The sequence below is a fragment of the Sciurus carolinensis genome, chromosome 11, assembly GCF_902686445.1.
Source record: "Sciurus carolinensis chromosome 11, mSciCar1.2, whole genome shotgun sequence".
NCBI classification, from domain to species: Eukaryota; Metazoa; Chordata; class Mammalia; order Rodentia; family Sciuridae; genus Sciurus; species Sciurus carolinensis.
This window is the reverse complement of record NC_062223.1, coordinates 13,616,358-13,754,607: the sequence shown is the minus strand read 5'-3', so window position 1 is coordinate 13,754,607 and position 138,250 is coordinate 13,616,358. Positions and strand designations below refer to the sequence as shown.

Sequence of the window (138,250 nt, the reverse complement as noted above, 5' to 3'; positions counted from 1 at the left end):
CAGCCTGCAGGCCTCTTCCTCCCGGAGGGACCCTCCATCTTCACCGTGGGCCCCGGAGCTGGTCTGACTCCAGATGCAGTTCTTGGTTGCCCCTGGTTCTTGTTGGTTCATTGACTCACTCAACCGACCTGTTGAGCAGTGACTGTGTGTGGGTGCTGGACCCAGCATCCCGGAGGGCAGCTGCACGTGAAGGAGTCACACTGATAATGACATGCCACCTGCTGGAAACCAGGAAGATAGGACTTTAGCTGGAACCTGGAGAACGAGGAGAAATGAGCCCAGCAGCATGGCAGGGCAATTCTAGGAAGAGAGACCTGCTTGTGCAAAGGCACTGAGGCAGGAAGGAGCACCAGGATTTCAAGAATGGAAGGGAAAGGGAGCGGTGGTCCTGTGCCTATAAGACCCAGCTACTCCTGAGGCTGAGGCAGAAGGATCGCCTGAGCCCAGGGGTTGGAGGCCAGCCTGGGCAATAAAGAGACCCCAGCTCCAAAACAAACCAACTTAACGGAGGTCACAGAAGCGTAGGGTGACCAATGCGAGGGAAGCAGAGGGCGGGGTGAAGCTGCCATGCTCTTCCAGAGACGGCCGGGGAGCAGGCACAGCGATCCTGGTGTCTCTCTGCTCCCTGTCTCAGCATCTCCATGAACGGGAAGGTGGTTGCTTGTGACGGCGGCTGCCAGGCCATTATGGATACCGGGACCTCCTTACTGAATGGCCCACCGAACTATATCCTCAGCATCCAGAAGATCATCAACGCCCAGCCCTACAGCAATGGCCAGGTACAGGGGGTGCGGAGGGTCACTCTGGGCTCTCCCCACACGGGACCAACCTTCTGCTCCCCACGCCCCACAGTATGTCGTGGACTGTAACACCGTCGGCTCCCTGCCCGACATCCACTTCACCATCAGTGGCGTCGACTACCCAGTGCCAGCCAGTGCCTACATCCAGGAGGTTAGGAGCCGCCCCAGGGCGGGGCTCCGGTGGTGACTGGCGGGATCCTCTGGCCGGGAGGAAGGAAGGCGCCCCTGGTGGTCGTGGTGTGCACTGCAGCTGCTGCGCAGCCGGCGCCTCCACAAAACCAGCCTTGGACAGGCCAGGGCAGTCGCCCTCCCTCATCCTCCTTAAGTAGTGACCCGCCACCCGCCGCTGGCACAGTGCGAGGAGCAGGAGAGGGCACCAAGGGCCTGCCCCCAGCGTCAATTCAGTCACTAGCTGGAAATAGGCGGACGGGCAGTGGCAGGGACGGGTCGCCATCGTGGGGAGCTCCCTTCCCATCCCCGCTGCCTGCGGTGGACGATGAGTCGTGCGGTCACCCTCCGTCACAACTGCCCTTGCCCAGCCCCGGCTCCCTCCTCTGTAAAACAGCAACAGCCTGGGGGCTGAGATGTGCACGTGAACAGAGGACGCCCGGGACCCTCAGCACGGGACCCCTCAGCATGGTACCCCTCAGCACGGGACCCCTCAGCCCGGGACCCTCAGCACGGGACCCCTCAGCACGGGACCCCTCAGCACGGGGCCCTCAGCACGGGGCCCTCAGCACAGGGACCCTTCAGCACAGGACCCCTCAGCACGGGGACCCCTCAGCACGGGGACCCCTCAGCATGGGACCCCTCAGCACGGGACCCTCAGCCCGGGACCCCTCAGCACGGGGCCCTCAGCACGGGACCCCTCAGCATGGTACCCCTCAGCATGGGACCCCTCAGCACAGGGACCCCTCAGCATGGGGACCCCCAGCACGGTACCCCTCAACACGGGACCCACAGCACAGGGACCCCCAGCACGGGACCCCTCAGCATGGGGCCCTCAGCACGGGGACCCCTCAGCATGGGGACCCTCAGCACAGGGACCCCCAGCACGGGACCCCTCAGCATGAGGCCCTCAGCACGGGGATCCCTCAGCATGGGGACCCTCAGCACAGGGACCCCCAGCATGGGACCCCTCAGCATGGGGACCCTCAGCACAGGGACCCCCAGCACGGGACCCCTCAGCACGGGGACCCCCAGCACGGGACCCCTCAGCACGGGGCCCCTCAGCACCGGGCCCCTCAGCACGGGACCCCCAGCACGGGGACCCCTCAGCAAGGGACCCTCAGCACGGAGGCTCAGGAGAAGCTCAGTGCAAGCCAGTGCCCCTGGGAGTCCAGGCCAGGCCAAAGGGACGAAAGGGGAAGAGGCGGAACAGACAGCCCAGGCGCAGAGAGGCAGGAGGGGCCATGGGGTTGGGGGCAGGTCCACGTGGGCTCCGTGCAGATGGCACCCAGGAGCTGTGTGAGGGGAAAGCTGAGCAGACAGGTCCCCAGAGCAGGGCCATCCGGGAAGGGGAGCTGGGTCCAGAGAGGAGCAGCCCCAACGAGGGTCCAGGAAGAAACAGCAGAGGGCGAGGGAACTGGAAGCAGTCTGGTCCCAGCGGGACGCCCCACTCTGCAGCGGCACGAGGGAGCCACTCCACTCCTGCTCAGGAGGGATGGGACCCTGAGAAGCCACCAGCTGTGACTACTGAAGGGGGGCAGGGGGGCTCGGAGTGACAGCCGGCGTCCCGACTTCTCCAGAGTCGTTCACACACCTGCTACAGCAGCTTCGAAGGTCTAGACCACGCGTTTCACTCGGAGACCTGGATCCTGGGAGACGTCTTCCTGAGGCTGTATTTCACGGTTTTCGATCGGGCCAACAACAGAATTGGCCTGGCCCCTGCAGCGTGAACGCTGGGCTTCGCCAGGAGGCTGCGCCCCCCGCGCAGATCCAAGCCACGTGTGGCAGATTCCCATCCAGGGAAGCTGACGTGAGCTGTCGGGGCTCCACAGAGCCCTGCAGTTGGTGGAGAATAAAGGGTTTCGTTTGCAATGGTGCTAATACTAACAGTGGCTTTCCTCTCTGTCCAGTCGGCCTTCTGAATGAAGCAAGATTCGCCAATGTAGTCTAGACCTCAAGGGGGACAGGCCAAATCTAACTGGCTTGAATGCAAAAGAGACCTCAGGAAGGAGCCTGGGGCAGTTGCAGAACTAGAAAAGGGCCAGAGATCTCAGAGGCCAATGGAGCCAAGAAACCAAAAGCCCCTCCCTCCTCCCCTCCCCTGGTCTTTGATTCTCTGCCCTTTCAGAGGGGAGAGCGGTGCCCACCTCGCCACCTCCTCATCCAGAAGAGGGGCAAAGGATAGTTGAAGACGGATTCTATTCTCTCTGTCTCTAAAGGACCTTAGGTAGTAAGTAGCCTTCTGCCGGTGTCGGCTCTGGGCGAGGCCCTTTGAACTGGTGGATCCCCAGCTCCTCAGGAGGCGGGGCAGGAGCTCCAGAGGCCTGCTCTCTGTCGCTCTCTCCTGCAATGTCCTTCCCGGCCCTGCTTCCCACGAGGAGGGCCCCTGTGGATGCCTGAGCCATTCCCACCCCACGAATGTCCAGCAGGGCCCTCCTGTTAGCTTCAGACTGTCTTAGGGAGAGAATCCCTTGAAGGGGACCAGGTGGACAAAGCCTAGCCTTCTGCAGCAGGCCACCCTGAGCTTCCTCCGGAACAGCTAGGAAGCCATTTGGTTTGGGGGGGGCTGATACCGCCGCTTACCGGTGACGAGTTCTGCTCCCCCTAATGTTGAAGTGTGAACACTAGAGAAGCACGCCAAGGCAAGCATATTAAGCAGTTTTATTTAAAGGTAATAATACAGACTTCTCCCAGCAGGAAGAAGGGGGCCATAGCTGATGTTCTAGAATCCCAAGAAGTGAGTGCACCCTCCATCTTTTATAGGTTAGGGTCTCTTTTGTTCTCCAGTTCTCTCCCCCTTATCTCTCCTTCCTGCCTACGTGACTAGGCCTGGTGTTGCAGGTGAGATGTAAAAAGTGAGAAGTGGATGGGACCCGGGGGTGGGCCAAAGTGATTCAGCCAGGCAAGGGCCCAGGGGCATTAATTAGCAGCCCCTTGTTTGCAGTCCTTGACTTGGGCAGGTAAATCTGGTAATCAATGGGCTCCGGAGATCCTTGACATCCATTCTCCCAGGGGCAGCCTCCAACTTCCAGAGGCAGATGGCTTTCATGGCCTCCATTTCCTCATTTGACTGGTCCCTTTTTCTATACTAACTGCCTGTCCCCAATTCTGGCTTCAGGGCTATGGCTTCTTCCCACCTGGAGACCCCAGGCAGAGGCCCAGGATTCAGAGGGCAGAGGGAGGGGAGTCCAGAAGGAAGAAGGACAGAAAACTAGACCGAGTGGGAAACGGGGCTCCTCTCTGTGCACAGTACTGCAAGGTGGCGCCCTCCCTCCCGTGGCCCTTCCATTCGGGACACAGGCGCCGTGGTGACCCTGGGATGCAGGTTTCACAGGAAACCACAAGCTAGAAAGGACGCTAAGGGGCCCCCTGACTGATGGCCTGCTTCCCTCAGAGAGCAGCTGTCCTCCTGTGACTGTCCCGGAGGTCGACTGTCCTTGGACCCCATTCCCACACCCCACCTCATTCACCAGTAGTGCAGCGACGTCGCAGGAGAGAACACTTCCTACCTTTTAGGACTGTGACTAAATAAATCTACCACGAGAAACTGTCCCGACCCGCGGGACATCAACGCGGAACGGCAAACCTAAGAGAGAAGGAATGAAGGGACAAGAGACGCAGGGAGAGGCAGCAAGACAGGAATTCTGATCAAGCTGCAAATTTTTATTGTTCACACAGGGGTATTTATATGCTCAGGGAATGAGGGGTATGACGAGGTGCAGCCTGGTTGGTTGTGTTCTTCTGCTGGGTTCCTGATAGGGTGCAAATTCGCGCTGGCGGGAAAGTGAAGTTCGCGCCGGCGGGAAAGTGTAGTCCCGGAAGAGAAGCCGTGGGCGCCATAGGCGCCATACTGTCAGAATTATCAGCCAGGAGGGGGGGAGGGGCGCTGCTGCTTATTGTAAAGGTCAGAATGTTCTCAGAATGAGAACTTCTTGGTCCCTGACATTTCCCCCTTTCTTATATAAAATTATTGACCATTTTTCGTAGCCATATTTTAAGGGGGTGATAGAGGTTATGTGGCGAGACGGGGGCACAGCTTGCCTGAACAGGTATAGGGCTGGAGTGACAATCCCTCGGGAACTGCGCCTGTCTTAGGTTGTCCGTGATAGAGCAACATCCTTACCCGTCATTGGATAATGAGGCTCTAGCCCTCATTTCCTGTCTTAGGTTGGTATGAGCTCTCACGAATCTTACCCATCATTGGCTGTCCAGTTTAGCTCACAGGGGTGATGGTCTTTTAAGATCACCATCACGATCCATCATCTCCAGTCGATGGTAATGAACCTGAATAGGTTTCGCCTGTATAGCCTCAATTTGAGCTTTAAGAAAAGCCATGATCTTGTTGAATATCAAAGGACCTATAGATACAATAAGCAGCAAGCAAAGGAGGGGACCTTAGCAGGGTCCTCAAGTCCTGCATGGCTGTGGGAGAGCAGTGAACAGGCAGCCATTATCCAGAGAAGCAATGGTGTGCAGTCACAGGGTCTGTCATTCAGGGGATTTTTCGCATAGATTGTCGGCTGCATCTATAAGAGAGGAAGATTCATCCTCAGGGGGAAGGTTTCCGTCCCTGGGTTGTGGTAAATCATTGACCTGTTTGACCAGGCGTTCTGGTAACCATCTTGGGGCTGCTTGTTCTTGATCTAAAATACAAGCTGAGCCTCGTCCCCAAATGAGGACGGGATCTGGGCCTTTCCATTTATTTGTTAAAGGATCGCGCCACATAACAGATGGGCGAGCAGAATTAGAAGAGGGATGCCAATGTCTGTCTGCGGTCGAATGTCCTTCATTGTCTAGGGTAAGAAAGTTAAGAGCAAATAATGCATGATTAAGGCGATCCCTGGGAGTGGTAAATGCAAGGGAAGAGGCCTTAAGGCGGGTAAGCCAGGTTTTTAAGGTGAGGTGTGCACGTTCCACAATGCCTTGACCTTGAGGGTTATATGGAATTCCAGTAGTATGAGAGATTTGAAGAGTGGCACAAAACTGTTTGAACTTGGTACTGGTATATGCAGGGCCATTATCTGTCTTAATATGTGCTGGCTTTCCCATTATGGAAAAGGCTGAGACAAGATGAGAAATGACATCCTTGGTAGCTTCTCCGCAATGCGGTGATGCAAAAATAAAGCCACTAAAGGTATCTATGGAAACATGTATGTACTTTGTTTTCCCAAATTCAGGAAAGTGAGTAACATCCATCTGCCAAATCTGATTGGGCAGTAATCCTCGAGGGTTAACACCCAGATGTTGAATAGGAAGGGAGACAACGCAAGCAGGACACGCTTTTACAATTTCCCTTGCTTGTTGCCTGGTAATTTTACAGAGTAACCGAAGGCTCTGAGAATTTAAGTGGTGAAGTTTGTGTAAATCTGTGGCCTCTCGGATGGATCCAATAAGAACTGGGAAAAGGGACCGAGTGGCTGCATCAGCCTGAGCATTACCCCGTGATAGGGGACCGGGAAGATCAGAATGTGCTCTAATGTGTCCTAAGAAAAATGGATGTTTTCTAGCCTGAATTAGTTGTTGAAGCTGGTTAAACAAAAAGGCTGCGTTGGAGGAAGCCTTAATGGCGGGTGAAATCTCCAATAGGGGCACAGAATGGGCAATGTAAGCACTGTCTGTATAAATATTAATAGGTTTATCAAAAAATGTCATAAAGACTTGTGTTATAGCAAACAATTCTACAAGCTGTGCTGATGGATAAGCAGTGTCAAAGGTGGTAGGCTGATTATCAACAACAAAGGCTGCACGGCCATTGCTGGAGCCATCTGTAAAAACAGTAAGGGCTTGTGGAATAGGAGCCTTCCGAGTAACCCGAGGAAAAATAAATGGATGTAACTGAGCAAAATGCAAAAGGGGGTCATTGGGAAGGTGGTTATCGATTATTCCCAAAAAGCCTGATAGAGCAATACCCCATTCATCCCTCGTCTGTAGCAAAAATTGGGTTTGATCCTTAGTGTATGGAATCAGAATGTTATCAGGGTCTTTGCCAAAATGTTGTCGAGAAAGCAAGCGACCTTTAATAATGATAGAAGCTACCTGAGCAGGATAGACAGCAATAACTTTAGAGGATGTGGCGGGCAAATGAACCCAAAGCAAGGGGCAACCCTTATTTTTAAAATGTGGATCCCGCTGCCAGAATAGTCCCGTGGGTGTATGAGGGGTGTGTAATATAACCAAAACCAAAGGAAGGTTATAAGATATTTGTGTAACAAATTGTTGAGCGATGGCTTCTGTGACTTGAATTAATGCTTGCCGTGCCTCGGGAGTAAGCTCTCGAGGAGAAGAAGGGTCAGAATCTTCCCTTAAAATATCATTAAGAGGCAAAATCACATAGGTGGGTAGTTTTAAATATGGTCTTAGCCATTGGATATCCCCTAGTAGTTTTTGGAAATCGTTAAGAGTGTGGAAATGGTCCACACGCAATTGTATATTAGGGATTTGAATTTGATTAGTTTGAAGTTTGAGGCCCAAGTAGGTGTAGGGGTCCTGTGTTTGAACCTTATCAGGGGCTATCTGAAGTCCCAAGGCAGTAAGGGCTTTATAGAGATCCAAATAACAATTGTTAAGATCATAGGTATTAGGTGCAGCAATTAACAAATCATCCATATAATGTAATATATAAACTTGTGGCCACCACTCTCTCACAGGGTCTACTGCTTGAGCAACATATTTTTGGCAAAGACTAGGGCTGTTAGCCATACCCTGGGGAAGGACCTTCCATTGAAATCTTTGCATAGGGCCCTGAAAATTGATGCGGGGGAGGCTGAAAGCAAAATAGGGTCTGTCCTCAGGATGTAAAGGAATAGTAAAAAAGCAATCTTTTAAGTCGATGACCATTTTATAATAGTCCCTAGGAATAGCTACCGGTGTAGGGATGCCTGGCTGTAATGCCCCCATCGGGCGCATAACCTTATTGATAGCGCGCAAATCCTGTAAAAGGCGCCATTTGCCTGATTTCTTCTTAATAACAAAAATAGGAGTATTCCAGGGTGAGGTTGAGGGTTCCACATGGCCGGCTGTCAACTGTTCCTGTACTAACATGGAGGCAGCCTCTAATTTTTCTTGGGGCCACTGATCCACCCACACAGGAGTTTGAGTTTCCCAAATAATTTTGTCTGCATGGGGTACAGGAGGGTCAGGGACCGACACTAAAAATCCACATACCCAAGTCCAAATTTGTCTGTTTTTTGTATGGGTTGTACAGGCTCAACCTGTCCTTGTCCTAGCCTTCCAAGGCCTGTACCAGGGATAAAGCCCATACGAAGCATTTGATGAGTGACTAAAGAGTCGGGACTAGCAAGAATAACTTTCATTTGGCTTAGAATGTCTCGTCCCCAAAGGTTGACAGGGAGATCAGGAACAACGAAGGGGGTAACGGTTCCTTTATTCCCTGTGTTATCTTTTGTTTCAGTCCAATTAAGCACCCTGGAGCTAACTAAGGGGTTTCTTGACTGCCCTATTCCTTTAAGGTCAGTTAGTGATGAGGTGAGGGGCCATTCTGATGGCCAATATTTTTGAGAAATAACTGTGGCGTCCGCACCAGTATCTAGGATCCCTTGGAATTTCTTTCCTTCAATAAATAAGGTAAGAGTGGGTCTTTTGTGGGAGATAGGTTGGACCCAATACACATCAGAGGAACCTAAAGAGGCTGTGTTTCCTGGTGAATTTCCTGAATTGAGGGGAAGGAGTATTAATTGTGCAATTTTTGTTCCTGCAGGGATGGCAGCTACTCCCTTAACAGCTGTGGCCAGTATTTTAATTTCTCCAGTGTAATCATTATCAATGATGCCAGGGAAGACCTGAACACCTTGTAAGGTGGTAGGAGCTCTCCCAAGAATAAGAGCACACATATGAGGTGGAGGGGGGCCTACAACCCCAGTGGGTATTATTTGAGGTCCTTGCATAGAGTCTAATATTGTATCGGTGGAGGCACAGAGGTCCAATCCTGCGCTGCCTGGGGTAGCACGTTGGAGGGAGGTGATTGTGGAGAAGGACAGGGAGCCTGGATAGGGTTGGGAGTCTGAGAGGGAACAAACCTTATTGCCCCTGGGTTTGCTCTGGGGGTGTTCGGGGCCAGGGGCTGGCCCCGAGAGGAGTTTCCCGAGAAGTTAGAGGGAATAGGCTGTCCAAGGGCATTGGTCTTGGATCTACACTCCTTGGCCCAGTGGCGACCTTTACCACATTTAGGGCAAAGGGTGAGCGGAGGTGGTTTAGTCCCTGTTTGAGGAGATATGGGTCCTTGACCCAGTCTCCCTGTTGGGCAGTCTCGCGCAAAATGGCCAGGTTGTTTGCAAGTAAAGCAAGTACGTGGGCCAGGGTGGTGAAGGGCCTTGGTGAAGGCGGCACCAATGGCAAGACCCATGGCATGGGCTGTTCCTACCCCGGCACACAGCCTAATGAAGTCAGAAAGGTCCCCTTTATCTTTGTGGGGCCGAAGAACATCTTGACATATTGGGTTGGCATTTTCAAAGGCAAGATATTTTACAAAGGAGCTCTCGTTTTCACTTGGTCCAAGTAAGCGCTCCACAGTTAGATTAAGCCGGGCAACAAAGTCACTGTCAGGCTCGTCAGGACCCTGACGAATTTTTGCTAGGGAGGTGGTGGCCGAGCCCTTTTGAGGGAGCCGTCTCCAAGCATGCAAACCAGCAGTTTGAACCTGTGCTAGGAGCCCAGTAGGAAAGCGTGCCTGTTTAGGGTTAGTATCAAATGGTGCATTACCCACTAGTTTAACATAGGTCCAGGATTTAGAGGAAGCCTTGGTTGAATTTTTTTGGGCAGTTTCCCGACAGTATTCCCTAAAGTCTGCGTTCCACAACAGGAAGTCACCCGCACTGAGGGTGGCTCGGGCCAAAAATTTCCAATCATTAGGGGTGAGCCACTGTGTACTATGGTTCTCTAGCAAGGCCAGTGTATAAGGTGCAGTGGGGCCATACTGTGTACAAGCCTTTTTAAGTCTTTCAAGAAAGCGGAGGCTCAGCCTTTTATAAGAACCAAGGGCTCCACTCTGTCCAGAGGTGGGCTCCTCCTCATCCCCTGATTCCTGGTCCTCCTCTTGTTCCCTCTCTGGTTCTACCTCTTGTTCCTCCCCTGATTCCTCTTCCTGACTTCCTTTTAAATTCTCTGCTTCAGTTTGTGCGGGCTGATCTGCTTGACTGCAAGTGACTGGAAAGGCAAGAACAGGCTGACCACGTGGCTTCACCTTACGAGTATTGAGGGGTCTTGGGCCAGTTTGTGTTAACTCCGTGCCCAAGGCCAGTGAGCGAAGCTCGGCATCAAGGGCTTTTAGTTCTTTTAAAAGTTGGATTTGTTCCCGCCTATGTTGGAGAGACTCGTGTAAAGGGGTTAGATTAGGCAAGGGAAGTGGGGAAAAAATGTCTGGGGGGGGCAGTAGGTCCCTGAAGGGCCGGAGCACGAAAGGCAGGGGGTGTATAAGTGGGAAGTGGATTTTTAAGAGGTGGCAGGTCTGGAGAATGGTGTTGAGCCGCTGCCCCCTCCAGGGTAGCCTCCTCCTCTGGGGTCACGTCATCATAGGGATTTAAAACCGGATAAATCTTAGGGGGACTTTTAGGGGACTTTTTTGGTAAGGTGGGGTCTGGGAGGTTCCCGGGGTCTGGGAGGGTCCCAGGGTCCTGAGAAGGCTGAGTAGGGGGCATTTGAATACTAACCGAAGGGCATGCCGAGGGGGGGGCGAGAGGTGGATTGCATTGCCTGCTCCCCAATTTTTACAAGTTTTAAAGTACCACTGTCAAAGGGTGAGCTTTTAAGAATCTCATTAATTAAATTCCAATAAGAAAAGGCAGTGACAGGCACCTTTTGAGGACCAAAAGTCTCATAATAATCTTTGAGGCAGTCTCCTACTCTGAGCCACCTTTTACCATCAATTGACCCCTCGAGGGGAAACCAAGGACACAAATCCTCTATGTATGAAAAGAATGATCTTAAATCCTTTTTCTTAACACGCGCTCCCCGAGTCTTGAGGGCCTCCTCGAGACCCGTCAGAAACAAATCATGTGACGAAACTGCTTGTCCCATGGTGCGTCACTCACCTTGCGCTGGCCTCACTCTCCTCCTGGATCTGACTCCCGGTCGAGTCCACCGAGGCGATCTCGAATCCCGCTTGGCCAAGTCTTCCCCAGAGGGCAGCGTTCGCTTCTCAAACAAAGGCTCGAGCCAACCACGTTGGGCGCCAACTGTCCCGACCCGCGGGACATCAATGCGGAACGGCAAACCTAAGAGAGAAGGAATGAAGGGACAAGAGACGCAGGGAGAGGCAGCAAGACAGGAATTCTGATCAAGCTGCAAATTTTTATTGTTCACACAGGGGTATTTATATGCTCAGGGAATGAGGGGTATGACGAGGTGCAGCCTGGTTGGTTGTGTTCTTCTGCTGGGTTCCTGATAGGGTGCAAATTCGCGCTGGCGGGAAGGTGAAGTTCGCACCGGCAGGAAAGTGTAGTCCCGGAAGAGAAGCCGTGGGCGCCATAGGCGCCATACTGTCAGAATTATCAGCCAGGAGAGGGGGGGGAGGGGCGCTGCTGCTTATTGTAAAGGTCAGAATGTTCTCAGAATGAGAACTTCTTGGTCCCTGACAAGAAACCTTTAGAGCCGAGCCTGGCGCAGTAGCACGAGCGACTGCTGCTTCAAACATACGCAAGACGAAAACCAAAGGCCACCCAGGAACCGAAGGACACGCGGGTGGTGACATCCAGAAGCCACTTCTGGGGACAATTATTTTTTCTCTCTCCTTACACTTGCCTTAGTTTTTTTCGGCGATTACTGTTAAGCTTAAGGGGGAAAGCTGAGCATTATTTTATAAGAGACAGAGAAAGACCTGCAGCAGAGAGGAGACCCTGCCTTTGCTGGGATTGCCTGGGTTCCTCCCAGGGAGAATTTTTTCCCATAGAAACATCTTCCAAGAGCAGCGGGTGAGCTGAGGACTGACACTCACAGACCAAGGCCAACTTACACCCACTCCCACCCGCCCCTCCCACACACGCTACCTTGCGGGTCTTGGATTGTCCATCCTTTCCATCTACTGCAATGGCTGGCTATTTAGCAACATCAGATCGCTGTCTTACAAACCCTTCTACTTTTAGACCTGCTAATCCCACTCTGACAAATGGAATCCAAATATATGTATTATGTAACACATATACAGACATATAAATTAGACATATGTAATCTGTAGCTAATTATTGCATATATGTACACACATATATACATATGTTTATCATTATTAGCTATAAATTATTTATTGACTCTAAAGATTTTCCCAGTGAAGGCTGGAAACCACCCCAGATTCTCAGAGCTGGGAAATCATCGACAGGAAGGACTCTTCTGCTCTTAAGACGATGAGTGTGCGTTAAGTCTTTAAGAAAAGCAGCTGGAGCTTAGGATAAGCGCTCTCCCCCCGCCGCCGTCTGTCCCCTTCCTTGCTCTCTGGTTCCCTCCAGCATGACAGTCTCACATGCTCCAGAATTCACTTAGCTTGCTGATTTTCGGTCTCCCTCCCTGGCGTGTGAGCTCTCTGGGGCAGGGATTTAACTCTGTCCTGTACCTTGGTGAATCTGCACTGCTTAAATTAGGGCCCGGTGAAGCCAGAATTGAGGACAGGCAGTCAGTGTGGCGTAGGGAAGCTGGTCAAATGGAGAAAATGGAGGCCTTCTGAGTCTGGTGAGTTGGAGCCAGCCCCTGGGAGACTGGAATGTCAGTGTCTCCAAAGCCCTTTGACTACCAAGTTTACCTGCCTACACTACCTCTCCCAAAAGGCTGCAGGCAGGGAATTGCTAAGTAATACCCCCTGGGCCTCCACCTGATACCGTTGTTTACCGGTGACGAGTTCTGCTTCTTCTAATGTTGAAGATTAAGCACTAGAGAAGCACGCCAAGGCAAGCATATTAAGCAGGTTTATTTAAAGGGAATAATACAGACTTCTCCTGGCAGGGAGAAGGGGGCCATGGCTGATGTTCTAAAAGTCCCAAGAAGTGAGCGCACCCTGCATCTTTTATAGGTTAAAGTCTCTTTTGTTCTCCAGTTCTCTCCCCCCTTATCTCTCCTTCCTGCCTACTTGACTAGGCCTGGTTTTGCATTAAGTGAGAAGCCATGGGCAGGGGGAGGGCCAAGGTGATTCAGGCAGATAAGGGCCCAGGGGGCATTAATTAGCAGCTCCTTGTTTGCAGTCCTTGATAAAGGCAGGTAAATTTGGTAATCAATGGGCTCCGGAGATCTTTGACATTCCATTCTTCCAGGGGCAGTCTCCAACTTCCAAAGGCAGATGGCTTCATGGCTTCATTTCCTCGAATTGACCCGATTTCCTATTTCTACACTAACTACCTGTCCTTAATTCTGGCTTCACACCTGCTGCATTTGACCCTTCCCCTGCCCATCTGCTTCTCACCTTTGTGCCATCCCACCGGGGCATATCCAGGGCCTAGTCATATAGGATGCAAGAAAAGAGATAAGGGGGAAGAGAGCAGGAGAACAAAGAACTTTAAATCTATAAAAGGAGCAAGACTTGCTCTTGCCATTGAATCTTCTTTGGGTCCCCTTCTTCCACCAGGGAGAAGTCTGTTTCCACCCAGGAAATGTCTGTTTTACTATCCTTTAAGGAATTTCTGACTTTCTACTCTACACTTGCCTTGGCGTGCTTCTCTGGTGTTATACTTCAACATCTGAGGAAGCAGGACTCGTCAAAGTAACCAGCAGTTGCACTGGGACATGATAGATGCTCAGTAAATATTTTTGGACAAAATGTTATATGAAATCGATGTTAAGAAAACATGACACAGCAACCCTGATACCAAAACCATACAAAGATACATCAAGGAAAGAAAACTACAGACCAATATCCCTGATGAACACATATGCAAATATCCTTAAGAAAATATTAGCAAACCTCATTCAAAAACACACCAATCTGGGTGTGGTGGTGCGTGTCATAATTTCAGTAACTCTGGAGGCTGAGGCAGGAGGATCACAAGCTCAAAGCCAGCCTCAGCAGCTTAGCAAGACCCTAAGCAACTTAGCAAGACCCTGTCTCAAAATAAAATATTAAATTTAATGAAAGGCTGAGGATGCGGCTCACTGGTTAAGTGCCCTTGGGTTTAATCCCTGGTACCAAAAAAAAAAATCAAAATTAAGAAGATAATATACCACCATCAAGTGGGTTTCATTCCAGGGATGCAAGCTGGTTCAACATATGCCAGTCAATAAATGTAATTCACCACTTAATCAGAATAAAGGACAAGAATCACATGATCATCTCAATAAATGCAGAAAAGACCTTTGATAAAATCCCACACAGATTCATGTTAAAAATGCTGGAAAAGCTAGGTTTCGTGGAGCACAATTTAAGAACAGACCGATCACCACTGAGAAGTACAAAATTGAGAGTCTTTATTAGCCGACTGGCTGCCTGTCTCACACAAAGCCCAAAATGGCTATTGGGAGAACAGCCCAGAGCATGGGAGTGCAGGGGTTTATAAAGGCAAAACCACAAGAACAATTGAGGCACATGTAGGTCAGAAAGACCCTGTTGAGACAGATATTTTGATTACATGAGAGAATAGTTTTGACTATACATGTCTGAGTCATTTTTGTTATACCTCAGGGCTGAGTCAGGATCGCAGGAAGGTCCTACTGTTCTGTCAACATAGATACAGCTTCCAGAGGCTGAAAGGAAAACGTTAGAAGCAAGCATGTAATAGAGTCAGGTCAGAACAAAATGGCGTTACTTTGGTTCTTTTCCTTTTTGTTAGGGATCGAAGAAACTTACCTCAACATCATAAAGGCCATTTGTGACAAACCCAAAATCAACATCATACTGAAGTCAGAATTAAGGACAGGTAGTTAGTGTAGAAATAGGAAATCGGGTCAATTTGAGGAAATGAAGCCATGAAGCCATCTGCCTTTGGAAGTTGGAGACTGCCCCTGGAAGAATGGAATGTCAAGGATCTCTGGAGCCCATTGATGACCAAATTTACCTGCCTTTATCAAGGACTGCAAGCAAGGAGCTGCTAATTAATGCCCCCTGGGCCCTTGCCTGCCTGAATCACCTTGGCCCTCCCCCTGCCCATGGTTTCTCACTTAATGCAAAACCAGGTCTAGTCAAGTAGGCAGAAGGAGAGATAAGGGGGGAGAAAACTGGAGAACAAAAGAGACTTTAACCTATAAAAGATGGAGGGTGCGCTCACTTCTTGGGACTTTAGAACATCAGCCATGGCCCCCTTCTTCCTGCCGGGAGAAGTCTGTGTCATTACCTTTAAATAAAACCTGCTTAATATGCTTGCCTTGGCGAGCTTCTCTAGTGTTCAATCTTCAACATTAGAAGAAGCAGAACTCGTTACTGGTAAACGGCGGTATCAATACCAATGAAGAAAACTAAGAACTTTTCCTCTAAAATCAGGAACAAGACAAGGCTGTCCACTCTCACCACTCCTAGTCAATATATATAGTCCTTGAAACAGCCAGAGCACTCAGGTAAGAGAAGGAAGGCAAAGGGATACTAAGAGGAAAACAAGCCAAACCATCTGTTTGCTGATGACAAGATCCTATGTATAGAAGACCCAAAATCTCCCCCAGAAGACTTCTAGAGCTTGTAAATGAGCAAAGTAGCAGGATACCAGATCATCCATAAATCAGAGGTTTTCCCAAACTCCAACAGTGATTCAATGGAGGAAGAAATCAGGAAAACCGTTCCTTTCACAATAACCTCAAAAAAATAAAATACTTGGGAATTAATCTAACCATGTGTATTAGTCAGGGTTCTCTAGAGGAACAGAATCAGCAGGAAGTATGATTATAAGAAGGGGATTTATTAGATTGGCTCACACGACCAGAACCTGGATGGTCCACAATGGCCGTCTGCAGCTGGAGAGCTGGAGGAACCAGTAGCTGTGCAATCCAAGAAGCTGAAGCCGCAGAACAAGAGGGTACCCTAGTCTGAAATGGAAGGCTTCTGGAAACTCCCTGGAGAATCACTGGCAGAGTTCACTTTGGAAGAACAAAGAAGCCAGAGTCTGATATCCTCAGGAAAATGCAGCAGCAATCGAGAACCTGTTCAAGAAGAACCAAGCTTGCATCAGCATCTGCTTCCTTGTTCTTCCAACTTTTATTCTATCCTATTGGGTGGTGCTGCCCACGCGTAGGGAGGGTCTCCACTTCAGGTCACTATCCCACATGCCAATCATTCCTAGACACGCCCTCACTGACACACCCAGAAGCCTCTTGATCATCAGCATCTCTTAATCCAATCAAGCTGACAATTCAAATTAACCATTACACCAAGGAAGTAAGAGACCTCTAGAATGCAAATTATGGAACACTGAAGAAATAAATTGAAGAAGACCTTAGAAGGTGGAAGACATCATGAGTTCTTGGATAAGCAGAATTAATAGTGTCAAAACGAACATACTAGCCAGGTGCAGTGGCACGCCTGTAATCCCAGTGGCTCGGGAGGCTAAGGCAGAGTTCAAAGCCAGCCTCAGCAACGGTGAGGCACTAAGCGACTCAGTGAGACCCTGTCTCTAAATAAAATACAACATAGGGATGTGGCTCAGTGCTTGAGTGCCCCTGGGTTCAATCCCTGGTACAAAAAAAAAAAAAAAAAAAAAAAAAAAAAAACCCCAAAAACAAAACAAAACAAAAACAAAAAAATGACCATGCTACCAAAATAATAAACAGATTCCATGCAATTCCCATCAAAATACCAACGGCATTCTTCACAGAATTAGAAAAAACAATTCTAAAATTCATTTGGAAGAATAAGTGATCCAGAATAGCCAAAGTAATACTAAGCAAGAAAAGTGATGCAGGAAGCTTTGGATTTGAAATTATACTACAGAACTGAAGTAACAAAAACAGCACATGAACTGAAATCAAATTGCATGCATGTGTGAATTTGTGGCGATGAACCCAACTTTTATGTATAACTATAAAGCTCAAAATTTTAAAAAAACAGCATGGTATTGGCTTCAAAATAGTCATGAAGACCAATGGAACAGAATAGCAGACACGGAGACAAAGCCACATACCTACAGCCATCGATACTTGACAAAGGTGCCAAAAATATATTTTGGAGAAAAGACAGCCACTTTAACAAGTGGTGCTAGGAAAACTGGAGAGCTATATGTAGAAAAATGAAAGTAGACCCCTGTCTCTCACCCTGCACAAAAGTGAAATCAAAATGGATCGAAGACTTAGGAATTAGACCAGAGACCTTGCAACTAATAGAAGAAAACATCAGGTTTCTCCACCATATGGTAACTCCGTGGTATCAACTTCCTTAAGAAGACCCTAAAGCACAAGAAATAAAACCACGAATCAATAAGTGGGATACCATCAAACTAAAAAGCTTCTGCAAAACAAAAGAAATGATTAGGAGCATGAAGGGAGAGTCTACAGAGTGGGAGGAATCTTGGCCAGCTCCTCCTCCAACAGGAGGTTAATATCCAGAATATATAAAGAACTCAAAAAATCTTAACACACACACACACACACACACACACACACACACAAATCCCAAATAATCCCATCAATAAATGGACAAAAATAAATAAATAAATAAATAAGCTTCTCTAAAGAAGAAACACAACTGGCCAAAAAATATACAAAAAAATGTTTCACATCCCTGACCATCAGGGAAATGCAAATCAACACACTCAGATTTCTTCTTACTCCTGTCGGAATGGCAATGATTAAAGAATACAAAATTTATAAATGCTGACAATCTTGTGGGGAAGAAAAGTAGGCTTGTACATTTTAGTGGAACTGCAGACTAGTACAGCCACTCTGGAAAGCAGTATGCAGGTTCCTCAAAAACTAAGGATGGACCCACCATGTGACCCAGCTATCCCACTCCTTGGTCACTAAAGTCAGCATACTACAGCAATACAGCCACACGAATGTTTCTAGAAGCACAATTCACAATAGCTAAATTATGGAATCAACGCAGGTACCCGTCAGGAAAGGAATGGATGAAGAGATAATGGTAGATATTCACAATGGAGTTCTTCTCAGCCATAAAGAAGAATGAATTATGGCATTTGCCAGCGAATGGTTGGAAATGGAGACTATCCTGCCAAGTGAAGCAAGCCAGACTCAGAAATTCAAAGGTCAAATGTTTTCTGTCGTGTGTGGAATACGCCACAGGGAATTTCACCTAAGTAAAAAGAGTCTATCGCCTGTAAGCCAACGGCTGAGCGACAGGAAGTCCAGCAGAGTAGAGGAAGGAGAGTGGGGGAGGGGAGGAAGACCGGGAAGGCAGGGGGATTGGGGAACTGAAGTCAATTCCACGCTCATACGAGCTGGTCGGGTGGACCCACCTACTGTGTGTAACTATATAGCTCTAATAAAAATAAATAAATAAACCAATAAACCTTAAGAGAGGAAAAAAAAAGACACAGGTCCAACAAGACACTGGGTTCAACTCTGTACAAGCAAGAAATGTGGCTTTGTGGGCTGGGGAGATAGCTCAGTCGGTAGAGTGCTTGCCTTATAAGCATAAGGCCCTGGGTTCGATCCCCAGCACCGCAAAGAAAAAAAGAAAAGAAATGTGACTTTGCTGTCTTCCCGTTCACTGGGTGGCCCACAGACCAGGGGCAGAGGGGGGCTTCCACAACAGAAAATTCCGATCTCCCAGTTCCGGAGGTGGCAAATCCAAGGTCAAGGTGTTGGGGAGGCTTCTTCCGAGGCCTCTGTCCTGGGCTTCTTGATGTCGTCTTCTCCCAGCGTCTTCACAAGCTCTTCTCCCTGCACACCTCTGTCCTGTCTCCTCTTCCGGTAAGGTTGTTAGTCATAATTGGACCCACCCTTGTGAATCCACTGAACCTCAATCACCACTTCTGTGTGTGTGTTAGTTTTTTATTTGAATATGCTCAGACGTATACAAAGGTAGTCAATATGATGACCCTGTGTCCCCAACACCCATCAACAATTACCATGGCCAACCTATCTGCAACCCTTAGTCTCCCCCATCATCTTTCAAAATAAATCCCCCAGGTATGATCTTATCCATAAAATATTTCACTATGTATCTCATTAAAAAGTATAAAGTATGCAGTTGGTGTTTAAATTTCCAGTGACTTCGTAACTGTCATACTGTTGATTCACATATCAAGATCAATCAACATTTCTCTCAAGTCTCTTAATCTGTAGGTTCTTTATTCCATTCTCTTTTTGTCCCCCTTGTAATTCCTTTGCTGTGGACAATGGGTCATTTGTCTCCTAGAGTTTTCTGCAGCCTGGATTTTGCTGAGAGCTTCCCTACTGCACTGTTCAACATGCTCTGTTTTCTCAGCATTTCCTGTATTTAACCCAGAGCCTTGATTAATTCGGCTTCACTTTTGTGGAAAGACTACTTTGCGTTCCTGGTGTGTCCTTCTACCAAGAGGCACGTAATGTCTCCACTGCCCATTACTTTATTAAGGATTACAAAATAATGCTGTGAGACGTATGCTATTTCTTTATCACTAACTCAATAAAAATCAGATTTTCTTTCACCTGTTTCTTGACCACTTAATGATAAATTTTTTACAGGAAAGAAGGAAATTGTTGGATTCTGCCCCTTCATTCACCCATTTTCAAAATAACAAGTTTGTTCACTAGCATCTTCTAATGAGTAACTAATTAGGGTTTTTTCTTAGTTTCATTATGATCTCATGGCTCTAAACATGTTTGATGTGTTTCAGTCATTGCAGTTATTATCTTTATTAACGCTTCAATTGTTCCATCTTTGGCCTCTGGGGACATCAAAAGGGAGTTTTGACACAACCCAGGTCCTCTCTGATGGCTTCCTGCCTTTGCTATGATCAGATGTTTTGCCCCCATCTTGGACATTTTCTGCTCAAAACCCGCAATTCGCCTTTCCATCAAGAGTTTGGTTCAGTGGGAAATCGTATATCAGTATCATAAACTGGGTGGAGAGCAGTGGCCCAAGCCTGTGAGCCCATCAACTCCGGAGGCTGAGGCAGGAGGAGCATGAGTTCAAAGCCAGCCTCAGTGACTTGGAGAGGGAGGCCCTAAGCAACTTGGCAAGACACTGTTCCTAAATAAAAAATGAAAAAGGTTGGGGATGTGGCTCAGGAGTTAAGTACCCTGGGTTCAATCCCTGGCACACAAAAAAAAGAAAAGTCATAAGCTGGTGCTGGGGGTGGTAACTGCTCCTAGGTGGGTCCTGTTTCTAGAGCTCTTCAGTGGAGAGACCTGGTGTTTAGAAGATTGCAAAACTCTTCTTATACGTGTATTTTCTTACTCCCATAAAGAATCTCAGTTGTCAGCGACACCCAAGGCCAGCTTTCCCCAGAACGTTGCCAAGCAGACGGGGGTGCCTTCCCGGTCAGTCCTAAAGGGAAGTAGCTCTGTTCCCCTGGACTCAGTGCCTCTACACTGGGGAGGCTGCGATGGGTCAGAAACAGCGGGTGCGCGCCCTCTGCTGGTTGCCAGGACTCAGCACAGGATGCCAGCAGTTCAACGGTGCACGTGCGCCCCCTCCTGGCGTCCCCTGCAGTTCTCACCAAGAGGCTCCCGGAGCTGCCATTCCCAGGGATTCTCTTGTCTGGGACTTTAAAGACCCTATCTCACGATCGGTTAGGATTTCAACATATGAACTTTGAGGGAGATACAATTCAGCCCATAACACCGATAAGCACAAAAAAATGTTGGGATGGGTTAAAAGAATACAAAATCCAGCTTAAAGGGGCTCCTTCGGACCAACGCAATTTCAACGTGAAAATAAATACAGCAAGAACGGATTCTGACTCATTGGCTAAAACAAAACTCTATGACTCCATACTGACCACTAAATACAGAGGACTGGGGGTGTAGATCAGAGCTTTGTGTGTGAGGACCTGGGTTCGATTCCCAGTACGACGAAAGCCAACAAAGGCAACCCGCGCCAGGCACAGAGACACATGCCTGTAATCCCAGCGACTCCAGAGGTGGACAACGCAAGGCCCTGGATTAGCTCCCCAGTACTGAGAGGGAGACGGACAGACAGACTCAGGCCACCACTGAGAAGGAACAGCTAGGCTCAGACTGGCTCAGAAGAGGCAGCGGCGGCCAGGTGCTCACTCAGCTGGGAGAGAAGTGGCTGGAGAGGGAGCAGGGGTAAAGGGAGGAGGGAGCTGCCCTGTGTGTGCCTTGACCTCTGTCCCCTGGCAGGTGTGCTGGGGAGGCACCAGGAGGAGCAGGCCTACCCAGGATTCCTCTGTCCCTGCCTGGAGCCCGGAGGCCGATCCCTTGGTTACGCTCCAGTTCCCAGGAATTTTCCGCCGCTTGCTCAGTAGCTCCATCCTTTCTCCATCCTCCCCAGGCCACTCCCAGGTTCCAAACGGTTCCTTTTCTGCTTCCAATTAACCCCTGCTCTGCCTGGGACCGAATGTCTGCTGGGGTTTCCGGAGAAGCCCTAATTCTGCATGTTGCCTAAAACGGGTCTCAGAACTCGGAGGGCCAGCCAACTGGTGTTGGGAGCTTAGGGTTCCCCCCTCCACCACAGTCCCTGGGCCCTCGCTGCCCAAGGACCCCAAGATCCAGAGCTATCAGGCTTTAGAAAGGTTTTTTTTTTGGGGGGGGGTATATTTTTTCCAATTATTATATTGTGGTAAAAATAGACACAACATGACATTAACCATTTTAATCACTTTAAGGGTCCGACCAGCATAATGTTCCACACCCCTCCTGCCCCTTCATCTCCAGAACTCGGTGTTTTTTGTAAGACTGAAACTGTGTCCCCTTTAGTCAATAACTTCCCCATCGCTCCCTCTCCCCCAGAGGCTGGCCACCCCATCCTACTTCCTGTCTCTGCATCTGTCTTCTTAAGGCCCCTTAAGTAGCTGGAAGCTGGTGCTTGTCTTTTTTCACTTAACGTGGTGTTTGAAGGTTCACGGATTTATAGCGTTTCTCAGAATCTCCATCCTTTTAAGATTGCCTAAGACCCCAATGTATGTATAGACCACCTTTCACTCACCCATTTATCCATCAATGGAACAATGCAGCTACGAACGTGAGGATACAAATATCTCCCAGAGACCCTGCTTCCCATTCTCTTCGGTAAATGCCAGAAACCAAATTGCTGCTCACACGGCAGTTTTGTTTGTTTTTGGTTTTGTTTTGTAGTACTGGAGACTGAACCCTGGGATGCTGTACCACTGAGCCACACCCCCGGGCCTTTTTATTTTATTTTGAGACAGGGTGTTGCTAAGTTGCTGAGGCTGGCCTCAACCTTGAGATCCTCCTGCCTCAGCCTCTGGAGTCACCGGGCTTACAGGCATGCACCACTGTGCCCAGTAACATCCTTCCAAGTGGAGTGTTGCCCACTCCCCTTGGAACTGCTGTCTACACACCAAGCAGCTCTTGGTGGGTCAGTTGAGATCTGGGCATGGGGCACTGTAGAATCCAGCCGCTCTTCATGCAATTCCTGAGTCAGTCTTGGGGGAGGAGGGACGCCTTGCTTGTGTGTCATTGTGTTCCCAGGTGGCATGGTCCCAGACGGAGCATCTCCACTTCACTATGGAACTCTTCTGGACACACTGACGTCACCCTCAACATTATGGGCATCTCAGGGTCCAAGATCATTTTATGTCCTTCAGTCCATTAGTGTCCCATCTCGAGTGCCAAGCTCCCCTTGAGTGCCTGTAGCCCAAAGTCCTGGTGGTTGTCACTGGGGGAAGCTCCCAGGCTCTTGCCATCAGCCCCCGACGGGGCTCCACATGGGGCCGTCCAGCGGAGAAGGTGCCCCCGCCTCTCTCCAGCTGCCACCCTCACTCTGCGCTCGGGCAGCCTCACTGGCTCCCACCGGGCGAGTCTGAAGGTGGCTTTACCTGCCTCCTGATCTGTGGTGCATCCCTGTCTGTCCCCATAAGACAACCAGGTAGTGGGAATGCCCTGCTGGACCCGGCCTCCTGCAAACTCCCGCCTGCAGCCTCCACCCTGGCTCCCCCACCTGTGTCCTGGGCTAGGACTTTATGCCGGTTCTGGTTACACAGCAGTAGGTAGGGGAAAGCTCCCCAGCCAGGCGCAAAGTCCCATCCCGCAGTGAGGGCAGCGACTTCTCTACTAAGGCCTGTTTAAATCGGCCGACTTTCACAACGCTAAGCAGCCTGGCAGTTCTGTGCTCTAGTCCCAGGAACCTCTCTTGGTGGCAGGCCATTTCACCTTCTCGGCTCCCAAAGGCTTTGTTCTTTTGGACAAAAGGGGCTTGAGCCCAAGGGACCCTCTGACTCTTTTTATCTTGAGTCACCTGCCTGACTCTTGCCCTGGTCAATTTCAGATCAGGAATCTCATTTTAATCTCTGCTTCTTGATTCTTTCAATTTCTACCAAATGGGGGAGGATGCAGAGAAACCTGTTTGGAGCCCTTTCATGGTGACCATCGGGGCTCCCTGGGTCCTCTCGATGTTCTGTAGTGCTGCATTAAAACCCTATCTCGTTTTCGTTTTGTCTTCAGGGCTGGAGATCAAATCTAAGATCTTGCAAATGCCAGGCAAGGGCTCTACCACTGAGCTACGCCCGGCCCCTTTCCATTTCTTAAAAAGCACCTAAAGATTTCCACCTGCTGGCCTCAGTCCTGTGACTTCACTTTTTCTTTTCTCTCTTTTTAGTTTATTCCTCCTTTTTTACTGGGGAATGAACCCAGGAGTACTCTACCCCTGAGCCACATCCCCAACCAGCCCTTTTTGTTTTTTATTTTGAGACAGGGTCTTGCTAAGTTATTGAGTCTCCTCTTATTTCTTAATAACCATTTAAAGCCAGGCGCAGTGGCCCACACCTGTAATCCCAGCGGCTTGGGAGGCTGAGGCAGGAGGATCACGGGTTCAAAGCCAGCCTCAGCAAAAAGCAAGGTGCTAAGCAGCTCAGTGAGACCCTGTCTCTAAATAAAATACAAAATAGGGCTGGGGAGGTGATTCAGTGACTGAGTGCCCCTGAGTTCAATCCACGGTACCAATAAATAGATAACCACTTAAAATGTTCCACCTTCCTGGGGGAGTCCTTTGACTCTCCCCTCCACCCTTCCGCTTCTCTGCTTGAGTGAACTAATGTTTTTATAAGACCCACAAGGGGAGATGGGCAAGCAGATCAGGTAAGGCTCCCCAAATTGTCTTTGATTTTGCAGCAGTGAGGTTACTTGGGGGTCCACAGTAAAGGACCCCTCTCATCACAACATCGACCGTGATCTGGGTAGGAGCGTGCTATGCTGGTTGTCCTCATGAGGCCAGTGCCTCGCGGCTGGCATCTGAAGCACACGAGCGACTTTGACTGGGGTGTTCTGCCATTGTTGCTTGGTGTCTCTTCGAGGCCAACAGACGGTAGAGTGACTTTGATCCTGGCACCGGGCTGGCTAGTCCCTTGGGAATAACCTGTGTGTCTGGCTCACATACAACCACATGCGAGGGTTCAATAGAGCTATGAATCCCAGGTTAAGCCACTTGGCAACATTTAAAACCAAAGCTGCAGAGCCAGGTGCTGTGGCGCACGCCTGCAATCCCAGCTGCTGGGGAGACTGAGGTAGGAGGATGGTGAGTTCGAGACCAGCCTGGGCACTTTAGAGTCTGTCTCCAGATGAAAATGGTCAGATGTCACTCACTCAGCCACAGAGCGCTTGTCTAGCGTGAGCCACGCTCTGGATTCAGGTCCCATAGTGGAAGGTAAGAAAAGAAAACGATGGTTTCTAAACGAGTTACTCTCCATCCACTCCAGTAAGAGGCTCCCCAGGGAGCTGATGACTCGGATCAAGGGTTGAAGCAGGTCCTTTGCGCTCACCCTCCGGTTTCAACAGTTTCTTGGGTCCTCACCACCACCACTGCTGACCACCTTCTTGGGAGCCCATAGGTCTTACAGGTACTTTCCGTTTTGTCCCTACAAAAGCCTTCCCCTAGCGGGCAGCTCTGAGGCCAGTGGCCAAAGCCAGAGCCAGTGGAATCTGAGCCTGCTCTTGATTAAGTTCAGCCCGGCGCCCCTTTAATTTTCAATTTAGTTCTTGACAGATAACAATAAGCAAGGGATTGCACATTTTGCATTTTGCTGATCAGTTTGAAATCCTAGACATCCAGTAAGCCACCTCCCCGGGAGGGGGACCCACCTCTAAACTCCGCCAGTAACCTTATAACTGCCTGCAGCCCAGGATGATGGGGGCCACGTGGCCTCATCCCCCCTTTCATCCCTTCTCTTCCAGAACCACGTGTCCCCGAGAGCCAGGGCTGCTCTAGCGAATCCCACCTCGCTGACATCAAGTTCCTGTAGGGGAAAAAAAAATAATAGACAAATTCAATCTCGGACTCACTTTCTCCTACTGTCACTCTCACAACTCAGACCTCTGCTGACCCAGAGGTTGTGGGAGGGTGTCCCCACACACCAAGCCGTCAGTGCTCAATGCCAGATGTCACAGACAGTGGTCCGACCCCAGCCCCCCAGGCTGCCCCACTTCAAACCCAGTGGCAAGTCTGGGCCTCTGGAACTTCTGGCAAACCAGCCAGCTGCAAATTGGGGTTCCCACAACTCCATCCTGGGGTTCCATTAATTTGCTACAACAGCTCATAAAATTCAAGGAAACCCTATACAACCTGCGCCGATTGACCAGAGGTACCAGAGGATGTTTTAAAGGACTGAAGCAAGCTGCCGGATGAAATGTATCAAAGGAGCTTCGCAAGGACAATAGATGGGTTAAAAAACAAACAAACCCTGACCGTGTCCTTTCTGAAAATACCTAGATTTAGGAGTAAGAGATCTAAGCGGGTTTCCATCTTTGGGTGATTTGTGCATCTTCCACTTGTCAGTTTAATGAACAAGCGTTTACATCTTTGCTTTGCCAGGTGCTCTGGGAATGAGCCCTCTCCAGGATGGCAGGACAGAACCCGAGGGCTGGCTGAGGAGGGACAGCGGGTCCTTGTCAGGTGCTAATGGCCTGTGGGAGAGAACAGCCCGCAGGCTCAGAGAAGTGGAGACCAAGGCTGGCCTTTGAAAGACGGATACACTGGATGAGGAGAGAAAGGCAGCACGCTGCAGGAGAGGTGGAAGGGACGTGCCCCGGGGCAGCCCGGGGGACCCTCCCCTTGCTGCCCAGCTGGCCCTGGGGAACCCTGAATGTTCAGCTCATGGGCTTCAAGCCTGCCCGAGTCCCTCAGGGATTCACTCAACGAGCATTTCCTGAGCACCTACTAGGTGCCAAGAGCTGTGCTCAAGTGCTCTGGGCTATGAATGGATGAAGCAGACGTGGCTCCCGCCCTCAGGGCGCTGGAGGTGATGGCGGAGAGGAGAGACCGCTCGAGGGCCCAAAGCGAGACAGGCCTCAGGGACTGCACAGGCTCGGCCCGGGTGCGGGTCTGCTGGGAGACGGCGGCTCGCAAGCCCGGCCGGGGCACGCTGGAGCTGAGTGAGCAGATCTGTTTTTAAGAAGGGCCTCATTGGCTTGCTGATGACAAGGACTTTATCCCTGCAAGTGGTGGACAGGGTTTCAGACTTCCTCTTCGGGCGCTTTTGTTTGTTTTCGTGGTGCTGGGCTGGAACCCAAGCCCTCCAGCGCTGAGTCGCTTTCTAACCCGAGTTTTAGTTAAGAGGAGGCCCCTGGGGCACTTCCCTCGTCACCTCGTCATGAGGTGCCCGTCACCATGGCAGGTCTGCTGCACTGTCTAGGGCTCGCCTGGGGGTCCTTAGGAGGACCTGGGGGTTGACATGTGACCTTCCACCCCCTGTGAGAGGGTCTCAGCGCTCCGATGAATCAGGAATGGAACCTGGGGTTCCTAGTGGAATCTCAGGCTCCAAAGGTCTTGGGAGAAAGGTCCCCTTCCTCCTCCAGAGTCCCACCCTGAGCCAGTTCCAGGAGTGACCATGTCACTTCTTACCCTTGCAGCCAGACACGCCAGCTTCAACCCTTCTGAGTCCTGCACCTTGGAGTCCACCCACTGACCGGAAGCTCCCCACCGCCCACAGCACCAGCTGTGGTGTCCCTGGTATGGACACTGTCTGCGTTAGCACCTCATCCCGCCCAGCCCTGGGGACTTTGGGGACCATGGCAAACCCTCCAGAACAAGCTCACTCAAGTCCCATCAGTCTCAGTGACCACAAGAGCCATCTGGGCGGGGGATGTAGCTGAGTCGAGGCCTGGCCTCGCATGTTCACAGCGCTGGGCCTTGGGGTGGTGAGAAGTGGCAGGTGTGTCCCAGACCTTTGCAGCTGGGGCAGTCTTGGACAAGAAGGTGCAGTGCCTGGAGCCCTAAGCCCCGTCATGCTGAGCCCTGGGAGGGTGGGGAGGAGGCGAGTCAAGTCCCTTCTCTCTGCGTCCCCCCTGCCCCTCCTCCCCCGCAGTCCCTCTGAGTCACAGAAGCTCCACTTCCAGGATTTAATTTGCTTTTCTTCGGCTCATAAGAAACACAGGTGCACAGCGACCATCTGTTCTGTGGCAAAACATCCCCCGTCACAGATCAGCTCCATGGTTAACTCCGGTGGAACCACAAGCCTTTCAGGGGACAGTCCTGTCCCTTTCGACCTAATCTCCAGAAGCCCAAGTCCTACATGAAATTAAGCCTGGTCTCTGAGCTCGTCGGTGCTCAGTGAACGTGAGCTGGTGGAGGAGGCCATCCTGGGTCCCCCCACGCAGGTCGGAATCAGGGACCACACCAACTCTATGTCCGTGCAGACCGCGCTGGAGCTGGGTTCTGTAGGAAACGCTCTCCCTCCATGGGTCCTGGGCCTGGCCTGCCCCAACGTCCGTCAGTGACGCCTCATGGAACCGGAACCTGGTGCCCCGGCACCTCTTTAGCATCTATGTGAGCCCACACTATGGGTAAGAAGGGGCTTTCCCCAGAAAGGTCATGGTCACCTGGCCAGCAGGGAGCAATCCAGGGCTGGGTATCGTGGAAGGGAGTTAGAAGCTAAGGACCAGAAAAGCCACCCTCTAGGGCTGCCGGAGAGAAGCTCTGGACAGCACCATTGCCCAGGTTCCCCTGATGGGCCATCTGGTTTCCATCTTTGTTCCCCAGATCAGTCTCTGTCCCCTTGACTTGCACAACCCAAGTGCCACTGGCTGTCTGCTGTCCAGCACCAGCTCCCTCATCCTTAGCCAGAAACACCATTTAAAGTGAATCCACTTAAAACTGGAACCCAGAACCAAGATTTGTATCAGAAAGTGAGGCAATGGGTTGGGGATAGAGCTCAGTTGGTAGAGCGCTTGCTTTGCATGCCCACGGCCCTGGGTTCAGTTCCTGGCGCCACAAAAAGAAAAAAAAAAAAAATGAGGTGATTTGGTGCAGATTTTATCTGGACTATGAATTTTTTTTTTTTTTTTTTTTTTTTTTTTGGTATAAGGATTGAACCCAGGGGCACCTAACCACATCCCCATCCCTTTTCATTTTTTATTTTGAGACAGGGTCTCGCTGAGTTGCTTAGGGCCTTGCTAAATTACTGAGGCTGGCTTTGAACTTGCGATCCTCCTGCCTCAGCCTCCTGAGTTGCTGGGGTGACAGGTGCACCCCACCATGCCCGGCCTGAACAGTGAGATTTTAAAGTGATGAAAGCAAGTTTCTTTTATCATTTAGCAAAATCTAGGTTCAGGTCATGATGACGAGTTCATTCTAAGTGTGAACAAAGACTAGACCCAGTTGGTTTTGGTTAAGTAGAGTCTTATGCAAGAATGTTGAAGGGTGTCATGGGTTTCAAGAGCCTCCCCTCCCCTCTGACAGACACTCTCCTCTTTGAAAACAGCTTGTCATTGCTTCTGTCTCACCAAAGCCCCCCTCCCAGTATCGGGGAGAGAACCCAGGGGCACTCTACCACTGACCTAAATCCCCAGCCCTTTTTTTTAATTTTGAAACAAGGTCTTACTAAATTGCTGAGGTTGGCCTCCAGCTTGCAATCCTCCTGCCTCAGCGTCCAGAGTCACTGGGATTGTAGGCATGCCCCACCCCTCATGATTTTCTGCAGGTAACTTTCCCACCAGCTGCTCATTTTATCAGATTGCACTGTCAGGTGGGTACAGCAAAGTCGGGGTGCATCAGTGACTAGGGTCATGTTTTACAAATGGCCAGTTCTTTGATAACCATTGTCACTGCTGTTCATGTTTTTCCCTGTCTAAACCTGAAACTGCAGATTTAGAAAATGAATATTTCAATAACGAAGACCCCCGCAATTTACATGAGGGCTCTCTTATCCTCTCAGCCGCTTACCTATCCCAGGTGGCTCCTGAACATAATCTGCCATTACATGGGGCCATTTTCTGTCTCCGGCTAGATCACGCTTTCTCAGCCTCAGCACTGCTGATATTTTGGACCGGATCATTCCTGGTGGTCAAGGTCTTCCCCATACCTTGTGGGATGTTTAGTAGCATCTCCAGCTGGATATAGTGGTGCACGCCTGTAATCCCAGAGGCTGGGGAGGCTGAGGCAGGAGGATGGTGAATTCAAAGTCAGCCTCAGCATCTTAGCAACTTAAAGACCCTGTCTCAAAATAAAAATAAGAGCTGCCCAGTCAAGGGTAGCTCTTAGGACGCCCGAAGCAGGTGTTCAAGAATGAATACGTTCCTGTCTTCTCCCCCAGCTCTTCTCAGCAGCCACCGGAGGAGTGTGGTGACCTTCAGTGGTGTCCACTCTTAGTACAGTGGAAATCTGCACAGGTGCCTGCTTCTGCTGAGGGCTGCTGGCAGATTGCTGTGGATGGGCAAGACCACCATGGGTGAGCGGCCCCTGGCATGGGCCCCAGACCCTGCTTTTTTATGGCTCTTAATTAGTTAAATTTCCAGAATCTCCCTGGAACAGGTAGCAGCCCGGAGGGAACACACTCCAGAATGTTCCCCAGAAAATTCCAGATGCCTCACTGGAAGGGGAGGGGAGAGCTGTCTGGGAGGCTCTGCAAGGATGGAGCCTCTTTCCTCCTGGTGGGGAAGGCAGGAGAGGTGGGCACTGGCACGCTCGGTCAAGGGTAGGGAAAGTGGCTGGGAACTGTTTCGGCCACTGCTTTCCACCCTTCCCTCCAGGGCCTGCCCCCCGGGTCCCCATGCAGCTGACCTCCCAGCTGCTCTGCCCCTGGGCAAAAGGAAGCCCCGCGGAGGTTTCCCCGACGGTGAGCAGTCTCCCGGGACCCAAGGCGCTCAGCACAAAAACCAGGGCAGCGCAGGGAAACCAGGCTGCACTGCGACACCCATCGGTCCCCCAGCCCCGCCCTGCTCCCGCCACGCCCACGCCCGCGCCCTCTGCCTTCAGGTGCTCCGATCGTGGCCTGCCCAGCAGCCCTCCTGGGTCCTGCGGTTCCTGCTCGCCTGTCCTGGGCCTGGTCACCCTGCACCATCGCTCAGCCTGGGAGCTCCCTGCAGCCCGAACCCTCCAGTCATCTGGTCCCTGCCTTCGCCGCGTCTCCTGGGCCTGGCAGGGAGCAGGCACCCAGGAAATGCTTGTTGAGCAAATGACAACAGGAATGAATGCTCGTGAGCGAGAGAAACCGGAACTTTCCGTATTGTCCGTGGATGGGGGTGGGACCGTGCAGGGTCAGCGGGTTCTCCCGGGGAGACGCAGCCCCGGGGTCCAGCGGCTGCTTCATCTCACCCGCTAATCGCCGTCCATGTAGAGGCTGTCGTTTGCAGCAGGAGCTGCCAGGCCGTCAGACACGGGCACCCATCCACTGACCGGCCCACCCAAAGCCCTCGTCAACATCCAGAGCTCCATGGAAGCCACCAAGGACTCACGTGGCCGGGTAAACGCAGCCCGAGTCCTGTCCTAGACCCAGGTGCCTCAAGTGGCATGAAGACCTTCCTGACCCTCTGCCTCACTCTTTCCGGAGAGTGATCAGGGCTGAGCCACCAACACCCTGCCCAAAACCTCACCACCACCACATCCAGAACCCTCTGCCCACAACGCCTACATCCTGCCATTAAGGGGACACTGGGCCAGCCCCCAGAGATGGCCACATAGAATATCCCACATATTCCCCTCTGCACAAGGAAAATGCTCTTCTACCAACTGAAGCCAAGGGACAGGCTGACCCCTCTCTGGCAGCTTCCAGAGGAAAAGAATACATTAAAACCAAGTGCACAGGGCTTGGGGTGCAGCTCAGGGGAAGAGCTCCTGCTTAGCACGAGCGAGGCCCTGGGTCCATCACCAATACCATAAAAGAAGACAGAAAGAATATTAAAGTTAAGTGCATGGAGCTGGGTACAGTGACGCACACCTGTAAATCCAGCAGCTGGAGAGGCTGAGGCAGGAGGATCACCAGTTCAAGGCCAGTCTCAACAACTTAGTGAGGCCCTAAGCAACTGGTGAAGGCCCTGTCTCAAAATAAAAAATAAAAAGGGCTGGGATGTGGCTCAGGGGTTAAGCGCCCCTGGGTTCCATCCTGGTACCCCCCTCCCCCAAAATTAAGCACATGAAGAAGAATTTGGATGTGACCCCTAAGGGGAAAAGCAAGACAGAAGCAGGTGGCTTGGGAGGATTCCGGGCATTGCCACAGCGGGGCCCAAGCCCAGTCTCCCTTCATAACCCAGCAATGCTGAGCAAGTAGTGACAGCTCTCAGCCTTGGTGTCCTCCTCTAAACACCGGAGAGGCCCGCTGTTCCCACCCTCAGAGTGTGGCTCGGGTAGCCAAGCGAGACTGACACACCAAAGCTATCAAGGCAAATGTAAATCATATTTTTTATAGGTTCGGGGGTTTCTTAAGGTCCCTGTCATCTCTACTAAGTACCAAATCTTTAGTCACATGAGCCACAGAAAACCTTTTTTTATTATAATGCCAAGTGGAAAACTAATTTTACCCAGTGGGTTGACATTACCCATCAACAAGTACGGAAGCCCAGTCCCTCCCCGGGCCATTCTGACTTAATGAGCAGGGAGTGCGACCTGAGAAATGGGGGGTCCAAAGCCCCCCAGCTGATTTTAAAGTGTTACCAAGTTGCAGCCCAGTCACCTGGTGAAGGAGAGGGATTGGCAGCTGACCTGGTGTGCCCCTGGACGCGATGGGAATAACAAGAAAAGGCCAGGTCATCGGGTTTCCCAAACCTTTACCCAGTGGCTCCCTAAACGTCTCCTCCTCACGTCAGGGTCGGTGTGCACCAGAAACGCCAGGTAATGTCCAGCAATCCGTGGAGACCGATGTCCAGCAATCCGTGGAGACCGACAGCACAGTGAACAGCTTACAGAGGTAGACACCAGGCCGAGAGCTGCCAAGGCCCCCGAGGCTGGGCCAGGAAGCTCCTTGCACGTGCCTCGCGGCCAGGACTTGGAGCCTGGATACGTCATTACCCCGTGACAGTCACTGCTGGGCCTTCCTCCATCTTTGGCTTCCTGGTCCTTCCCCCAGACCCACAGGGCTGCATCAGCCAGTGGCTTCCAGGATGTGACCACCTCCAGTGGCAGCTCAGGGCTCTGGGGCCTGGGCAGCATCCTCACCCACCTGTCCTTTGTCACCCTTGGAAGGGCAATCAATCAAGTCAGCCCGTCCCCGGTTCAGGTCTGAGGATTTCCAGCTACTTCCCAGGAAGAGCTGGCCTCGTCCAGTGCCCGCTGTGGGTGTTTATGTTTCCCCATAGGAATCGTTCTTCCTCTGGAACCATGGAGGTGGATTCTTGGTCCCATCCTTTGTCATGTTAGTAATTTAGAATAGAAACATAAACCCCTAAAAGGTCCTGGGGCTCCTTGGTTTGTTAGTGTTTCTCCTCCACATCACCAGGGTCAGACACCCGGTCAGAGGACCAGAAATGCCCCCGTCCCCTTGGATGGGACCAAACACAGTGATGTCAGCGACACACCTCTCACAATGGAGGTAAGACCATTGGAAATGACCCGGAAGCATCCCAGGGGCCTGGGGACCAGGAACGCTGGGCGCATTGTCTCCTTATGGAATGGAGCACCTGGGCTCTTGGGGAGGGAGTCACCTTCTTACCTCTCCCAAGGCCAAAGAAAAGGAAGTGGGGGGCAACCCCGGTGGTGACGTGGATAAGCAGACAGGACGGGGCGGAGTCGTCTGCCAGACACAGGCAGGAAAGTGACGGAAGCCGACGCCCACAATCATCCAGGCAGCACCTTGATTACCAGATCATCAGGGCGAGTCTGGGCCCAAGACACGGAACTGACCGTTGTCCCTACCCGTAGTCACAGAGGGTTTTCCCGTCCTGGGTAGTTTGTGAGAGGAACTGGGCATGCTCGTGGGCATATACGTCCTAGGAAGGCAAACGGCAAGCTCTGCCGCAGTGGTTCTCAGAGTGGGTTTGGCAGCAAAACGTTCAATGAAAACAGCTTCAAGGCCAGTGTGGGACGCCCTCCTCCGGGCCTCCTCCCGGCTCCCAGCGCGGTTCCACCAAAGCTCTGAGAGATCCTGGGGTGCAGTGGTCTGTGTCGCCGTCACGGCTCAGCTGGATCTCAGTTTGTCTCACCAGCCGACCTGTCTGCTAGTCCCGAGTCCCTGGGCATGCCCAAGACTCCCCCAGCACCCACGGCTGTCCATGGCTGACCCGCATTGTCTGCTGGGAATGCCGGCCCAAGGGCTGGGGTGGGCTCAACCACCCAGCACCCCAGGGATACTTGTCCCTCCTGTAGCCCATTTTCCACACCTGATCAATTCCTTGGAAACATCAATTTTTTTTTTTTTTTTTTTTTTTTTTTTGCAGTGCTAGGCAATCAAACCCAGGACTTTGTGCTTGCAAGGCAAGAACTCTACCAATGGAGCTAGATCCCCAGCCCTGGAAACATCAATTTGATTGCTTTCTTCCCTTGCTTAAAACCTTTTTTTTTTTTTTAACTTTTCTTCTTTATTATATTAATAACCATTGATCTACTTTTCACTTTGGATTCTTTTATCCTATATGATTTGGTGACGTCATGCATTAGCCATTTGGGAAGTACCAACTGAGTGGACCCATTTCATTATACAATAAAATCACAATCATGAATATCATCATTGATTTTAAGTATCATGAAACCGAAATTCACAATGGCAGATACAAGTTTCCTAAAATCACATTTTTTTTTTTTTTTTTTTTTTTTTGGTGCTGGGGATCGAACCCAGGGCCTTGTGCTTACAAGGCAAGCACTCTACCAACTGAGCTATCTCCCCAGCCCCCTAAAATCACATTTTTAACTTGAAAAAAATTTTTTCTTTGCAGTGCTGAGGATCAAACCCTTAAAACCTTTAATGAGCCCTCTGCCATTGCCCCTGGAAGAACCCTCTCTGGCATGTCTTCCAGGACTGGTTCCGGTTCCGCTGCGCCTCCCCTGCCTCACTTGGAGCTCCCTGCACGCTGGCCTTCCCCCACTTCCACAAACAACCCAAGTTCTCCCCCCTCGGGATCTCAGCGCTCGCTTTCTTGGGTTCCTCGGCCCTTTTTCTTGATTTGCTGTCACCTAGAGTCTGCAGACCTCAGCTGAAATGTCGCTGTCCTATGAAGCGCTCCAGGGCCTCTCCGTGTGAGAACCCAGCCCCGCTTTCCCCTTCGTAGCACCCGGTGCCACAGATAATCTTACACCGGTGTGAGTGTCTGTGTCAGACCCACGAGAGAAGCGACTGGGGTTGTTTGGTTTATGATTGAAGCTTCAGGAGCCTGAATCGAACCTGCATATAGTAAGTGCTCAATAAATAGCTGTTGAATGAATGACTAGAAATAACTTTTTAAAAAGAAAGGAGTCAGTGGTAGAGCGCTTGCTTAGTGTGAACAAGGCCCTGCGTTCCATCCCCAGCACTGGAAAATAAAAATAACAAAACAAAAGGAAATACCTAAGATAAAGAGGAGAGAGTGGATAGGGTCTGGCTTCAGCCTACAGGAGAGTGGATCTGTTGGTCCCCACTGCTACCAACACTCTTCCCAGGCATATTTGGTCACAGGACAAGCAGGTGATCTCTCAGCTTTCTGCAGAAGAAAGTTGCCACACCTGGGCTCCTTTAATTTATTTGGGGTTTGGTGGGGACATTTCCCAAGCACCAACTATAAACCAGGCACTGGGCTAGGCTCTGGAGATGCAGCCATGTCTTCCTGGATGTCACCCCTTTCTCTCTTAACCCCTTTTCCTGCCCCTCACCTTGGAATTCCTACATCCAAACAATATCTAGAGAGATGCCCCATCAGGAAGATAATTCAGACTGGAAAACCCTGTGCGGACATGTCTGATCTGATACTTCTCACGTACTCTGCAGATAAGAGAGCTCCCCAGCCCTGTCCCACGGGCCCCTTCTGCACGCATCTTTCTCTGAGGGCCTCGGGGGCCAACGCACGGCTCCGTCCGTCCCTTTCACACCCACACGTCCGGGAGTGCTATTTTAATCACACAGGTTTCTGGTCCTTTCCCTCCGCAGATCATTCTCCCACATTACCGGTGGGAGGAGGGTGATGGGGCCATATCTGTCAAAATGAGAACTGTGTCTACCTGGTGGCCCGGTAACTCCGCTTCTGGGACTGTATCTTAAGGACACCCATGCAGAAGGGTGTAAGAACAGGTTATTCTTTGTAGCATCCCGTGTGAAAGCAAGATTGGAAATGACCTCAATGTCCCTCCACAGGGGATGGTTCTACATGTGTGGCACCTACGCAGTGAGCCCCGACTCAGCTGTAGGAAGGAAAATAGGAGCTTACTCGCTAGGCCAGGATGGAATGACTGCACAAACCAGAGAGAGCCAAACCAGGGCCTATACCAGGATAAGATCGGCTTCTATGAGCCACATCAATGTTCATAGCTGCTCAATTCACAATAGCCAGACTGTGGAACCAACCTAGATGTCCTTCAATTGATGAATGGATAAAGAAACTGTGGTATATGTATACAATGGAATATTACTCAGCTATAAAGAATAATAAAATTATGGCATTTGCAGGCAAATGGATGAAATTGGAGAATATCATGCTAAGTAAGATAAGCCAATCTCAAAAATCCAAAAGATGAATGATCTCACTGATAAGCGGATGATGACACATAATGGGGGGTGGGAGGGGGCAAGAATGGAGGAAGGAGGGACTGTATAGAGGGAAAAGAGGGGTGGGGTGGTGGGGGGGAAGGAAAAAATAACAGAATGAATCAAACAACTTTACCCTGTGTAGCTGTATGATTACACAAATGGTGTGCCTTTACTTCATGTACAAACAGAAACATGTATCCCATTTGTTTACAATAAAAAAAAAAAAAAAGATTGGCTTGCATGTGCAGAAAGGAACTCAGGATGGGTTCCAAGAACCAGAAACCATGGCCAGAAGAGGGAAGCAGGGTGCCATGGGGCAGGGGAGATTGCTAACCAAATATGATTTACAATTTTACATATTTGCAATTGTAATATTTATAAATTTACATATTTGTACTTTGAATGAGGTGGGCATACTCTACAATCAAAAATAGGTTACTGAAAGCTATTTTGCAACCTCTGAAAGTTTGTCCTAACAAGAAACCTACCATGTGTTGCCTGCAGACCTGGTTTTGATAACCTTCAAAATCAGTTCTCTTGAAACAGGCCCGCTCCTTCAGTCCCCTGGGAAGCTCCCAGGACCCGGGAAACTGACCCCAGGGGGCAGTTCCTCCATCCAGTACTGTTTCTCAGAACCCTAAAAGTGTCCTCCTAGGTAAGGGGAAATGTGGGTGTTTCTATCCAGAACAATTAGCTCCCTGCTTCTTGGAGCCCAGGCTGCTGAAAATTCATACCACTTCATCCTTTCAAAGCCCTTCACTCCCCGCCAGGGACCCTAACATGTCTCCAGCCTCTGGTGACAGCCAGCCTGGGCAGGGGCAGTGCACACTGGGGCTTACCGTGGGCAGACATATTTTTCCCACCCCCAAACTGGGGATAGACCTCAGGGGCACTTTACCCCTGAGCTCTGTCCCCAGCCCTTTTATCTTTTTATTTTGAGCAGATTCTCACTAAGTTGCTGAGGCTGGCCTCTGAATTGTGGTCCTCCTGCCTCAGCCTCCGAGTCACGAGGATCATGTGTTCACCATGGCACCTGGCCAGAACAGGTTCTTACCAAGCTGGATCCCTCCGGGGGCCCCCCAACATGCCTCAGTGATGTCGCCTGCCGAAAGGGGGAAGGACTGCTGAGAAGGGACCACGCCATCCACATCCCAGTAATAGTCCTGGCCCAGCAAAGGTCCTCGGCAGACAGCTCTGGGACCTCCTCTCAAAGAGGTTCCCCGAGCCTGGGAGTGAGCAGGATGGAGGCAGATCGGTCCTCTGTGGAGCCGGCTGCACCAGCTGGACGCTAACAGTCCAGGAGCAAGGCTCCACCTGGAGGGACGAGCTGCAGGGGACCGCTCCCCCTGCATCTTCAGCTCTGGGGGACAATCCTGAAGCATGGACGACAGTCTCCCAGTCCCCAGACTGAGCCAACTGCCCTGAGCAGCGACCGGCTCATTGGTGCACCCGACTGGCGGGCTTCTCATTCTTGCCCAAATACTGACCTCTGACACTGCAGTTAGGGGAACCCGAACCAAGGTCAGGTGATCGAAGCACCCTGCCAGTGAACTGGCTGTCCACGTGCTCTCCGAAGCCCAGCTGAAGAACTGAATCGAGGGAGGTGACCGGGAAAGACGCTTGGGCCAGGCGGCTGCAGGTGAGGCTCCCACCCGTGCGTACTGAGAACAGTCTCCCGAGCTACGGCCGGGCCTCTGCGTCTCCAGGGAGGAGAGAATCCACACAAGTGTGTTTCACACGTGGACCAACTTGGGGACCTGTTTACAGCCACCCCCTGCACCCCACGCTTGCTTGTAAACATTCAGAAAGAACGTCACTGACCGAGGCGGAGGCTCGTATTAAAACCTCGATTGAGTCTTTATTGAATGGAGGGAGAGCGACGGGGAGACTGGCAACAGCCTCTGGCCTCTACCGTCTCCACGCCAGCCTTTCTTGAGAAGCTGCGACACGAAGCGGTGGCTGTTGTGGGCTTTCATCCCGAGACCGGGTGATCTGAGTGGTGTCAGGCAGCCGGGACCGCAGGACGCTCGGGCCCTCGGGGCCACCAGCACAGACCTGAGTCTCACGGAGGCACTGTGGCATGTGGTGGGACTATGATCGTCCCCACTCCCCACAGAGCCCCGATCCCTCCGCCGATCCCTCCGCCGATCCCCCGGCCAGTCATCAGCCGCGCAGGGCTGAGTGGGGCTCTGGGGCACCCCAGACCTCACTCTCGGCCACCACCCTGTCTGGCTGGACAAGACAATCGCACGGCCTTTACTCCTGCCTGGCTCCCGTGCTCCTGACTCCAGCTCCTCCTGCCAGTGGACAGTCGGCCTTCAGATGCCACAGCTGAAGACTCAACCAACCACCCACCAAAAATATCCCCGAAAAGTCGCACCCGTACTGAACATGGACGGACCTTTTGTTTCTTGTTTCCCCTGAATACAGCACAACAAATGACAACTATTTACATAACACACGTAGCAGGCATGATAAGCAACCCAGAGATGAGCACGAGAGGACAGCGGGGCTTATACGCAGATGCTGCTGCACTTCTTGTGGGACTGAGCATCCCAGGAGGTTGGTGTCCACGGGGTCCTGGAGCGAACCCCAGGGATACTGAGGCCCAGCACCCCCGCACCTGGGCTGGACACCCAGGAGCCACTTGGGCAGATCTGTCACCCTGGGATATAGTGAGCAGCCTGGAAGGGCTAAGGAGAGGGTGGTCCCGCAGGGATGGGGTGTGGACCGCTTGCAGCTCACTCAGCAGCCCTTCCAGGGAGCTCCGCCCTCCAGGGCTCCTCCTCCTGTTCGATGGCAGCATCCTGTCCCCACCTGTCACGGACACTGTGCTACACCACCCAGACGCCTCTTCAGGATCAAAGGATTTGTTTCTGCAGCTGCTAAGAAGGCTGTGATTGGCAACTGTCAGCCACCAACCCTCAGAGGGCATTGCCCTGGCTGCAGAGCTGCCGCAGCTCACTCCCCTGGGACAGCCCAGATAAAACTATACTCCACATGGGGCACCAGCCCTGTGCCCTTGCCCCAGCCCTGGACAACCCTGCAGGCCAACCCAGTCTCAGGGCACCCAGAGGAGAATGGCTGAGACTGCAGCCGTCCCCCCCACCGCCCACCCCTACTGATGGTCCTGCCGGGAACACACCCTCCTACTCATCCATCTCAGCGGGGCCTTGCCCGGGACCCCCATCTGCAAAGCCCTTGCCCCCATCTTTCCCCTTCTGCCTTTGAGAGTCCCCCAGCATCAGAGGCCGCAGGGTGGGGCAAGCTTCCCTCCCCAGCAGGGGGTCAGGATGGCAGCCGGGGCTTCACCACCTGCAGACGTGGGGCACTGTTCCCACCTGCCCACAGGGCGAGATGCAAATGAGCGGGGAGCCTGGGGAAACGAGACACCTTTAATCAGGAACCTCAGGGAAGGTGAGCCGGCCAGGCCCCTGTGGCTCCTCCCCGAGGCTCGGCACACCCAACCTTTCTCCAAAGACAGGCCGGCCCACGTCCAGGAAGGCTGCTGGCTGGCACGGAGAACACCAGCTGTGTGGTTCCTACGGCACATTCCAAATGCTTCTCAGTAACAAGGTCACGTTCGGCCTTGGGGGTCTGCATCCCCACCAGGAGCCCTGTGAGAGCCGAGCCCTGGTGTCCTCTGCCAGGGCTGCCCGGGGGCTGCCCTGCACACTTCCTGGGCCACTAGTAGAGCGTTCTGTCTGGGGTCTCCCAGGCATGGTGACCAGCTTAGACGGTGGATTCTTCCTCCCTCGAAGTCCCCTTTGTGGGCTGCTGGGGGCCAGGGCGAGTGGTAGCCACAAGGGCTGCTGAGAGTCTGTGAGGCCCGAGGGAGGTGGTGGGGGTCTCTGAGGGGCCAGGGGCCATCGTGGAAGGTGCTGACGCTTCAGTCAAGAGGCTGGCAGGCAGAGGCCTCCTGGACACTGTCTGGGCCCCAGAGGCTGAGGAGGAGCGCTCTGGAGTAACAGGAAGTGGCCAACGGGCCCCTGGAGAGGTTGGAGGTAGAGTGGAGGGTTCTGAAGGTGTGGAAGGTCCTGGGGAGAGCCAAGGGCGCTGGGAGGCTCTGGGCTCCCCCGGAAAAGTATCCCCCGGCCTCAGGGGAGGTGAGGGTGGGGCCTGGGCTTTTGAGGGGCCCGAGGGTAAAGTCTGCCTGTTGGACAAGTTTGTCCTTAGGAGGAGCTGGAGGAGGTGGAGCGCTGGCCTTGGAGGCACCGCTGGCGAGGGTCCCGGGCAGGAGCTGCAGTTGGTGGGCACCTGGGTGTCTCCACGGGGGCTCCGAGCAGCTTTGCCCAAGGTCACGTCTCCATGAGGGGTGAGCACCCGGGTTTCTCCCAGAGGAAGGCCGGAATCTAGAGAGAAGTGGGGGAAACAGACATACAAGGTTTTCCTTAGTGGCTGGGGAGGCTCTGGGACAGGCGGGGACAGACACCCATGCTCGTCCTCCCCAGGGGGACTCAGTGCACCTGGGGAGGACCCGCCAGCCTCTGCCTCCAGGGACATGAATAGAGGGAGGCAGTTCACCAGAGTGGCTTTTGCCAGGGATTTGCAGTACAACCTCCCATGTAACTTCCCTGGGCCTCCATGTTCTGATCTGCAAAAGGGGCACAATAATAATGACTTAAACCCAACCGAAAGCGTGCAGAGGAAGTCTGGGCCTAACCCTAATGTAGACTGTGAACTTCCACAGTCCTGCATGACAGGGTAGGTTCACTGAGGACAGTGGAGCACTCTGGGGTGGGATGTTGATTGCAGGGGGGTGGGGGTGAGCATCACAGAGCCGGCGGCATGTGCGAACTCTGTACTTCCCGCTCAATTGTGCCTTGAACTTAAACTATCCTAAAAAATAAAAATAAATTTAGGACTTGGGGTATAGCTCAGCACCTGCAAAGAAGGCCCTGGGTTTGATCCCTAGCACCGAAAAAAGAAATGTTTTTTTAAGTCTTGACCAAGAGCCTGGTGCATCACAAGGGCTCAGTACATGGGAGAAAAACAAACATGGAAGGGGGAGGTTAAGTCAAAAGAAAACAGAGAATGAGAAGCGAGAGAAGAATCCTGAAGCAAGGTTGATGGGGAGACGGACGTCGTCCAGCATGTTGAGAAAACTGGAATGCTGTCATTTCAAAATCATCCCGAGGATGGTCAGCAGTTCAGTGAATGGCTGAAAACCACTTTAGACGTGTGGATTTTGTGGTCTGTAAATTAGATCTCAAAGAAATCTGCTGTATTATTTTTGAATGATGGAAAGGAAGCGATTCCTAGTCTGCTCCCATCAGAAGCTGTTCTCTTCAGAGAGCTCTCGTCAGGAAGCAGCTCGCGGGGACAGTGCAGCGGAGGCAGAGCTACCAGGACAAGGGGCAGGCTGCGGCCATCGCCTCCTCGGGCCTCAGGTTCCCCTGGTGGAGCCGAGAGAGCAGAGTGCAGGAGAGCCCAGAGTAAGGAAAGAGAGCGGGGCCTGGGCTTGAGTCCAGCACCACCCACGGAGCGTCTATCTCCCATCTGCACAATGGAGATCCCCACTGCAGCCGCTCCAGAATGTTCCATGAGCAGTCAGTTCAATGAGGCAGTACAAGCAAGATGCTCAGAACACTGCCTGGCACGCTCCCTACCAGGGACTCCAGAAAGCCAGGGGAATGATATCGATCTGCTTGCAAAGGAGTTTGTGGTGCTGAGCAGGAATTAAATCTATAAAGTTCAGCAGTCCCCAGCAGCACGGACCCACTGGCTCGGCATGTGGCCAGCACCACACCCACCCAAACTTCAGAAAGCACCCTTCAGAAGGTTACAGGACGTAAACAGGTATTTTATACAAGAAGAAATTGGGCCACAAGTCAGTGAAAATATTCACTGTTCTAGAAGTTTAGAAAATATTAAAAGCAGCCACATTTAAGGTACTTCATGTGGACACACTAAGTTGGAGAAGTTAAAATTCTGAACGTGGCTGGGGTGTAGCTCTGCGGCAGAGTGCTTGCCCAGCATGAGCAACACCCTGGTTCCATCCCAGAACCACAGGGAAAAAAAAATCTAAACCCTTTGGGAGAATATGCAGAATCTATGTCACCGTGTTTGCTCCTCCTTTGGGACTCCCATCTGGTATACGTTGTGTTCCTGACATCGTGTGACCCATTACTCCCTCTATTAACCACACAGTCCCGACACAACTCAAGGTTTGAAAAGAGTCGTCCCACCAAAGATTTTTCCCAGTAGGTTCATTATGAATGGTAAAACGAAAGAAGTCAAGTGTCAACAGGAGGGACACAAAGCAACACAAGAGAATACAGCAATCCCCCACATCCCAGGTTGTATTTTCAGCAGTTTCAGTTACCAACGGTCAACCACTGTGAAAATTTTAAGAGGAAAATTCCAGAAATAAACAATGTATGCCTTTGAAATTGTACACCATTCTAGGCAGCGTGGTGAAATCTCCCACCGTCTCACTGCAACCTGCCTGAAATAGGAATCATTCCTTCATCCTGCGTATCCATGCTGTATATGCTACCAGCCTGTGAGTCACTTAATAACCTCCGTTATCAAATGAACTGCTGCAGTATCAGAGCTCACACATAGTACTATTCAGAGTTTCAGGCATCAATGGGGATCTTAGAATGTATAAGGATAAGGAAGGACTACTGTATTTACAAGTTTTTTAAATGGTCAGCTGTGGGTGACAGCAATACTTCAAAATGGTGTGTAAGTCACCATGTCCTGTTTATAGCCATACAAAAATGATCCACATGGACAAGCCAGGTGCAGTGGTGCCTGCTTGTAGACCCGACTCTTAGGCAACGTGGCAAGATCCCATCTCAAAAAAATTAAAAAGTGCATACACTACACGAAGAATACAAATAACCCAATCAACAAATGGGCTAAGGATATGAACAGACGCTTCACAGAAGAAGATCTACAAGCAATCAACAAACATATGAAAAAATGTTCACCATCTTTAGTAATAAGAGAAATGCAAATCAAAACTACACTAAGATTCCATCTCACCCCAATTAGAATGGCGATTATCAAGAATACAAGCAACAATAGGTGTTGGAGAGGATGTGGGGAAAAAGGTACACTCATACATTGCTGGTGGGGCTGCAAATTAGTGCAGTCACTCTGGAAAGCGGTGTGGAGATTCCTTAGAAAACTTGGAATGGACCCACCATTTGACCCAGCTATCCCACTCCTCGGCCTCTAACCAAAGGACTTAAAATCAGCATACTACAGAGATGCAGCCACATCAATGTTCATAGCTGCTCAATTCTCAATAGCCAGACTGTGGAACCAACCTAGATGTCCTTCAGTTGATGAATGGATAAAGAAACTGTGGTACATATATATATATATATATACAATGGAATGTTACTGAGCTATAAAGAATAATAAAATTATGGCACTTGCAGGCAAATGGATGAAATTGGAGAATATCATGCTAAGTGAGATAAGCTAATCTCAAAAATCCAAAGGACGAATGATCTCACTGAGAAGCAGATGATGACATATAATGGGGGGTGGGAGGGGGCAAGAATGGAAGAAGGAGGGACTGTATAGAGGGAAAAGAGGGGTGGGAGGGGTGCAGGGGAAGGAAAAAATAACAGAATGAATCAAACATCATTACCCTATGTAAATGTATGATTACGCAAATGGTATGCTGTTACTCCGTGTACAAACAGAAAAAACATGTATCCCATTTGTTTACAATAAAAATAAATTTTAAAAAAATACATACACTAACAGGGCAAGATGACAGATGAGGGAATAATTTTCAGGAATCGATACCTTATAGTAGCTGAGAAGCATTAACTCAAGGCTCAAATTCTGGCTCTACCACCAACTGTGACCTGGATCAAATCACATCCCTTCTCTGTGCCTCAGTTTCTTTGCCTGGCTGGGGGTGGCACTAATAATATGTACCTCAGGGGGCTGCTACCAAGAGGGGAGGTGGACCCTGGAATAGTCCAACACAGAATGAGTCCTCATTCACGTGCCGGCAATGACTGTTCTACAAACCTGATTCCATTTCAAAGTTATGATTAAAATAAGGAAGAAAAATCCCAGTTACTTGGGAGGCCAAGGCAGGAAGAAGTTTGAGGCCAACCTGTGCAACTGAGTTACTGAGCATGCAGCTCAGTGGTAAAGCAACCCTGGGTTTGATCCCCAGGATGCCATTAAAAGAAGAAAAAGAAAAAAGGCTGGTGAAGAAGAGGCTGGTGAAGAAGACCAGGGAGAAGAAAAAAGAACAGGAAATGAACAACATGTCCGGTGGCGTCGTAGCAGGGTATAGCTAAGGCTCAAGGAGGGTCGGGCAAGCCCCCCCACTGTGTGACCGTGAGCAAGCCACACTCCCTCTCTGAGCCTGGGTTTCTTGGCCGCAGCCCTTTCGAGGTTCTCTGCTCCTGAGAACAAAGTGGAGGAAGAGGCTGGCGCCACTCCGGGACGCGGGGCCTGCTCACCTGGGCAGGAGGAGCAGCAGTCCCCAGGGCGTGGGGCGGAGTCGGGGCAGGCCTGCGGGCAGGGGACCTTCTCACAGCTCACCTCTCCCAGCTGCGGAAGCAGAAGGACACCCATGAAGAAGCCCAGCGCATCCTGCCCACCCACAGCAGTGCCCTCGAGAGCCTCCTGGGCCAGCAGCAGGTCCCCCAGACAGGTCCCCAGCCCGGGCTGCAGGTGAGGCTGAGCGTGGCAGCCGCCTGCATCTGGACGTCCACAGAGGGAGGTGGCCGGAACCAAAGGCATCGTGGCGGGGAGATGCAGGTGTGCTGGCTCAGGGGCTCCCTGGTGGCCGGAAGCAGCCGGGCCAGGCCCAGCTCACCTGGCATGTGCACCGGGTGCAGGGCTCATCGTCCAAGGTGAACACCTGGCCGTTCGCCACCTTCCTTCCCTCGTAGTTGCAGTCTGCAGAGCAGAGGGGACAGGCCTGTAAGAGCCGAGGGCCACGCGGGAGCCCCGGATACAGGCGGGGGCCCACTCACCACGGCACACGGGGCAGCACTCGCCGTCTGGGTGGAAAGGGTAGGTGCAGGCGATGGGGCAGTCCACGGGCGAACAGGCCACCGAGCCCAGCTGCAGGACACAGAAAACACACCCGGCCCTTCACAGAGGGCAGCTGATGGGACACTCAGGAGGGCACAGCCCACGTAGCCCTCAGTGCCCAGGGGGCAGCCAGCGCCAGGGAGCTGTCCATGGCAGGGTGGCCGTGGTGGCATGGACTTGGTTAGGGTCCACTTCCTGCTAGAACGCACACCCCACAAGGGCAAGGGCCTGGCCTTGTCCACAGGCTCATCCACCGATGAACGCCTGCTGGACGGGTGCACGGACCTCGCAGGAAAGGGGAGCACCAAGAACCCCAAGGGGCCAGGGTGTGGCCGGGCAGAGTGCTTGCCCAGCGCGCATGGCACCCTGGGTTCCACCCCCAGCACTGGAAAAAATTTTAAAAAATTTAAATTGAAAAAGAGATAGGGGAAGAAAAGACACAGAGGCAGAGCTCCTGGAAGCCATGGCTGTGCTTGAATGTGGGGAGCAGCGGTGGGTCACCAGGGGCCCCGGATGTGTGCCCTGAGCATCTCCATCTTTCTGTACGCCTTGCCCCTTTCCGAGCTCCCCGGGACGCAGCTCGTCAACACCCAGGACACGCCGCCCACCAAGGGACAGGACGAGCGCGAGGGGCTTTTCCGCTTCGTTATCCAAATACTGAATTACACTGTGTGCTGTTGACCGGGTCTTTCCCGGGACGCTCAGGGGTGTATACCTGGACCCCCGAGCAAGGCCTCGTGCTCTGCATTTTGATTTACTAGCTGTGGAATCATGAGCCAAGGACTTTGTGCCTCTGTTGTCTCTTTAGAAAGAATGAGGGGACGGTCTCATGAAACCCTCCAATTCACTCAGGTCAGGCTTTTTTGAGGGGGTACCAGGAATTAAACCCAGGGGCGTTTAACCACTGAGCCACATCCCCAGCCCTTCTTATTTTTTATTTTGAGCCATGTCCTTGGTGAGTTGCCTAGGGTCTCACTAAGTTGCTGAGGCTGGCTTTGAACTTGGGATCCTCCTGCCTTGGCCTGGGATGGCAGGCCTGAGCCACCTGCTGAGTAGTTCATGCATCTCGAGGGCTGAGAACAGGGACAGTGCACAGGGAATCCTGAAATGCTTGTGTGTACTCCTAACCCCCTCCGCAAGAATGAAATGAGTCCCTGAACTACCTTCTACACTCGCAAGGAACTGTTCCCCAAGACACTCCCTGGTAACCCAGAAGCAGCGGACATCAACCAGCCAGGGTTGATACAGCTCCCTGGTCCTGGCTAACGATTCCCCGGGCAGGCTGGAGGGAGCCGCCTTCCACCAGGACCCAGCGGTGACCCTTTTTTGAGAGGGCTGAGTTTGGCCTCTGTGGTCAGAGCTGATGTCGGTGGCTGGGACCCTTCCAGAGGCGGTGTCGGGTCCGGGTGGTCATACCAGGCAGATGCAGCTCAGACACGGGTCCAGCACCGACGGGAAGGTCTCGTTGTTGTAGAAGATTCTGCCGGTGTAGGTGCAGCCTGCCAAACAGAGCACGTGGTGAGCAGCTGCCAGGGGTGTGGGCGCGGTGACCAGGCTCCAGCCGGGGCAAAGGTCTAAAGCTTATCTAGATGACAACGGTCAGGCCACGTGCGTCCCTGTGCGGGTGCCCCGGGGGCCAGGCCCTGGGGAGCTGGTGTTGACTTTTTCTGCACTGGATTTGGCCAGGGGATCACAGGACCTTGGCCTTCAGTGCTGTCACCCTAGATTGTGGGCAGAGGGCAGGCGGCATCGGGAGCAGGGCCTGGGAGGCAGTAGGTCCCCACCCCTCCTCACTCAGCTGAACCCAAACCCCATACCACAGCCTCTGGTTCCTGCCACCCCCAGGCGCCCTGGAAGGACTCCACCATGATGACCGTCATCACGTGACTTGTAAGCATGAACACAGGGGATGGCACCGTAGGGAAAGGCTTCGTAAGACCCATCACACAGCACACGTTTGTCAAATGTGTGTGTGTGTGTGTGTGTGTAACCTTAGAATTAGCAGCGGTGATGGGACTTTAAATTTTTTCTTTCTCTATTTTCTTAATTTTTGACAACAAACTTAATTTTGAGATCAGGAAAAAGGTAAAAATTACTATTAAGAAGGTCAGCCTTGTTTTCATCCCCTCTCACTGCTCTCTAGTCGTTTGGCGGATGTGGCTCCTGTGTCACCCACCAGACCACAGCCCTCAGTCTGCTTCTTCTGCCAGCACCCCCAGACCGCGCCTGCCTTGGGCAAACTGCTACACTTCTCGGAGCCTCCGTTTCCTCTTCTGTAAAATGGGGTTGCTGGGGGGCTCGATCGGTGCTCAGTGCAGAGGGCCTGGGCCTGGGGATCCCCTGAGCACCACCGCCTTGGGGGCAGGGCCCGGGTCGGGAGCTACCTGCAGAACAGTCTGGGCAGCACTGTCCAGGGATCCGGATGGGGTGCGGGCAGGAGTCCACGCAGTCTGTCTTCCTGCAGCTGACCGAGCCATCTGCCTGGAGGAAGGAGGAACTCCTTAAGACCCACCGGGATGCCAGGCCCTGCCTCCCGCCCCAAAGAGGCAACTCTGCACACCAGCCATGGCTCGCCCTCAAGGGCGCCATGATGCAGCTGGGAGGTGGCGGGTCCCCCCAGAGAGGACCGGCTGCGTAGGAAAAGTGACAGGAGCCTTCCCGGCAGGTTTGGCATATCTCAGGAGAGGGGAGGTCGGAGCTGGGACTTCAGTCTCCTCGGCTTCCTGTCCCTCTGCAGCAGCAGCCAAAGGCCGCGCCACCGCCCCATCCAAATGCTCCTCTCAGCGTTTCCCTGGAACCCTGGCTCACCCCGACCTAGAGAGTACAATAAAATCCTATTTTTATAGAAAACCATCCTGCCGGAAATGTCTATTTCAGAAGACAAAAATGCCAGACAAGGTTTCTTCCCTTCTTTTTTTTCTAAAGAATCTGAATGTTTATGACCCCTTTATTTTACCCTCTTGTAAAATGAGTGACAAAATCGGCCCTAAAGGAGGGAAAGAGCATGAGATGGCCTTTCCTCACACTCTAATGCCCGGGAGACGTGCTCCAGCTTCCTGAGGGCCTGAGGCTCTCAGGTTCGCAGGCCTGGCTTCTGCACGCTGGTGTGCACACTAATCGCCTGGAGGTTACAATGCACCTTCTGCCTCCAGAGAGGTGGCAGGGACAGACTGCATGTCCTAGGGGACCACCACAGGCCCCTGCTGCTGGTGCAAGGACCTCAGTTTGAGAAATAAAGCTCCCAGGACTCACAGTTCCTCTAAAGTAGAAAGGAGTCCAGGGTGCGGTTAAATGACCAGCTAAACACTTCTGGCCGCGCACCTTCTCCTGAACCACTTCCGGTAAGACACGGACTCAGGGTCAGGAGCACGAGCTGCTTCACAGAGCAGCGGCCCAGCCCTCAGCCAGCCACGCCCGGCGACCCTCTGGGAGGGCTCCGAGGTCTGCTGCCTGCACAAGCCAACTGCACTGTCCTGAACCAGCCTCCCGGGACAGAGGCCTTCCTGGGAGGGAGACCGAGGCCTGGTCAGAGGCGGCTCCACCTCTGGAGGGACAGGGGACCTCCTCTGGGCCAGGCAGGCGGGACAGCCGGGTAAAGCAGCTGAAGGCGAGCCGGTTGTCATTCACCTGGCAGATGCATAACTCACAGGGATCACCAGGTGACCAGATCTGTCCAATCGGAAACTCAACCCCGTTGTCATCAAGAGAGCAGCCTGGCCGGGGACAGCAAGGGAGGGAAGACAGTGGGCAGAACTGCCAGTCACCACGGGGGACCCCTCATGCTCACAGATACACACACTCAAACTCGTACGAACGTGCTTCCACATACAAACACACCCACACAGACCTCACACACAAACCTACACACACGCTCTCCAGACACAACTCACACAAATGCACATGTACTACACAAATGTACATACGAAGACGTTACAGACACCGCACACACACTCAGGCACACTGAAAACCACAAAGTCACACACACAGACACACACAGTTATACCCAGACACCACTCACACAAAAGCACGCACACACAAAATTACACACAGTTCACTCACACACACGCACACGCACACGCAACCAGTCTTGGCGGGGAAGCCAGCCTCCCTCGTGGGCCACCCCAGCCCTGGCCCGTGCAGCCCTGGCACGGCCTCACCTGCGGTGGGCGTGGGCTTCCGGCAGGTGAAGCAGCACTGGCCGGGGCCCAGCCACCAGTCCTCTCGGGGGCAGTCCAGCTCTGGACACGGCGTGAAGGAACATTCCACCTCCCCCTTCTGGAAGAGAGCCCAGGGCACGGCCAGTGAGGGCAGCTCCCCAGCCTGGACCATGAGGGCTGAGGAAGGCCGGCGGGCGGCCATGGCCCACCCGGCCCCTCTCGGGCAGGGGGTCCCTCCTGGGGGCTGTACGAGGCACCCCCGCCCTAGCTGGGCCTCCCTTCTCGCCCTGCCTCCTGGAAGCCTTTCCGCCCAGCCCCACTGCCCTCCTCTTGTCCCATCTGCACCTGCTCTGCAGCCAGAGAGCCGTCCCAGGCCCAGTCTGATCCTGTCACTCCGCCACAAAATCCCCAGCTGCAGACCTCCCTCCCTCTCCCGCCGAGGTGCCAGGTGCCCGTGGGAGCAGCCCCGGCCTCCTCCTGCCTGTCCTGCTTGGCCGGCTGGCTTCTCCTAACACCAGCCTCCATCCCCACCAGGACCCCAGCTCCACTTCACCCTGGATCTTCCAGCTCCTCCTCTGCCAGGTGCCGCTCACCTGGCACAGCCCTCAGCTCCTCCCTTCAGGTCCCTGCTTAGCATCCCTCCTCCCAGAAGGCTGCCCACCTAGGCTGTCCCCACACACAGCGGGAGCTCTACCAATGGCTGAGCTTCAAGGAGCCTGGGGCTGGGGGACGTCTCCCTTGTGGTTCCCGTGGCCTGTTTTCCCCAGTCACAGCATCCCGGGCAAACTCCTTGCTGCCCCACCCACTCCCCGTCACCTCGGCCACCCTACCTGGCAGACACAGGTGGTACAGTCGTCACCATCCCCGCTGAACACGGCCCCGTCTGCGTACCACCGGCCCTGGAAATAGCACCTCACTGCGGGGAGAGAGGGAGAAGCGGCTCAAGGCCTCGGGGCTGGGCAGCTAGAGGAAAAGGCTCAGGAGGCTGAGGCAGGAGGATCTCAGCAACTTAACGAGGCCCTAAGCAACTCTGTGAGACCCTGTCTCTAAATAAAATATCAACAAGGGCTGGGGATGTGGCTCAGGGTCAAGGGTCCTGGGTTCAATCCCTGGTACCAAAAGAAAAAGCAAAAACAAATCTTTATCCCAAAAGGTAAGGAAGCCCCAAAGAACTAAAGAGGAAGAGGAAAAATAAGGGGCGGCGGGGGGGAATGTCGCAGACACCTATGACAAAGGCCTGGGGGGACGGGAGAGCCTTGGACCTGAAGATTCCCCCAAGGGTAAAAACGGCCTAGGACTAGCAGCCCAGGCTGGCAGGCATGGCGGTGCAGGCCTGAAATCCCAGCTGCGCAGGCGCTGAGGCAGCAGGATGGAAAGTTCAAGGCCAGGTTGGGCAACTCAGCAAGACCATGTCTCAAAATAAAAACGTAAAAGGGCTGGAGACGGAGCTGTGTTAGCTGGGTTCCATCCCCAGCCCAGGTCCACGACCTTCAGTCGCATACCCTGGGCTCAAGGTCCAGCTACGCATGCAGTAGGGTGTGACACTGGTAAGATACCTACGGCTCTCTAAGCCTGTTTTTCTCATCTGTGGAATGGGGTTGATAATAGTTTATAACTATTCAAAAAAACATAATAAAAATAATATGACATTTAAAAGTTAAGAAAAATATTTTAGAAGAATGCCAGCTCTGAAAGCAGACTCGAGTTCAGGTTCTGCTCCATTACTAACTGGCTATGTGTCTTTGGGCGTGACTTGACCTCTCTGAGCCTCAGTTTTCTCATCTGTAGAAGGGAGCATGGAATAGTATTGCCTCAGACTGCTGACACAAGGATCCAGTGAGATCGAGTGCTGGCGGGTGCCCACACAGCGAGGGGCACAGGGGTGGCAGGGAATATCCGTGACCATGGCAAGGTCATCTCAGGTAAGAGAACCATGTTTTAACAAAGGATCAGCTCACTGGTGGTAAAGAGAGACCCCTCCACATCTAGCCACCGAGCAATGCCAAGGGTGGACTCGAACCCCTTCCTGCCTACGTCCTGAGGCAGGGGGCAGGCCTGGCGGTGAACACACACAATCCAGCATCCACACCACTGGGTACATAATAGGTGCGCAATAAAAGAGGGCAATTGAAACACTTCCCTCGATCTGAATCTCCAAAGCAGAAATCAATCTCTCCCCATCTCTCCCCGCCCACCACCCAACACACACACAAGACAACCCTCCCTGCACTCACAGAAAAGCAAATCTCCAAGAGAGTCACTTGCCTGGGACACAAGTACAGCAATCCGACTGTGGGAGGGTCTCACAGGGGCCAGGAGGACACTCGGGGGAGATGCAGGACACGTTTCCAGCCTGAGGAGGTTGAAGAGGGACGTGGGAAGGAGGATGCATGGGTCCTGCCAACCCACAGACCAGCTCATTCCCTTCTTCCACCACACCTTTCCATCATGAGAGCCGCCCAGAGAACACCACCTGAGAACTTCAAATCCCGCACGGTCACAGGGACCCGTTCCTGTGTCGTTATGGCGAGGTTCAGAAGACGTACCTTTCCAAGACACATGGTTTCTTGAGAAAGGCCAGGACAGACCAAAGAGCAAGGAGACTGGGCAGTGGAGAGCCCAGGACCCTCCCATAGGGCAGGAGAGCCTCCTGCACCTTCACATGCATCGGAGTTTGGACCCTAGTGGCTCTTACTGGCTCTTCAAAGAATCAAATTTGAGAACAAATTTTTAAAACCTGAAGTTAAAAATCAACTTTGGAATCAATCAGATGTGAGTTCCAGTGTAGACTCCTCTACCAACAGGACTCTGGGCAAAGTACACCACACTCTGAGCCTCGGTCTCCCTGTCTGTGAGATGGATAGAATTGGCTTCCTTTTCATATACAGGATGAGGTCACACATGACTCTGCGCCACCATGTGCTCGGCACACAGGAAGAGCTCGGTACTGGTAGCTGTCCACATGCCCCTGATCTTATGCTCCAGTTCTACCATCGATGCCAGGCCAGGAGCCCTTTTTAAAGACGGTCAGAGGGCGGCAGTGAAGGCTGGTGGACAGAGCTGGACATTGGACCCACTCAGACCTCAGCTCAAATCCCAGCTCAGCTACTTCCCAGCCTCAGTCTTTGCATCTGCAGAATAGGGACAGTAAAGCTGGTCTCAGGAATTCCAGACAAGGAATCAAATGGAAAGCACCAACTCTGCTCTGGCACACAGTGGGTGCTCATGATCAAATACATGTGACAGCACCTGGCACCGTCTGGCACACAGTAGGCACTTAATAACTGTCCTTGCAGGAGTGAACTTGCTTCAAGCAGAATCTGCTGGACAAGCCCAGCGTGGACAGGAGCTTTCTCCCTCCCAAGTTGGATGCCTGTTATTGTGCTGGCGAATATTCTGCCTGGAGAGAGCAGGCGCCCTGGAGCGGGGGTTTCCAGGGAATTCCCTCCCTTCCCTCCCAAACAGATGGACCCTGTTGCCTGGTGGCTCTTCCCTGCCCAGCAGAGACCTCTGGAGCCCTGCAGCCTCCGCGTTGGACGCTGCCTCCACCCTTTTAAGTTCTACAGGTTCCGACCAAAATCCACAGCTGGGGACACTCCCTCCGGGGGGAAAAGCTCACCTTTAACGTCTGGATGCTCCCCTTCTCTAAAACCCCCAAAGGTTAAGAAAACACCCAGGAGTCTTTGGGGATCGGTGCCGCTTACCAGACAGACACAGACGGTGCAGTTCTCACTGGGAGGGGAAAACACGTCCCCTTCAGCTCTGACGGCACCACTGTGAAAACAGCCTGGGGGAGAGGCAGGAGGGGTGTGAGCCTCTTCAGGGAGGAAACGGGCGTCCGCCTGTCCAGGCATACCGCACCTGGCCCTTCCGTCACGGTCCAGGATGCCTCAGCAGCAGCAGACGCAGGTTCCCTGGACTGTGGGACAACAGGGGAACCCTGGGGAACAACCTATGGTGGTCTGCAAGGATCGGCTGCGGTGGCCCCAGGAGGGTCCACTCACATCTGGTAAAGCCACACCGTCTGGAGAGTACAGCGTTTTATTCCCATCAGGCAAGAAAGACAGGACAGCCCTGGGCTCAAACCTAGCCTGCCGGCTCAGGTTGCCTGAGTGACCCTGGACGTGCCACTTCACCTCTCCAGATCTCAGCTGCTTTCACCATAAAATGGAAATGCCACCCAGTGGGAGACTTGGAAGGACCTGCATGCTCAGCACAAAGTGGCCCCCGTACTTTACATCCAGGGCTCAGTAAAAGATGTCATTAAAAAAATCAGTAAAATCAGTGAATGTGTGTTTCTACGTCAAACCTCGGCAAGACTGCTTTTTCTTTTTGTAGGGCTGGGGATTGAATCCGGGGCAGGCTGGGCAAGGGCTCTACCACTGAGCCATATTCCCAAGCCCCTTGGGAAAACTTTATAACTGCTGCTCAAGATCCAGCAACCTCTGCATCATATCACCAGGGGATTCAGAGACACGCAGATTCTCAGGCCCATCCCAGACCTACCAACTGGGAGACTGTATTTTAATAAGAGTCTGGGCAATTCGTGTACACAGCAATTTTTGAGGAGCTTGGGTCTCTATCCCAGCAGCCATGGGAAGCAAACGGAAAGTTGTAAGCTCATTGTGGGTGGTGCCGGGGAGGGGACCCAGGGCCTGTACAGGCGAGGCAAGGGCTCCACAGAGCCACACCCCCAGCCTGAGGCCGGGAGTTGAAACAGTCATGGGAGGGGAGTGGGGTGGGGGAAGGAGACGGCAGAGTGAGTCTGGAGACTCAGGGAATTAGCGAAGCTCAAGAAGGATGCTCAGAGACGAACGGCTCCCCTTGAGGGGTACCACAGCAGAGGCGAGGGCTTCTCAAAGCATGGTCCCCAGAGCTTGGCTGGTGGTGCCCCTGTAATCCCATCAACTCAAGAGTCTGAGGCAGGAGGATCACAAGTTCAAGGATCAAGGTCATATAAGGCTTCCAGGTGACAGCAGGAGAGGGCCTTATTGCTTTGGCAACTTGGCGAGACCCTGTCTCAAAATAAAAACTTAGAAGGGAGCGGGGGTGTATGCAGCTCCATGGTAGAGCACCCCAGCATTCGACCCCAGTACTGGGGGGAAAAAGTATGCTCTCCAGACGAGCAGCCCCTGGGAGTCCGTTAGACATGCAGATTCTCAGGCCCCCAGAGCTGCTAATCCAGGGGACACAGGCATCTGTGATTCCCTCAGTCCCCCAAGCGATTCCAATGTAAGGGACAACTGCAGGACAGCCCTGGGCTGCAGGAGGGCGGGACGGAAGGGCAGGGCGCGTCCTTCCCAGGCCCCATCTCACCTGTGCACAAGGGGCAGCACCCGCCGTCTCTGGGGGGAAGCGGGTGGGAGCAGGCAGCTTCGCATCTCACCTCTCGGCAGGTCACCTCTCCATCCTGGAAGCACAGCGGGAGCTGCAGCCACCATGGAACCCCCGACACCAGCCAGGACAGCCAGGAGCCCTCACACCCACCTTGCACCCACCTCGCACCAGCACTGGGAGCACCTGGGCTCTGTCCAGTGGCTTCCTGATTCATACATGGCTCCCAGGTGCCAGCAGGGAGAGGGCCCTGTGGCCAGCCTTGGGCTCTCGGGGCCCCTTGGTGAGGAAGGGGTCCCCACTGCCTCCCCCTGGAGGAAGGAGGGAGGTCTGGGGGTCCCCAGCAGCGAGGCGCTAGGCACTGGGGTGGCCATCAGGGTAGAGAGCAGCCAGGTAGGAGCAGAAGGGGACAGCGTGGGCGGGGCCGGGGTGGGTGGTGGCAGGCGGGTGGTCCTGGCTCCTGCCGGAGGCCCTGGGGCCCCAGGAGGAGGGCTGTGTCCTGGGGACAGGGCAGGCCGGCCCGACTCCGGCAGCAGCAGAGACATCTTGTAGGGGTGCTGCCGGGGCTGCAGGATGGCAGACGGGGCCAGCGCGGCTTTCGGCACAGCTGGAACAGAAGCACGGGGGTCTCCTGAGGAGACGGCGGGGCGGAGGTGGGGGTCAAGTCGGGTGGGGTTCAGCTCCACCGCCAGTTACTGTCCCTGGACCTCACGACACGGGCACAGGGCTCCAACCGTGACGACCAGGTGGGAGACAGACACAGGGAAAAGCCCCGCAGAGCGGGAGGTTCCAGCCGCAGCTGGCCTGGCTTTCAGATGCCGCTCGACCAGACTCGCCAGGTCCCCTTCCTCTCTGGCCCCAGGTGGACACAAGTTGTCCTGAGCCTGGTGGAGCTCGAGCCCTCTGGGATCCATCCTGGGACTAATTGTCCCCCAGATCCTATGTCCTGATGGGCTAGTGTGTCCCCTGTGGCCCCACCCAGCTGCGGCTTCCCTGGAGACACACGGCTGGAGCTGGGGACTGCGCCCCGGCCCAGTCTTCTCCAGTCTCGCAATGGAGGCACCCAAGAGGAGGCTCCTGCCCGTGGACACTGGTGTCCACGCTGAGGAACAGCACAGGGCATCCTGGCTGCGGGGGACACCCACGACCCAAAGGTCTGAAGGACCAAGAGGAAAAAGTCAGAAAAACTAGGAGAGAGGAAGGTGACGGGGAGGGAGAGAGAAAAGGATGGACTTGGGATCAGAAGGAGGCCGGAGAGCAAGGGAGAGGCGAGGGAGAGAGGCAGCGGGAAGGGCCGGGACCCCGGGGAGGTGGCCGGGTAGCTCTGCAGCACTGCTGGGGAGGGTTCCCCGCACACCGAGAAGCGGCACCGGCCGCCTACGCTGCACCGCACGCGAGCTCCCAGGAGCCCACGCCCAGCAGAGCCATCTGGCACCACTGTCCTGCACGGCCGTCCCTGGGGCTCAGGTGATGCCTCCGATGTCACACCTTCCTCTATGACCACTGGTTTCTTTCCTCTTTACCATTTGGAAAAATGAAGACGGAAGTGGAAGGAAACAGGAGGAGGAAGGCGGGCGCTGGGATCAACAGACAAGAAGGGAACCACGAGGGCCTGGCGCGGGGCGGGCACTCACCTTCACAGGACACGCGGTCCGCTCGGAGCCTGAAGCCCGGCCGGCAGGTGCACAGGAAGCTGCCCACGGTGTTGTGGCATGTGTGGTGGCAGGCCCTCCTCTCCTGCGGCCTGCGGCACTCGTTCACATCTGCGGGAGGCCCGGCGGCTAGTCCCCGCTGGGGAGCCGCCTCCCCCATCCCTTAGTCCAAAGACTGGGGGAGCTTTCCCGCCAGCTTCTCAGAGGGCTAAAGACGAGGCCAAGATCCAGCCAGAGTCATGCCAGAGGGCCGTGCATCCAGCAGTCATCTAATGGGTGCATCCACCCCTCATCCCAGCACCTCGCAGCCCTGATGAAGCGTGAAGGGCGGGAGCGAGGCTGCTGGGGCTCTCGTCTCCACACCCCCGCGGTCCATTTTCTTCCTGAGAAGGGACCTCGGGACGGACACCTAACTCTGCGGGAAGGAAGTGCTCTGGAGGCCCGGGGGACCCCACCTTCGACCCACCAGCCAAGCTCAACCAGGCACGCCAGCCTCCTTCAGGAAATTTCTGCTAATGGGCTGAGGAAACCGGGGTCTCCTTCTAAACCAGAGGAACCAAGACATAACGTGCTTTGTTCACCCAGGAGAACAAAGGCAGCCAAGAAAAGGGGTGAGCTGAGAGGAACCCTTGGGGTACCTCTGGGAGAGGAAGGAGCGAGGAGAAACATAATGGGATGCGGGGGCCGGCGGCCAGGAGGGGCCAGCACAGGGTCTTCCCCACAGAGCAGCGTGGACCCTGGGACAGAGCAGAGGCTCAAACCCTTGGGGTGCCAGGGGACCCAGAGGTCCAAATGTTGACCTTTCCGGTCCAGGCACTGACCCTGTCCATCTTCCTGACTGGCAGCCTAGGTGTGTAGTCCACAGGGCTGACCTTACCTACACAGGAGTGCCGGTTGCCATGGAGATGGAAGCCAGGGCGGCAGGAGCACTTGTAGCTGCCAATGCTGTTTTTACACCTCTGCTGACACGGGGTCCCCAGGCACTCATCAGTGTCTGAGGGGAGAGAACAGGCTGGCACTCATCTCCCCGCGGAGTGTGAGAAACGTGTGGTCCCTTTCCTCAGCACTCTCCCCACCCCACTCAGGGCTGTGGGGAGCTCCCTAACCCCCATGTCCAGTCTAAAGGCCCCAGACTCCCTCACTGCCTCACCTGAGCCCTGACCTCCTGCCCCTCCCACCTGGAGAATAGATACAGCTTCTAATGTGTCTCCCGGCCTCTACCTGTGCCCCTCCCCAGCCTCCTCACAGGACCTCTGGGATGTTCTTGCCTAAGGACACCTCTCATCTGACCACTCCCTGCTCCAAGCTCTCTGTGATTCCCACCCCGACTGCAGAGGCCTTTAAAGACAGCCCTGGCTGGGCGGGGTGGCGCACACCTGTAATCCCAGCAGCTTGGGGAGGCCGAGGCAGGAGGATCACAAGTTCAAAGCCAGCCTCAACAATTTAGCGAGGCCATAAGCAACTTAGTGAGACCCTGCCTCAAAATAAAAAATAAAAAGGGCTGGGGATGTGGCTCGGTGGTTAGGTGCCCCTGGGTTCAATCCCTGGTACAAAAAAATCCCAGCTCTGGTCTATCCTGCATCCTTGCCAGTCCCTTGCCCTCGCACTAGCTTAATTAAGTTCTCGCCATCTTCCAAACACAACCCACTCTTGCGTGTGCCCCCTGGCCCATTTGCCTGTCTGCCCTGGATGCCCTTCCTTCATCCAGCTAGAAGACTCCTATGCCTACTTCAAAACTCAGTTCCTACAGCGGAAGCTTCCCGGGGCTCTTGCTTGAAATTGTTGGCCAGTCAGAGCTGGCAAGCCCTGGGACACCTGCCCTGCAGAGTACCAGGCTGCAGGTAAAAGCAACAAGGCAGGTGCGTTTACCCAAAGCTGGGAAGACCTTCAAGACCAACAGCTGAGGAGGAAAAGGGGAAAGCGGAAGAACGACTGGACTCCAGTCCCAGTCCTAACATGATCTTGGGCAAGTTATTTAATTTCTCGACACCACGGAGATAAACAGTGGCACCATCAGGGCATAATTTCAGGGACGAATTGTGAAGCATGGGGCCGGGTACCCGGGACAGGAGAACTGGGCGTCTGTCACGTCTCTGAGCGCGTGTGGCCAGCAGAGCAGGCAGGGCGCTTAGACTGAGGTGGGGGGCTCTGATGGTGCTGTGCCCCCCGAGATTCACACTCCTGTGATGGCGCTCGGGGTGCCGTCTTTGGGAGACAGCTAGGTGAGAGGAGGCATGGGGGGTGCTCGTGACTGGATTAGCGCCCTCAGAAGTGACACCAGGCTGCCTCTCCCCTCCCTCCTCCCTCCTTTGCCACCCTGCGAGGACACAGCAGGACTGTCACCTGAGAGCCAGGCAGAGTCCTCACCAGGAATCACATCAACTAGAGCCCTGAGCTTGGACCGCCGGCCCTCCGGAACCGGGAGATGAGATCCCTGTGGTTGGACCACAGGACGGCAGGATGTGCCCCGGCAGCGGAGCGGATAGGTGGAACACCAGGGTCAGTCTCTGGTGAGAGCCCAGGGCGGTCATGGAGGGAGGCCTGTGACTTTTATTGTTTTTTTCAGGTGGTGAAAGCTTATTTACACTTGATGAGAATTTCACAGGTAAAGAAATAACAGCACAGCATAAAGGGGGTGTTTTGTCTCCTTATATAACTCATGTCAACCTCACCTGAAAAGGACGAGCAGTTCTTGCAGAAGAGCTTCAGTCCCTTTCCTGGGCTCTCACAGCCCTCAGGCCCATCCCTGCCTTGTTCTTCCCCAAGCTACACAGGATGGGGCTCTCTAGCCTGGGTGTCCCCAGAGCCTGTCCTGGCACCAAGGCAGGGAGAACCAATGGATGCAGGAGGCCAATGACCCCCACGCAGCAGGCTCCACACAGTCCCCAGATGTGCTCCCAGCCAGGCCCCTCCCAGCCCCCTTCATCTGGGGGACCTCCACCCAGTGAGCCTGCTTCCCCGCCCATCCCTGCACCCTGCAGCAGGGCACTCCGGTCGGTCATGGTTCAGAGCCAGGGCCTCAGTTTCCCCATCTGCAAAATGGGGCTGGTACAGCATGTCTCTTAGAGGACTGTGGCGTGGAGAGGGTGTCGTGCAGGGCCAGCCGAGGGTTCGGCACGGCCACATGGAGACCCCCGTCTCTCCTCTGCCCACTCACCCTGGCAGCTGTGACGGTCGGCAGCCAGCTGCATGCCCGGCCCGCACTCGCACACGAACCCGCCCTCCGTGTTCACGCAGTGGCCCTCGCAGGACGCGCTCAGACATTCATCGATATCTGGGGAGAGAAAGGCTGCAGGCTCACTCCGAGCATGGCCGTGGCTCGGGGAAACTGAGCCAGGCGGAACACGTGTTCACACTGGGCCTGCCCTTGGCAGCACGGAAGCCCGGGCAGCCCCAGGAAGAAAGAGCAGGCGCCAGGAAAGACAGCGGCGCTGGGAGAAACCCCAGGAAGGAGAGACGGACGCCCTCCAGACGCCCAGATCAGGTGACCAGAGAGGACAGCGGACACAGAGGAGCTTCCAGTGGTCCCCAAGGCAGGGGCAGTGGCAGCAAGGATGATTAAATGACCCAGTGTCACTGCCTTGATATTCACGGAGCAGCGACTGTGGGCCCGAGGACCAGGCGCCCCGGAGGGGACGTGTGGAGGAGGGGCAGGGCAGCAGCGGGACTCTGCAGACTGCAGGGCCTGTGCTGAAGCTCGGGATCCTACGGAGGAGCTGGAGAGGTGGTGGAGACCAGGCTGGGGAGCACAAAGGAGTTCTGCCCCGGGGCCAGGGCGCTGGGGGACGGAACTCCCTAGATCCTGTAGCTTGGCGTCCCTCCCCAAGCACCAGCGGGGTTTCCAAGGGCTAAGGACCAGCTCTGCCCACTTCAGTTTGCACCTGAGCCTCCCCACCACCTGGCCCTCATGCCCACAGGACACCTCTGACTCTCTGTGCCCACTGCTGGACCTTCTGTCTGGCATCTCAGTGCTTTTCCCTGGGGCGGGCCCTTTGAAACCATGCCCACCCTCCCTAAGAGGCCCACCCTGACTAACCCCGTCCCAGAGGGACCCCTCAAGGCGATGGCCAGCGCTACCCTGTCCTGAGCTTGCTTTGACACTGTTTTCTGGCTTTCATTGGCCCAGTTGACCTCTGCAGTGAGGTGCATGGGTGGAAAGTAGTCCCCAAGAAAGGCATGGAGGGAAGATCAGTGGGTTCACCCCTTCTCCTTTCCGGAGGACACGGTGTGACCAGCCTCGAGAGCCAGACGCCTTGAGCAAGACCCTTCCACCAAGAGTTCTGGGAAATAGTCAGAGAAGCCTCTTCACTGAAGCATTGTTTATAGTAGCAAAACATTACAGACCACCTAAGAGAGGGAAGATCAACAGCTGGGTATAGACAGCAACTACAGCAGCCCCAGAGGTAGCTGTTAAGAATTATGTCAAGCTGGGCACATCAATCCCAGCAGCTCTAGAGGCTGAGACAGGAGGATCTCAAGTTCAAAGCCAGCCTCAACAACTTAGTGAGGCCCTAAGCAACTTAGCAAGACCCTGTCTTAGAATTAAAAATAAAAAGGGCTTGGAGATGTGGCTCAGTGGTTAAGCTCCCTTGGGTTCAAACCCAGTACCGGAAAAAAAAAAGAATTATGTCAAAAGGAATATTTGGGGATTCCCATACCATAAAGTTAAGTGGGAAAATTAATGAACAAAAACTACAGCTGCAAGATGATCCCAACTTTATAAAACACACATAGAAGCATGCCTTACCCACACACATGTAAACAGACAGACACACACCTGGGAAAAGAGCAGAAAAAAATACTTCATTTTAATAGCAAGGATCTCTGGGTGAGGCTCCCGGGGATGTTTATTTTCATCTTTTCACCCTCACTTTCCAAATGTTTGCAAATAAACTACCATTTACTTTTCTATTCACAGAGTGAAATCGTATTTTTACAAAGTTAAAACTCAAAAAAAGTTTTCGTAGCCCTGGAAAGACGGGCAAGAAACCCGTCACAGGGGCTCCCTCTGGGGACAGTAACACAGTCTGCCTGTAGGAACTTCTAAAACTCACGAGCAAATAATATTCTTACAAAAGAACGATCACTGAGTCTCACTGCCCGTCTTTCAAATGTTGTTATCCCTGCTCACCCCACCCCCAACCTAGGCGCCACTGTGACCCCCAGCACCCTGGCACTTCCCCAGTGACAGTCCCCGTTACATTGAGCTGACCTGTCCTTGTCCCCTTTGCCCATGTTTGGAAGCTCCACAAGAGCAGTGATTGTCCTGTGACCCCTGGCCCAAGCTCAGTTCCTGCCCTCAAGAGGAGCTTAGTAAATATCTGACAAATAACACCAGCGACTGCAGCGACAGCCCCTCTGCCTGCAGGCGGCCTGGCTCAGCCTGGCCTCCAGCTCTCTGGCGTCCAGCTCTGCAGCAGACACAGTCGCCCTCCCCTCCCCCACTGCTCCCAGGCCTCTCACCTGTACACGTGATGCCGACAGATGTCTCTGTCATCGAAAAGCCCAAAGGGCACACTCGGGCCACCTCCTGACAGCCACCATGGTTACAGGTAAGGTCACAGCCGTACTCTCCGCAGGGGCCATGGGCTTCTGAAACAGGCATGGCACCAAACTGGTGAGCACCTGCCAACGCCACGGGCACCAGCTGGCCATCCCAGCCCCCTGCCCCCGGGGCTCCTCCTGAGTCCTGTTGGAAGGGTGCTCCTGGAGGCAAACAGGGCCTGAGTTTGAATCCAGCCCTGCCACTGCCTAGCCTCGCTGCCCTGGGTAAGACAAAACGTCTGTCTCAGCCTCGTCATCGTTAACGTGGGCAAATGCCTTCCTCACAGCGGGGTTGAAAATGACAAGCTAGCGTCGGTCTCAAGTGCCCAGAGTCTGGCACATGATCTCAGTGTCAACCGCTGGCCGTGGCCTTACCTGGGCAGGTGGCCCCTTGTTCTCCATCCTGGCAGGAACAAACATTGGGAGCGATGCAGACTCCACTCCCACAGCCAAAGGAGCAGAGAGCTGAGAGGAGAAAGGCAGCTAAGGAGCTGGGGACCAGGGCCCCATCTGCCCCTCAGACCGGGGACTGCGCACTGGCAATGCACCCTGCTCATGTGCACTGAGAGGGCCCTGGGCACGTGACGGCCACTTACGCAAGGTGCAGTGCCCACTGCCCATGGAGGGTGCCCAGCCAGGGCAGCAGCCACTCCCGAAGCCAGAGAGGCAGACGTGGGGGCCCAACCGGCGTCTGCAAGAGAGGAGAGAGCACTTCGCACATTCTGTACAGGGGAGAGACTGGTCAACAGCAAAGCCTCCCAGCCAGTCTGCAAGATCAGCAAACAGTTCTCCAGACCCCCGCACCCTCCGGGAAGAACAATGGGAAGTTCTCAAAGAAAAACACAGTGTTTCTGAGATGCAGGACAGACAAAAGTATGAGAGAACAGATACCAGCTTCCTATGGATGTCTGCCCTAGGAACACAAGGAGTGACCCGGAAAGAGGACTCTGAACTCAGGATGCAGAGCCCCCAGGACGGCTGCCTCAGGATCTTTGCACTTGCAGCTCCCTCTGTTGGGAAGTCTACCCTACCCTTGCTTTATTTTTGGCCATAATACTTTCCAAAACATTATTTGCTAATTTGATGACTGCCCATTGTCTGTCTCCCTGCAGCTCCCTGTGGGTGCAGTTGTTCACCCCAGCACCCACAGCCATGCCTGGCACATAATACACATTCAATAAATGGCTGTTGAGGGAAAAGTTGAGAAGGGAAGTCAGCAGAAGGGGACAGAGGGCACCCCAGGCCACCCCAAAAGAGGGTCTGCTCAACCAGGAACACTCTGGAGCTGGGAGTAAAGAACTCAGTGCTCAGAAAGGACAGGAATCCAGAGAGGCCTTCAACTGGGTGTTGGTTGCTGGTCAAGGCATGGACGTAAAGCCATGAACATGCCACTGTCCCACCTACAAGGAATGTTAGACAAAGAACCAGGTCATAAGAATACAGCATGACAGGGTCGTAGTGGGATGGGCCCTGGAGCCCGAGGAGGGCAACGAGGTTTCCTGGAAGTGCAGCCCCGCAGTTCAGGTGGGAAGAGGAGCTGGGGCAGCCAGTGAAAGGGGGGGGAGAGAGGGCATTCCAGGCAGGGGAGAGTGAGCTCAGCAGCCTGGGGGACACAGATGGTGACTGGACCTGGTTCCCTAGATGGGCTGCACAGAGGGCAATCAATGCAGCCCCTGTGCTCTGCCCTGGTCCAGAGGCTGGGGGACTGTCTTTCTGCCAGTCCGGCACCTTCAGAGCACCCACCACTGCTTGGTCCTGCCCCAGACTCTGGGAACATGGGATGAGGCACGTTTGCCCTATTCTTGGGGAGAATCACCTGTAGCAAATGTGGTGGAATCTGGAAAGGGAAGCTCGGGGGAGCATGGCAGTACCGAAAAGCCTGAGGGAAACCGTCTCCGGAGCCATGGGGCGGCGGGTGTCTGACAGTGATGCCTCACCATCCCCTTGCTGGCGCGATATTGGCAGCAGCCTGGGGGGAGGGGCCGGCGAGGGGCCGCAGTTCCAAGCTCCTCAGAGCTAACCAGATGAGCCGCTGGAGGCTCTGAAAGAGACAGGCGGTGCCACCAAAGCCGCGGATGGCAGGGTTCTGGGAGATGGTGGTGGAGCTGCACCTTCAGGTAGGAAGGGGTGGAGCGCCGCTAGAGCGTCCCAAGGAACCTCCCTAGGCTGGCGGTGACCAGAAGACAGGTGGCGGGAGGCCGTGAGCCACCGCGCAGCCCGCATCATCTGAGCAGGAACTGGCGGGGGCTGCGGAACACACGTGCGAGCTTCGAGCCTGGCGGGGCAGCCCCTGCCGCGCGCCCCCCGGAGGACGTGGCCGCCGGCCAGGCCGCCCGCTGACACCGTGTTCCCTCACTCCAAGCATCACGCACACAGGCTCATCGCCCGCGACCGCTGGGGAGGGGTACACGCGGGGAGGGTGGCCCTGGGGAAGACAGCGAAGGGGCACGCCCTGCACCCCTCACCCCCTCGCACATAGCGGCGGAAACCGAGGCACAACCCAGACAGACGCCAGTGGCTCCAAGGTCCACACCAGGAAAGCCCCCAACCCCAGAGCGGCGGGCGCAGCACGGGAGGCCAGGTACTGCATAGGCGGCACGTTCGGGAGCGAACTCCTGCCAGTCCAGAGATCAGCGGGCATATCCCGGGGTCTCCTCTCCAGGGGTTCACCCCCCACGGCGCCCTCGGGCTCATCCAGTGTCTGGGTCTCCGCCTCCCCCAAGTCTGAGCAGGACAGTCCCAGCCAGGGGCGCACAAAAGGCACCCGACCAAAGGCACAAGTTGCTGTCTTTGTCCCGACCCCAAGGGATGAGCCCGCGCAGACAGAGCCCCGGAGGATGCCCCGATCCCCGATGCCTGCGGCTGGGGGGCGTCCCTCCGCGCCTCCCTGCTCCACGCCTGTTGCGCTCCCCCTGCGCGGCAGTGGCGGGGCGCGGGGCTCTTACCTCTCCGGCACGAAGTGCCCGGGCGGCTTCCTTCCAGTGTAGCCTCGGGCCGGGGTCCCGGGCCACAGGAGCGCGACGCAGGCGGCCCGGAGGAGCAGTCCGGCCCACATGACCGGAGGCTGCGGGTCTCCCCGGCTCCGCTCCTCTCGGGCGCCGCGCGCGGGGGAGGGGGCTGCCGGCCCTCGCCCCTCCTCCTGGCGCGGAGGGGAGCGAACCAGCGATCCCGAGCTGGCACGCGGAGCGGAGCAGGGGGGCTGGGGACGTCGAGAGGAGGGGCCGGGGCAACGGCGAACGCCTGGGAGGTTTCCCCGCACCTCCGAGCGAAACACACAAAAGGCGGCTCCGCAGGCCAGCCGGTGCTTCTCCCAGAGGCGCAGAGCCCGGGGCGGGGGCAAAGATCAGGGACCCCTGGGGGCGGAGTTCAGCCCTTGGCCAACACCCCCAGACCGGGTTTGGAAGTCGGTTTCCTGAGAAGGGCTGAGGGCGTCAGACCGAGGCCCAGATTGGAAAGAAACTCTTGGAACAAGGCTAGCACCGGGACTCTGCGCGCCCTGGGGCATTGCCCGTTTCGAAGTCCTAGACGCCTCTACTGTCTGGGAGAATCGGGAGAATCCTGGAAATCCGAGCACAGGACGCAGGGTCGTCACGCCCCTGGGCAATTCTAGGCTTGCCCACAGGCTACCAGCAGGTCTGCACCCTAAGCCCTGCGTGAGTGAACTGGTGGGTCCGCCAGGCCGCTGGCCAGGGAGCAGTAGCCGGTATTGAACCCACAGGCTTCATGGGCACCTGGGGGTCAGATGGCCAGCCTCCTGGCTCACGGGGGCCGGGAGGAAGAAGCAGCCGGCGCCCCTGGCAGGGAAGCCGTGAAAGCAGAACTGGAAGGTTCCTATTGCCTCCTTGTACAGCTGGCGGGGTCAGACACTGGTAGGCTGCTAGGGACTTAGGCAGGGAAGTAATGAGGGAGTGATAGATGGGCTCACAAGCCATCCGTGGGAAGCTGAAAGGAGAACCAAAGTTTACCTTCTGTGGGGACCAGGAATCTTCCTAATTAATCAAGCTTTTCCATAAATTCCTAGAGAAGAGGAGTTCAGTACTTGTCAAAAGCAGCCCAATCCCATTTTTAATAAGCTGTTTTTCTGAGTGTCTACTTCCCAACCAAACAAGCCAATTCTTTTGGTTCTGCCTCCTTCTGTCACTGATGTCCTTGACATTGGTGGCCACAAATGAACACTGGGTGCCTGCCAACTGTGACCTGAACCCTCCCCTCCTTTTTAGAGGCACCGCACTTTAATGCAGTCAAATATGGCTTGGCTGTTTGGGCAACCTTGTGATGCTGTTAGTTCATGACACACAGTTTTCAGTAAAGGAAAACCTCAGGGGTGTGTGTGTGTGTGTGTGTGTTCATGCTGACGTTATTAAACACAAGCTGTTAAGCCGTCTCACTCCCTCAACGCAAGTGGCTGATTTTTGCAGATGTTCACATTTAGGCCTATAACTCACCTTGCTAGTGTTGACTTCTCTCAGTTGCCGGAGTGTTCTGCATCACAGGAAGAATGCGCCTTGAGTCCCAAGGACCCTCAGAGTCCTAGGGCAACTTTCCTTCTTAATTCAAACACCCGAAGGCCACCTTGCCCCCTCCACTGCCAACAGGACCACTCAACGTTAAACAGGCACTCGTCCTTCCTGGCCCCTCGTCCTTTACACGGCCATCATGGCACATGCCACCTCTCCACCACCCTCTGGCACACCTGGCCACCTCCATTCTGACCGCTAATCCTTTAGGCAGCCCCACCCCTCCTCCGCCCCGCAGAACCATCTCCGGTAGGGTTCACTGTGCATCCTCCAGAGCAGGGAGAGCTGATGTGCAGCTTTGTGCTAGAAGAAAGCCCTCTCCAGCCGGGGAGGATTCTGGACACTCAGCAGGTACCAAACTCCTCTTGAGGCTCCCCAGGCGACCTTCTGCACTGGCCCTGCCATTTCCTCCATTTCCCCCTGCTGCCTCTTTCATCTCTGGGCATTCCCCTCGCTCTGCGGGCAGAGTTGCAGCTGGCTCCTTTAGTTTTGCTTCGGCCGTTTTCTTTTTCTGGTCTTCCCGTTTGACCCTGGGCTTCTGTTTGGATTCTAGGAGTCTCTAACTTAACACTTCTCATCTTTGAGGACCAGTTTGGGCTTCTCCTTGAATTGAAGTTCCTCACTGTTTCTTCCCCACTTCTGTGGCTTGTGGCTTCACAGGAACAAAAGGGACCCTCCACTGAGGGTGGAGGATCCAAGTTGCTGGCTGCAGACTGACGGCCTCTGGCTCAAGACCCTTCCAAATGGTCATGTGATGAGTCAGTGTTTCTATTATTCTCCCAAAGGTCCCTTGGTGCGGAGGCCTGGAGCGAGGCTAGCTCATCAGCGCCTACATGGAACACAGCCTGTCCAGCTGGCTGCAGCAAGGCTCCAAAGACAACCTTTCACCCCTAGAGAGGTGATTAATAGTCTTTAAGAGGGGTGGGAGTGTGGCAGCAGAATGTCAGTTTCCAAAGGGTTGCTGGAATTCGATCCCGAGTGAATACACCCAAGACTAGGAAACAAAAAACAGCGAAACATGGCAAGGACTTCCAAATTCAACACTGAGGCCACGGAATACTCAATGCAGTGGGTCTCCGTGGCCACGGGCAAACCACTGAAGAGCATCAGAATCAGCCTCCCACCACATTCTTTTTGATCTTGGCACCTTACAGTCAATCCGCCCATCCAGGATTAAATTTTAAAAATAATCACAATCGGAGACTGCTGCTTGCCTGCCTCATTAAAGCTGGTCTCCGGCACGGGGGCAGGCCTTTCTCAAACTCAAACCATGACTTTAAGAATTCAAATCACAGTGTTGAGTTTCAAGTTAAAAACTGTGGCTTTTGACATGCTGACTATTTTCTCTCTGAAGACCCTTATCCCCACCCTCAGAAGTCTCAGGAGAATAAAGGGGAAAAGAATAAAGGCAAAAAGCCCAAGCAATGACTCCTGGGAAGGAGCCTTACTTACGAAGACCCCCAAAGCTGGGATCTCCTCACCCTTTTCCCTTGAAGCTGGAATCTCTCAAAACCATAGTTTGAACTTGAAACCACAATTTTCCTGACACTGTATCAAAGGCTGGACTTAAAGGGGCGCCAGCCGGTAAGGCAACTCTATTCCACTTTTGGGACAGAGCACCCTTTATTCCCACTGGACCACTGGCAGCGTATGGGTCCACTCTGACCTGCTAAGCTGAAAGACGACAGACTCTGTGTGCGGGCCTGAAGGGTGAACTTCAAACATTCACTTGCTTAGACCAGAGAAAATAAAATGAGAGTCTAAAGGGCATGTGGCAAGGAGGAGCTAAGAGGCGCATGGAAGCTACTTGGTAGCCAGGGTTGGCTAGGGGCTGGCTGGCTAAAAAGGAGGCTGGGAATGGCAGCCCAGGCAGCCCAAGCAGCCCCGGGCCTGCAGATTACTAGCCGAGAATCAAATGGTGACTCGAGTCAAATGTGATCAAAATGACCACTGAATTTCCAAAACCCACACTCATCATGCTTGGAATCCCACTAAAACACGTAACAAAAGGAGAGGCGCAGATGTCATTTCACTACTTGAGAAGCACTGTTCCAATATCAAGGACAAGTGACTGCAGCAGTTGCCATAAAGCAGGGGACAGTGCCTAGGTGTGCACTACATGGGCAGATGTACCTGGGATGCTGGACAGCTAAGCAGAGGGAAGAAAAGCAAAACCAGTGTATCTTTCTTCTTAGATTCTACTTTATTTGGTAAAACTCAGAAACTAACAACCAATTCCCAGCTCCCCACCTCCTTCTCTCTGAAGAAGGGAGTTCCCAGAGACAAAGGGCTGTGGCTTGGGGATCATCCACCATCTCCAGGTTTCCACTGGGGCAGCCCCTGGCCCTGGACAGGTCTCCAGGCTTGATGCTCTCAGCGGCAAGAGAAGTAAAAGGAAGCTCTCCCTTCAGTGACAAGAAACCCTCCTGACCCTCTTCCCTCCGCCTGCAACCTTCCCACACCCACAACCTAAATAAAGGAAGAGGACAAAGCATGAGTGTCTCACACCCTCAGAGAGAGAGAGAGGGGAGAGAGGGAGAGAGAGGCAGGGAGAGAGAGGCAGAGAGAGAGAGGGAGAGAGAGGGAGAGAGAAGGAGGGAGGGAGGGAGGGAGGGAGAGAGAAGGAGGGAGGGAGGGAGGGAGGGAGAGAGAGAGAGAGAGAGAGAGAGAGAGAGAGAGAGAGAGAGAGAGAGAGAGGGAGGGGGGGAGAGAGAGAGAGAGGGAGGGGGAGGGGGGGAGAGAGAAACGCGAGCTTCCTTTCAACCAAAGAGCTACAAAATCCCTCCCAGGAGGGAGGACGAGTGGCAACACCAATCAAGGCTTGGTGGTCCAAGGCGACGGCTGGAATCATGTAAGACTGGTAAAAATCCAGGGAGAAAATATCCCGCCTTCAGCCCATTCCCAGGTGTCTAGCGAACCGGTTTTAGTTCTAAGAAAGCCCCACTTCCACACGAGCGAACTGCGGCTTGGGAGCAGCTGGCGTAGGGAAAGGCCTCCCGCGGCCAAGAAGACAGTGGTGGGAGAGGAGGGGAGGGCGGGAGGGCAGAGCCTTTGGCAGGCCAGGAAGGGGGCCCCTGCCCTTGGCTAATGGATCCGGGTCAGCTCCTCCACAACCTTGATCAGGTCGTCTGCAGTGGCCTCTCGCTTCATACCGCTGCCATCGTCGTACTGCAACGAGAGGATGGGCAGGGCCTGAGGCCAAGGGGGCTCCCCTCCGCAGCTGGGGAACAAGACACCCACCAGCCACTGCTGCCACAGGAGGGACAAAGCACTCACCAGAAACCCACCCTGCCCCCTCAGGGACACACAGCTGGGCAAGGTCCTTTGAGGCAAAGCTAGCTCGTAGGTTGCCCCTGGAAAACAGTCTTCCCCAGGCCCACCATCTCCAGTGAGCAACAGGCCAAACTCCAGAATTATGGAAGTTCCTCCTGCCTGCAGGATCCTGAGCCTACCTCCCACCTCCGGGTGGTGCCAGAGGTCCCAGACATGCCCGAAGGTGCCCTCGCTGCTAAAGCAGAGGGGCTGACGTGGCAAAAGCTCTTGGCAGTGCCTGCCACCCAGTGTGCACCCATGAGCCTTTCCCTCATGCAGTGAGGATTATTAAGAGCCAGACAAGTCTGCTGGCACCAGGGACCCTTGGATCTTCGGGCAGGCCCTCCCTGCCATACCATTTGGCCGAGAATGAACTCCGCATAGCTCACCTGTAGGTTTGCCACAACCTCCTGCATCTTGGGGCGGCTGATATCCAGGAAACTCTCAATCAGGTCGCCATCAATGAAGCCTGTGGCGGGTTCTGTCTTTCTCTCAGTGTGAAAGGATCTCCAGGTGGACAGGTGAGTTAAGGAATGTGTGCTTACCTGGAAACACCCCCAAGGTCATCCCCACCCCTCAGCAAGACCACAATCTACAATGACTGTCAGGACTGAACAGGAAAACAACAATTTCAGCTGAAACTCATACTGCTTTTTGGAACTAAAAGAAAATTTTAGCCTAATCCAATGGTTCTTAATTGGGTACTCTTTAAAATATAGTAAGACTGTAAATACTCTAAGATTTAAAATAGAGGTCAGATTCTACTAGCACAAAGCCCAGGCACATAGGTACTCTAGGTGAGCATGAGGTACGCACCTGGTAAGAACCACTTGTCTAAGTCCAGCCCCAAAGCATCATGGATGAATGAGCTGAGGCTCAGTACCCAAAGTCCTAATTGTTAGCAAAAAAAAACCAAGACACCTGCTCCCTCCCTGGGCCAGACTCCGAGACAGGAGTCCTTCTTTTCCACCCCTGGCGAGAACTCTTGGTATCCCCCAAACTAAACAAACTTCTAACAGCACTTGGGCCAGGCATGTCCCTGCACAGCTGACCCCAGAGTTCCAGCTTCTTCACTCTGCCGTTCTGCTGGGCACTCTAGCATCAGAGAGAGCTGCCCTTCATGAGATCCCTGACAGGAGATGCTCCCGTGCTGTGATCTGAACTGTCTGACCCGCAACCGCGAAGGCCAGAAGCAGACGGCTGAGCAGCATAAACAGACATACTCCTGACAGACCAGCTGTAGCTAGCTGATAAGTGCATGGGCACTGTGGTACTGTTTTCTCTCTACTACCATGTATGTCTGAAATCGTCCACATAAACTAGAGAACAAGAGCCTGTTCTGTGCAGAAACAGTCAAGACATTTCCGGAAGCAGCCGAGGTTAAGTAGCTCCCTGCACGTGCCAGGACGTACCCCCAGCGAGGGTCGGCTCGGAGAAGGATATAAAGAGTGCTCGATCTTGCCCACGCTTTTAATGACTTTATTGAGTCGATTCTGCATGTCCAACAGGAGGTTGTACCAGCTCTCTGACAGTGAGGTCACCAGCCCTGAAGGAGGAAGAGGGCAGTGAGCCACACAGAACCAGGGCAGCCAGCCAAGTACCACGCGGAGGGACATGCTTGCTGCAGCCCCTGGTAAACTCCTGGCTGTCTACTCGCTCTCCCTGATCCTTCCAAATGGCAGTCTCAGGAGGGAGGACTTTGTGGGAGCAAGCCCTGCAGGGGTGGCCTTACCAATCATGCCGTTGACCGTGCCAAAGAGCACTGAGCCCTGTGTGGGGGTGGAAGTCTCGCCCAGATTCTGCATGACCAGGGAGCCGTGGCAGAAGACGTTGACGAACTCGCCCAGGTGGAAGAGCCCGACCTCCTGCAGGTGCTGCCGCTCCTCATCAGTGGTGGCAGCACTGAAAGGCAGCAGAAGTCACTGACTATCAAACCTACCTCCCGAGGACGGACACGACCACCCTCAGTGAACACCTGTGCTGGGCGCCCTGGAGCCCCTCTGAGAGGCAGCTCGGCAGGTCCGCAAGGCCTTTGATTTTCACAAAGGAAATTATACCCGTCAAGGGCAACTGAGCCTGATGTAGCAACTGACGTCCTCAGCCCCACAGCCCCAGGGCTCCACGCTGAGCACCAGCCATTGCCACTCACCTGTCCTTCTGACACACGAACAAGTTAAAGGCATTTTCGGCCCCCAGGAAATTGTCGTCATCCAAGATTTCCACTGCACTCATCCAGTTGGGATTAAAGTCTCGGGCAATCTTAAAACAGACGAGATGCAACAAGAAAACATAACGAGTTTGTGTGGAATCCAATTCTGGGACCTGTCTTTCTTCTAGTCAGAAGCCCAGGCCCTGCTCTGCAAGATGTAGCCCTGTGTCTCACAACTGCCCTAGAGATTCCCCCCCAAATCTCTGGCCAACAAGGACCATTTGGTTGCAACGTTCCAGAGATGGAGCCGACCTGAGTTCAGGTTTGGGATGGAGGTGGGAGGGTTCTAAAAATACTTACGGATGCAGAATGTATGCTCAGGGAGAATGTTCCTACCCCCACTGGGCTAGAATAGCCTCCCACCAAACACCTGCAGGGCACTGAAGCACAGTCTGCACCCCAAGCACCCCCACTACCTCCTCAAAGTTTCCCTCCATGGGCTTGTAGGCAAGCAGCAGCACTGAGCGCATGAGGTCGCCCACCAGGATGAAGTCGCCCTTGGTCTTCAGGTAGAGGGCCATGATGTTGTTGTAGTGGTTACACTCGGTGCGCAGCTCCTTTTCTGTGGTCCACTCGTAGAGCCGCACCTGGGGGCACACTGAGTCTCAGCCTGGGGAGCCAGGTCCTCTCAGCGGCCATTCCCCATCCAGCGCCCAGAGGCAGTGTGGGATGGGAGGTGTCTTACAGGGTCCTGGGTGAACACTGGTTATTTCAGTCTACATACTGCCAAAATAGGAAAACAGGGCAAGCAGGTCCAACTAGGAACACGACGTTGTCCCTTACAGGAAAAAACATGCCCATGGAAAGGACACAGCAGTGCCAGCATAGTACGAAGGACACGGTGGGTCATCTTGTGTTGAAGTTCAGGCACCGAGCGACACAAATTATCTCTAGAAAGAACCAAGACCCTTCTCCAGTTTCCTCATCAGGAAAAAAATACCTCCCAGCCATCTCTGAACCCTTCTCAAAACTCATACATTCCTGGAACTTTTTTATGAACCCAATGAGTAGAGAAAACTGAACAGAGAAGTCCAAGGGCAAGCACTGCCAAGAACTAAAAGAATCTAAAGAACTAGATTCTGCAGCTTCCCCCTACTATTCTCCAAGAGGTCAAAAGAAACCCTATTTTTCTTCTCCATTATAATCTTCCTTTAATTTCAACCACATCTTCAAAAGAATGAAGATGCTTTATAATTAGCAGTGAGGGGCAGATTCGAGTGAGGGGAAGACAGATTCAAGTTGTCTGAGTTGACAGGCCTTCCCTGGCAGGTCCTCCAGGGCCTAAGTAATCTCGCCAAGGCATCTGCACACTGAGACTCCTGAACAGAACACATTAGGCCGCACTAGCTCAAGCAATGTCCAAAGAACCCCAGCTCCACAGTTGCGTGCTCAAGTCACCTGCTGTAATTATAATTGTTACTGCACCTCCTCCACAGGGCCAAGGCACCCATCTTCAAGTAATCCCAGCATACCTCTGGCGGTGGGAGTAAAGAAGGCTCGTCAGAGCTCCACATGCCCTGACAACACCCCACCCGACTCCCTCTCCCTGTTCTCAACCTCCTTCTCACCATCTACCATGGAGACAGCCAAGGCCAAGGTCAGACCCATCAAAAGCCTGACTCTCATTCTCCCCAAAGATTCTTGAGCTTTACTGTCCAATATGTTAGCTACTAGCTACCAATGTGGCTAGTTCAGATGTACTATGAATATAAAATACATGCCAGAAGTCCTAGTATGAAAAAATGTAAAATATCAAGTGTTTACACTTGTAATGGTTTGGATGTGAGGTGTCCCCCCCTAAAGCTCATGTGTGAGACAATGCAAGAAGGTTCAGAAGAGAAATGATTGGGTGAGAAGCCTTAACCCAATCAGTGAATTAATCCCCCACAGGGATTAACTGAATGGTAACTGAAGGGGTGGGTGTGGCCAGAGGAGGTGGGCTTTGGGGCGTGGCTTTGGTGTATATTTGTACCTGTGAGTGGAGTCTCTCTCTGCTTCCCACCATCATTCAAGCTGCTCCCCTCCACTACACTCTTCCACCATGATGTGGAAGACAGGCCTCCATTCCAGGGAATGGAGCCAGCCGTCTATGGACTGAGACTTCTGAAACCGTGAGCCCTAAACTTTTCCTCCTCTATAATTGTTCTCGTTGGGTCCTTCAGTCACAGCAGTGAAAATGCTGACTAAAACAATAACGATTACATGTTGAAATATTTTAGACAGTGTTAACATATTATTACAATGAATTCATTGTCACCATCTACCATGGTGTAGATGCCTTTTTTTTGGGAGGGCAGGGTACCAGGGATTTAACCCGGGGTCAATTTACCATTGAGCTACATGCCCAGCCCTTATTTTATTTCTTTATTTTAACACAGGGTCTAAGTTGCTTAGGACCTTGCTAAATTGCTGAGGCTGGCCCTGAACTTGTGATCCTCCTTCCTCAGTCTCCCAAGTCACTGGCATGGCAGGCGTGCACCACTGCAGCCAGCTGAAACCAGGGGTCCAGTGAGTGCACGTTACCAGGTGCAACTTGCCAATTCCCTCCTGCTTGAAATAGTTTCATCCCACGGCTTCCAGAACAGTGATCCTGCAGTTCTCCTCCTACTTTGCGGTTATCCTGTTTGCCTAGCTCTCCTGCATGGAGCAGGGTGCAGGCTGTCCCCTTCTCCACCACCCTCCCCGTGGGGCGATGCTAAGAGCTAATCCAGACTTCTCACTTAAGTGTGCCCTAAGAGCTGCCCTGCTCCCTCTCTAGCCTCCCTCGCCTTCGATTCCAGACCTTTCCACACCAGTTACCTAGCTGACATCTCCACTTGGTCAACCACTGGGATTTAATATGCTCAAAACCAACGTCTGGTTTCACCCTTCAACCCAGCTCTACTCACAACCTTCCCCAATCAACGGCAGCTCCGACCTTCCCGTTGCTCAAGCCAAGATCCTCACTCCTTGCCTCTCATCCTCAGGTTTTTTGTTTGTTTTATTTCCTTCAGTGGTGCTTGATTTATTCAAAATACAAAACAAAACAAAAACCCCTTATGTACGAAACAAGCTGATTTTTATTTTCAAGAGTTAAAAGCACCCTTTAAAAAAAAAAGTGAAGTTAGAATGTGGATAACATGGAGCTGTTTCCTCAGAAGCACGTCAGTAAAAGAATATGCCACAAGGACATCACACGCACATCAGAACAGCTGGGGATAACAGCAAGGGGCAGCAGGGCCCGCCTGTCACAGCATCACCCCACAGACGCTCACCGCAGGGGCGCGTGTCTACATTTGGGCACAGAAGCAGGTTGCTTAAACACCCAGGGACGCACGAGGCATACAAGACTCACATCCATGTTAGAATACCAACAACTGCCTTGTCTTGTTTTCTGTGTTGTCCAGGCTGGTCTCAAACTCATGGGTTCAGTGGCCCTCCCACCTCAGCCTCCCGAGTAGCTGAGACTACAGAAACATGCCACTATGCCCAGCTTTTGCCCCTCAGTGCATCTCAATGCATCGTGAACCCCCAGTCCCACCTTCATAACATGCACAATCTGACTATTCCTTTTTTTTTAATTTTGGTGGGGTCTTGCTATGTTGACCACGCGGGTCTTGAACTCCTGGGCTTACTAATCTTCCTCGTCAGTCTCCCAAATGCTGGACCTAGAGGTGTGTGCACCACGCCGGGCTTAGAATCTGAATACTCTGCATCTTTTCCCCTGGTCCCAGAACCACAGACCGATATCTGGATATTTCAAAAGCCTCCTAACTGATCTAATTGCTTTGACCCTCGGTGCCCCGTGGCCTTGCCAAAGAAGCAAAACATGCTCAATCACGTTCAAATCCTTACTCAAGAGACTTTCCCCACCCTCAGAATAAAACTAAAGATCCTTCCTTTTTTTTTTTTTTTTTTGGCATACTGAGGATTGAACGCAGGGCTGGGTTATATGCTACATCCCCAGGTCTTTTTGTAGTTTGAGATAGTCTCACTAAGTTACTGAGGTTGGCCTCAAACTTGTGATCCTCCCGCCTCAGACTTTCTTTTTTTTAAATTCATTTTTATTGTAAACAAATGGGATACATCTTGTCTCTGTTTGTATACGAAGTAGAGGCATACCACTTGTGTAATCATACATTTACCTAGGGTAATAGTTTTGCCTCAGACTTTCAAGTAGCTGAGATTATAGGAATGTGACACAGCACCTGGCTAGAACCCCGGTCCTTACCCAGCCTCCCAGGAACGTTCCAGCCACTGGCTGCCTCTCTGACTTTGCTCCCCTGACCGGGGGGCCTACTCTTGCCTGGATGCCTCACAGTCATCTCCCTCAGCTCCGGCCAGGGCTCCTCCCGCCCTCCCTGCGGAGCCTGCCCCAGTGCGAGGGCACCCAACAGACCTACTGGCCATCTGCTAGGAGAAAGGACCCCACGCCTGTGCTCCTCCTGGCCCTCCCCCAGTCCCGGCCCCTTTTACTCTCACTGTACCGTAGCTTGTCTATTTGCTCTGAAGCTCCAGAAAGGCACCTCTCTGCCCATTTTACTTACAATCAAATCCCAGCTACAGTGCCTGGCATGCAGCAAGTGTTCAACTGATATTTTCTGAAGGAACAAGCCGACTAGAAATGTTTGATTTAAAGTATTTAAGTAACACTTCCCTACTTTCTGAATTCTTAGCACCTTTCATAAACTATGATTCACTGTGACCCTCCAAGACAGGAGGTTCCACAATGCATCATTTTCCCAACTTATTTGACCATGAAATTAAAAACTGTTTTAAATCACAACATCAAGTTGTACATCTTAAATACATACAATTTTTTTCTGATTATACCTCACCAAAACTCAAAAAGGTTTTCTTTTGCAAGGGAGAAGATAAAGTCATGGCAAAAAAAGAAGTGGAATATTTTACAGCGCTAGTATTTCAAGTATGTAGTTAGGATTATATGGTTTGGTTCATTTTGTTCACATAGATTAAATGTCCTTTTGACCCTGAACACCCTGAGTTTAGGGGCCACAGCCCTTGCCCCTCACTTAGGCCCCTCAACACTCAGGATCTGACGCAGTTGGTTCATAAAACTAAATGCAGTGGCCAGGACAGGTGGTGCACGCCTGTAATCACAGCAACTCAGGAGACTAAGGCAGGAGGGTTGCAAATTCAAAGACAATTTCAGTAATTTAGTGAGACCCTGTCTCAAAATAAAAAGGGCTGGAGATGTGGCTGAATGGTCAAGCACCCTGGGTTCAATCCCTGGTACCAAAAAAATTAAAATAAAACACACATACACACACACACATAACCAAGTGCAATGCCTGGTTCTATCTCTGCTCCCCCAATTCCCAACTTAGAGCTCCATCCTCCATTCCCACTAGTGTGTTATCCTTAAAATCCGACACACACACACACACACACACACACACAGCCCCAGGAAGCGTAAGGGAGACATGTTGTGCAGACATCATGTGCAACCTGACGTGGTGTGGGTCTCACCGTGCTGTTGATGCTGGCGAGCAGCTTCCCGTTAAATTCCACCATAGAGTACACAGCCCCTTTTACTTCCTTTTCAGCAACAGTCTGTAGTTTTCCTGGGGGGGAAAAGAAAATTCTTGAGTCTTTTATGAGAGTTCACCTTATCTCATGTGGCAAGAGCCACACTAGTTCTAAAGCCCCTCATCTGAAAAGCAAGACACAGAAACCATAGCTATTGAGGTGAACCACCACCTAAGGGACATGCTCCAAGGCAGTGTGCAGTGACTCCAGAAAGTGTCCACCCCAGCTCCCACCCTGAAGCTCCAGATCTCTCTCTCAAAGTGGAGAGCAGACTTCACCTTGGCCTCACAGCCGATTTCTGGGCTAACAGTTAATCTGTAGAAACATCTAGGGTAGGAGTGGTGAGACGAGATGCAAACACAAAGTGCTGAAACTGGAGAGAGCACCCAAGGGCTTGGGCAGCCAAGGGGAAAGCCAATGGGGGAGTCTCAGCTCGTACTCTGGCCATAAGATTCTCTCACCCACAGTTTACCGCTCCCCCTTTCTTCCACCTCTCAACACAGCAGCCAGGGGAAGAAACTCGAGCTAGATTTAAGGGTGCCCTACTCACCTATTCTGAAACTCAGTCAGATAATCAAATACTTGAAAGGAAAAACAGAATGCCTCTTCATGGCCTCTAGTCAGTTCTTCTAGACTTAACAGAGGCTGAGGCCTCAACGGTCTGCTCGGCTCCCCAGCACTGCATTCCTCAGAAGCAGCACACGGAGCCCACTCACCATCCGAATACTGAAAGACGACAATTCGGCCCTGCTTGGGTTCTGCCTCTTCAGGATACACCATCGCTGTGCCCACAATGAAGTACGTGTTGGGGTCTTTACCCAGCTTGCAGGAGACCAGGCTGAGTGCATACTCGTTCTGTAGAAACTGGTGGGCATGGAGCACTGGAAGAGGAGCAGAAGAGCAGGGAATGGCTGGTGTCCCTTGTGCCTTCCTCACACATAACCTTACTTCACTGAGGCTGGAGGCTCATATCATGATAGAACAGGAGCCGCCCCCTGTCATGGGCAAGCCTTTTCAGGCTACCATCCCCATCAACCTATGTCGACGAGAGGGAACCAGCGCTCCACGCTCACGGCAACTCACGAAGGCCCTCCCCCTCCCTTTCCTCTTAGGAGGGTCTGCTACACTGTCAGGCTGGATGTCCTGGAAGAGCTCAGTTTAGGGAGGATGTAAGGTGACAAGGACAGCACTCAACTGCACCTTCAAAGGTGTGCTGGTCGATGATAAGGAGGTTGTGCACCTCCACCTCTTCTCCGAACGAGGTCTCGTGAGGGGCAGTGCTGCTGGAGAACAGCTTGCTGGAGCTGACACTGCTGGACAGGGCCTGTGAGCAGAGAGAAGGTGCGTCAGCCCTCTCAAAAGCAGGGAAGATGGCAAGCACCTCATCAGGAAGGGCTGTCAGATCGGGGCGCAAGGCAGAGACAGCACAAGGAGAAGAATGGCCAGGGTGTAACTCAGCAGTTTAACCCTTGCCCAGCATGCGCAAGGCCCAGGGTTTTTTCCCCAGCACTGAAAAAAGAGAGGGTGGGGGGGAAAGAATGCAGGCTGGATGGCTGAGTGAGTGGAGTACGACAAACGGTGCTTCAGAGAAGACACTGGAACCAAGGATAAGAAGCCAGTATGTAACTGACATTCTGGCCTGAAATCTGAAGAGCGGCAAACATAATCGAAAAACAGTGATGCTGCAAGTCAATCACCACAGTGACAAAGCACCACCCTCAACGGGAGGAGCAGGGGAGCACCGCAGATGAAAACATAACGTACAGTTCTATTCTGGATTAAGAAAGGAGGTCCTGTCGGATGTGTGGGAGGCAGGAGGGAGAACGTGCAGCAGAAAACGACCAACTTTCATCTCCCCTAAGCCTCTCGTCTGTCCTATCATAGTCACTTTACAGATGAAAAACACTGAAGGTTAGGCTGGCCCAGTCCAGTCACATGACTAGCACTAAGCCCCAAACCAGTTCCGTAGACTGTCCCGGGCACTGGCCCTGGCCAGCTGTGCACTCCCTCAATCACACGTGCAGATGCCGTCGTCTAACTGACCGTGGGCAACGGGACTCGGTCCTGCTGCATCATCAAGCAGCAACCATTTCTGCTTTTGTTTGCAGCAAGGCCTGAACCCAGAGACATGCTTCCACTGAGCTACAGCCTCAGCCCTCTCAATTTTTTGTTTTGAGACACGGTCTTGCCAAGTTTGAGGTCAGGCTGGCCTCAAAACTGCCATCCTCGCCAGGGACAGTGGTGCACACCTGTAATCCCAGCAGCTTAGGAAGCTGAGGCCAGGAGGATCCCAAGTCCAAGACCAGCCTCAGCAACTTCATGAGGCCCTAAGCAACTTAGCAAGACCCTATCTCAAAATGTGAAATAAAAAATTAAAAAAGGCTGGTTCAGTGGTTAAGTGTCCCTGGGTTCCATCCCTGGTAGAAAGAAAGAGAGAGAGGGAAGGAAGGAGGGAAGGAGGAAAGGAGGGAAGGAAGGAGGGAGGGAGAAAGGGAGGGAGGGAGGGAAGGAAGGAAGGAATTAATTGCCGTCCTCCTATCTCGGCCTCCTGAGTAGCTGGGATGACAGGTCATGCTACCACACCCAGCTATGCCCACCTATTGACTGTCTTTCAGGCTATCATGACAAACGGGAATAGCTGTGACTGAATCCATGACTTGCAAAGCTGAAGCTATTTCCCATCCGACCCTTCGCAGAAAGCCTGCTGTCTCCTATGGTCATTTGTCTTTGTCCGCTGCCCTCACCTGGGTGCTGGCACTGGGCCTCAGGGCAGTTGTGCCTCCACTGGTGTCTTGAACTTCGATGCGGCTGGAGAGGACCCCAAAGCACTGGGACACTTCCTGATAACAGATCTTCCTGCACAACAAGTTCAGAACAGTCAGAGGCGCTCCACACCGACTCCTCTGCAGTACCCTCGGCCTGCACTCACCTGGGAGACTCATAGAGGGGAACAGTGCGAATGTGCAGCTTCTGGATCTCATCGATGGTGCCGATGGTGAGGGTGCTGTTGTTGGCCAGTGCCAGGCTGGAAAGAAGGGTCTGGGTTTAGGTTGAGTAGATCAAGGAAGGAAGGGTTCCACAAGGCAACTCCACAGAGGGAAGAAGAACAGGGAGAACTATACCAGCTTACTCTAGGGCAGGGTCTCAAACTTGACTTGATGCTAAAAATTAATTGGGGAGGCTTAATTCTGATTCCTCCTCCCACCCACAAGACGTTCCTATTTAACCGAACTGGATGGGTCTAGGCTTATATTCTAGGTCTCTACTTGCTGCTAATGTGAAGCCAAGGTTGACGATCCAGGTGTTACTGATCTAAGTAGTAACACACTACTGTGTGCATCAGAAACAGCTAGATGCAGGGTTCCTGCTGCCCCCAACCTTGTCCCCAAGAATCTACATTTCTTCTTTTCTTCTGGTGCTAGAAATCAAACACAGGGCTTCCCCTCTACCACTGAGCTACACCCCCAGCTTGAGAATTCGCATTTTTAACAAGTTCCCAAATAGTGCTGGGTGCAAGTTGGGGCTACCCTTGAGAACCCCTGCTCCAGGGGGGTACATGATGATCCCTGGATCTGGGGTTCTGAACTTTAGCTAATCAAGTGAATAACCCAAGAAGTTTTCTGAAAATAGAGGTTCTAGAGCCCAACCTCAGGCCTACTCCATCAGAATCCAAGAACAAAGAAAAAGTTGTTTTTGTTTGTCTGTCTGTGGCACCAGGGATGGACCACATCCAGGGCCTCGCATCCTGGGCCAGCACTCTACCACAGACCTAGCACCTCAAGTCTGTGTATTTTTTATAAAGTTTCTCAGTGCTTCTAATGGACAACCAGAAGTGAGAAACTCTGCCCTATACTTCCCACTGCAGCTACTGAGTGACTTAGACACTGGGGGAAGCCTGGGTGAACGGGTTTGAAGGTAACACGATGACCTTAATCAGAGGCTCCTGCAGAACAAAGAAAAAGAGGCTCACCTGTCAGGATAGCCATCTGAGTTGAGGGGACACATGTAATTCACTTCCTTGAGGTTGACATTGGAGAAGACCAACTTGTGGTTGCTGCTGTAGATGACAGTGGGCCGGTCAGAGCAAGCAAAGACGTTGGTGGTAGAAAGAGAACGGAAAGTCCTCAATACTGTGGGCTGTGTGCCCAAAGTCACCTTCTTTCGGTCGCTCAACAAGCCTACAGAAAGAATGGCATCAAGATAAAGGGAGAAAGAAAGAAAACAAGAGAATCCCCTGGGTGGGAAAAAGGTTCAATCAAAGCAGAACCCCGAGGCTAAGAACGGCGTGTAGCTCCACACTCCGTCTTGAAAGCGCCCTTCACTCCAACGCTCTTCCTACCTGTCTCAATGTTGAGCCCAAAGTAGAAAAGGGCTCCATCTCCCAAGGCACAAAGGAGGTAGTGGCTACTCTCAAAAGTGGTCATCAGGATGGAGCGAGGAATGATCTCTGCAGAAAAGAGGGACATTTAAGTTTCTGTTCCACATTCTGAGTGATTCCAACCCGAGTCACCAAATGACACATACCTCCACCCAGCATCTCCTTGTGCAGTAGTTCAAAAGAAGGCAGCTTTAAGATTCGGGCAGAGATGTCTGTCCAGAGGCCAATGGCACACAGTGGGGACAGTCCATTGCTGTCCCCTAATGGGGTGATGTCCAAGCAAGCCACCTCATGTTCCATCTCTGTGTGGCTGAACAAAGAGGATTATGGCAGAATAAGGAAATTCAAGGACCAAAGATGTCCCAGAGAATAGGAGAGGAAACAAGCGACAAATAAACACACACCTGACCTGCCGGAGCTCCTGTGGATGAATCTGCAGGTAGTAAAGGGCCCTCCCCACGGCAACAACCACCTGGCTGCTGTTGCACGAGGCGACGCTGATGTTCTTGCCCTGAGGCTCCTTCCACTCACTGACCAGAGCTTTGGGCTCTTGAGAGACCAACCTCACAGATGCTGAAGTGATCTAGGGAAAGACCAGCAGTGGAAAAGGGTCAGTGCTGCCCTTTTAGAGACCTAATAAGTTACATGAGTCCTCTTCTGCCCTATCGTCCCTCAGTAGCCACAGGGGATTGGGTCTAGGACCCCAGTGGAAACCAGAATCTGCAGGAGCTCAAGTGCCTCATATAAAATGGTATTTGTACACACATAAACACACTCTCCCATACACTAATCATCTCTACGTTACTTATAAGACAAGGTCAATACTAGCAAGTAGTTGCTACATACTTTGTTCAGGAAATGAGGACAAGAAAAAGTGTCTGTACATGTTGAATATAATCAGCAATTTTTCCCCAAAATATTCTCAATCCAGGGTTGGTTGAATCCATGGATGCATAATGCATGGACATGGAGGGCTGACTGTGTATATTTTTTCCCAAAGTGTCACAAATGATTAATTATAACAGACATAATTTTTGATGCAGCCCTGAAGAAGACTGTCTTAAAAGCTGCTTACATAGCAAGATGGGTGGGTCCTATTTCATTCAAAGTGAGGCTTGCTAGGACAAGGCAACCTGCATCCTGGGGAAAGGCAGCAATGGAGTCAGGCCCTGTGATGACTAGTCAAGCAGTCTTTCTCAACACCAAAATGAGACCTTTAGGATATCCAAGTTCCTAACTATGCATGAGCCATTAAAATTACTTGAAGGTCCTTGGTGAAGGTCACATGTATTTGCTTGTTTGGGTGCTGGGAGGGAACCTAGGCTCTCAGGCATGCTATGCTTCCTAAGCATCTGTTCTACAACTGAACACTGCTCCCAGTCCTTGAAATAACATTTCACAAACTAATTTTACCACTGAAATAAGACAAAAAGTAGGCTGATAACATTTATCTACTGGTTTATCTGAGTTGTCATGACTTTATACTCAAGGATAAAAGAATGGGGTTAAGTAGGCTGGTGCCAGTCTTTAGACCAATTCTAAGACACCAGGGACAAAACAAATATTCAGTATTGTGCTCATCTCACACCTGGTCCACAGGCAGACAGAACTTGCCCTTTAGTTTTTACCACTATGTCACTGCTAACTGGCTAAGAGGAAGACCAGTGGATGAAAAGATGGAACAGCTCATTACTCCTCAGGCCTCTGAGTGCCCAACCCACAACCAGCAAGACCCTGACCCTGACCACAAAACAGAACAGTCAGGATGTCAAGGAGGGCGTGGAAAAAAACTAAAGGCATCAAGTCGCTCCAAACTTAAAAGTACGCTGGGAGGTTGGAGGATGTTCAGAAATCAGGCTCTGTGGATGAATGCCAAAAGGCTATCTGCCCCATGTCTCAGGCAGACTTCAAGAAAGTGTGAGCACAGAGGAAGGGCACTGGATGTAATTAATATCAGGAAAGGGCTGCATTATTTTTTTCCCCTCTTTGTGCTTTCAGTATATTCCAAATACACATGTATCAGTGTTACATAGGGAAAAAAGTTTGATGGTCTCAGAAGACATAATACAAAGTGCTAAAACAGGACCCAGACATGTGTGTGTGTGTGTAAAAGAGTAAAAAGAGTCCCAATGTATAAATACAAATATATTTGCACATTTGTGGAAGAAAAATAAAGCTAACAGGAGCAACCCTGAAGTCAAGAATTGCTATTTCTGCTGGGCACAGTGGCATACAACTGTAATCCTAGGAACTTGGGAGGCTGAGACAGGAGGATCACAAGTTCAGGGCTAGCCTCACCAACTTAGGCCCTAAGCTTAGTGAGACCTTGTCTCAAAATAAAAATAAATTAAAAAGACTGGGAATGTAGCTGAGTGGTAAAGAGCCCCCAGGTTCAATCCCTAGTACAAAATTTCAAAATTAAAAAAAAAAAAAAAAAAAAAGAGTGTTTTTCTGAGTAGGTTGTCAGGTAATATCCCCCCCACACCTTAATTCCGCATTATTTTCAGAGTCATAAAAACTGGTGGTTTTAAACCAGATGCAGTGGTGCATGCTTGTAATTCCAGTGGCTCGGGAGGCTGAGGCAGGAGGATCCCAAGTTCAAAACCAGCCTCAGCAACTTTGTGAGGCCCTGTCTCAAAATAAAATAATAAAAAATTTTAACACGAAAGAAAAGAAAATAGGGAGGGAGGCAGCTAGGGATGGTGGCTCAGTGGTTAAGCACGCTGGGTTCAATCCCCAGTACCAAAAATAAATAAATTAAATTTTTAAAAACATGATAGGTTTAAAATCCACTGGTGCTCTGTAGTTGAAATTTAAGTAAATTGTGAAGTGTGCCCTTCCTCAGTCATTACCTGGATAAGCTGCTGATGAGCCACATTACCACAGAAGAAAGTCTGCTGATCATCCACAAAACCCATCAGTTCAGTTTCTTCCACCTCTTCTCCATTTAGCATGAGAACTCTGCAGCAGGACCAAAGGCCTGGGTCAGTCCGGGACCAGCTTACCCACCTCACAACCTTCACTCCAGTGCCCAGCGCCAGTGCCAGAACCATCCTCACCTTGTCTGGCCCACAAAAGAAAGCACCAAAGTGTCATCAGTCTCTCGGTTGGGGTCAGACCGCAGTGGCCATAAGCCTGGAACAAGGAGAAAGGATTATGAGACACAACCCAGACCAATGCTGTGTGCATACCCGATGGGAAGGGCAGCCCGGGTCACTCAGGAGCAAGAACTTGGAGTCAGAGTCCTGAGTTCAAATTCCCTTTGTGTCTTTCTGGCTTTAAGACTTTGAAGAAATTAGAGATTTTTAAAGAACTGTTTTGAGCTGGGACAGGTGGCTCACGCCTATAATCCCAGGTACTTGGGAGGTGGGCGCAAGAGGACTGCAAATTTGAGGCCAGTCTGGGCAACTTATTGAAACCTCCATTTCAAAATAAAATTCTAAAATGGGCTAAGGATGTAGTTCTATGGTAGAGTACTTGCCAAGCACGCATAAGGCCATGAGTTCAATCCCCAGTACCGCAAAAAAAAATTTTTTTTAAATAACTGTTTTAAGCCTGATATTTATTTGTTTGTTTTTGGTAATGGGGACTGAACCCACAGGTCATTACCACTGAGTTGCATCCCTAGCCCTTTTAATTTTTGAGACCAAGTCTAAGATGTCCTAGCTGGCCTCAAATTTCCATCTCTCCTGCCTCATCTCCCAAGTCACTGGGATTACAAGCATGCACTACCACACTCAGCAATATTTTACATTTTAATTTTGATTTTAGACTGGAAAATATTTTTCCATGACTCAAAGTTAAAGTTTATTTTTAAACTTGGGAATGTAGTTCAGTGGTAGAGCAAGCACTTGCCTAGCATGTAGGAGGTCCTGGGTTTGACTCCAGCAACCCAAAAAGATTATTTTTAAAACATTCACAGAGGGGCTGAGGTTGTGGATCAGTGGTAGAGCACTTGCCTCAAACGTGTGAAGCACTGGGTTCAATCCTCAGCACCACATAAATAAATAAAATAAAGGTATTGTGTCCATCTACAAAAACCAAAAATTTTTTAAAAATTCACAGAGAAGGCTCACTGCCATACCTTTCTAAACCAACCCCAAAGAAGTCATCCATAACCAATTTTTATTTATCCTTTTTTAAATTTAAGAAAACAGAATAAACACTATTACAAGCAAATACAGATATAAAAGCCTATCACTGTTCTTTTCACATAAAAAGCTATGTTGGAGCCCTTATGAGAACACAGTACTTCCTCATTTTCTATACCAGGACAGCAAAATTGGACAGACATACCCATTTACAAGTCTCCATTAACGATTACAAGTCTTCATTAATACCATTAACAAGTCTCCACTGACACTTTCTCAAAACTGCACTCTAACATACAACACCATAAGGAATAAGCTTGCATTTATGGCACTTTGTACACATGAAGGACTGTGCAGTAGCTGCTCAGAACTGAGATTGCGGTTAAATCACAAAAGGCAAGATTTTCTTTTTTCTGGTAGTCCTGGGGATTGGACCCACAGCCTTGCACATGCTACAGAAGCACACTACCATTGAACTATATATCCCCAGCACTTTTTTTTTTCTTATTTTGAGAGAGGGTCTGAGTTGCATAGGTTGGCCTCAAACTTGCAATCAGTTTCAGCCTCAAGTCTTCCAAATAGTTGGGATTACAAACATGCATCAAAATGCTGTGCTTGATGTTAACACTTTCCCTTCTCTAGAAGGTGCATGAGCATATTTATTTCACACAGTCTAACACAATGTATTGGGAACTTTGAGATTTGGGGTCAACTGGTAAAGAATGGTATTGCTGCTTATTTTTGATTTGCATTTTTCTCATAATATGAAGCCTGTTACCTATCCATACATATCCTTTGCCAATTGGGGGGACAGAAAATCCAGTGGTTTCTTTCTGGAATTTCTTATAAATTAGGGAGACTGGGATTTTGTCTGGAAGATAACCACAACTCTTTTATCCAATATGACATTTCTTCTGACTCAGCAAGCAGTGTTTTCTGTTTTTATTGGCCGAAATATCTTAATTTTATGTAGTTAAATTTATCAACTATTTTGGCTTCCGTTCTTTGATACATAGTTTAAAAGACATTCCCCATTCCAAAATTATAAAGAAATTCACTTTTTCTTCTAGATTTCATACTTTATTTTTTAAATTAAATCGATTTGGATTCTAGCAAGGTATATGATGAGCAGTATGAAACCAAATTTTTCATTTCAAAACAGAATACCAGTCATCTCAACCCCACTTATTAAAAAGTTCCACCTCTAACCCACTGAATCAAGATGGCACCACTATCATACAATGTACTTCCACATGCCATTGTGTCTATTTCTGGACTTATGAATCTTCCACGAGACTTTGTCTATCCATGCACCAATACTGTACTTTCTTTCTCTTCTTTTTTTTTTTTTTCGGTGACAAGGGTATCCTTATGTTGCTATTGCCCTGAACTCTGGGTTCAAGTGATCCTCCTAACTCAGCCTCCAGGATAGCTGTGACTATAGGTGTGCCACCTCTTGCAGTGCTAGGGATCAAACCCAGAGCCTTGATGACACTAGGCAAACACTCTACCAAACTGAGTTACATGTCCAGCCCCTGGCTATACTTTTAATTACCAAGGCTTCAGAGTGGGTTTTAATATCTGATAAGGGTTAGTTCCATCTCACTGCTCTTTTTGAAGTTTCCTAGCTGTTCTTGCTTCTTTCTTTTTCTACCTAGACTTTTTCAGGTGAAGAAAATAAAAAATCTAGAGTTATTTCTTGGTATTTATGTCTATTATTGTAAATCGCCTCTTTTCCTCCACTATTCCTTCTAGTTGACTATGTTTACATGAAAACTACTGATTTCATTGTACTATTCTTATGCCTTGTTGCCTTCACAAATCCTTATCTGTAAGTTTTCCAGATGATTCTCTAGGTTTTACAGTTATAACTTTTCTGGTGTACTTTCATGTACCTCTGTTTTATCTCATCCTTTTTCTTTATTCTGACTTACTTTTCACAAGATGTGCCTCTGTGTACAACTCTGAGTTGGTTCGCTTTGTGATTCAATCTGACATTTTTCCCTCCTAACAGGTGAATTTAGTCCACCACAGTTAGTGACATGACATGTTTGATATCAACTATTATTGTTTTGTATTTACTATTTATACATCATAAAAATCTTTCACTACATAACCTTTTTCTAATCTCCTTTTGATTATAATTCTTTTGGAATTCAGGAAGATTTATATCTTATTCTGAAAGTTACATTTAAGCCAAATGTGGTGGCAAACACCTAGGATTCCAGTGGCTCAGGAGGCGGAGGCAGGAGGGGCTCAAGTTTGAGGCCAGCCTGGCAACTCAGTGAGAGCTTCAGCAACTTAGCAAGACTCTGTCTCACAATAAAAATAAAAGAACTAAGGGTATAGCTAAGTGGTAGAGCATCCCTGGGTCCAACCCCCAGTACCACCACTGAAAAACAAGTTGTTTATACACATATACTTCTCTTTATGTTTCTTTAAGAATTCTATCAGTTCTTCTATCTAAACATAACATTTAATCCATACTCTTTTCTTCCTCCCCCACTCCTCTATTCCACTACCTGACTTTGATCAGTAATTTTTTTTGTCTTCCTTTTTTCTTTAAAATATGTTTAAGCTCCTACCACAAGATTTGTCATGCCTCTTCTTACTCATTTATTTTCCTCTCTCACCAAAATGTCTTCATGATAGGTAATATGAAGTCAAAGGGCAAAAAGACCTACATCCTTTGTCCACCAAGAAACTACCTTTGATGCCTGGTAAGTCAATGCTAGCGTGTTCGTGGATTCCAATTCCATTCCGGATGATCCGCAAGGAACCTTCTTTGAAAGCCCCAGAGCAAGTGACCAGCTGCAAGTAGAGAAAAGGTTTTTAAGAACTCCCAAGACTGGCGCGATCATACATACGATCCTTAAATCCCAGCACCCTTACTACAGAGCTAGGTTTGAAAACACAGACTTGGCATGGGTAGAGCTCCAGAGTCCCTCGAATTTGCCAAGAAGGGTGTCTGTCTTCCGGCAATACAAAGCTCCCACCATTGCTCCTAACAAGCCCGCTTTCTAGTTACCAGAAAGAGCAAATGATCTGGAGTCAGGCACTCCTGCCAATTATTAGTCAGGTGACATTGAACAAGTTATTCAAACTTTTTCAGCCCTAAATTTCTTTACTTCTGAGATGGCCAAGAATCAATCCTGACTAACAGGGTGATTGTGAGATTACAGATAAGGTCTACTGAGTGATTGGCAGATGAAAACAGGCACAAAATAAATCAAAGTTTTCCTTGCATCCCTGGGATTAGTCAGCAAGGCTCCTGAAAGTCCGTTCGGTACACACTGCCCATTCTAGATAAGCACAGCAAGAACAGTTTGAGTGGGCACACCAAGTATCCATTCCCACAAAACCCTCGTACCTGCCCCTGCCCCTGCCTCTCCAGGTCCACCACGCACATATCCACAATGGGTCCTAAATTGGTGAAGGTTTCCATGGCCACTACATAGGAGCCTTGTTCATTGCTGTCAACGTTGAGCTAAGAGGAAAGAACAATATCAGTCCCAGAACACCCTGACAGACTAACCCTAGTGAGGGTCATTATCCCAAAGAAACTCTCAGTCCTCCTAGATCTGTCCTTGGACTCCAGAGATGCTCCAAGAAGGGGACTGCTGCCGTAAGGAGCATGGCTATTCTGCAGGTAGTACGCTGACTAGCCAGCAAGTTCCAACCTGAAGTCATACGTGGCTTTCAGAGAAGCAGACAATTTTTAGAAAATAAACTAAAATGTACGCATGCACATTTCAGAGGAGAAAGTCCAGGGTTAGTATTCTAAAGGGGATCCACTACATTATACTATGACCTATTTGAGGGTAGAAACCAGGTCACGCTCACCGTGGTAGCCACAGCACCTAGCTCCTTGCCTGGCACATTTGCTCAAGAACCAATAAGTCAAAGAGTTAGTCAAGGGTAGGTTGTCAAACTAAGTAAGTAGAGAGCTGCAGAACAGGAATGTGGATAAATTGGAGAAATTGTGAGAGGCGCAAACTGAGAAGTTTGATGAAGGAACAGTGAGTACTGCAAAAACAAGAAGCCAGAAAGATGTCTTCTCACCTTCACAAGCTGGGAGTCACCTAAGCGAGACCCGACGAACACAACACCATTATCAAGGTACGTTAGGCACTCAGCAATGGAGGTCTAGAAGGAAGTCGGCACATGAGAAATCAAGATGGAGTCCACATGGTCTCTGACACCCCCTGAGAAACTCCCTACTAAAGCAACCATTTGGAAACTGTTCTCCACTCAATCCCCAGACCACGCTAAGCAAATGTCACTATATCCCTGAAGTTTATGATTCATTTATCACATCCCTCCACTCAGAAAAATCTATAATTTATCTCGTACATGCCTGCTCCAAACAGTAACTTTAATCCCAATAGCACCAATCTGCACAAAATAATTAGAAACCTCTACAAGTCACTGCATAAGCATTAGCTTTTTGGGAACCCCCTCCCAGGACTGACTGTCAGCCCTACATTAATCTTTTAATTCCATACTGTGTCTCTTTTTTTATGCTTGAGGTAGTGTCCAAGGGCCTGGGAGATTCTCTAACATATAACTCATTAGAAAATAAACTTCCTCATCAGGACTGATGGACTGTTGCTGTCAGTGTTAAGGTTTTAAGCAACATAATTCCCAGAGCACAAGTGAGGAAACACATATCCGGGATCACTAGGCACCTAGAAGATGGGGCAGAGTAGGGACAAGCCCTACCTCTCCGAGGAGCTCCACACGGAGATCTTTGAGGGTGACAGTACCATCCATTTGTTCCTCCTTCTCCAAAAGCAGCATGAAGAGTCGTCCTTCCATGTCTCCCAGCAGGTATCGAGAACCATTAGGGTCTACCCGATTGTGGCACACAATTGTGCTTTGCTGCCAGCAGGAGGGAATAACCCTTAGAGTAAGCATCTTCCAAATCAGAAGGCAAACCTGAGCCGACCACTCCCTTTGCCAAACCCAACCATTTTATCAGCAAGGAATCCAGTCTGCTAACATTGTACACGATAGAAAATGGACAGCTTTTTTTTTTTTTAACCATGAAAAGAATTTTCTGAGGCATTCAATTAACATTTCCTAAATGTTTACTCACATATCATTCTACAGAAAACAAAAACATATAGAATTAGGGGGCCTAGAGGGCGTAGCTCAGTGGTATAGCCCTTGCCCAACATGTGGGAGCCCCTGAGTTCAATTCCCAGCACTGCAAAAAATAGAAAAGGAGAGAGAAGAAGCTACAGCTGCAATTTCACTAGACTATGAATGGATCATAGATGTTATTTATTCTCAAAAAGAAAAGAAAAGAAAATCAAGTTTTTAAGGTTTAATTTTCATAACTTGAATATGTTGAGGATTTGAAATTTTTTAAGACTCATTTTTTAGAGTCTATATAATTTATCAATATAACAGCAATAATTTATCAGTATGTTACCTTACATGATTTGAACCAAAAATTTGCCCAAGTTGATGAACAGGATAAATCTATTTTGATTGGTATTTCTTTTACTTAACAAGTAAGATCTCTGTAAGTAAAACCGGGCCAATCTCACTCTGCATTTCCAAAAAAAATGGAATGGAAAAACATTCATTTATATACATAGTGACTAGCGTAACCGATGTCTTATGAATCTCCTTTTGACGAAAGGGGAGTAAAGGAATAGCAGAGTAAGAACTAAGAAAGAAGAGATGGAAGAAAAAGTAAAAGATTTGTTCACCTTGATGATAGGAGGGGCAATCGCCAGGTACTTGTCGCCATTGTGATAGGTAATGGACTCCTGTCCAATGATGATGGCTCCTCCAAAGGGCTCTGGGACTGCAGGAGAAAGACAACAGCTTAGAATGCTCAGCACTTTGGACTTACCAAGCCAGAGGTGGCAGGGTCTCCTGCAAACTAAGCCATTGAGCTACACCCAGCCAAAGGATTCATCCTTTCTTTTAAGATGGGATCTTGCTACGCTGCCCAGGCTGCTCTTGAATTCCTCAGCTCAACGGATCCTCCCACTTCAGTCTCCCAAGGCTGGGACTACAGACACCCAACAGGGTTATTTGTTTGCTTTTGCCTCTCTTTTAGTGCTTTGCTGTTCCCATTAGCAGGGAGTCTTCTCCACGTTCTTCCATGTGCACTCTCCCTGTTTTCTCTCCCAAACTATCGACCCTTTTTAACAAGTCTAAAATTGTCCCTTAGGGTAAATCCCCCCATTATCAGAGCCACCATTTAGAAGAGTAAATTTTCCCTTGATTAAGCGTTTTAAAACTTCTCTACCAGGCAAGACAGATGACATAATGTTGGGGGAAGAACACAGGATAAGGGGCAGTGCAGCCTGGATTCTAGCCCAGGTTTTGTCACTTATGGGCAGGCATGGGCAAGTCCCTCTGGCCCTGTTTCCTCATCTCTGAAAAGAAGTCAGATTAGATAAGCTCTACTGGTTTCCTTTAGTTTTCATGTTATGCCCAGCAATAAACCAATGAGACTCATCCCCATATGCCTCTCTGCAAATCCACCTCAATGATTTATAGTCAATCACTGAATCTCAAGTAAAAGGAAAGTTATACATCAAAGGGGAGGAGTAAAAACAAAATCCAAAGACAAATGGAAAAAGCACAAGAAAGCACATTTAGGGCTGGAGCTGTAGCTCAGTGGTAGAGCACTTGGGTTTAATACTGAGCACCACATAAAAATAAATAAATAAATACATACATACATTGTCTCCATCTACAACTAAAAAAAATTAAATTAAATTAAAAAAGAAAGAAAACACATCAGAGAGAGAGAGACAGGCAGACAGAGTGGGGTGAGGAGGAGTAAGCAACACACACCACCAGTGCTGAGCACCAAAGGTGAGGAAGATAACAAGAATGGGAAGACCTGTGGAAGGCAAATTCCCTAACCCGTGACCAACCTGCAATCACCATGGAGGCTTCAGCCTCTACATTTTCCTGCTTCCACGGGCCCTTATTGAACTCCTTCTCTCGGAGAGATACCTCATAGGTTTTTACGTGCCGCCCCTGAGGGTCCTGGGGAGAAAAGGTGGAATGGTTAGTGTTTAGGAAGGATGATTCTTGAGTTGCCGGGTCCTGAAAGGGGCCAGCCACCAACTGCCAGGTTTGGACAATTCTGTCATGTCAACCTTCCCATCCTTGCCCTTCAGCATGCTAACAGTCACCTGAGCCTATGTTTAATTTCTGAGCAGACCACTGCTATCTGAGATCTACTATTTCTAAAACTCAACCAACAAAGGTTTCAACAGAAAAAAAAAAAAAAATCAAGCTGTCGCTTGCACTGAGCACTGGAAGAGATGCAGTGCAGTGTGTTCCTTGCCTTCAAGGAACTTACAAAATAGCTAGAGAAAAACACATTGAGAGGCTAACTCTAAGTGATTTTAAAAAAGAAAAAAAAAAAAAAATGGATCCAATTCTTAAAAGCATTGAGGGGGTGATGGGAGGGCTCCTCTACAGGAGTCAAAACTCTCAGCCCTGCCACTATCAATGCCATTCTTCCCCTCTTTTTTCTGAATCGTGACTCTTCCCCTCCTTTTTTGGAATCATGACTCACATCAGTCTTGGGGCTGCCAAAGTCACCTTTAGAAGCTAAAGAGCAGGGACAGGGAGAAGGTTATGTTCAGTCAAGGGAAGACGGCTTCAACAAAGGCCAAAGGAGAGTTTGAGAAGTCATGGAAGGACTTCAGTGATGTATTTCAGGGCAGGGACCACACCTCAATCACAGTGACAGCTCCTGAAGCACTAGCATGAGCGCTTTCGCATGGGAGGCACCCGAATATTTGTCAAATTGAATTGTTGGCATGAAACAGGAGACAGTAATTTTTAGTTGATAAAGACTTTTCCATCAATGAGTAAGACCCATCTTTACAAGAAGTTCAAATAAGGATGGATTTGGGCCACTGAGACACAAAGAAGATGGTTCCACAACTGGCAACCCTGGGGCTGGGAACAGTCAGCCAGTCTTGAATAATCAACAGTACCAATGTTTTAGTGACCTATCATCTACAATACTGAAGAAAAGGGAGAAATTGTTTTTATTTGTTTCAGCTCTGAAAGCTAGTAGACCAAATAAAATCTCCTAAACTTGTTTTGACTTTATTTAATTAAACTTTATTCCAACAAGCCTTAGGACTGTAGCACTTACAATGATGATAAGAAATATACAAAAATACATGAGTACTTCCAACACTTTATACAGTTACCAGAGTATTTACATGACACACATGCTACCTCTCTATGTGGAATTAGAAAGTCACTTCCTTCTGTCATTTATTTAACCACATGGAAGTGAAATGACCTCAGGCTGGCCAGGTCTTTGTTTTAATAGTCCAGGATTTTACCAAGACATTGGCATGTTAGGTTGGAGCTCCACAACCCCACCCCCACTGAACAGATCTGGACCAGAGAACAGCTGCCCAGGATCAGCTCTGCTGAAGTTTTAGGCACAGACTAAAATAGAAGTCAAGAGCCAGCAAGTGATCAGAAAATGAATACCAGACAAAGGCAAACCTCTTCTTAGAAGACAAAATCAGGCATTTGCTCTTTGCTCACAAAGGTCAATTCTAGATCATTTCTCCACAACTAAGTTTTCATAATCCCCTAGCATTCCAGTAAGAGACTCAGACAAAGCATAAACTGGGTCACCCTTAAAATCTCCAAGGCCTATAAACAGTGTATAATCTCAGGATTAAAACCTGCTACAAGTCCTAGAGAGCTTGCTGCCTCTACAATAAGGACTTTGCACTCCAAAGGAACCAAAATCTGACCCATATTAACTGTACTGTTCAAAACACTCAGGACAAACACATTCAACACTTCTCCCTCGGCTACTACCAAATCCAGACATTTCATTAGCAAAAACCAACTCCTATCATTCCAAACCAGTTTCCCCCTCTCCCCTCCCAATTTGGTACCTGGTAGACAAAGCAAATGGTGGGTGCTTGACAACCATATAGGAACTTGACATCGATGACATGCAATTCCTCCAGACGGATGTTAAAGGCCTTGAGCTCTTTATTGTCCCGATCTAGTGGAATAACCTTGAAGAGGCCATCGTAGAGTCGCAGGCCAATCATTCGACACTCAGGGTCAATGATACCAATAATGCCAGTTTCTGAGGGGCGGCCAATACGATCCTGAGAAACAAAACCAGGATTAGGGAAGAATCTCAACATCCACAAAGTAACAGAACACCAGGCAAAAAAACCTGTCCTTCCCAGAGGACAGGTTTGAGAGAGGCAGAGAATGAGTAACATACACCTGATATGCCAAAGAGTCCACATAACAATACACACTTTTTTTGTTTAACACTGAATCTCAGTAAATTATTCCCTGTCCCTTGAACTCTCAAAATAACTCAAAACCTTAAAGGTTTTCTCCTTGTTTCTCTGATCATATAGAGGGCTGCCCTGGCACTCCAGGGTTCTTCACTGAATCATGATAGCCCTACCTGAAAAATTCTCATCAGCCTGAAGCAGCCATCTCACCTGGACATTGCCATGTGCTCGTGTAATGATATCAATGCTCTCGCCGCTCTGCTTATACTCCAGGATGCAGGCATTGTATTTAGCTGTCAAGATAAACAGCAGGTCCTTGCTCTCCCCCTGGAAACCAACATTATGCCATCAAAAGAGGTCTTTCAAAAACAGGAACAACCTGTTCAGCCTTTAAGCATCATTCTTTAAGCATGCTAAGCTCTTTAAGAACTTTCCAAATTCTTCTCTCCCTAAAGAGAAAATACATGGTGAGTTTGTAACATACACTATGTACACACAAGCCCTAAGGGTATGTACAAGAGGCCAGAACTGAAGCTGGTAAACATCTAGTCCTTGTTTTCATGATTCTCCATATCTGCTCTATATACACTGTTTTCATCTATTTTGCTTTCAGGCTAATCTCAATCATTCCATTCAAATTCTGAAAGAAGAATGTAGTTCCTCCCCCATTCCTTTCCAAGTATTTGGAGAGAAAAACATGTGGTAATAACAATGAAAGCAATAATGGATCTGCAAAATCTTATTTAACACAGACCTTAAAAACATAGGTGTTTTGTTCAAAGAGTTAAAATTGAAATGTTGAACCCACAGTTTTCTTGTCAGATTCAGTTAAGATATAATGAAACAATGTGGTGGTTATCCGGATAAAGACATTTGGATTATAAAGACAATGATTATGGAAGCTGTTAACATGACAGTGAATGCTTCTCATGTGCTAACACCCTATGTTATTGAATCATTAATCTTCACAACCTGAGGGATTGGATACTGTTACCCCCACTTTGGAGACGGGGAAATAAAGGCTCTGAAGGGTGCCTTTAGTGATAAATAAAGGGACACTTGAAGTGAGAATAAGAATGAAGCTAGACTGCTCCACTCTATATCCTACCCTCCACTAAGCACTATAGTGACCCATATTTCAAACTGCTTTAATTTCTCCTTCCTGAAGAAGTCAACTTAATAAATGTTTTCCTAATGAATCTCCCCTACTTCCAGGAAGCTTGTTAGGAAAAGTATATCCTGAAATCTGCTGTCAAAACAACCTAAGTCCAACAGTCCTTCCTTTGTTGCTCATCCCTGGGAACTGGGAACACTTACCTTGGGCCTGAAAAGCTCCATGACTGCAATCTTCCCATACATGCCCACCTCTTTGACTGGCCGAAGCCCCTCCGCAGTGACCACATAGATCTCTAATCTCGTGTTTTTGGCAATCAACAAGTTCAAGTCTTCAGCTGAAGTAAAATGTCCTGAAAGAACAGGTCATCTAACTTTTAAAGCTGAAGGAAGGGCCTCCCAAGCCCTCTAATCTTATCATTGTCTACACCTAAATACCCTCAGAACTTGCATTTAATTCATGAGTTTCTCTGACTCCTTCTGTTTACTCCTATTCTTGCCAAATCCAGCACTCGCAAGAGTCTCACTTCACATACTCAACAAAGCTGCTTCCCTAATCAGACCAAAGAAAACTGAACTGGAGGCCAAAGAGCAGAGTGTCCTTCAATGAATAGTGACTGTAAAAACCCTTCCGATGACTGCTGAATTTCACTTTCCTATTACGATGGCAGACTCTAATTGAGGATGCAGGAGAAAGTGTTCGTCTCTTCCAGTCGTCTAAAGCGTCGCCAAACTTTTGCCAAACAGACTGGGTCAAATGAAAATTCTCAAGAGCTTTCTGCATTTTCTCTACACCTCGTGCCCTCCCAGTAATCTACCAATACCACTCTTGGCCACCCCCAGCTCTCTAAACAACGGATTTTTTTTTTTCTAGAATCATCATCAGGATTGACATAAACATACAAGTTAGGGGGCTGCATATTCAGCTGAGAATGTGAACATTCTCTGGTTCTGAACATCAGTGTCCTTAACGATCCTTGCATACAGTCAACAAGGCAAATCCAGCACTGGGCTGGGCCAACCAAAACCTCTTCTCCAGCAGCGCCCTCAAGTAAACAACAGCCCCGGGCAAAAGGGTGGGTCTGCAGAGGGCTCCTCTCCCTCTTCGGGTGAGTGCGGACATTGCTCACATTCCTCCACCTTCTGGGCCCCCCAGGCTTCCCCACGTGAAAATTCTGGTCCCAAAGGCGCCATCACCACCACCCCTTCCCCCGACCACATGAGGCCAATCTCGAGGTTCAAGCAACACTGCACAATCAACTCAACTTGGCTCTCGGTCCCACTGGACCCGGCCGTGATCTCGAGGCCAAGTGACCTCCTAGGACGAAAGGGGACCCTCAAGAGCAGGTTCTATTGCCCCGAAGGCGCGTGTTGGAACAGCGCCTTTGAGCTCGGGGCTGGGGAGGTTCCTCCGCCGCCAGCGCCTTCCATTGCCCGGCCGGGTCCTGCCCGGCCGCCCCGGGGCCGCGAGCCTCCCTAGGCCTCGGTTCCCACCAGCTCCCTCCCTCGCCAGGGTCTCCGGCCCTGGCAGCCTCACCGGTCACGCAGCCGTTCACGGCGGTGGGCTTCTGCGCCGTTACCACGTAGTTGTACGACATGTCGAGGCCTGGACCGGCCCGTCGGGAGCCGAGGGCGACGATAGAGAGATGGACACGAGCGAAGAGACAGGGAGCCCCCACCCGCGCGCAGCCAACTCTACTGCCGCTGCCTCCGCCCCAGAAACACGTTGCAGGCCAGAGCGGCCGGGGCGCGGGGCATCACGGGACGGCCTCACCTGGCCTCTTGGAGGACTCAGGGAGCCCCAGGCAGCCAACCAAGGGAGGCTCCACCCCCCGGGGCCCCGCCCCGTCTCTTGCCGACGGAGCTCGCAGTGCCCGGATGAGGGCGAACCGTTGGGGGTCCTAGCGAAACGGACTTGCTGCGGAGCTGGCTGAGGCAGGCGTGAGCGGGTTGGGGAGGTGCTCCATTGTCCCCTACGTCCTCGGAGCTCGCCCGCCGATCCCTGGCCGCAATCCGCAACCCCCGTCCTTCCTCAGACCCCGTCCTCTTCCCCCCCATTCATTGCTCCAAGAGCCCTCGGGGCTGAACCTCTTTTGGAGTTGGAAGGAATGCAGAGACCCTGAGAGGGAGGGAGGTGACAGGGATCTGTGCACATCCCAGAATAGAACCGTGCTTCCCTCTCCTTAACTCCCAGTGTCCTCGAATCCAGCCGATGCCCGGCCTTCGAACACCCACCCCGCCTCACCTGGGACCCACCAGGATGCTCACTTCTGTATTTTATTCTTCACACTTTGAAGGGCCCACCAGGACGCTTGCATAGGATTATCAGTGCCCCCATTCGCCCCCGTTGTACCAATTCCGACCTCAAACACAAAACCGGTACTTCACCGGTGAGAGCCTTAATGAGCCCGGAGGGCATCCCTGTCAGTCCTGCATCCTCCAGGCCAGGTCACATCAGAAAAGCTCCCCAAGGTGCTGGAGAAGCAGCTGTGGCTTGCAGCACCTGCAGAATGCCAGAAAGGAGCTAGCTTATGTTTTAAAAATAAGGAGGCTGAGGCTTAGAGGGGGAAATGGTTTTAATATCCTTCCAGTAAATTGAGGCAGAGGTAGTTGCAGAACCGGGTCTAGGTGGTTCTCAGTGCGTGTGTGCATAGTGAACCAAGGCCTAGATGACCCCAAGACACAGCGGAACCAGGCTGAACTGAGGTGTGTGATTTACACATGGGGTTTCCTACAGCAGGACTTCCCTGACTTTGGAGCACGGAGTTATCAGTAGAAAGAACACAGGCTTTAAACAAAGACTACACATGGGTTTGAGTCCTGACTCAAACACTTGGACAAGTCACTAGAGCTCTGAGTCTGTTTCCCAGAAATAAAACAGAGTCACACAGTTGGCTCCCTCCTGGTGTGGTGCCCAGGTCAACAAGAGTGAGTATATGAAGACCTTTGTAACTTTTTCACCATAAGTGAGGCCCATGTAAGTAATGAAGTTACTCTGGGTAACTTTGCTCCTTGATTAGGAGGGTGCTCTGCTCCTGGACATAAAGACAGTGCTGTGCCCAATGCAGATCGATCTCTCCTGGCAGCCAAGTATGAAAGTGAACCTTGGTCTGCTCCATGCCGTTCTCCATCCTGAGCCCACGTACTAGAATTTGGACTTGGATCGAAGTCTAGGGCAGTTCCCTAATTCCTAAGGCACTGCAGGCGTGATCATGCCATTCAGCTGCAAGTGCCTTCAGCAGCCTGTATCGTTACCTGCCCCACAGGTGGTGCTTTCACCTCCACTGTGCTCAGACCCAGGTGGCACCCTAGGATTGCCCATCCTGAAGCAGCTCAGTGCAGAAGTGGGAACTCAGATTGCTTCAGAGCCTCCCCACCATGGTGAGTCCTGGGGATGGGGGCCAGGGCAGGGGAGAGCATGGTGGTCTTGAAGCAGTGAACATCCCAGTCCTGGGCATGCTGGGGTTCCTTACACCTCACAGTGAGATTCTGTGGCCCCCTGAGTTTGGGAGGTTAAGAGAGAGGCTCATCCTCTCTCAGGGCCGGATCTCTGCTTCCCTCCCCTTCAGCAGACCACTGGTCCTAGCCAGGCCTGAGGCTTATCCCTAAGTCCCTCTGAAACCTGTCTGTCTGGGCCTGGGTTATACATTTACAACAATAACAGTTACTTGTTCTGTAATAGTCACTGTGCTAGTCACAAAAGGAATCAGGAAGTATGACCTTGTGCCTGTTCCTGAACCACATGTGGTCTGGTCTCAAAGCTGGGGTTTATGGTGTAGGAAGCTCTGGGCCTTTGTTCCAGGCCCACTTTAAAACTGATCTGAACCTAAGCAAGCATTAAACAGATCTGAGTTTAGATTTTAGCCTGCCATCCACCAGCTGTGTGTGTGGCCTTTTATGGAAATCTTGACCTCTCGGAGCCTCTTTTTCTTCTTCTGCAGTGTAGTAGATTAAGGCCTGCTAACAACTGCTTGTGAGGTGTTGATCAGAGCAGAGTTCTGTTGTTCTTGGATAATGCCTGAGATCTCTGGGAACCAGAGATGGCACTGGTCCTCAGGCCCTTCTCTGGCTGTGATAGAGGGATGGTTGAGAAGTTTAGGCAGGACAGATTCTTGGAGGGTAGTGGTGTTGGAAGCTGGGCTAGGAGTTGACACAAACTCACAACTTTATTATATGTCCCAGGCCCTGGTAAGCTCTAAGAGCAACAGACCCATACTGTTCCTAGGGCAAGACCTCTGTCACCCTGCACCTCCCTTCAAACACTTGAGAAAGCAGCCTATTATGGCCAGAAGGGAACCAGCTTTGGAGCCAGGCAGACCTGGACACTTCCTAGTTGTGTAACTTTTGGGTAAAGTCATTGATCTGTTTCTCACTTTCCTCCTTGGGCTAATCTTTCCTCCCCAGGGTTGCTGGAAAATTAAGAGAGACATGTTCAGAAGCACTTAGAAACAGTCCTGGCTCTTGGTTCCTGCTTGGCAGATGCAACCAGGCTTCTTCTTCTTTTTTTTTTTTTTTTTTTTCGGGAGTGGAGGATACTGGGGATTGAACTCAGGGGTACTTAACCACTGAACCACATCCCCAGTCCTATTTTGTATTTTATTTAGAGACAGGGTCTTACTGAGTTGCTTAGCACCTCATCTTTGCTGAGGCTGGCTTTGACCTCACAATCCTCCTGTCTCAGCCTCCCAGGCCACTGGGATTACAGGCATGGGCCACTGCGCCCAACCAGGCTTCTTATTCTCCTTACTGCCTACTGACCTCATCTTTAACCTGGCATCCTGGACCTGGCCCTTGTTGGACTCAGGAAAAGGCTGGCAGCCTGAGAAGGAGCTGAGGCCTCCTTAAGACCTGAATCAGCTGCAGGACACCCCTGGACCACTAGGTGGCGCTGAGAGCGCCTCTGGGTCCACAGTAGGCCTCCTCACTGTCTCTGGAGGACAAAGGCGGGGCTGCATCCCAGGCCACAGCCCTTGCTCAGTTGGCTCTTGGTTTTCAGAGCCTGTTTGAAAAGGCATAGCCGCTTTTTTTTTGTTTGTTTAATAGTTGTCAATGAACCTTTATTTTTTTCATTTACTGATATGCAGTGCTGAGAATTGAACCCAGCACCCCACACATGCTAGGCAAGCACTCCACCACTGAGCCACAACCCCAGCCCAGCATAGCGCTCTTTATTGAGCTTTTGCTACACCACACATACAAGCTGTGGTCTAGTAATCCCTGTTTTGAAGAGAAAGGCTTGAGCTCTGGCTCGGCGTAGGGTGCAGCCTGTAATCCCAGTGACTCAAGGAAGCTGAGGCAGGAGGATTGCAAGTTTGAGGCCAGCCTCAGCAACTTAGCAAGGCCCTAAGAAACTTAATGAGACCCTGTCTCAAAATAATAAAAAAAGGGCTGGCGATGTAACTCAGTGGTTAAGCACCCCTGGGTTCAATACCCAGTACCAAAAAATAAAAAAATAAAATAAATACACTTAGAACAATGATGTATCTTCACTGAGTTTTCACAGCTAAAGAAAAGGGAGAAGCGGGATTTGAACCCAAGAACCCATGACTGCCAAGCCCAAGCTCTGAACCCCTGTAGCGCCCACACTGCTCACCTCTGCCTGTACCCCTGTATCCGCTCAGCTGAGCTCCCCCTCCCACAGCCTGCCTCCTCAGGCAGCCCCTGTGAGGGCCTAACTTGTCTCCTAGAGCCCCGGTACTATTTCACGCCCCCAGGCCTTGGCTCACTCCCCGTGGCCCACTCGCGTTTGCCTGCCCGTCTCCTCCTTAGCCTTCACGGAGACTTCCAGATGTCCTCAGGAGGCCAGGTCCTCCCCGTGCTCCTGTGGCACATGCGCATCCCTCTGGTGCAGCGTGTGGAAATGACCTCTGTTTCCGTCAGAGGCAGGAACAGCATTGTGTTCTTCACACCCAGCGCCCAGCACTGGGCCTGGCCCACCAGGAGCCCAGGCCTCTGGCCCTGCCTTGGAGGCCAGCTAGAGCATCGCATGGGTGTGGTGCCTGCCGGGACCCTTCCCTGCTGCAGGAGCCTCAGCCCAAGGCATCTCCTTTGATTCTTCAGATTTTGAGGACTCATCTCCCCCATTTTCTTTGTATTAAAGTCACTCACCCTGGAGTTCCTGGGGGAACATGGAGAGGGGTCTCTGGTGTAGCACTGTGACTGGGCAGGATGCAGGTATCCCTGCTGACCACATCCTGAACCTCCTCTTCACTCCTCTCTCTCAGTCCTCTAAGAAACTGGTGAACTCGGTGGCAGGCTGTGCTGATGATGCCCTTGCTGGCCTGGTGGCCTGCAACCCCAACTTGCAGCTCCTACAGGGCCACCGAGTTGCCCTCCGTTCTGACCTGGACAACCTCAAGGGCCGGGTGGCAGTGCTGTCGGGTGGGGGCTCTGGCCACGAGCCTGCCCACGCTGGTGAGTGTGCTAGGTTTGGGGTGGGAAGTGCTGGACAGAGTTGGTGGGGGCTTCTGGGAGATCCTCGGTGCTGGTGTGAGGTACAGGCCAGGTACAGAACAGGGGCCTGGTTCCCACTTACCCTCCCATAGGCTGTGCTCTAGGGCCAGTCAGAACCTTCTCTGGATCTGATTTCTATATTCAGAAGCATGAGGTTGGGCCAGGTGAGCTCCCAGGCCCTGCTGACCCACCCCTCCTCTAGACAGCCTTCCTGATTCTCCAGCCGGAACAGGACCCTTCTGCATCCCACTCTGATGCTTCCCACACAAGGACAGTCCTGGGTTTTCTCCCGTTTGGTGCCAGGGACCTGAGCTCTCCTTGAGAACTCTTGACAGTTACCAGGCCTTGTGTCATTTGTACCTCTCCTGTCTCTCTTCAGCAAACCTGTTCATTCACTCAGCAAACATCAGGGGACCTGCTATGTGCCTGGCATTGTCCTGGACACCAGGGGTGTGCCAGTGAACCAGATAGACAAGGTCCCCACTCTCATGGAGCTTAGAGCCTACTTGGGGTGGACAGTGGCTGAGTAAACAGAAGCAAACAGAGAGTGCTAAGTGACATAGAAAGACCATAGGACAATGTGAGCACCAGTGAGTAACTAGAGGGGGTGACTGCCTTAGGACGGGAGGTCAGGAAAGGCCTCTCCAAGATGACCCCCAAGAAGGGGTCAGCCATGTGAAGATCTGGGGGTCTTTTAGCACAAGTACAGAGTAGGGCTCAGGAACGTGGTGTCCAGGCTGTGGGAAGCCCCAGTGTCTGCAGGCACAGTCCCCACCCGGCACCCTCACTCCGCCCCTCCCGGTCTCCAGGTTTCATTGGGAAGGGGATGCTGACGGGGGTCATCGCCGGAGCCGTGTTCGCTTCCCCAGCCGTGGGCAGCATCCTGGCGGCCATCAGGGCTGTGGCCCAGGCGGGCACAGGTCAGGCTGGCGTGTGGGAAGGGGTGCTGTGTGGGAGAACCCACTGGGGGGTGGGATGAGAGTAGGTAGTGAGAGGGCTCTGCTGGCCGTTCCTACAGCGGGGACCCTCCTCATCGTGAAGAACTACACTGGGGATCGGCTCAACTTTGGCCTGGCCCGGGAACAGGCCCGGGCAGAAGGCATCCCTGTGGAAATGGTGGTCATCGGGGATGACAGTGCCTTCACGGTCCTGAAGAAGGCAGGCCGGAGAGGCCTGTGTGGCACAGTGCTCATCCACAAGGTGAGCGCCCACCCAGACCCGGAGGCCGGCCGCTCTGCCTCTGGGCCGCACCTGGTAACTGGACCTTTCCACTCACTCCTCTCTGACCCGGGAAGCCCCACCATCCCTCAGCCACCTAAGCCCAGAATACAGGCTTTGTCCCATCCCGCCTCTCTTCCCCACCCCTCAGCCAGGCATGGCCCTGTTCTGGCGCTTCTCTCCAACGCCCGTGTTGACACGTCCTCCCCTTCCCTTCCTGCCTTGGCTCAGGGCTCATCTGCTCTTGCCCCACGGTCGCAGCCACCTCACCAGGCTCCCCTGCCTGCTTCCTGCCTTGCCAGTCTGCTCTCCACACTCCATCGGAGGTGTCTTGTAAAAATGTGTATCAGAGCCAGGCGCAGTGGTGCACACCTGTAATCCCAGTGACTTGGGGGACGGAGGCAGGAGGATCACGGTTTCAGGCCCACTTGGGCAATTTAGCAAGACTCTGTCTGAAAATTTTTTGGAAAGGCTGGGGATATGGCTCAGTAATAAAGTGTCCCTGGGTTTAATCCCCAATATCAAAAAAAAAAAAAAAAAAGATATCTGACCAGTTGTTTGCTCACTGAAAACATCTTGGGTTACCAGAGTCAGCCCAAGCCTCTTAGTCAGGTGCCCACCACACCCCTGCCCTCCCTCCCTGACCCTCACCCCTGCTGCACCTCCCAGCAGCCCTACCTTCCTCTCTGTTCTATTAGCGCCAGGTCTCTGTACCGCTGGGCTGGGCTCATCTCTGTGACTTTGCTTACACTGCATTTATGGCCTGGCAGACCTTTTTCCCTGCCCAGCCTCCTGTGGCTTTGCTAACTCCTGCCGTTCCGTAGAGGCTCAGCCGGGTTGTCCCCAGCCTGGGAGGCTCTCCCTGCTCTCCACAGTACCCATGCAGACTAGGAGCACCCAGTGCTCCTGCAACCTCCCACTGAGGGTTCCATCATTGCTCCTGCCACCGTGCAGCCATTTTCAGTGTGTCTATCTGCTTCTCCCCGACCACCCCCGGGCTCTGAGTGTCCTGAAGGCAGGCACTGTGGCTCAGGCACTGTGGCTCACGCATCTTTCTTTTTTTTTTTTCAGCACATACTAAATGATTGGCAAAAATTGGGTGGGTAATTGAGTGGATGTGTAGATGATATTCTGTGAGAGAAAACTTCAAGTTAGGAAACTAGCCACCAGCTGGCTATGTGACATTGGACCTCTAGTCTCTTCTGGGCCCATTTCCCCATTGGTAAAATTCCTTCTGGCTCCCAACAGACTGGAATCCTTGAAGATTCCGGGCAAGCGCCTTGACTGGGGGAGGACACTCTTCTGCCCTGAATGTGACAGGCCAGGTTGACTACGGAAATTCTCAGATTCCTTCTCCCCAACAAGAATTCTGTCCCCCGAGCCCATGGTCTACCCTCAAGTAGTACAGTGACTCCTTCCCCTGGGGGCCTCTGACTGCAGGTGGCAGGTGCCTTGGCCGAGGCAGGTGTAGGGCTGGAGGAGATCACAGAGCGGGTGAGCGCGGTTGCCAAAGGCATGGGTGAGTACTAGCCCACGGAGCGGGTGGGCCTGGGACACTCCTGGGGACTGTGAGGAAGTTCCTGTCAGCTGTGTGGCGGGTTTCCGTTTATTCTCTAGGAATGGAGGGAAGGCCTCCCGCCTGGTGGCCTGGGTACCAGAGCTGGGTTTTCTCTCCTTGATGAGACCTGCAGAGAGGAGAGGATGCCCATGGCGAGGGCTTCGGAGGCACTGCTGCTGCCCGACGCTGAGAGCAGTGTCTCGTTCCTCCTAGGTACCTTGGGAGTGAGCCTATCCTCCTGCAGCGTCCCGGGCTCCAAACCCACCTTCGAGCTTGCCGCCGATGAGTTGGAGCTGGGCCTGGGTAAGCCTGCAGCCACCCGCACCCCCTGTGCCTGCTCCTCTGCCTCAAGTTCCGCCCACTCCTAGGAGCCATCTTCCTGGACCTCTGCTCTCCCAGAGCTGTCCCGCAGACGGTCTCAGTGTTCATAAGTGGGCACTCAAGGCCAACCTGGCCTGGCCTGCCCGATTTCTTCCTGCTTCTCCATCCACCCTGGGGCTCCAGCCACGTGACTGCATCACCCGCTTCTCGCCTTTGCTCACCCCACTCCCAGTCCTTCTGCCCCTGCCCAAAGGCAGCCCTTCTCTCAGGGCTGTGCTTCCAAAGTGATGGGCACCAGCCTCCTGGGGCCTTGGCAAGACTGCCTCCAGTTAGAGCCACTTCAGTCCCTGGCTACCTCTGCCACCATGTCGTGAGCTCCCCAAGAGCAGAGACTGTGTGTCTTTCATTATTCTGTCCACTTCTGCAGCCACAGTGCCTAGCCTTGTGCTGAGCACTTAGTAAGTTCTTTTTTTTTTTTTTAATTTGTTCTAACTAGTTGTACATGACAGGGGAATGCATTTTGACACATCATACATAGATGGAGTATACCTTCTCATTTGGTTGTACATGATGTAGTTACACAGGCCACGTAATCATATACGCACAGAGGGTAATAATGTCCAATTCATTCTACCGTTATTCCCACCCCCATAGTAATTTCTCAATAAAAGCCTCACAAGTGACTCCCCAGGCCCTGAGCAGGTCAGCAGTGACCACATCTCTCTGCAGGGATCCACGGGGAAGCTGGTGTACGCCGGGTGAAGGTAGGTGGGCTCCCTGACACAGGCCAGCACAAGGCTGAGGCTGCCCAGACACAGCTCATTCCTGGCTCCCTCTGACAGATGGCAACTGCCAACGAGGTTGTCACGCTCATGCTCGACCACATGATGAACGCCTCCAATGTGTCCCATGTATCTGTGCAGTCAGGTGAGGGGCCTGTCGTTCCCTGTCTATCCTTACTCCTCTGGGCAAGTGGCACCCAAAAGACTCACTACCCACAAATACCCACAGGCTCCTCAGTGCTTTTGATGGTCAACAACCTGGGTGGTCTGTCATTCCTGGAACTGGGCATCATGGCCGATGCTGCCGTCCGTTCTCTGGGTAAGCCCACACTGGGAAGGGGACCCACCCCCAGCCCTTGGAAGCTGGACATAAGAAGAGCAGCTGAGTAGGGTATTGAGATGGCTCAAAACATGGACTGTGCAGTCACACAAGCCTGAGTGAAATTGTCACTGCCACTTAATAACTGAGGGCCTCGTACCTGTTTTCTTATTTATAAATGGAGAGAAATAGTACCTGCCTTGTAAGGTGGTTGTAAGATTAAATGAAATTAAGTATATGTAAGGCAGCACAGTGCCTGGAAATCAGTAAAGGAGACCTGTAATTACCCAGCTACTCCCAAAGAGGGGACACCTCAAGAGAATGTGGTTAAATTGGGTGTTAATGAGAGAAGCTCTAAGGAGATCAGGCCATCTCCCTACTGACTTCAGGGCTCCAGCCTCCAAGATCCTGGTTTTCTATTATTCTCTTCCTTTCCCTGATGCCCTGGGTGGAGGACTTGGGAGGAGGGCCTGTCCCTCCTGATGGACTTCCTTGCTCTGTATTGCAGAGAGCCGTGGCGTGAAGATTGCCCGGGCGCTGGTGGGCACCTTCATGTCAGCACTGGAGATGCCTGGCATTTCTCTCACCCTCCTGCTGGTGGATGAGTCCCTCCTGAAACTGATAGGTGAGAGCTGAACCCTGGGGTGATCCAGGCCAGGGCTTCTTGTCACTGGAAGGAGCCAGGGAGACTTGCAGAGGCCCGTTAGACTGCCCGTGACAGTCAGAGTCCTGGACCTGTGGAGGCCCCCTTTCTGGCTCTTAGCCTTCTCTGCTCTCACTTGACTCTGGAAGAACAACTAGGACTCTCCTCAGATCTGCCTGCGTTTCCCCAGGGGCCCTCTGTGCATCCCTCCCCCCACCGTAGCCTCTCGTACATGCTTGTCCAAGTGTGCTGCCCTCTCCCAGGCTGCTGGGGGCCAGGCCTCAGGGTTGGGTAGAGTCTAGCCTCGGCTTCATCTCTGGCTGGCCAGTTGTGTCTGAGTTTTTCTGCTGTCCCTAGATGCTGAAACCACTGCTGCAGCCTGGCCTAATGTGGCCAAGGTGTCTGTGACTGGGCGGAAGCGGAGCCGGGCAGCCCCCATTGAACCCAAGGAGACCCATGAAGCTACCACAGTGGGAGGTACCAGGCCCTGCCTTTGGGGAAGGAGCAGGCATCATTGGTGGCACAGGGCTTTGACTTGAGCCCTGGCACCCATGCCTCCCACACTGTGGGTCAGGTTTGGTCGCAAGAAGGGCCAGGTGGTCCTCTGCCCCAGCGTCCTCCTTTCCTAGGTGTAGCCTCTAAGCAGATGGTACTTGTGCTGGAGCGGGTGTGCACCACCCTCCTGGACCTGGAGGAACACCTGAATGCCCTGGACCGGGCTGCTGGCGATGGGGACTGTGGCTCCACCCACAGCAGTGCTGCTCGAGGTTGGTGCCAGGCCTCTCTGGGGCCACAGCAGGAGATGGTGTGGCACACTGGCTCTCAGACTCGGGCATGTCATGAAACAGAAGTTTCCAAAATATTTAGAGGGTTGTTTTTGGGTTGCCAACTTTTCCTTTGCCAAGTATGGTCATTTGCAGAACCCCAGCATCCCTCTCACCTCTTTTTCTCAAGAAAAGGAGCTTTGGCCTTGGGGTGTAGCTCAGTGGGGGAGCACTTGCCTAGTGTGCAGGAGGCCCTGAGTTCCATCCCCAGCCCCCCCCCCAAAAAGAAAGAAAGAAACTTCTCATCCTACCAATGTGGGAGGTTGTTGTCTCAGAAGAAAATGGAATCCTTTATAGTGAACAATAACCTACGGATTCAAGCCAGACTCATCTGGTATCCTTGTTTATCTCAGTTTGCCTACTGAGGGAAAGCTCTTAATAGTCCAGCACCACTCATTCAAGAAAAATGTATTTAGTGCCTCCCGTGGGCCATGCTCTTATGTCTGTGGTTAAGAGTGAATGAAGCACACAGAACTCACCACCCTTGCTGGGTGTGGTGGTGCACACCTGCAATCCCAGAGACTCAGGAGGCTGAGGCCAAAGGATTGCAAGTTTGAGGCCAGCCTCAGCAGCTTAGCGAGGCCCTAAGTAACTTAGCAAGACCCTGTCTCAAAAAAAAATAAGATCAAATAAAGGGGCTGGGATGTTAGTAGTAAAGCACTCCTGGATTTAATCCCTATTATCAAAAACAAAAGAAAAGAAAAAGAAATCACCACCCCCTGTAAATAAGACCAATCAATAAAGTATGTAGGATGTCAGCACGACAGGCCAGGGAGAGAAAGCAAGTCAGAGCACCCTGAATTCCTCAACACTCTCTTCCTGCAGCCATCCAGGGGTGGCTGAAGGAGGGCCCACCTCCTGCCAGTCCTGCGCAGGTACTCTCCAGACTGTCTGTCCTGCTGCTGGAGAAGATGGGAGGCTCGTCTGGGGCGGTGAGTGCTGGCAGCCTTCAGGAGCAGAGGGCTGACAAGGTGAGACGCCAGCCTGGCCAGGGCCCAGGCCAGCTCCACACGCTCAGCCTTTGCATCCTCCCCAGCTCTATGGCCTGTTTCTGACTGCGGCTGCCCAGCCTCTCAAGGCCAAGACTGACCTCCCAGCCTGGTCTCTTGCTATGGACGCCGGCCTGGAAGCCATGCAGAAGTGAGCCAGAGCCCCATCCCTTAGAGCCCAGGGTGTGCTGGGGAGGCAATTGACAGATTTCACCTGCTTCTGTCCCCAGACCCTGTCCCTACCCCAAAGTGATTGCCTACAGCAAACCTCGTTCATTCTCTTTTCCTGCCAGGTATGGGAAGGCTGCACCAGGGGACAGGACTATGGTGAGTACTGGGCCAGGCCCCCGACCCTGCCTCCCCCGTTTAAGTCTACAAGCCCTATAGGCCACCTCAGTGGGAGGACCCCTCCTCAGCCCCTCTCTCCTCGCCTTGTCCAGCTGGACTCTCTGTGGGCAGCAGGGCAGGAGCTCCAAGCCTGGAAGAAGCCAGGGGCTGATCTCTTACAAGTCCTGACCAAAGCAGTCAAGGTGAGTGAGGCCAGGCCATCCACCCAGGGGGACGGGCTGGGAACCCCGGGCTCCTGTCTCCATTTTCTCCTGGGCCTCCATTTCCTCCTTTGTAAAATGGGGACAAGTCTGTCTCAGAAGGATTTGTGAGATAAAGAGATCTTGAGCACACACCCCACCTGGGACACAGCAAGGCCTCAGTAAATGGTGGTGCCTTTCCCTACCAGAAGGAGGTGAAAGGTGACCTTTCCCCTCAGTGACAGGGCAGAGGCCTAGTGGCCGTCCTCAAGCCTACTGCCCTGCCCCCTTAGAGTGCTGAAGCTGCAGCCGAGGCCACCAAGAACATGGAAGCTGGAGCCGGAAGAGCCAGCTACATCAGCTCTGCGCGGCTAGATCAGCCAGACCCTGGGGCAGTGGCAGTGGCCGCCATCCTCCGTGCCATCCTGGAGGTCTTGCAGAGCCAGGGTGTGTGACGGCCCCTCAGCCTCCGCTGCTCTCTCACTGCTGGACTGCGGTGCTCGACGTCACTTATTTTTGCCTTCAGTGGCCACCTCCCCGCTCAGTCACCGCAGGGCGTGTCCTCTACCAGGCCTCTAAAAACTGCAGACAGCTCCTGAGCTGGAGTGGGCCCCAAGCCCTCCTCAGGGAGGGTGGCCCCTGGCTCTCCCCACGCAGCCCTGAGCTTCAGTGACAAGGCAGCTCCTGAGCCACAGCACGGCCTTCGGTTCTAAGATTCCAGTCTCTCTCTGCGAAAGGCCTTCTGTGCTTGAAACCAAGTCAGTATGGAAAAGAAAGCTAATAAACCATTGTGAAGCCATAAAGCCACGGCCTTCTCCCAGGGATCTCTGCCCTGGTTTCTGTGACCATGACCCCTCTCCTCCAAGCCCTTTGTCACTACCTGTGCCCCAGGCAGGCTCTGCTCGGCCGGGCTGGTTCTGTTCCCATCCTCCTGCCTACACACACCACACTTATGTGTGCAAGAATGGTAGAAAGACTTCTTTCTTTCACCAGATTAACAGTTTATTGAGTCTTTAGGGATTGGGCGGACATTTGGGACATTGGAAGAAAAAGAAACCACTGTACTCTAAAGCTCAGCTGTAGACTGGAAACTGTAGCCATGCCAGGCCCTAGTTCTTTCTAGAGCAATCACTGGTGGCCCCTGGACCCCAGGTGGCAGGAGGGACTGCTGACTGGTGCTGACAGAAATACCACGTGCACATAGCCACACCTGGTAGGTATGTCCTCGGCAGAGTGGCTGACGGCACCGGCCATAGACTCAAATATCCATGTTTGAGATCTGATTCTGCTTTAAAGCAGCTCCATGAACTTGGGCCTACACTTAGCCTCTTGGGATCTGTAAAATCAGAAGAGAGTGCCCGTCTTGTGGGGATGCGAAAGGGTTCAAGTGAACCAGTAAGGTGAGGCCCCGGTGCAGTCCGAGCACTGGCTCTCTGGGGTCAGTGTCACGGCTGGCGTCAGACCCCTACCCCTCCCGGGTCAGCCATTCCACCATCACGAGACGTCTCAGCTGATCACACTAGGAAAAGAGCCTCTTCACGCCCATCACCTGCTTCACCCAAACTCGACTCCTCTGGTTCTTGAGCTTCTCTGCCCAGGGTCCCTGTCCAGCTGCGTCCCAGGTCCCTGACCATAGGCTGGTGTCAGCATGCACAGGTGTGTGCCCAGCAGCCAGGAAGAATGCTGGCAACAGACTGTAGAGCCCAATTCTGCCATTTCCTGACTGGTGACCTCAGGCCAATCATCTGTCCTTTTTGAGTCTTGTTTTCTAGATTATAAAATAGGAAACATTTCCTTCCTTGTAAGATGAGCCCATGCCCAAAAGCCACTGTTTAGGACATCCACAGGCACATGCTCACATGCAGTTCCAGGAAGACACACAGTTGTACAGGTTTTTGGCGCCTTGGTTGGCCCTCCCCAGGTCTGTCTGAGGGTCAGTCCTGTCCTAAGGTTTGCACGGTGGCCCCAGTGCTCATTTAAGAGCAGTATCGTTTCAGCAAAGAAAGCTTTTGTTATGCTTTGTCCTCTCCAAATCTATATGTGGAAATCCTCTCCCCCAGTGTGATGGGATCGCCAGGGGGGTACTTAGGAAGGTGAGGAGGTCGTGAGGGTGGAGCCCTCATCAGTGAGAGTAGTGCCTTCAGGTAGCAGAGGCCCCAGAGCTACTTACGTTCCCTCCGCCTGAGGTCCCAGGGAGGAGTTCTGTGAAGGGGCCCTCACCAGACACCACAGCCTCATGCCTTGGTCTTAGACTTCCAGCCTAATACATGTTTTTTTTGTTGTTGTTCTTTTGGTTTTCTTGGTTTTTTGTTTGTTTTGGAACTGGGGCTTGAACCCTGGGGAGCCTAACCAATGAGCACACTCCCACCCCTTTTTTATATTTAGAGACAAGGTCTTGCTGAGTCGCTTAGGGCCTCGCTAAGATGCCCAGGCTAGCTCTGAACTCGCAACCCTCCTGCCGCAGCCTCTCAAGCCACTGGGATTACAGGCATGTGCCACCACACCCAGCCTAATACATGTTTTCTGAAGCCACTCAATCCATGGTATTTGTTACAGTGGGCTGAACAGATGATGACCACCTTTGAATCTTAGAAACATTTATTGAAAATCAAGCTTCAATAAACAGTAAAAAGCCCACTCACATGGAGACAGGGGACAAGTCAACCAAGGTGCCTGGCAGTCATCCCAGCAGCACTGAAGGCTTCATGCAACCAGGAAGTTCAGCCGCAACCCATTTGCCAACATCTGGCAATGGAGGCTGGGGTAAACAGCCTGCGGCTACCTGCCAGGGAGTGCAGGCTGCAAACCCTAAGCCTCATCCCTCTTATCTACTGAGCACAGCAGTCTGGAGCCTGGGGCCTGGCAGGCTTATTTGGAGAAGGCAAGAAGAGCCACATACCAGCAGTTAGGAGCAAGACTCCCTCCCCACCCAGTTTCTGGTGGGAGAAGCGCAACGCTCAGACTGCAGCATGCCACAGGAGCTGGCCTAGCCAGGGAGCCAGCCACTGGGGCAGAAGCACCCTAGTATTCAGCAGGAGATTCTTCCAAAGGTGGCAATGGCTCGCAGGGCTCTGCTGGGCACGAGGCTCCGCAGTGTTGGCCTGTTTCATGGGCTGGAGTGGGAAGACCTGCTGGTCTAGGACCTGCCAGGAGAAAAGGCTGCGCCTGCCAGCAAGGCCACAGAAACCTCTGCTGCTCATCACTTGTAGGACATCTGGGGACGGATTGTCTGTTCTTGGAACAGCAGGTTACCAGGGCTCATGGGGCTGCCTAGTGGTGACAGGCATGTAAGTCACAGGGAAAGGGCGGGATCCAGGCCTCAGCTGAAGCAGCAGCTAGAAGAGGTGGAGCCATATGGTCAAAGCGCAACACAGAATATCACAGAGCAGTCAACACCGCACACAGATGCTGCTGCTCCACCCTCCCCTTCTTCAATCACACCCACCATGCCTCCACCCAGATACACACCCGGTCAGGGCTAGATGGGTGACAACACACAAAGTTCACTCTCTGGTGGGTGGCCTAACTGAAATGCATGTCTTCAAAAGGAAAGCTGACCTTCCTCCTGGTCACACTGTGGACTACGGTTAAGTCCCAGTTTTCCCAAGCTGTTGTGATTTTCTGCCGCATCCCTAACAATTTAAAGGGGAAATCAGCTGGAATTCTGCAGAATGAACAGACGCAGCATGGGTGGCTAGGGTAAGGAAGGTCTTGTGCAAATGGAGGCTCTGAGGAGTCCACGCTGAGAAGCCAAAGCCACCAAGAAAAGCAAATGGGCAGTAAGTGACTGGAGACAGCAGGCCTGACACCAAGGCAAGGAGAAGTTTGGGCCCAGCTCCCGAAGAAAGTCTGTTACTGAAACCGGCCAGGAGCTCAAGGTGGAGCAGAGCTTCTGAAGCAAGGACAGACCGACCGCCGATTGTTCCTGGGACACCCTGCTTCACTCCCCGTCATGCAACAAGGGCTGGAAAGAAGGCAGAGCACAGGGGTTAAAACCGCCCCTGACCTGCAGGAGTCGCACCAGGCCGGAGCTGTTCATAAAGACCCCCAACTAGCAGGGTGGCCCCTGCCCAAGTCACCACATCTCTCCAGAAAGCCCCAAAGTCCCTGAGTCTGGTCCACACCCCATCTCCCACAACTGCCAGAAGCCCAAATGGCCAAGAACAGGCAAGACTTGCTCCGAGCACCCAACTTGTCACCAAGCACCAGTCCCACTAGTCTAGCCCCAAAACTGTCCCAGCAGAATTTACTACATTCCCTCATCATCCTCAGGAACTCAGAGCCACAGGAACAGGGAGGGGATTCTGAGAGGTGCTGACCCTGGACAGCCACACTGCTGCAGTGTGCTGCTCTGAAACCATTGTCCCGTCAACCACCCCAATTCCACCTTCCGGCTACGCGGCTTCTCACCGGACCACTGGGCCCATCTTCCCAGCAAAGCCCATATCTTTCCAGTTGGTCCTTCTCCAGACCTGGCCCTATCCCCACCGCACCCTGGAATGGGGGACAAGCAGCCATACCTGTCTGTCAGTTAGGATCCCTGGTTCTGGGCGTTTCCAGGATGAAGCCAGAAGGACATAGAGAACCAGCAGCCCAAAGGCCACCACCAGCAGCCCAATGCAATTGGCAAAGACAGCCTCGCTGGGCAGGCTGGCATATGGCTTGGTGGCATTTTTCCTAAAGATGACAAAACAATGTGCATCCCTGAGAGACTTCCACTGGTTTTTGCCCAGGGGAAGACTTGATGCTACTAAGAGAGGAGAGAAAAGCTTCTCGGGGCCACACGTGACCTGAAATTTTAACATACTTTCTAAGTCCCTGCTATAATAACAAAACTCTATATAATGCTTTTGACTTATCAGGAAATTGAAGCTCAAAGTGGTGAAATTAACTCACCCACAGTTACATAACCAGTAAATGAGACAGCTAGGATCTAAACCCAGGGTTGACCTCAACCTTATTTATCCATTTATTTATTTATTTATTATTTTTTGGCAGTACTGGGACTTGAACCCAGGGCCTTGTGCATACTAGGCAAGTGCTCTACCACTGAGCTACCTCCCCAGCCTCTTATTTGCCGCACGGCTTCAAAAGAACGGTCAGCAGTGGTTAGGCATGCAAGCTCTGGAGTCCGACGGCTGACCCTGAGTCCCAGTGCTGCAGTTTACTGTCTGTGTGTTTAGTACGTTACTTAACTTTTCTGGATCTCAGTACCCTCACTGGTGGTAATGACACCAATGTTACAGGGTAGTCGAGAGGATTAAATGTAAGGTACTTAGAACAGTTTCTGACACACAGTAGGTGCTAAATCAACCCAATATGCAATAAATATTTGTTGACCAATTTACCAATCTCAACTTAAAGATCAATCTCTCACCTTCCAGATCAGGAATGGGCCCAAGCCCATGGGGGGTTCTATGATTATACAATGCATCTTCTGAAAACCCTCTTGCCTCCCCCGTGTCTTAAGAGGTGGGGACCCCAGAGCACTCACAAACTGAAGAAAAGTTTCTCATTAATGCCAGAAATGACAGATGCCAAAGACAGAGAGAGGATGGAGGCTCCAAAGAAGACATGGATCGGTTTCAGGAGGCTGCGCAGCCACAGGGATGCCCAGGGCAGGAGGAAGACGGCAAAGCCCAGGAACCACTGTGGAAATAGAAGAAGTCCCTGGCTGTACCATGTGTGACCAAAGACGCAACAGCAGCAGCTCATCCACCCCGCGAGCACTGCCTGACCGTCACCGTTCCTTGGCCCTTCTTTCCCACCAGCATTGCCCCACCACCATCCTTCGCTGCCGCCTGGCGGGCTGTCTGTTTCTATTACACAAGCAGCAAGAATCCTACAAGAAACCCTTAGCTACAGCCCTGCTCTCCCAGCAAACCCGGTCATCCTTGTTTGTCTCTGCTTCTTGCCAGTCCTTGCTCATAAACTCCTCTCCAGTACAAATGACATCGGGATACAGAAACCACTTCTAGAATTGCTTCTGGTTCAAAGAGACTTAGGAGTGGGCAAAGCAGAAGAGGCGGCTCATCAGAGTCAACATGGTACATGCTATGACAAAATCAGCCCAGAGGCTCTGGGATAACACACAGGCCACGTGATGGCTGTAAGGAACAGGGCAAGTGTGGAAGCCACCGACCCTCTCCAGGCAGTGAGCAGAGGGAGTATCTGGAGTTGCTGCTGGTAAGGCCCCCAAAAGAGCCCAAGGCTGTGTAGACCTGTCAGTGGGAACCCAAAGGAAGAGGGCAGAGATGACCCACCTGGCAGGCGAAGAGGATGACGGTGGTGATACCCAGCCAGCTGTGCAGGGAGTAGAGGTGGGCGATGTTTGAGTGGCTGTGAAATTGAAAGACGGCAACCAGCCCCACAACAGTGAGGATGAAGGCCATCAGGTGCAGGGCCGCATGGAGGAGCTTCCAGGGCAGCTTGGGTCCTACCCAGGACTGAGGCAGGCGGTACACCAGCGATGCTGCGGAGAAAGAGCAGTCCTGGGGTTCAGCCTCAATCCCCGTGCTCAGCCACACTTCAGGGCAATGACCCTGATATGATCCCGCCCAGCCTCCCAGTGAGGGAAGGAGGAAACTGTAGCACACTGCCGTCAACTCTTCAGCATCTACAACCTTCCCATCATCTGTGGGGTAGCCATGGAGGAAGGAGAGAAAAACCAGTTAAAAAGGGAGGGGCCGCAAGTACAATGATGCACACCTGTCATCCCAGAGACTCAGGAGCATCACAAGTTTGAGGCCAGCCTGGGCAACTTAGCAAGACCCTGTCTCAAAATTACCAAGGGCTGGGGATGTAGCTCACTGGTAGAGCACTTGCCTAGCATGCATGAGGCCCTGAGTTCCATCCCCAGCACTGGAAAAAAAATCCAGGCTCTGCCTCTTAGCTGCTGGGCCTCCTTTCTTTTTCTTCACATATAAAATGGGGACAACAGAGCCCACCCCACAAACTTGTAAGCAAAATGGATGATACACGTGAAGTGCACAGCAATGCCATCAATGTTGCCATTTTACAAGAGGGGGAAACAAGACTCAATTCCCATTTTTCAAGGCAAAGACGCATCCTGGAAGAGGAAACCAGTTCCTCAAGGGGGCCTGCCCATGCCATGAGCACAGCCTCTCGCTCCTCAGAGCAGGGCTCAGCAGAACCCAGCTCATATGCCAAATCCCACCGGCTGCCTATTTCTGTGAAGTTTGACTGGATTCACAGCCATGCTCATTTGCTTATATATTTTTTTTGCAGCACTCAGGGTCAGATGCAGGGACGCACACAAGCTAGGCAAGTGCTCCTACACTCAGCTATATCCCAGTCCTTTGTAAAAATTTTGAGACTGGGTCTGACAAAGTTGCCATGCTGGCCTGGAACTTATGATCCTCAGCTTCTCGAGTAGCTGGAAGGCTCCGACTTGTTTCTATTTTTTCTGTGGCTACTCTTACAATACAATGGCAGAGCTGAGTAGCTGTGATATAGATCCTATGGCAGGCAAAGTCTGAAATATTTACTTTCTGACCTTTTACAGAAAGTTTGCTGACCCTTGTCCCAGCATATATGTGAAGCTGCCCTTCCAAGATGCCCCTACTCTTACCATTTACTCCCCCAAATGACAGCTGGCCCCAACAGCAGTCCAACCCACTGTACCCCAGTAGCCCCAAACTCAACGCTGACAAAGGCCAGCCTTGGAGAGGGAAAGTGCTGACCTGTCCAGCCTAGGCTACATCACACCTCCCATGCCAACCTCTTACTCACCAGCTCCGTAGAGCACCACCATGCCAGACACCATGAGCACTGGGTGCCAGTTGAACATGTGTATGCTGCCATCCCAGGCAAAGCCACCACGCCAGTACTGCATCCAATAGACAGCGAAGAGGAGGCACATTGAGCCCAGGGATCCCAGCACAAGGCAGGACAGGTAAAACCATCTTGAAGCCATTCTGATTAAGAACTCCTAGAAGCAGAAATCACATGTCACGACTGGCTGAGGTGTGCCCTCACACACCTACTAACGGAAATAACACTGATCTCTCTCTGGGCCAATGGGATGGAAACTTTTTGCTTCAGTTCCCCTGCTATCAGCCTGGGCTCAGCCCCCATGAGGGCTCAATGGCAAGGTGGACTCCATGGCTAATTATAGTCCATGAGTGAGGCCCCACCCCAGCACTGGCAGTATACAGAGCAGCAAGCTTGGGGTCCAGCTGGATGACAAGGCCTAGATCCAGAACCCTGGGATTAGTCTCCCTTCACCAGGAGCAACCCAGGAAAGAAGAAGCAATCAAAATCTAGACTAGACTGCAAATTCCCAGGCCCTGACTTCTAACAGCACAATCTGAAAGGGGTAAACACACTTCAGGTTGGAAGCAGAAGTGTTTTCAATTTCAGAGAGTTTTGAAATTTGAAATATTTGCATATTGAATATTTTGAGCATCTGTTGGTGATCAAAAATATTTAGATTTTAAGCCAGATATGCTTGTAATCAGAAGGGTGAGGCAAGAAGATCTCAAGTTTGAGGCTAGCCTGGGAAACTTAGGAAGACCATGACTCAAAAATAAAAGGGCGGGCTGGGGATATAGCTCAGTTGGTAGAATGCTTGCCTTGCAAGCACAAGGCCCTGGGTTCAATCCCCAGCACCGCAATAAATAAATAAATAAATAAATAAATAAATAAATAAATAAAAGGGCCGGGATGTAGCTCAGTGGTAAAGTATCCGAGTTAAATTCTCAGTACCCGAAAAAGAAAACAAAAGTTCTTCCTTCCCAGATGGTGAACTCTATGGGGAAGTGAAATCAAGCCTTCACCTGAATCCTCACACTTCACTCCTTGAATGGAGTGATACCCCCCAGCTATCTCCAGGCCTGAGACTTCTGCTTTCTCATCCACTGGGGAAAGTCCAGAGGAGAAAAGAGGAACCAAGAACTCATGGTTTAGAAAGCAAGAGGTTTATTTTAAGACTTCTATATGTGCTAGATAAACTCAGAAACCAACTCTGGTTTCAGGCCTGGTGAATGTTTATACCCCTGAGCAGTTGGCTCCTGAATGCCAGGCAAGAGGTGTGGTATACAGCTCAGTGATACAGCCCTTGGCTAACACATGTGAAGCCCGGGGTTCCACCCCCAGTGCTTAAAAAAAAAAAAAAAAACAAGTGGGCAAAGGCACAGGACCAGGACCAGCCCTGCCCTGCTTCCAGCAAATGTGGGCAGCATGTGCTCAGACTTCCAGGCTGTCACCCTGTCCCATGGACTCGCACCAAGAATACTGTGGTTCCCCTCAGTTGAGGTTCCTCCTTCTAAACCAGCTAACAGAAGCAACAGACAATAGCTCCCAAGGAGAGACAACACCTGATTCATCACCTTTGGACCCAGAAGTAGGCTGACAACAGGGGGACGCCCTGGGCTCTGATTCTTACAAACTGGGCACCTTGAGCAAAACACTTAACATCTGCAGGACTTGTTCTCATCTGAAAGAAAAGCACAGCAATTAGAAAACTATTTATTGAGCACCACCTATGAGCACTAGAACCTCACACAAGATCCCACTTTCTCCTCCTGACAACCCCATGAGGAGAGTCATCCCCATCATATACATGAGGAAACTAAGGCTCAGAATGATGAAGTAACTAGCACAGGACCCAGTAAGTGGGCAGAGGGTTTCAAAGTCTTGTTTGTTTGTTCTTAAGGCCAGCAGCCCCGTACTTTCTCCTCGAGCACAGGCTGTCCGACCAAGTGAAGAAACATGTAAAGGCATCATGAGCATTGTAACTCTTCTTAGTTACTGCTGTTGCAGGGTTTTATCCTAAGAAGAAAACGGATGCTAGCTAGGTGCAGTGGCACATGCCTGGGGAGGCTGAGGCAGGAGGATCATTTGAGCCAACAGGTTCAAGGCCAGCTTGGGAGGCTGAGGAGGAGGATCACAAGTTCAAAGCCAGCCCCAGCAACTTAGTGAAGCCCTATCTCTAAATAAAATATAAAAAAGGGGGTAGGCTGGGGATGTAGCTCAGTGGTTAAGTATCCCTGGTACCAAAAAAAAAAAAAAAAAAAAAAAAAAACCAAAAGAACCTAAAGCTCATGGTCCTGGCATCTGTCCAGGCTTCTCCATAGCTCTGATTACATGCCATGCCATGTCAGGTATCCATCTAAGCAGGAACAGACACTGGACTCTCACAAAGTGATTCAAATTAGCAGTGATCTTTGAGAAAGTAAGGTCTAAGGACCAGGAAAGGAAAACGAGCTTCCTTGAGGAAGGCTGACAGGAGAAAAATCATGCCACCAGCTTCATGACTCAACTACTAAGCTCAGAGATTTGCTACCCAGCCTCAGAGCTGCCTCCCCAATTCCTGCAAAGGCAGAGGAAACTTCAGGTCACCACATGTTTAGCTAACACACTGTCCACTCCACTGGTGAAGTGTTAAGTTGACATCAAGGAGCTCTTGGTCAGCAGGATCCATCTATCTGACAGTATCTCTTTCTACATTTTTCTTCCTTTGTAAAAGGAAATATAATCCAAAAGGGACTGTACCTATAGCCCTAGAAGCCCTGGATTACTTACTGCTCTGTGAAAGGTTTAGAACAGATGATGAGAACACTTTCCTAGTAGAGGCAGGAAACTTAAACTGCTTTGCTCTGTCCTCACTGCACATAGCCCTTTCTAAGGTAGGAGTTAGTGAACTCTTCTGCAAGAACAAGGTAATATGTATTTTAGGCTTTGCAGGACATGTGGTCTGTCACAACCATGTCATGAATTCTGCTGCTGTAGTACAGAGCAGCCATAGACAATAACTTAACAAATAAGCATTACTGGTTTCAATAACACTTTATTTATTTATGGACATTGAAATCTGTGTTTCATGATTTTCACATGTCACAAAATCTATCTTTTAAAATTTTTTCAGTCATTTAAACATGTAAAAAGCATTCAGGCAGGCCAGATTTGGCCTGTGGGTTATATTTTATTGACCCTGTTCAAAGGGGTCTACTCACTAACCTAATACTTTCCTCAATTCCTTGGCAGAAAAGATTCTCCTAGGCTGAGCGAAACCCGGATCAGCCTAGAAGTTTGAAATGAGTATCTATCCAGGTGCAGTGTGGCACTTGTGCCTTAATCCCAGAGACTGGAGAGCTTGAGGGAGGAGGATTGCAGCTGGAGGCCAGCCTGAGCAATTTAGCAAGGACTGAAGCAAGTTAGTGAAACCCTGTCTCAAAATAAAAATAAAATAAAATAAAATAAAAAGATCCCTAATGTAACTAAGTGGTAAAGTTCCCATGGGTTGAATCCCCAGTACCAAAGAAGGAAGAAAGAAGTATCAGCCATTCACCATTCAACCCTTAATCTTAGGACAAAGCTCTATTGCGAACTCCTGTAATGTTACTTTTATTACTTACAACCACAAACAGATGAAGGGACAGAGAGTCAGTTTGTTGCTTTTCCTTCACAGATGGATGGGGGGACTTTGAGAATCCTGAAACCCAGCCTAGTGTGGTGGCATATGCCTGTAATCCCAGCAACTCCAGAGGCAGAAGGGCTGCAAGTTTGAGGTCAGTCTCCAGAAGTTAGCAAGACCCTGTCTCAAAATAAATTTTTTTTTTTTTTTTTTTTTGCAGTGCTGGGGATTTGAACCCAGGGCCTTGTCCTTATGAGGCAAGCACTCTACCAACTGAGCTATATCCCCAGCCCTCAAAATAAAATTTAAAAAAGAAGTGCTGGGGATGTAGCTCAGAGGTAGCACATCCCTGGTTCCATCACCAGTACTGGAGGGAAAAAAAATCTGAAACGCAAACTTTGGGTTCAAACCCTAAACATTCATCTTAACAGATCAAAAACACTGTTAACACTGGGGCCCAAAGAAGGAAAGTGACTTGGCCGGGGCGTCTGGCAAGAGCTGGTACAGGCATTCAGGTTCACTCCTCCTCGGCTCCTAGGGCTCCTTCTTCCAAAGGTATTTCTGTATGTCGGGACTCAGGAGTGAGTAGCCCAATATTCCAGTCTGAAGGCAAGCAAACAAGGTCCTCCTTAGCACCACTGGTCGCAGACCGTCCTTCAGACTGTATCAGGTCTGACCATTCCAGGCACCCGGGGGCCTATTTCTGACTCCTCTGCTGGGCGCTTGGTCTCAGCTAATCTTGGTTGAAAAGAGGTGTGGGGGTTCCGCCAGCGTCCGTGCCTTTATAACCACCAGCTAAGGAAGGAAGGGTGCGGAGAAGCGAGTCCATTTCCTAAAAGGGAAAACTCAGGAGAGGTAGTAGCGGAGTCAGCAGTCGAACCCAGGTCCCTCAACTCCCAGCCCGGGCTCTTTCTCACCCCTAACCACAGTGGGACGCAACGGGGCCGGGATCTCCGAGACCCGCCTCTCTGCCAGACACCTGAGCCGCCACTCCCCAGGCTCCTGGAAGCTCGAGGCCGGACCCTCCAGAAGGCGCGCCGTCAGCGGGCAGCCCAGCGCCCGGCACCGCCTCGCGCTCTTATAGGCTCGCAGCACTTCCGGTAGTGCGCGAGGCCGCCTGGGAAATGCAGTCCGGGCCACCGGGCCCGCCCACTCCCTGCGCGCCCAGGTGCTGGCTCCCCGACCCAGTTCCTCATCGGGTGTTTCTACCCCAAAGCCCGGGTCGAGCTTCGGAGCGTCGCAACGCGTCTGCCCGGTCCTTCAACCCCATCTCGAGGGAAGCGAAATGTTCGGGTCGATGCAGTGCTTCCCGCCAGGATCGGACCCTAAGCCAGGTCTCACGAGACGTGGGTGGGAGCCCAGGTCAGCGAAAGGCGACAATGGGACGGCCAGGACCTGGCAGGCCCAGAAATCCAAGGCCCGAACATGGCTGCTGGGCTGCGGCAGAGCGGGGAGAGGAAGCCGAGGTCAGCGGGCTGACAGAGCCCGCGTCGGTCCTCTACTTCCGGAATTTAAAGCCGGTTTCCGGAAGCCGGAATGTTGTCGCCATGACAACCGACGTCGGTTCTTTGAGGTGAGAGTGAATGATGGGACATGGGTAGAGTGCCCAGAAGTCAGGGGTTTTGTTGCTCCTCCTTTTGGCTTGGGCTTTCTGCCGCGGCAGGCCCGTCTGTAAGTGGTTTGGGAAGGGCGAGGGACCCTGCCACCAACAAGGCGAAGGCCGGAGGTGGCGGTGGACGCGCTGCCACGAGCGCTGCTGGGCTTGCGAATCCCCGCCGCCCTAAACTGGAGGGATGAGCATCCACGTAGCGAGCGACGTGTGGCTACATAACAGGCCTCGCCGGGGGCTGCGAAGTGGGGCGTGCGCGTCACCCAAGCTAGGAATCCCGGCTCTGCTCTTTTGCGACCGGGAGGAGTGACAAACTCTTGTCTGACCTGGTGTCCCAGCCTGTAGTATGGGGAGAATTCTTTCCTACCTTGCAAAATTGTTGCGAAGGTTAACAAGCAGATTCTGGTGCTGGTACCTAGGTGGTAGCTCCCAATATTATTTAATAAGCGGAGAAACTCAAGCTCAGAGAAGCCGCATTCACACACCCAGAAAGTCGGGGTTAAACCCGGTGAGCTAGGTGAGGGGCAGTAACCTTTCAGGATCTCTGTGCAAATGGAGAGTATGTCCATTAAAAAGGTTACTTGTCGGGAGAGTTCTACAATTAAGTAGTTAAAAAGATTTGTAAAAAAAAATTTTTACAGTAGAATTTCTTTCAATATAACTATGCAAGCATAAAATAAATCTTATTCTGGTTAGGTTAAATTTAGAGTTTGTAAATTTTGAACATTTTACAGATGTTAATTTAGTCACTCCAATACTTTAAAGCACATTGAAAATGTGATTTGATCTAAGCTTAGTACAGTAATTAGTTAAAAACACTCTGGGGATGTAGCTCAGTGTAGAGTGCTTGCCTAATATGTGAGAGGGCCTGGGTTTGATTCCTAGGACTGAAAAAAAAAAAAAAGAGCAGACTCAACCCAGGCCACCTGGATGAGAATTCCAGTTCTGCCACTTACTACCTTTGTGACCTTGGACAAATTATTTTGTCTTTCTGGTACTCAGTTTTCTCATCTGTAAAATGGGGAAAGTAGTAAATGTGTCTTTTACTTCATAAGGTTATTATGAAATTTGAATGTTAGTGCTTAGAATTCCCTGAGCCCACTGCAAGTGATATATATGACTGCTATTACCATTACTACTACTACATAATAAGGCAGTCACTCTTCTCTGTAGTACCACTTGGTGTTTTGGTTATAAAAAGTTCTGCATTTAGAAGGGTTCAGGCATGGAGAAAGTTTGAGTGTGAGGTTCCCTAGAAGGAATGACAAGGTGGGTTTTTTGGTTGTTGGTTTTGTTAACTAATATATCCCCATCACCTGGAATCATGCCTGACACAGAGTAGGTGCTCAGTGTTTATTAACGGATTGCTAACCTTGCCCCTCTTTTTGCCCCAACAGATCCTTGCCTAAGAACAAGGGCAACAGCTCTTGATTTGTAAGAACTAGATACTCTCCTCAGTGCTGGGGAGAGAACCAAGAGCTGTTTTCTGGGGAATTGTGGAATGTGCTCTTGGAGGCCCAAGAAAGCAGAAGGAAGATGCTTCAGACCAGTAACTACAGCCTGGTGCTATCCCTGCAGTTCCTCTTGCTGTCCTATGACCTCTTTGTCAATTCCTTCTCGGAGCTACTCCGAATGGCTGCTGTCATCCAGCTGGTGCTCTTCATGTGAGTGTAGGGATAGATCTGGAAAGCTGAACCTAAGCAGTTGGAAGGCCCTGCTTAATTAAGTTCATGACTTAGCATTTTAGAGTTATTAGTAGGTGGGCTTGGAGTGTAGCTCAGTGGTAGAATGTGTCCTTAGCATGCATGAGGCCCTGCATTCAGTCCCTGCCACGTGAAATATTATCAGAGAAATATCAGGGAAAATAAAATTTACCAATGTCCTGAGTTCTCCTGGTATACAGACATAGTCACGGGTCCTATTTTTATAGACTTTATTATTTTTTTTTCTGTTTTCATGTACTAATAACAAGGATTGGAGAACACTTAGATAGGAAATGAGGGTCTTCTAACCCCGTCATTTTGTCCATCTGGGGATGGAAATACTGTCTTTTCTTTTATAAATTCTCTTTTATAAGAGAATTATAATATAGCAGGTTAAAAGAACAATCACATTAATAATATGTATGAATCCCATAGGATGGAAATGGTTGACATTTATCCTCCACAATAATTTACAGACTTCACAAGGCAGTTCATAAGCTGAAAACCACAATCCTGGAAGGAACTTCCTTCATTCAATGAGTATTCATTGGCCTGGCAGCCAGTGTTCCAGGTGCAGTGGTAAATCTGACAAATTCCCACTCTCAGGGAACAATTGCAGAGTATAGCAAAATAAGATTTTCATATAGTGACATCATACGTTGGATGTAAAGTAGCTGCGGTGGGAGGTGGAATTTAGTCAATGGAGTTGCAGGAAAGTTTCTCTAGAGAGGGAACATTTGAATGGGGACTCGGGTGGCATAACAGCATGAGCCACACAAAGATGGGGAAAGTACATTGTTGTCTTGCCAGATGAAATCATCTGACAGGACCAGGTTGTGTGGCACACAGATCTGGTATGTGTGGGAGGAAACTAGGTTCTCAGAAATGCCTGGATGGTTTATTAAATGAAGACTGTCAGAGGAGGAAAGCTGTGTCTGTGGACTGTAACTCAGTGGGTAATTACAGCTTCTTGTCATTTGGGTCCTAAAGCTGATGCTGTCAGTGGGGGTTCCAGGTGACTATATCTCAAGGCAGGGCAGATCTCATGGTGTCCCTTAGGCCTTAGGGCCAGCTCTTGGGTCCTCACACAGGCCTCCATTGGGCTGACTTGTGTTTCTGTGTCTGCAGCATCCAGGATATTGCAATCCTCTTCAACATCATCATCATTTTCCTCATGTTCTTCAACACCTTCGTCTTCCAGGCTGGCTTGGTCAACCTCCTGTTCCACAAGTTCAAAGGGACCATCATCCTGACAGCAGTGTACTTTGCACTCAGCATCTCCTTTCATGTCTGGGTCATGGTAAGAGTGCAGCTGCAGATTCTCAAGTCTTTAAAGAGCTAGTAGTATCTTTTCTCTGGGAATCCAGCATCACTCAGACACCTCCCTCAGCCTCCTTGGTGGGAGATGGGTGAAATGAAAGTGACCTGCTAGAGCACTAGGCACGTGAGAGTTTCATGAGGCACTTTGGCTCAACTCTCTGTGTTGAAGAACAGCCTCATCCAAGAGTCTAAGGACTCTTTTGGAACATCAGTTTACCTTTGCCCCAAAGAGGCCTGTCAGAACTAAACAGGAAGTTGAATCTGTTTTAGCATTAGCTACTTGGGTGGATGGGTGTTGATGCTGAGTTCTCTTAGGCATCAGCATCCCATAACTAATGTTATAGGCAGCGGATGTTGCGAGCAGTAGCCAAGCAAGTGTGCTCTTGCCCTTTACCGCTTCATGCCCTCTGCCGAGAACTAGAAGAACTTGTACTAGGAGAACCAACTCCTATGGTGCCCCTTTGCTTCTGACAGAGGCCACGGATCAGATCCAGTTTCAGATTTCTTCTGCTTCACAAATTCTTCCATTTCTGGATATCTTGGACATCACTCATGTATTCCTTTTGATGGAGCACATTAAAACCTCAGGGTTGGGCTGGGGATGTGACTTTTTAGCTGAGTACTTGCCTGGGCCTACCATGCATGAAGCCCTGGGTTCAATCCCCAGCACCAAACAAATACCCCAGGATCTGTAGTCACTTCTTTACTAGAGTTTGTGATCTCATGGAGATAAATAAGCTTACAGGGCAGAAGCAGAGCAGTGTTGAAGTCTCAAGGTCATACCTGCAGGTAATTTTTTTCAAACGGAATTGAACCCAGGAGTGTTTTATTGCTGAGCTGCATCCCCAGTCCTTTTTTTTTTTTATTTTGAGACAGAGTCTTATTATGTTGCTGAGGATCTTGCTCAGTTGTTAAGGCTGGCTTCAAACTTGTGATCCTCCTGCCTCAGCCTCCTGAGTTGCTGGGTTACAGGCATGTGGCACTGTGCCTAGCTCTTGCAGGGGATTTTGTGCCCTGGGTCCTGGAACCTAAATAGGTCCTGGCTTTGTCCTCTAAAGCTGTTGATCTGATTATATCCTGAGTGTTCCAAAGCCTTGATCTGACAGGAGCTGAGCCTGAAATTTTCAAGGCAAGACAGTGAGCAGCTGAACTACTGACACAATGCATATCCTTTCTCCTTGACAAAGGCAGTGGAATGGAAAGGGATAAATACCTTAGTTCAGACTTCTTCCTCAGGGTTAAAGGATATCCCTTTGCAGCAGAAAAGGGAGCTTGAGGCTCCTTTCAGAAACATTCCTTGAGCTGGGTGTGTGACACACACGTGTAATCCAGCAACTCAGGAGCTGAGACAGGAGGATTGTGGGTTCAAGGCCAGCCTCAGAAATTTAGCAAGGCCCTGTCTCAAAATAAAAAGGTTTTGGGATGCAGCTCAGTGACAAAGTGCCCCTGGGTTCAATCCTCAGTACCAAAAAAGAAACACTCCCTGGGCTTACAGAAACCAAGAAGGAGGGGAGAATAGCACAATGTTCAACCAAGTGGCATCTCTGCTCCTAAGCAAGCTGGAGACAGAGCCACATGCAGCCATTAACCCTTTCCTTTCTATTCATATCTCCTTCAGAACTTACGCTGGAAAAATTCCAACAGCTTTGTTTGGACAGATGGACTTCAAACGCTGTTTGTATTCCAGAGACTAGGTAAGGACCATAGCAACCTCAGGCCTACTGTGCTGGCTCTGATCCTGGCCTCTTAGCCCCCTCACAGCTGACCTGGGGTTGTTGGGACAGTCATGTCAAGAACAGAAGAGAATACTGTGCGTGGTCCTTTCTGGGAAACAGTGGGAAGCCACGAGGCGGGTTCTCGGCTTGGGGGTTCCGTTCCCACCCTGAAGGAGTACTCAGGTCACCCCGGGCTTCCCCTCTGCTTTGTCCTCAGCGGCCGTGCTGTACTATTACTTCTACAAGCGGACAGCCATGAGACTGGGCGACCCACGCTTCTACCAGGACTCTTTATGGCTGCGCAAGGAGTTCATGCAAGTCCGAAGGTGACTGCTGCTTGTCACACTGATGGATGCCTTTCCTTCCTGAAAGAAGCTCTGCAGGGAGGGTTGGCCCTCTGCACCAGGAAACAGCTGGACTTCCCTAGGTCAGGCTTGGACCAGTTATGTTCTTACAAGTTCAAGTGTTCCCCAGCAGACTCAGTGCATAGTGCCTCACCCTGACCTCAGCTGTGCCCTTTCCTTCCTTCCCTGCTCTGTTCCATTCCACCCCTCCTCTCTGCTGACTCTGTGGCTCACCCTTTGAAGCTTTTTGTTCAGCCTGAACCTACCAATCCCCACCTTCTTGGCACCAACTGGTGACTAAAGGATGCAAAGATTGTTAGCTATGTGTTCTTGACTGATCACCTCTCAGACATTTAGATTTTTATACCCAATGTACTTTTTTACATTTTGTAAATAGGAAATAAATTGAATTCTTTTTTCATAAATGGTGGAGTCTGTCTAGCTAGATTTCTCCATGGTTAAGAGGCGTACCAAGTCCTAGCCTCAGCACCTATTTGACCCAGTGGGTAGATTGAGCCACAGGGCAAATGTGGATATTTATTGAGTTCATTATGAGACAAGGTGTTTCTCCAGAAATTCAAGATGTAATAATCTGCTGCCTCATCCCCTGGATTCCAGACATCTGTCTGTGCTTCATTCAGACACTGTCCCTATCAGCGGCTAAGATTGTCCTCAGAGAATAAAATGCTCCTTAGCTTTTTTTGGCAAAAGACATTTTAAAAATTCATATACTAAGCTGTGAACCATGGTGCACACCTGTAATCCCAGCTACTCAGGAGACTGAGGCAGGAGGATCACAAGTTCAAAGCCAGCCTCAGCAACTTAGCAAGACCCTAAGCAACTTAGCGAGACTGTCTCTAACTAAAATATTAAAAAGGACTGGGCATGTGGCTCAGTGGTTAAGTGCCCCTGTGTTCAATCCCTGGTACAAATAAATAAATAAATAAAATAAAAATTCATATGCTAATCCTAGCAAGGCTAAAACAGGAGGATCACAAGTTCAAGGCCAGCCTCAGTAATTTAGCAAGACCCTCAGCAGCTTAGCAAGACCTTGTTTCAAAAATAAAAAGGGCTAGAGATATAACTTAATGGTAAAGTACTCCTGGGTTCCATCCCCTGTGCTTAAAAAAAAACAAAAACAAAAAACCAAAAAAACCCCTGAAACTAAAAATAAAATTCATGTGCTATTTTTTGCTGGCAGAATAATGTATGACAAACCACTGGCAGACTTCAGTGGGATAGAACAAATAACAGTCCCCTGGCTCCAAAGACTTGGGGTTCAGCTGATCTGGGATGGGCAGGGGTGATTTCAGCAGGGCTAGCTCACATGCTGTTTGTGGTCAGCTGTGGGTGGGCTGGGTAGTTGTGATGATCTTGAGGTCCTTTAACTGTTGGCTAACCCACAATGACCTCAGGCGAAATGGCAGGTTACTCAACTTTGGGTCACATGATTCATCCTACAGTCGACTAGCCTGGGTCTGTTCACACCACAGCAGCAGAGGAGGCAAAGGAGCAGGAGAGAAAAATCCCCAGTGTGCAATACAATTTCTAGCCTCTGCTTAGACTCCCATTGGTCAAAGCAAGTCATGAGACAGCCTGTGTGGAAGCAATACAAAGTTCTAGACTAAAGGTATGGATAAGGACAGGGAGTGGAGCTCAGTGGGAGAGCATGAGCTTAGCATGCACAAGGGCCTGGAGTCAATCCCCAGCACCATAAAAATTTGGGGGGGTGGAATAGGTACAAGAAGGGGTGATCAAGAACAGAGACTACATTCAGTCAGTCCATTACACCAGACAGTAGTTGCCCAATGAGACTTGTTATTCAGAACCCTTTAGTACAAGGGACGGCAAACGTTTATGAAGGACCAGATAGCAAATATTTCAGATTTTGACGGTGAACATCCTCAACCCTGACAAAGGAGCATGAAAGCAGCACAGATAATATGGCACATAAAAAGAATAACCATGATGACTGTGTTCTAATAAAATTATTTATGGCCACTGAAATTTGAATTTCATAATATTCTTTTGTTCATTTTTCTCAACCATGTAAAAATGTCAAAACTATTTTTAGCTGTAAAGGGCTAAACAAAAACAAGTTGAATTTGGCCTCAGGCAATAGTTTACTGACTTCTTTGGAAGACTGGAAAAAATTCTATGGGAAGAGTGTTGAAAAAATATAGGGATGTGGACACAACTGTGATCTCAGCCACTCAGGTGGTTAAGGCAGAAGAATCAAGTTCGAGGTTGGCCTCAGCTACTAAGACCCTGTCTCAAAATAAATTTAAAAAAAATGCTGGGGATAGCTTAGTAGTAGAGCACCCTGCATTCAATCCCTAGCACCCCTCACAAAAAGGAGTCTAGGTCATCAGATGTCAAGATTTTGACATATGATAAAAGGAAAAGGTAAGTCTGGCACTGTGGTGCACACCTATAGTGCCAACTACTCAGGGAGGCTGAGGCAGGAAGATCCCTTGAGCCCATGGTTTGATACCAGTCTGGACAGCATAGCAAGACACCATCTCAAAACAACAACAACAACAACTAATAAGATGCCTCTAACATTCTAACAAAGCCACCATCTGCATTTATTAGACCCTTTGTCTGTGACAAAGGGTGAACAACATACTGATTTTATATCTTTTCATAAAAACTTTTTACAGGAATATTAAAAGCTCTTTGCTTGTGACAATCTCTTAAAAATAGTCAATTTTCTGTGCCCCAAAATGAATCACAGCTAGATTGTTTCCTATTGTCTTTACAGCTAACAAGTATAACCAATTACCCATTTCTTCATTCACAATATATATGGCACCTTCTGGTCCTCTGAGACTCTGGAATGTGTGTGTGTGTTTGCCTTAATAGTTAATAAAGTCTCATGACACAAAATTCAAGTTATAAAAAGGTTTAAACCAGAGTTTGGGATTGTGACTCAATGGTGGGGCACTTGCCTAGCATGCATGAGGCACTGGGTTTGATCCGTAGCACCACATACAAAACTAAAGTTCTCAAAAAAAAAAAAAAAGTTGAAATTTCTTAAAAAAAAAAAAAAAAAAGTTTAAACCAGACACAGTGATGCCTACCTGAAATCCCAGTTTACTTGGGCAGCTGAAGCAGGAGGATTGCAAGATAAAGGTCAGCTTGGGCAATTTAGCAAGATCCTTTCTTAATAAGTTTATAGGACTGGGATATAGCTTAATGGTAGAGCACTTGTCTCACATGCATGAGACCCTGGTTCCACACCCCCCTCAAACTGCAAAGATAAATAAATTTATCCCCCTTCTCCTTAACAGTCTATATTTATTCGTAGCTTTTATTTTTAAATTGAAGTTCTGGGGATGGAACCCAGGGCTTGCTCATGCAGGCAAGGGCCCCAGCACCGCGGTACATCCCCAGCCCTTACGTCCCTCTGATCAACCCCAGGTTTGCAAAGAAAACTGTTTAGTAATTCCAAAGAAAGCTTGGAGGACTCAACAGAGAGGGTTTGGGCATTTCGTTACTGTCACACTCCTGGGCAGTGGCAGGTCAGGATATAAGGGAGGACTGCCCCGCACCCACAAGCGGGAGGAAATACCTCCGGGATAGACTGCGTGCCAATGGCACAGGGGTTTCTTCAGATGTTCTGAGTACGACTTGACTTCACAAACGAGGTTGTCCTGCTTTGATCCCCATGTAAAGATTGGAGATAAGGGAAGCAGCCAGTTCCCCTCCTCCTTGCCCCGCAACGCATTCTTGGACTCCTTAGTTCAGGAACAACAAGCTTCTAGTCATTGACTCGTGGAACCTCAACAACTTTCAATAGACAAAGTAATAATGTTGCAGAAGCATTTTTACACAGAAAAAATTTGCTATTATCCTACATCAATCACTTATTTCAAATCTTTGACAACACGCATACACATTTTATACACACTTGTGATTATGAGGAATAGGTGATAAAACATTTCATTTTTTGTTTGTTTACACTGTTGGGAAAGCCAGGGACCCCATAAAAAGCAGTACCCCTTAAGGGAGTAAAATCTTTGAGAGGGGAATGAGACAGGGACTATCATAGGGACAAAGGGCAAATGCACTCCTGGGCCTTGACTCTCGGCTTGTTACCTATTAAGAGCATGGTATACGCCCTTTCCTACTTTCTCACTCACTCTCAGTCTTATTGGCTTCATAAAAACAAAAAAAAACAAAACAAAACAGGTGTCTCAGAGCCTGGCGGCCCTCATCATTACTCTTCAAGGACAAAGAACATGAAAGGCTAAAACTGCTAAAGCAAGTTCCCAGGAGCCATAACCCGTTACTTGCCATAATTTGTGTTTTCTTTACTCTGCACCTAAGTGTTCTCTTTCTAGCTGCAGCAACTCATCCTTATCACAGTACAGAGATATTTATACAGGATGCAACTTAGACATGAGAGATAAGAGAGATGGAAGTTTTGGCGCCAGAAGGACTGGTTCACTACCCTTCCTGCAGAGTTAAAGTGCAGGGGAGAAACACAATTGTGAACTGTACCTAAACTCAATTAGCATTCCTAAGCCCTAGTCCCCTTGCAAAGACCCTTTCGCATGACTAAAACTAGCTGTCCCCTTTGTCCTGGGAGCCAGCCTGACACTCTCTTGGTCAGTACTGTGTCTCCCTTCTTCTCCAGCAGTTGTGCCTTTATCTGATTCTTCTGATGGAGAGCATAAGAAACCACCCTGCCGATAACTCTGACATAATTTTTAAAATCTGGTCTCTGCCTGGATTCCTGGCACATGGTTCCTAAAATCCTTGGAATTTCCAAATTGGCAAGTGTCTTGTATGCTGATGAGCTGATGGTGTCTGGGACTCCTGGATTGCCCCCCATGTGGGCTGGTCGCCAGGGTACCAACCATCTGATCAGAGGGTTGGAACTTTCAGTCCCCACCCCAACCTCTGGGGAGGGAAGAGACCCAGAGATGGAGTTAATCACCAAAGTCAAAGATTTAGTCAGTTATGCTCATGTAATGGAACTTCTGTAGAAACCCTAAAGGACAGGGTTCAGAGAACTTCCAGTGAACACATCCAGGTACCAGGAGTGTGGCACCCCTACCTGAAGAGGGCACAAAAGTTCCTTGACTATTCTCCATACCTTGCCTGGGCATCTCTGCTAGCTGGCTGTTCCTGAGTTATATCCTTTATCATAAAACAGTCATCTAGTAAGTAAACTATTTGAGTTCTGTGAAATTAAATTTTTGCAAAGAATCTATATTACAATAACGCTGGGGATGGTGGCTCATGGGTAGAACCCTTGCCTAGCAGGTGTGAGGCCCTGGGTTCCATCCCCAGCACACAAAAACAAAAAACCACATTACAAGAGAATTCTTCAAACAAGCACAGACTGGACAACTCCTCAAAAGGAGTCAAAAAAACAACAGATAAGCGCAGGGAGGCTTATGAGATAAGGGCTGTCCAGGGCCTTTCAAAACAAGTCATTGCTTCTAACTCGTGTATCTTACCTAACATGCTCGTGACTATTAGGCAAACTTTCTGGGATGCGTGTTTGGTCTGGTTAACTATCTACAGCTTAACAAAAAAAAAAAAAAAGAGACCCCTGATTTGATCGATCTTCTCCTCAAGAATGCAGTGAGATACCATCTCAGGGCAATGGCCCAAATTTCCCCACTGTACTTGCTCCACCTGTGTAATGCCCCCATCGACACATTCCCTGAAGGGAATGATTCACAATTATCTCTGTTCTCTATCTATAAATGTTATTACAACTTTTTTTCTTTGGAACCTTCATTTAGGGCATCTGTGCTTCTGGGCCCAGGTCACTCATATTTGGCTTAGAATAAGTTATTTTCTTATTTAGTTCGAATCAGCACATTATTTTGTGTCAAAAGTTCTGTGAGTTATCCTAACACATCACAGAACTCAAGGAGAGTGTTGTGGGAATCCCTGACTTAGTGGGTCAGAAGTACCAGAGACGGGGACTCGGGATTGGCATCTGGAGCGGAGAGCAGTCCTGTGGTCTCCAAAGCTGACTCCTGGTAGTGTCAAGAATGGAATTGCAGGCACTCAGTTGGTGCCCAAGAATGAGTCAGTAGGAAAACCCCACGCGTGTGTCAGAAGTGAAGTGTTATGACTATAGAGGAAATGTTTTATTTCCCCTTTTATTCTCTTAGCAACAACAGTATGTTTTATGATATGATATAAATGAACTCCTAAGGATCATTGATTTTCCAAATTCAGAGAAAGGAAACGAGCACTTTAAAAGTGATTACAGAATTCCACTTTCAGTAGGATGAAGTTGCTTCTAGTTAACCAATCTCCAGTCAGGAACTAAAAAAACAGATTTTTTTTTTAAAGTTTATTAAGTCTCAAAGAGATCTGGGGGTGCAGCTGAAGGGTAAAGCACATGTTCAGTATGCACAAGCCCTGGGATTCATCCCCAGCACCAAAACAAGAAAAAAAAAATATATATATATATATATGTATTCTGTATAGTCTGAGCTACTGAAGTAAGGAGGACCAGAGGATCTAAAATTCTAGAGTCAGGATAATCATAGAGAACTGAGCTAACAATTGCAACAGACTTTCTCCTGGGGCATTTGCTGATTCTGGATTTGAGCAAGAGGGTAAATCCAAGCACTGCCCAGAGGGTAGAAGCTGGTGACCACAGAAGCCAGTGGAGCTGAATAGTCTCATAACACTGGAGGAGGAAAACAGGGGATTTGAAGAGCCTTAAAATCATAACAAATTTTTGGCTTAAGATATTTACCAAGGGCTGGGGAGATAGCTCAGCTGGTAGAGGGCTTGTCTCGCAAGCGCAAGGCCCTGAGTTCGATCCCCAGTACCAAAAAAAAAAAAAAAAAAAAAAAAAGATATTTACCAAATTCTGAAGCCGTGTACAGGGCCAGAGGCTATAACAAACTAAGCCTCGAACTCTGAAAAACAGAGATGTTTTGACTGATGGTGCTTCTGATTAGAATTCAGGACCCACAAGGGCCAGGGTGACTCCACAGGGCTTTCAGCTGAGCACTAAGAGGGCTCCTTACTAGGAACAGGACTAAACAGGCAGACTAAGATTTGTCAAAAGCAAATGCTGAAGCAGGGCACGGTGGCATGTGCCAGTAGTCCCAGTGACTTGGTAGGATGAGGTAGTGGGGATTGCAAGTTTGAGGCCAGCCTGGGCAACTGAGACCCTATCTCAAAATAAAAAATAAAAAGGGCTGGAGATGTAGCTCAGTGGTAAAGTCCCCTGGATTCAATCTCCAGTTTTGCAGGGAGGGAGGAGAAGGAGAAGAGAATAAAGAATATCACTGTAGCACCAAATCATATAGTCACTAATTGGATTAAGGTGACCAGGTCCCATTCTCTCTGCCTAGTAGAGGAAATGGTGGAAGAAAAAACAATTTAGAAACACCATAAAGTTTTAGACGTAATTTCTGTATCTAATGAAAATTACTAACATGCCAAGTGATAGGATCATATTATATCAAGCCAGAGAAAAAGAAGAAAATAGAAACAAGTGATCCAAATGTTGGAAAAGGCGGGCACGGAGGATAGTAGGGTAGGATGGTCCAGACAATACAGGAAAATATGGAGAAAACAATATTTAAACTCCCTAGGGACCCTGCATCTAGTGATGGCTGAGTCCATCCTATGGAGGTGGCCTCTCCACGTACAACTGTGCGATCTGGACATAACACAAGAGGCAGCTACGTGAACACAGTGCAAAATGAAGGGAGGGAGTCTCGAAGGAGCCGCCACAGAAGTGGGAATCCATCCTTTCGTGGGTTCATGGGCGTGGCGACCTGGCTTTCACACCACCGTGTAAGACGTGCCTCCCTCAAACCTGGTTAAGACCTGCTCGGGGCACGAGGTTGGGAACGTCCTTTGTGTTCGCTGCTTGTGCATCTGGCAAGGCTGGTGGTGCGTGGCAGTTAGCGAGGAATGGACAGGAACCGGGGAAAGGAGGACGACTGCAAAAGGGCCCCGGACGCAGAGGACTCAGCACCCTTGTGCACGGACCCCCATCTTGCAAGGAGGTAAACCGTTGAGCACATAAATCCCGCCTTCCCTCGCGTTGGGTGGGGCTTGGAAGAGCCCCATCTGGGTGGGTGGGCAAGTAACTCAAACCCCATCACCCTGGACCTGCGCCCGGCACATCGGCACGCACCCTCTTTCGCAGGGCGCACATCCTGTTTGCCAGGTAGCACAAGCTAGGACGGGCGACACCAAGGTCAGCTGAGGGCAAAAAGGGCCTCCACCGGCGGCACCAGACCAGAGGGCAAAAGGAGCCGCGTGTGCAGACGCCGGCGTTGAGTTCACACCTGGCGGCAAGCGTAGGGCTCCCCAGACAAAGGGCAGCAACGGCACCAGCGCTGGAAAAGGAGTGGCTAATGTCGCGCCCAAGCTTCGGCTCACTCTGAGATCACACCCACTATTCCAATAAAAGCCCCAAAGTCCAACCCATTTCTGCATAGTCGGTCTCTTACGGATTCCTACGTGCACCTTCACTTTGCAATAATCCTGCTTTAAGTGCTGTGTGTCTCACTGTGATTCTGTTCCTGCGCCCGGGTAGTGCCCTAATCTTAGGCATCAGCACCCAAGAACCGAGAACCACTCGGCTGTCTACTTCCAACACCCGGCCAAGGCGCGGTGTGGATGGCATGCTGGTGGAAGACCACAGTACCGGAGTCCCGAGTCAGGCCCCAGAAGTCATTGGAAAGATGGGAATCTCGGGAGGCAAAGAGCCAGACAGAGAAATTCCCAGATTTAACCTACTTAAGTCGCCTTCAAAGCTCTGAACTGATTCACACTCAAAGCAGCCTCCATAAAGGAAAGCCATCTGGGCTGGGTGTGTAGCTCCATGTACAGCATTTGCAACCCCCAGCAGTGAAAAAGGAAGACAATAAATAATGAAGCAGGAGATCTAAGCCTGGTTCGCAGTGGTACCCGCCCAAGGTAAATGCCCCATGAAACTTAGGAGGAAAAATAACAGAAACCAGAATCCCTACAACTTAACATTCAAAACTGCCACCAGGGACTGGGGTTGTGGCTCGGTGGTAGAGCACTTGCCTAGCACGTGTGAGGCACTGGGCTCGATTTTTAGCACCACATATAAAAAATAAAAAGAATAAAAATAAAGGTATATTAACATCTAAAAAAGTATTTTTAAAAAACCTGCCACTATCCGAGATAATTCAGATAATCTCAGATATTGGAAATGACAAAAATAGTAGAACTTCTGTGAAAATATGTTCTCAGTGACTAAAGACAGGAAACCTCAACCAAGAAATAAGTTATTTTTGAAAAACAAATTTTCAGAGGAGATACAATGATGATCAATGAACTAGAAGGCAGATTGATAGAAACTAGCCGAACGAAAGAATGGGGAAAGGAAAATAACACCCGTCTCAGAGCCTAGTTAGATAACATCAAACAGCCTGATACACACGTCACTGGAGTTACAGGAGGCAGAGAAGGATGAGAGCAGGAAAAATATTTAAAAGAAATAGTAGCCAAATATTTTCCAAATTTGGTGGAAGAAATTTACAGATTTGACATATTTCATAAACGAACCAAGAAAAACATAACCAAAAGGTATATCTGGGCACATGATAGTCAAAGTACTGAAAACTAGAGACGGAAAGCAAATCTATTTGTTTGTTTTTGGTGCTGGGGATTCAAACCCAGGGCATCAAATATGCTAAGCACATGCTCTAACCACTAAGATACACCCCCAACCCAAAGAGCAAATCTTGTTTGTTTGTTTGTTTGTTTTTGGTACTGGGGATTGAACCCAGGAACACTTAACCACAGAGCTAATTTTTATTTTTATTTTGACACAGGGTCTCACTCAGTTGTCGAGGACCTCTCTTAGTTGCGGAGCCTGGCCTCCAACTTGTGATCTTTCTGCCTCAGTTTCCTGAGTGGCAGGGATTACAGGTGTGTGCCACCACACCTGACCCAAGAGCAAATCTTGAAAGCAGCAAGAGAAAAATCACAAACTACACACAGAGGAATAGCTTTTAGCTGACTTCTCACTAGAAATCACAGGCCAAAAGGGAGTGTAAAACATCTCTAAAACATTAATTGAAGATTTCCCCAGAATTCTATATTCATCAAAAATTGACTTCAGCATGCCCAAGGCCCTACATTAAATATTTGGTACTGAAAAACAAACAAACAAAACAGAACAACAACAACAAAAAAAAACCCACACAATTTCAAGAATGTAGCTCAAATAAAAATGTGGTCATATAAAAGAAAACTAAGAGGAATTAGTTACTGTAGGATTGGAAAAGGTGGATCCCTTTCCTGCCCATCTCACCAGGTCATGGCCTACACTACAACAACAATAAAACAGGTTGACAAGAAAAAAGCATGACACATGTATTTGATCTTAGTCTTATGTGACATGGGAGCTTCAGATGGAAGACCCAAAGACCAGGGAAGAACTCTCCATTTTCATGCTTAGGTTCAATGAAGAGGGGTAGCTGTGAACCAATGCGATAGGACAAGAAGGGTCTAAGCTACCAGAAACAGGCTGGGTGGGAAATCCAGCCCCCCAGGTTCTAGCATTTCCTCCTCCTGGGTGGGGCAAGATCTCTCTGGAATGAGGCTCT

At 50.8% G+C, this 138,250-nt stretch overlaps 6 protein-coding genes and 1 long non-coding RNA gene across 15 annotated transcripts in view; 4 read left to right on the top strand and 3 right to left on the bottom strand.

The window, feature by feature from the left end:
- LOC124960389 (pepsin A-5-like) overlaps window positions 1-2,733 on the top strand; it is a 9,236-nt gene extending 6,503 nt beyond the window's left edge. Inside the window, exons 7-9 of the mRNA XM_047519137.1 lie at window positions 635-779; window positions 853-951; window positions 2,549-2,733. Of these exons, the coding sequence (XP_047375093.1) occupies window positions 635-779; window positions 853-951; window positions 2,549-2,698 (394 nt within the window). The 3' untranslated portion in view covers window positions 2,699-2,733. The remainder of the gene's footprint in view (window positions 1-634; window positions 780-852; window positions 952-2,548) is intronic.
- A 34,936-nt stretch (window positions 2,734-37,669) lies between these two features.
- Vwce (von Willebrand factor C and EGF domains) lies at window positions 37,670-64,830 on the bottom strand. 4 transcript variants are annotated; one of them, XM_047517096.1, is made up of 21 exons: window positions 64,475-64,829; window positions 63,346-63,570; window positions 62,126-62,220; window positions 61,905-61,994; window positions 61,449-61,577; window positions 59,143-59,259; window positions 56,863-56,979; window positions 55,968-56,096; window positions 54,498-54,940; window positions 54,316-54,409; window positions 52,704-52,786; window positions 51,265-51,352; window positions 49,830-49,915; window positions 49,000-49,117; window positions 48,470-48,555; window positions 47,227-47,323; window positions 46,259-46,341; window positions 44,782-44,872; window positions 44,622-44,704; window positions 44,263-44,353; window positions 37,670-40,170 (listed from the first exon to the last, which is right to left on the bottom strand). In XM_047517096.1, the coding sequence occupies exons 2-21, from the start codon at window positions 63,432-63,434 to the stop codon at window positions 39,551-39,553; spliced, it is 2,829 nt and encodes a 942-aa protein (XP_047373052.1). In that variant the 5' UTR covers window positions 63,435-63,570; window positions 64,475-64,829; the 3' UTR covers window positions 37,670-39,550. The 4 variants fall into 4 exon arrangements, with proteins under 4 accessions (XP_047373052.1, XP_047373051.1, XP_047373053.1 ...); XM_047517095.1 differs by lacking the exon at window positions 63,346-63,570; XM_047517097.1 differs by lacking the exon at window positions 63,346-63,570 and having other exon boundaries at window positions 47,227-47,319; window positions 48,490-48,555.
- LOC124958730 (uncharacterized) lies at window positions 61,323-62,728 on the top strand. Its single transcript, XR_007103939.1, has 2 exons — window positions 61,323-61,537; window positions 61,817-62,728. It is a non-coding gene; the product is annotated as an uncharacterized LOC124958730 (long non-coding RNA).
- Window positions 64,831-68,232: 3,402 nt separating the features above from the next.
- Window positions 68,233-97,700, bottom strand: Ddb1 (damage specific DNA binding protein 1). Its single transcript, XM_047517094.1, has 27 exons — window positions 97,497-97,700; window positions 96,164-96,312; window positions 95,057-95,173; window positions 94,484-94,705; window positions 92,471-92,585; window positions 91,286-91,383; window positions 90,288-90,446; window positions 89,628-89,711; window positions 88,936-89,052; window positions 88,274-88,376; window positions 84,534-84,609; window positions 84,327-84,435; window positions 81,879-82,057; window positions 81,621-81,784; window positions 81,436-81,543; window positions 81,067-81,274; window positions 80,026-80,121; window positions 79,841-79,952; window positions 78,297-78,420; window positions 77,813-77,977; window positions 77,037-77,131; window positions 71,984-72,154; window positions 71,508-71,617; window positions 71,091-71,260; window positions 70,802-70,904; window positions 69,748-69,871; window positions 68,233-69,214 (listed from the first exon to the last, which is right to left on the bottom strand). The coding sequence occupies exons 1-27, from the start codon at window positions 97,555-97,557 to the stop codon at window positions 69,131-69,133; spliced, it is 3,423 nt and encodes a 1,140-aa protein (XP_047373050.1). The 5' UTR covers window positions 97,558-97,700; the 3' UTR covers window positions 68,233-69,130.
- Window positions 97,701-97,881: 181 nt separating this feature from the next.
- Tkfc (triokinase and FMN cyclase) lies at window positions 97,882-111,852 on the top strand. Of its 2 annotated transcripts, XM_047517101.1 has the most exons (18): window positions 97,882-97,900; window positions 99,226-99,340; window positions 102,184-102,373; window positions 103,222-103,332; window positions 103,431-103,612; window positions 105,071-105,149; window positions 105,402-105,491; window positions 106,239-106,273; window positions 106,352-106,436; window positions 106,521-106,610; window positions 107,119-107,235; window positions 107,611-107,730; window positions 107,883-108,020; window positions 108,903-109,009; window positions 109,114-109,217; window positions 109,360-109,393; window positions 109,507-109,596; window positions 109,887-111,852. In XM_047517101.1, the coding sequence occupies exons 2-18, from the start codon at window positions 99,338-99,340 to the stop codon at window positions 110,046-110,048; spliced, it is 1,737 nt and encodes a 578-aa protein (XP_047373057.1). In that variant the 5' UTR covers window positions 97,882-97,900; window positions 99,226-99,337; the 3' UTR covers window positions 110,049-111,852. The 2 variants fall into 2 exon arrangements, with proteins under 2 accessions (XP_047373057.1, XP_047373055.1); XM_047517099.1 differs by lacking the exon at window positions 97,882-97,900 and having other exon boundaries at window positions 99,147-99,340.
- Window positions 110,591-122,433, bottom strand: LOC124958728 (lysosomal membrane ascorbate-dependent ferrireductase CYB561A3). 3 transcript variants are annotated; one of them, XM_047517102.1, is made up of 8 exons: window positions 121,888-122,433; window positions 120,972-121,150; window positions 118,944-119,050; window positions 117,346-117,544; window positions 115,857-116,065; window positions 115,088-115,242; window positions 114,114-114,270; window positions 110,591-112,928 (listed from the first exon to the last, which is right to left on the bottom strand). In XM_047517102.1, the coding sequence occupies exons 4-8, from the start codon at window positions 117,527-117,529 to the stop codon at window positions 112,842-112,844; spliced, it is 792 nt and encodes a 263-aa protein (XP_047373058.1). In that variant the 5' UTR covers window positions 117,530-117,544; window positions 118,944-119,050; window positions 120,972-121,150; window positions 121,888-122,433; the 3' UTR covers window positions 110,591-112,841. The 3 variants fall into 3 exon arrangements, with proteins under 3 accessions (XP_047373058.1, XP_047373059.1, XP_047373060.1); XM_047517104.1 differs by having other exon boundaries at window positions 110,596-113,557; window positions 121,888-122,431; XM_047517103.1 differs by lacking the exon at window positions 120,972-121,150.
- Tmem138 (transmembrane protein 138) lies at window positions 121,888-128,073 on the top strand. 3 transcript variants are annotated; one of them, XM_047517106.1, is made up of 5 exons: window positions 121,910-122,543; window positions 123,977-124,243; window positions 125,411-125,582; window positions 127,221-127,296; window positions 127,535-128,068. In XM_047517106.1, the coding sequence occupies exons 2-5, from the start codon at window positions 124,116-124,118 to the stop codon at window positions 127,645-127,647; spliced, it is 489 nt and encodes a 162-aa protein (XP_047373062.1). In that variant the 5' UTR covers window positions 121,910-122,543; window positions 123,977-124,115; the 3' UTR covers window positions 127,648-128,068. The 3 variants fall into 3 exon arrangements, with proteins under 3 accessions (XP_047373061.1, XP_047373062.1, XP_047373063.1); XM_047517107.1 differs by lacking the exon at window positions 121,910-122,543 and adding an exon at window positions 122,549-122,641; XM_047517105.1 differs by lacking the exon at window positions 123,977-124,243 and having other exon boundaries at window positions 121,888-122,543; window positions 125,484-125,582; window positions 127,535-128,073.
- Window positions 128,074-138,250: the final 10,177 nt, after the last annotated feature.

Coding starts and splice junctions, on each gene's coding strand:
- Vwce (XM_047517095.1), bottom strand. CDS start 64,584: ATGTGGGCCGGACTGCTCCTCCGGGCCGCCTGCGTCGCGCTCCTGTGG. Junction 56,097..56,862: donor CAACCGGCACTCCTGTGTAG/GTAAGGTCAGCC, acceptor GGCCTCCCGCAG/ATGTGAACGAGTGCCGCAGG. Junction 51,353..52,703: donor GCACCGTCTGTGTCTGTCTG/GTAAGCGGCACC, acceptor CAACCTCCTCAG/GCTGGAAACGTGTCCTGCAT.
- Ddb1 (XM_047517094.1), bottom strand. CDS start 97,557: ATGTCGTACAACTACGTGGTAACGGCGCAGAAGCCCACCGCCGTGAAC. Junction 90,447..91,285: donor TTGCCCCTCCTATCATCAAG/GTGAACAAATCT, acceptor TCCTGCTGGCAG/CAAAGCACAATTGTGTGCCA. Junction 78,421..79,840: donor GGCCCAGTGCCAGCACCCAG/GTGAGGGCAGCG, acceptor CTCTGCTCACAG/GCCCTGTCCAGCAGTGTCAG.
- Tkfc (XM_047517101.1), top strand. Junction 105,150..105,401: donor CGCGGTTGCCAAAGGCATGG/GTGAGTACTAGC, acceptor CGTTCCTCCTAG/GTACCTTGGGAGTGAGCCTA. Junction 105,492..106,238: donor TGAGTTGGAGCTGGGCCTGG/GTAAGCCTGCAG, acceptor ATCTCTCTGCAG/GGATCCACGGGGAAGCTGGT.
- LOC124958728 (XM_047517102.1), bottom strand. CDS start 117,529: ATGGCTTCAAGATGGTTTTACCTGTCCTGCCTTGTGCTGGGATCCCTG. Junction 115,243..115,856: donor TCATCCTCTTCGCCTGCCAG/GTGGGTCATCTC, acceptor CTATTTCCACAG/TGGTTCCTGGGCTTTGCCGT. Junction 114,271..115,087: donor GAGAAACTTTTCTTCAGTTT/GTGAGTGCTCTG, acceptor TGTCATCTTTAG/GAAAAATGCCACCAAGCCAT.
- Tmem138 (XM_047517105.1), top strand. CDS start 122,256: ATGTTCGGGTCGATGCAGTGCTTCCCGCCAGGATCGGACCCTAAGCCA. Junction 125,583..127,220: donor CCTTTCATGTCTGGGTCATG/GTAAGAGTGCAG, acceptor TATCTCCTTCAG/AACTTACGCTGGAAAAATTC. Junction 127,297..127,534: donor GTTTGTATTCCAGAGACTAG/GTAAGGACCATA, acceptor CTTTGTCCTCAG/CGGCCGTGCTGTACTATTAC.